At 42.3% G+C, this 143,860-nt stretch overlaps 3 protein-coding genes across 4 annotated transcripts; 2 read left to right on the top strand and 1 right to left on the bottom strand.

Annotated features, from left to right (window-relative positions):
- Positions 1-22,593: 22,593 nt before the first annotated feature.
- Positions 22,594-99,728, bottom strand: mybpc2a (myosin binding protein Ca). The gene is made up of 28 exons (XM_060902458.1): positions 99,614-99,728; positions 76,131-76,145; positions 73,031-73,114; positions 72,789-72,937; positions 70,011-70,128; positions 69,853-69,901; positions 69,396-69,452; positions 69,088-69,260; positions 50,752-50,884; positions 50,532-50,656; positions 50,329-50,434; positions 48,857-49,017; positions 47,515-47,680; positions 46,189-46,295; positions 46,072-46,101; positions 45,269-45,411; positions 40,116-40,275; positions 39,878-39,982; positions 37,988-38,176; positions 34,112-34,246; positions 33,324-33,491; positions 32,993-33,081; positions 29,875-30,070; positions 25,467-25,606; positions 24,961-25,120; positions 23,762-23,898; positions 22,826-23,012; positions 22,594-22,673 (listed from the first exon to the last, which is right to left on the bottom strand). The coding sequence occupies exons 1-28, from the start codon at positions 99,726-99,728 to the stop codon at positions 22,642-22,644; spliced, it is 3,429 nt and encodes a 1,142-aa protein (XP_060758441.1). The 3' UTR covers positions 22,594-22,641.
- Positions 99,729-103,430: 3,702 nt separating this feature from the next.
- On the top strand, positions 103,431-105,236 carry LOC132869107 (zinc finger BED domain-containing protein 5-like). The gene has a single exon (XM_060902457.1). The coding sequence runs from the start codon at positions 103,431-103,433 to the stop codon at positions 105,234-105,236; it is 1,806 nt and encodes a 601-aa protein (XP_060758440.1).
- A 23,451-nt stretch (positions 105,237-128,687) lies between these two features.
- On the top strand, positions 128,688-139,549 carry emc10 (ER membrane protein complex subunit 10). Of its 2 annotated transcripts, none has more exons than XM_060902695.1 (7): positions 128,688-128,810; positions 129,637-129,706; positions 129,968-130,080; positions 130,266-130,367; positions 134,437-134,621; positions 134,967-135,057; positions 139,241-139,549. In XM_060902695.1, exons 1-7 carry the CDS (start codon positions 128,715-128,717, stop codon positions 139,343-139,345), a joined length of 762 nt encoding a protein of 253 aa, XP_060758678.1. In that variant the 5' UTR covers positions 128,688-128,714; the 3' UTR covers positions 139,346-139,549. The 2 variants fall into 2 exon arrangements, with proteins under 2 accessions (XP_060758678.1, XP_060758679.1); XM_060902696.1 differs by lacking the exon at positions 139,241-139,549 and adding an exon at positions 137,305-138,004.
- Positions 139,550-143,860: the final 4,311 nt, after the last annotated feature.

Below are 143,860 nucleotides of genomic sequence, written 5' to 3'. Positions count from 1 at the left end.
CTGACTTGTGCATGTTGGCAAATGGCACGCACGCTGATTGTCGAAGCACTATGATCGAACGATGTCATTTTTTTCCCCTTAAAGGTGGAGTACGAGATTTTGGAATAACGGTTCCCGCAAGCCATATTTTGAAAAGAAACACGCCCGCCCTCACCATGCTCCCACCCCCCGCGTCTCCACCCTCCTCCCCCTCATAAAGCCTGAGAAAGTCAGCCTTTATAATGGGTGTCTATTGCGTTACACACCAGTGGAGCTCGTTAAGTTAGGGTGTAGAGAGCTTGGAAAAATAGCTCAAACCTTCTCATTTAAACTGTGTTTTTAGCCACAATTTTCACTCCACACACATAATTTTCTCAAAAGTAGTAGCCACACTTGTCCTGATTCACACAATGTGTCTACCTACACGATAGGACTTGCAGTTTTTGAATGAGAAGCCTGAAAGTGAGGAGAGGGCAGCCACGCAGCCCCATAGACTCCCATTATAAACTTGGCAGAAAAGTCACTCGTTTTTAACTCGCTCTAGTGACCTCAATGTTTACACTACAGACAAAAAAATTACATCAGTGTGTTCTGGGGAGCCTTGTGGCGCTCACTGTGAAAGAAATTTGTGAATATCTCCTTCCGTTTTCGTGTAAATCCCCGTTGTTTGGAGGGAGCACACTGAGAAAATCCTGTGACACTCTGCTCGCAGCGCGCGGGTTGGGGGAGGGGCTGCTCGCTCTCTCTCACACACACACACAGAAGGGATGGGCTGAAAGAGTCAGACCAAACCATTTTTGCATTAGGGGTGGTAGGGGGTTCTTGACGCCTTTTTCAAAGACAATAAAGGCAAAAGATCTAGAAATCATTTACTGAATGCAAATATAGCACATTTCTCCCCCAAATCAACACATTTTGAAATGAAATAAAATAATCACAACTTCATGAGAGCCCAGTTCTGGGCCCCCCCATTCCTGGGCCCGGGACAACATACCCGTTTGTCCCCCCCTGTCGACGGGCCTGCACACACACACACACACTGTAACCCAACACCACCCAAATGCACACATCACCACACACATACAGTAACCCAACACCACACACACACACACACACACACACACACACACTGTAACCCAACACCACCCAAACACACACACACACTGTAACCCAACACCACCCAAATGCACACATAACCACACACACACACACACACACACACACACACACACACACACTGTAACCCAACACCACCCAAACACACACACACACACTGTAACCCAACACCACCCAAATGCACACATAACCACACACACACACACACACACACACACACTGTAACCCAACACCACCCAAACACACACACACACACTGTAACCCAACACCACCCAAACACGTACACACACACACACACACACACACACACACACCCAACACCACCCAAATGCACACATCACCACATACGCACGCACACACACACACACACACACACACACACACTGTAACCCAGCACCACCCAAATACACACATCACCACACACACACACACACACACACACACACACACACACACTGTAACCCAACACCACCCAAATACACACACACACACACACACACACACACACACACACCCAACACCACCCAAATACACACATCACCACACACACACACACACACACACACACACACACACACACTGTAACCCAACACCACCCAAATACACACACACACACACACACACACACACACTGTAACCCAACACCACCCAAATACACACACACACACACACACACACACACACACACACACACACACACACACTGTAACCCAACACCACCCAAACACACGCATAACCACACACACACCACAACTCAAAACAAACACAGCCCAAATATACAACTCACCATTCACACACCAAACACCACACAAACACTCCACCAGAAAATCCTTAAAACCATCTCACACGCACACACAACACAAAGTCATGCACACCACCACCCTAATACACACACAACACTACACACACACACACTGTGTCCCAACACCACCCAGATACACGCAGCACTATAGCAAACACACTTCACACCAACCAAAAGCAGCACCCCCCACCCCCCGCAGTGACTCGGTTCAGATGGGTTTATTGGCAGCTTGTGTTTCCATGGCAACGTTCTGAAACCATGACAACCATTTGAGCTTTTTTGCGATGTACTGCATTTGTTCCTCCATCTCTGTGTCTTACTCAGCGTACAGGCAGGTGTGACTGCACATGTGTGTGTGTAACAATCCTGTTCTAGTGTGTGTGTGTGAGATGAATAAGTCTTCACTGTACTCATGGACACTGTTGTTTCATTAACACTTCAGGGATCTGTGTGTGAACATACGGAAGATTCTAGAACGTTCTCCTCGTTCATGCCGGTTCATTCGGATTGTCAGTTTACATTTTTACCTGAAGTCGTTTTTTTTTTTAATTAAATAAAGACCATTTCAGGCTTGTCGTTCCTGTAACATCACGTCTCTCAAGTCTCAAGTGTTTTATTTCTTTCACACTACAGCAATTTGCCAAGAATTATTTTTTTATTCATTAAAATTCACAATACTTTTTATCCATTTATTGTCATCAAATGTTCGTGACAATTTCTCATTTACATTATAGCAGCTATAATTAGTCATTTCCTCACAAAATTCACAGCTTTTCAGAAAAGTTACAGCTTCACCTCCAACTGTTACAAAGCGCTGACACTGGAGACTCCTTCCCATCGACTGTAATAATAATGGACGCAGCATCTGTGACGTCACTCATAGGATTTCTGAAGAGCGGGTTTGAAGCTCACATAAGGAGGCTATGGGCGTCGCCATCTTGGCATAACTAAATTCTTTGAGCTATTTCTGTTTCTTTTAAATACTTAATATCAATTTTTGGGGTTTTGTTTTCGAGTAGAGTTTTTATTTCATCCTCAGTTGGTTCAGCAACACACTCCACCATTTTGTTTTTCTCTACTCACAGTATATGAGCTGATATCCTAGTAGTAGAGTAGCCAATCAGAGCGTGTGATTGCTCATATCCAGTGAATGTGGAGAGAATATTCACCGATATTCACTTTGCCTTTTGTGAATAATTGTTAATTGTTGCATGATGATACTGAGAAGCCACAAAGATTCGTAAAAATGTTCGGTCTTGAAGACGCAGGAAAACTTAAAGTTATAGCTTTAACCTCTGACACTGGAGACTCCTCCTTCAATGTTAATTTAAATAAATGTCTCCAAACAGAAATCATCAGCCATTTTGTTTATTTGTTAATGTCGCAGGTCTGCTGGTCGAGTCCCTGTCAGTGAATCAGCTGTTAGTATAGAAACGATAACAGATCAAAATGAGCACATTAATTATGAATAAAGCTGTGATTTGCAGTGATGTGCAGCTGCACTACTGTCAGAGCTGCTGTTATAGAGAATTAATCACCACGTCTTATTAAAAAGAAGTATACTTCAAGTTCATTTTATCAAGTACACTTAAGTAAAGTGTATTTCCTTAAGTATACTTTTGCGTACCAGGTATACTGATATCAATGTAATTACAGTATACTCGTAAGTAAACTAACCTAATACTTCTTGGGACTAAATTGGCCGACTTTTAGTTGATAAAAAGTATACTTTAAGTCTAAGAGAAATAAACTTTGAGTATACAGCTAGTATTTTTTATTTTGTACTGCAAGTATACCACAAGTAAACTTATTTACTAATAGTTTACTATTTCTATACTTGTAGTCCACTCTTTAGTTTAGAAAAGCATACTTCATAGTGTACTGGAAATATACTATGCGTTACTGGTTATATACATCTAGTCCACTTTTTAGTTTTGAAGTTTACTGCAATTACCCTTCTAGGTATATTATTAGTTTTGGAGCCCTAAGCCTTACCTCATACACACTACCAGTAGACAACTTAAGTGTTTTGTACCTTAAGTTACAATGAAGTTATAAAGGTAAGAGTTCAGAAAATAACAACAGATACTCAGGATTAAGAACATATTCATTTTCTTTAAAAATCTAAATTTACTACAGGACAAGTACACTTAAACATAAGGCACAAATATTTTAATACTTTATTACACTTTTGTTAAGTATATCTTAATAAAAATTTGAAGTATAAGCTTAATATATTTAGACTTTTCTATATACTTTTCAGTACAAGCCAAGTATACTTATGTATAACTTTATTAAGTATATCTCTGATAAGTAAATAAAAAGTAAACTGAAAGCATACTCTCTTAATTTTAGTTTAAAAGAAGTATACTAGAAACACACTTGAATAAACTTCTTTTTTGTAAGGGACCTTCTGACCAATCAGAGCTCAGAACTCAGCAGCACAAAGGTTTCACTTTGGAGGAAATACTGACTGTATTTTTATTCAGTTGATTTCAGAGTGTAGAATTAGTTGAATTAGGTGTGTGTGTGTGTGTGTGTGTGTGTGTGTGTGTGTGTGTGTGTGTGTGTGTGTGTGTGTCATACGGAAACACTAGCAGACTTCACACACTATTCTCGGCCTGTCTTCACACTCGGCGGAGGTAAACACGGCGCAGCCCACGCACACCTTCAGCTTGTTTATTTCACACTCAGGCATTTCATAACACGCTCCAGTCTGTTAGCACCAATATCTGAGTTGGCCAGAACTCACCATCAGATGCAGTCTGATTCACTCTTAAGCTTTTTTTTTCCAGCTCTGATTAATAACACACACACACACACACACACACACACACACACACACTCGTGTTTTATACAGTACATGAAGTGTGACGCAGATTAATGACAGAGATACAACTTTTATGCTTAATTACACACACACACACACACACTAATCTATTACACTCACTACACAAGAATTCATTACATTTTTCAGATTTTATTAACGATTCTGTTTAGTAAATATGAGCAAATCTTAGGTTAGACAAAAGCATTATTTTTGCCTGCCTTTTTTTTATAAATTGCATCCATAAACAGAATACAGCAATTTTTAATTTTTATAATTTCTTTAATTTCTTTTGACTAACAGTCGGTGAGGCCTTATTCCTCACTGATCCTGAGCAAAACTGGACATTCATAAAATATTTGACAGCTTAGGTAACATTAATGGACGTCATAATATTATGATTGTACATAGCACAAGGCGGGCGGCACGGTGGTGTAGTGGTTAGCGCTGTCGCCTCACAGCAAGAAGGTCCGGGTTCGAGCCCCGTGGCCGGCGAGGGCCTTTCTGTGTGGAGTTTGCATGTTCTCCCCGTGTCCGCGTGGGTTTCCTCCAGGTGCTCCGGTTTCCCCCACAGTCCAAAGACATGCAGGTTAGGTTAACTGGTGACTCTAAATTGAGCGTAGGTGTGAATGTGAGTGTGAATGGTTGTCTGTGTCTATGTGTCAGCCCTGTGATGACCTGGCGACTTGTCCAGGGTGTACCCCGCCTTTCGCCCGTAGTCAGCTGGGATAGGCTCCAGCTCGCCTGCGACCCTGTAGAACAGGATAAAGCGGCTACAGATAATGAGATGAGATTATGGGTGGGGCAATAATCATGGAGGGCGCAGTGGTGCTGAGGTCCTCACTGTCGCCTCAGAGCCAAAGTGTTCTGGGTTACACTGGGTTGTGGCTGACTGGAGTCTTTCTGGGGTTTGCATGTTCTCCTCATGCCTTGGGTTTACTCTGGGTGCTCCGGTTTCATCCAACAGTCCAAAGACCGGTTGATTTGATCAACTGCCAACTCTAAATCCCCTATAAGTGTGAGTGTGATAGTGTTCGTCTCTGACAGATTGGTGAACTGCCCAGGATGAACCCCACCTCTCACCTGAAGTCAGCTGGGATTGGTTCCAGCTTCTTCCACAATCCTGATGGATAAGTGGTGTAGATAATGGACGTATATATATATATATATATATATATATATATATATATATATATATAATCTCTCATTATCTCTAGCCGCTTTATCCTTCTACAGGGTCGCAGGCAAGCTGGATCCTATCCCAGCTGACTATGGGCGAAAGGCGGGGTACACCCTGGACAAGTCGCCAGGTCATCACAGGGCTGACACATAGACACAGACAACCATTCACACTCACATTCACACCTACGCTCAATTTAGAGTCACCAGTTAACCTAACCTGCATGTCTTTGGACTGTGGGGGAAACCGGAGCACCCGGAGGAAACCCACGCGGACACGGGGAGAACATGCAAACTCCGCACAGAAAGGCCCTCGCCGGCCACAGGGCTCGAACCCAGGACCTTCTTGCTGTGAGGCGACAGCGCTAACCACTACACCACCGTGCCGCCCATATATATATATATATATATATATATATATATATATTAGTATGTTTAAAAAAAACAAAAACAATGACAGTGACAGAACATTCACCTATGGTCATGTACTGGCCTTGTGTATTGTTTGTTTTTGGTTGTTTTTTTTGTTTTTTTTCATTTTTCAGTTTGGTTCTAAAATCTGAGGATCTGAATAAATGTGTGGGACAAAAAAAGTGCGTGAGACAGCTTGCTTTCCACACTGCACATTTCCTCTCCAGAAGGATGTTTTCCCAACAGCACATTATCCAGACAGCTGGAATCTCCAGAGGCATGTTTTTCACAACACACGTTTTCCAGACATCTGCACTCTTCAGAAGCATGTTTTCCTGACAAAACATTTTCCATACAGCACATTTTCCTGACAAAATGTTTCCCAGACAGTGATTCTCTCCAGAAGCATCTTTTTTTAGACGGTAAAGTTTCCAGACAGCTGCTCTCTCCTGAGGCGTGTTTTCTAGATCACAAGCTCCATTGCAAAATACTCCATCGCTGAGTGCATTATTATAATTCAATTCTGTAGTAATGCTCCTAATGATTGTCCTGTTCCTTAGCAACCTGTTACTTAGCAACCAAAGCTTACTGTTAACAGACTTTAGTATAAATATGCAGGTGATTAAAGGAAATCTTGCAGTCTGATTGGTCGAGAGATTTGGATTATTTCTCGATAATCACCTCAAGTGACTCAGCAAAATGGCGGCCAATCGCTTCGTCACCGTAAGTGAGGAAGAATTACAGATGATGAAAGAAAATGTTGTTCCTAAAAGCACTAAACATACTATGAAGTAGAGGTCTGTGCGGGCCGGATTTTTCAGTCCCGCTCCCGCCCGCGCCCGCATTGTGCAGTCCCGCTCCCGCCCGCGCCCGCAAAGAATTATGATTTTCAGTCCAGCTCCCACCTGCGCCTGCCATATTTTGTCCTGCTCCCGCCCGCAAATCCCGCATGATGTAGACGTTCACGTTATTTCTCACGAAAGTTCTTGTCTTGACACAGCATGATGGTGCCCCGCCCCCTACTTTGAGTGGATTTGAGCATAAATATCTACAGCTCACGTTCACGTTTGTTATTATTTACCTTGTTTCTGAATTCGGAATGATGAAATGGCAACATGTAGACCTAATAATAATAATTATTTAAGTAGGCTAATCATTTAAGTATGCGCTCTCCCGTGGTGCATCTCCTATGAATAATTAGTGTGAAAGGAGAGATGGATCGCACTCTTGAACTTATTCTTTTAGTTACATTTCTTTTCAGTTGTTTTTAGCAGCAGGAGACAAACGTTTCGTCTGTTGCCTTCGTCAGTGTCTATAATAATAATAATAATAATAATAATAATAATAAACAATAAAAAAGACAGGCGAGCACGTAATTCCAAGTGGAAATTTGGTATATTTATTGTTCAGCCATACAAAACATTAGGCTGACCCAGTTTACATTTGTAAAGCATTTCTAACTAGAATAAGCTATAGAATACCCTATAAGCATAGCATATATAAATGTTATAACAAAACACAGTCCTAGCCTACAACAACAAAAAATCGACAGTATAGGCTACTGTAGCCATTATAGGGCTATGGTTGCACATTTCTAAAACTATTTGGGCTTGAGCCTCCGTGCAAGTGTTAAACTCAATATAACATAGCTGACCTTGTTTGAATATGAATAAGAAAAATGAGAAAATCAAATGCAGGTAAACGAAACAACTAAGCCTATTGCTTAGGCTATCGGGTTCTTTGAACAGCTATGGAGAAACAGCAAATTGTTCACTGTTGAGGGCTTCAACATACTGCACCTTTCCTCCAGTATGCGACCACATATGCTGAACGCACGCTCGGATGGTGCGCTGGAACCTGGAATGGCCAGTATATGCCGTGCCGAGATCTCAAACACGGAAGAGGAAAGGAATCGGAAACGTACGAGAGATATTTATCCTCTCCTGAATCAGAATCAGAATTCTGATGACCAGCTCATCTAAGGTGTCATTGAGGCATCATGTTAGTGTGGGTCACTGGAGGCTGGGTGTGAACGGCGAGTCATTAGAGTGATCAAAGGATTGCCCGTTAGGATGATCAATGGCAATCTGACTCTCTCTGCAAATTTAGGCATCTTAAAATGATTTTATTAATGCCAAATAAAATATCCAGCACAAATTATATATGAAACACATAAATTAATAATTTATAAATTTTATTTTAAACACGTTTTTAGTTAGCGGGACTGCAGCTTATCACCGCTCCCGTCCGCGCCCGCATTGTGCACTCCCGCTCCCGCTCGCGCCCGCGCCCGCAATGAGCTTTCAAAATTTGTCCCGCGCCGCACTGCTTTTTGGGTCCCGTGGGTCCCGCGGGACTCCTGCGGGAGTGCAGGGCTCTACTATGAAGTTTGGTCTAAAACTATTCAAAAGTATGGTGGAACTGTAATTTATTTTATCGATTTCCAAACAAAGTATTTTATGTGACTCGGTGTAGAGAAGTTCCACACTCCAGCCCAGTCGGTGGCAGTAATACACCTTTAAGTTGGTTTGTCAACCGCCAAAAAAAACTTAAAGAAGAAGAAGAAAATGGCAGATCGTGTTGCTGAACCAACCGAGGACGAAATAAAAACTCTACTTGCAAACAAAACCCCCCAAAATAAAAAAGCAACAAAATATGGAATGAAAGTATTTGATGGTAAGAATATCCCATCTCGTCTTCTTCTGCTTATCCAGTGCCGGGTCGCAGAGGCAGCAGTCTGAGCATGGAAGCCCAAACTTCCCTTTCCCCAGACACCTCGGCTAGCTCCTCGGGAAGAACACCAAGGCGTTCCCAGGCCAGCCAAGAGACATAGTCCCTCCAGCATGTCCTGGGTCTTCCCCGGGGCCTCCTCCCAGGGGGACATGCCTGGAACACCTCCCCAGGGAGGCGTCCAGGAGGCATCCAAAAGAGATGCCCAAGCCACCTCAGCTGATTCCTCTCGATGTGGAGGAGCAGCGGCTCTACTCCGAGCTCCTCCCGAGTGACTGTGCTTCTCACCCTATCTCTAAGGGAGCGCCCAGCCACCCTGCGAAGAAAACTCATTTCGGCCACTTGTATCCGTGATCTTGTTCTTTCGGTCATTACCCAAAGCTCATGACCATAGGTGAGTCGGAATGTAGATCAACCGGTAAATCAAGAGCTTTGCCTTTTGGCTCAGCTCCTTCTTCACCACGATGGACCGGTAAAGCGACCGCATCACTGCGGAGGCTGCACCGATCCACCTGTTGATCTCACGCTCTATCCTTCTCTCACTCATGAACAAGATCCCGAGGTACTTAAACTCCTCCACTTGAGGCAGGATTTCTCCACCAACCTGGAGAGGGCAAGCCACCCTTTTCCGGTCGAGAACCATGGCCTCAGACTTGGAGGTGCTGATTCTCATCCCAGCCACTTCACACTCGACTGCAAGCCGCCCCAGTGCATGCTGAAGGTCCTGGTTTGCAGAAGCCAACAGGACAACATCATCTGCAAAAAGCAGAGATGAAATCCTGTGGTTCCCAAACAGGATTCCTTCCGGCCCCTGGCTGCGCCTAGAAATTCTGTCCATAAAGATTATGAACAGAACCGGTGACAAAGGGCAGCCCTGCCGGAGTCCAACATGCACCGGGAACAGGTCTGACTTACTGCCGGCAATGCGAACCAGACTCCTGCTCCGTTCATACAGGGACCGGACAGCCCTTAGCAAAGGGCCCCGAACCCCATACTCCCGAAGCACCCCCCACAGAATACCACGAAGGACACAGTCGAATGCTTTCTCCAGATCCACAAAGCACATGTGGACTGGTTGAGCAAACTCCCATGAACCCTTGAGCACCCTATGAAGGGTATAGAGCTGGTCCAGTGTTCCGCGACCAGGACGAAAACCGCATTGTTCCTCCTGGATCCGAAGTTTGATTATATTCAAATCAATCAAGGACCGTGACGTCGCCCGGTATGGCGCAGCCGGGGCCCCACCCTGGAGCCAGGCCTGGGGTTGGGACTCGTATGCGAGCACTTGGTGGCCGGGCCTTTGCCCACGGGGCCCAGCCGGGCTCAGCCCCAAGTGGTGATGTGGGCCCAATCTCCTGTGGGTTCACCACCCACAGAGGTAGCCGTAAGGGGCTGATGCAGTGTGGATTGGGCGGCAGTCGAAGGCGGGGGCCTCGACGACCTGATCCCTGGACACAGCAGCTAGCTGTTGGGACATGGTAAGAATATCTTTTTTTAAAAATGTAAGAATTATTATTATTATCACATTTTTCACAAATTGCTCCTGTCATTTCGCCAGTTTGTTTATATTCTAAGCAGAAATGATTTTGTCGGACGTTTTGTATAAAGTTTTTATTGATCAAATTTGCAAAAAATAAAAATAAAAATGCTCTGTTTCTCAAAATCCAGTGAATGTGGATAGAATAAAAGAGTTATTCCACTAAATCTCACCTCGGTGCTACGCAACTCATTGGCTATCAGCTCATGTATGACTCGATTTTGTGGAATAACTGTTAAATAATTGTTATGGGGCAGAAGAATTGTTCCTAAAGATTATTATTATTATTATTATTATTATTAATAATCTCATCTCTAGCCGCTTTATCCTGTTCTACAGGGTCACAGGCGAGCTGGAGCCTATCCCAGCTGACTACGGGTGAAAGGCGGGGTACACCCTGGACAAGTCGCCAGGTCATCACAGGGCTGACACATAGACACAGACAACCATTCACACTCACATTCACACCTACGCTCAATTTAGAGTCACCAGTTAACCTAACCTGCATGTCTTTGGACTGTGGGGGAAACCGGAGCACCCGGAGGAAACCCACGCGGACACGGGGAGAACATGCAAACTCCGCACAGAAAGGCCCTCGCCGGCCACGGGGCTCGAACCCAGACCTTCTTGCTGTGAGGCGTCAGCGCTAACCACTACACCACTGTGCCACCCTTATTATTAATAATAATAATAATAATAATAATAATAATAAATTGGGGCGGCACGGTGGTGTAGTGGTTAGCGCTGTCGCCTCACAGCAAGAAGGTCCTGGGTTCGAGCCCCGGGGCCGGTGAGGGCCTTTCTGTGTGGAGTTTGCATGTTCTCTCCGTGTCCGCGTGGGTTTCCTCCGGGTGCTCCGGTTTCCCCCACAGTCCAAAGACATGCAGGTTAGGTTAACTGGTGACTCTAAATTGAGCGTAGGTGTGAATGTGAGTGTGAATGGTTGTCTGTGTCTATGTGTCAGCCCTGTGATGACCTGGCGACTTGTCCAGGGTGTACCCCGCCTTTCGCCCATAGTCAGCTGGGATAGGCTCCAGCTTGCCTGCGACCCTGTAGAAGGATAAAGCGGCTAGAGATAATGAGATGAGATGAGATAATAAATTGAATTTTCATTAAACACTGGATTTTATCGTATTGTATTTTTTCCCAATCTTTTAAATAAACACAGTAATCTAGAAACGTACATTATTCATGTTTAAGAAAAGCTTTACGTAAACTCACGCCCTCTAGTGCCTCATCGCTTCATCATTTAATTTGTCTCACAGAAAGGACGTCCTTCCTACTGAACTTCCTGTCTGAACTCTTCTGACTTTGACCTTTCCCGTCTCATCAACACCAGCACATCAACACGACATTCCTTTCCTTTTTACACCATTTCGGTTATTTGTATTTGTATTATTTGCAATGCTATTGTTTCCCTTCTTTTCTGTTTCCCCACGCGCTCTAATTGTGTGTTTAATAATTAATTTTTTGATGTGCTGTCCTGGTGAAGATGCCACAGGTCGATATTCCCACAAACCAACAGCCCACTGCAGACCAATAACGTTTAATCAATTCGATTCAATTAAGAGCCAAGAAACATGATGACGTCCGGTGTACTGAGATGACTGGAGCGAGGAAGTGCTGATTGATTCCAGCGTGAAGATCTCACATGTAGGCGAGGAAAGAAGTCGACTTGAAGTGCTCCTCATGCCCACTCAGCCAGCGAGCGGTTCAGCCGGAAAGAAGCCTGACGCTCTCGAGAGGAAAAGCTGAATATTAAATCGGGTGTCCTCTTTTTTGTTTTTTGATGTTTTGTTTGTGATCTTACCGTCAGCATTAGAAACCTCGCAATACAAAGGGAACTCGGAGTACATCTTCATTTGCATATCAGAAAGTTGCAGAAATGATCCGTGTGTTTGTTCGAGGTGTGCATCGGCACTGAGATCCCACGGGACACGACACAAAAGGTTGAGTGGTTTTTTTTTGTTTTGTTTTTTAGTCTAAACTATTTTAGTGCTATTTTTTTCAACCAGACAAAAAAAGAGTGTTGAGCTGAGATGAGATCATACAATTCGACCAATTTAGTGACAAACATTCTTCAAGGAGAGATTGAAGGAATATGGAGATTTATTCTGTCCGTTCACACATTTCTTTAATTACCGTATTTGTATCTGTCCTGTGAATAAACCGTCCTCCTGTTGGTTGATTTTTAGATGAGCATTGTAGTAGCGCTCGCTCTGACATTCCTCTGAAATTTCTTACACTGACACAAATTTATCATCAGCTGTTGAGAAAGTCGTGTCTTTTTAACGCCTTCGAAGATCACTGCTCTCGCCTCGCGACAAAATCATTCTTTTATGAGAAACCATAGAGAAGCGTAAACTCCTCTGTCCTGAAGATCTCAGAAAACTGAAACTTCCAGCTTCACCTCTGACAAAGCTTTAAAAAGCGCTGACACTGGAGACTCCTTCCAGAAATATTACAGAAACAGAAAATGCAACTCATAATTTCTGACCTCAGATGAGGAAAATTCCCTCTCTAGCCGGAATTCCGATTCAGAAACTCAGGATGGTTTCTACAACGCTGAGTTCAGCAAGTGACATCAAAACACTGCGGCCACAGCATCCACAGCACGTCTTCACTTTAACTGCGGTGTAGTGTGTGTACAGGAGAGGTTCAGCTTTGTATGTTCACTTATTAAACTGGAAATTAAACTAATATACACACACAGGTTTTAATCAATCAATCGATCGATCGATCAATAAATCAATTAATGAATGAAAGGAGAACTGAAGGCAATTTTTATCAAAATTCTATTGATCTCATTTTATTAAATATAGGAATGCATCTTTGATCGCTATGTTGTCGCTGCTATAGCAAGTTATGAGTGTTTGAAATATGCTCCGTGATATATCAGTCCATATGTCAAAGCAATGGCTGTAAACGAGATTCGCTGAGACCTGTGCGAGACATTGTAGGACGGAAGTAAAACGTACAGCGGAAATCAAATTGATCATCTGCCAACGCTCTCAAAAGACGCGCGCGCCCTCTTTCGAATGCTGATGTAATCAAGCCGGAAGTTTTGTTTGTTTTGATAGCAACCAGGAAAGTTTGAAAAACAGTCAGCAGTAATCGTCATTTAAACTCGTTTTTGTGCAATATTTCATTTGGAAAACAGTTTTCAAAATGGCGGCACTGACACCTGGCTGACACTTCACGTTTCAAAGTCTTGCACAAGTCTCATGAAGATCGCGCGGATAAGCGACGCCTACCGTGGACCAAACGATTACTTGCTTACTTTCTTGATTAATTAATTATTTGATTGGATATTCTATTGTTTAATTAATTAAACATGTATATTGATTGATAAATTAATTAATCAAAACCCAAGTAAATAAATAAATGAATGATTGGTTGATTAATCAATTAGTTAATTGATTGACTGGTTGGTTAATTGATTGTTAAATTAATTAATTAAACATGCACTTTGATTGATAAATTAATCAAAACCCAAGTAAATGAATGAATAAATAAATAAATAAATGATTGGTTAATTAACTGATTAATCAATTAGTTAATTGATTTATTTATTGATTGACTGCTTGATTGATTAATTAATTAAACATGCACTTTGATCAATTAAGTAATCAAACCATAAATAATAAATAAATTGTAAATTAATTGATTAATCAATCGATTGATTGATTGATTGATTGATTGATTGATTGATTGATTGATTGATTGATTAGTTAAACAACAAAATGACTGACACTGATTTGACTGCATCTGTCATCTTCTGTCTAAATTAAAATCTTTCACCGTTTCTCTCACAGAACGTAATCCGTAATTAGCATAAACTCTTTTCATTTAACCTCCACGCAGCATTTGAAAAACATTTGCAGAGCGTTTGTGGAATGTCTCCGGAAATGAATTTTCTACAACATTTACAAGGTTTAATCTTATAAATCTTATAAACAAGCATGCATGCTCCAAATGCACGCTTATAAATAACATATTAAATCATAAATAAACAGCCGTGTACTGTTAGCCGTAAGAAATCATTAATTTGTCTCAACATGCAGCCGCAATTACTGCCACAAAGTAAACGGTCTTTAACTGGAGATTGCCTTCAGTTCCCCACTCGCAGGTTCCGTTTCTACCTGCCACGAGTTCTCGCAAAAATGGAAGAAAAACCTGTAACCATGGTTTCATGTTAAATATGTACAGGGACATTGGAACATGTAGAAACCAATAAAGCTTGAAAGGAAGTAGGAGGACGATCAATGGGGCCTCTAGTTAGAGTACGTCACTAGGACAGTTAGCTCGCTTTGCTAATCTAATCTGAGAGCAATGCTAATACGAAGCCAAGCAAGGAGCATGTGAAGCAAGCAACTGATTTTCTCCCAGATTTTATTTGTGTTTAATTAGTTAGCTATGGAATATATAAATATATTGTATATACACACTTTATAGCTACTTCTGTTTATCATTGAAATAAAAACTCAGATAGGCCACGCCCACAAGAGATAAGTTAAGACAGGGGTCATGTTGAAAAAACAAAGCAGCAGCAGCAGAGCGTAACACAGCACAATGCTCAGACCATAATTATATAATAATTCTATAACTCAAATGAAGTTTGAAGTTCGATCCTGTTCCTAAGTGACAATGGAACAATGGAAGAAAAAGACTCAGAAGAATGGACACCATACTCCCCCCCCCCCCGCCCCAGGATATTGTGATATGCGTTAGAAAACGTGTCATACAACTCCAGATGATTTAAGACAGCAATAATCGAAAACTCTATGGTTTCTATTCATGTAAACAGCCATCTTGTCATTTCAGAAGTCCCGCCCCTTGACGACTCTTACTGCACTGATTGGTCAAAATGTCTGAAACATTCCTCGGTTTCACTAAACACACTGATCAGAAAGTAGAATCACGTTCATCTTGAACCAACGCTGTGCTCCTACGTCACTAGGGTAACACCGAGAGAGACGTTTACACGCCGTGGTTTATCAGGAAATAAAGAAAGTGTCGTTTTTGTGTTATTAACTTCAAGGGAGAGAATTTATGGAATTGAGTTCATACATGTCTGCACTGGTTGGTAAATCCAAAGAAAAGCCACTGCAGGCTTGGAGGAGGAGTTTTAAAATGGCTAAACACACACACACACACACACACACACACACACACTCAGCAGTTGGCGAGAGAGCTGTGATGTTCCAACCGTTATAAAGAGATTTGTAAAACGTGGGCAGGTTTGGGGCAGAAAATAGCAGAGCAATCTGTTTACATCTTTAAAGTCTTTTCCTTCAGGGACTGAAACAAATCCGGTCGATTTCCAGCTCAGCATCTGGCACAGGAGTCTGGCACCAAACTCACACACGACCGGAACCCATGTCCTGCAGCGCAGACAGGAAGTCGACGTCCAGAGCCCAACGTTGTGATATTTTTATATAATAAAGTTCTCAGCGTGACAGAGGAAGAGAGAGTTTGTGGAAGTATTTCAGTAAAAGACGCCGTGAAGCAGCGTTGCAGTGATCACAGCCAACAATTATTCACTTCTTATTAAATAAAAGAATGAAGCGTTAAACTTTTTATCCATTTAATGTTGTGGAACGTCTGAGGAACAAGTTCTCACTTACGTTATAGCAGCAATAAACACTCACCGTCTCTCTCTCTCTCTTAAAGTTAATGAGACAAAACATGCAGCTTCTCTCTGTCTCTCTGTCTATTTCTCTCAATAGGTCTCTGATTGTCTATCCCTTTCTATCTGTTTCTCTTTCTCTCTGTCTATTCCTATCTGTATCTCTGTACCTGTCTCTCTCTCTCTCTCTCTTTCTATCTGTTTCTCTTTCTCTGTCTGTCTATTCCTATCTGTATCTCTGTACCTGTCTCTCTCTCTCTCTCTCTCTCTCTCTCTCTCTCTCTCTCCCTTTCTATCTGTTTCTCTTTCTCTGTCTGTCTATTCCTATCTGTATCTCTGTACCTGTCTCTCTCTCTCTCTCTCTCTCCCTTTCTATCTGTTTCTCTTTCTCTGTCTGTCTATTCCTATCTGTATCTCTGTACCTCTCTCTCTCTCTCTCCCCTTTCTATCTCTCTCTTTCTCTGTTTGTCCCTCTTTCTATCTGTCCCTTTCTCAGTGTCTGTCATTCTCTCTAGATTCATACATAATTAGTTACATCATTATAGCTCTCTCTCTCTCTCTCTCTCTCTCTCTCTCACTATCCATCTCTCTTTCTCTGTCTGTCTCTTTCTATATGTCTCTCACTCTTTTTATCCATTTAATGTTGTGGAATGTCTGTGCAACAAGTTCTCACTTACATTATAGCAGCTATAAACACTCAGTCTCACTCTCTCCCTCACTTTCTCCCCAACTGTCTCACTCTCCCCCGCTGTCTCAGTCTCCCCCGCTGTCTCACTCTCTCTCCAGCTGTCTCAGTCTCCCTCTGCTGTCTCACTCTCTCTTCCACTGTCTCAGTCTCCCCATGTCTCACTCTCTCTCCAAATATCTCACTCTCTCTCCCACTGTCTCTCTTCCACTGTTTCACTCTTTCTCCAACTGTCTCACTGTGTCCCACTGTCTCATTCTCTCCCACTGTCTCTCTTCCACTGTCTCACTCTCTCCCACTGTCTCACTCTCTCTGCCATTGTCTCGATCACTGCCACTGTCTCTCTCTCCAACTGTCTCAGTTTCTTCCTCTGTCTCACTCTTCCCCACTCTCTCTCTCTCTCTCTCTCTGCACTCATCTTATTGTGTCTTTTTCTGCATTTCTGAATTTTTGTGCTTGTTGTTTTGCCAAAGCCAAAATATTTCTTTTATTAATGTGGAACAAATGCAAATACTAAATTCACTAAATGCGGTGAGTTTGAGTGACTGAACCCCAAATTGTTGCACGACATTTCATCATTATTAGAAAGAAAGAAAGCTTGAATTTGAGACATCATTTAAGAAGAAGAAGAAACCTTGATTTGTCACATGCACACTTCAAGCACAGTGAAATTCATCCTCTGCATTTAACCCATCTGAAGCAGTGAACACACGCACACACCCAGAGCAGTGGGCAGCCACACCAGAGCGCCCGGGGAGTAGTCAGGGGTTCCGTACCTCGCTCAAGGGCACCTCAGCCCAAGGCCGCCCCACGTCAACCTAACTGCATGTCTTTGGACTGTGGGGGAAACCGGAGCACCCGGAGGAAACCCACGCGGACACGGGGAGAACATGCAAACTCCGCACAGAAAGGCCCTCGCCGGTCGCTCGAACCTGGAACCTTCTTTCTGTGAGGCGACAGTGCTAACCACTACACCACCATGCCAGTTTTATGTTCAGATTTATTATTTATATTATTTATGTTCAAACTTATTCAAAGTTATTATAATTTCTTCTATCAAATGCCACAGTGACAAATTTGAACTTTTATTGTGGCCTTGTGTGTGTGTGTGTGTGTGTGTGTGTGTGTGTGTGTGTGTGTGTGTGTTAGTTCTTGGTGTTGTAATGTGGATTGTTGTTGTTGTGAATCTCAATTCTACGCTTTCAGACCTTTATTTTTTCTGTAAACAGTGGAATTGTGTCACATAACATTTATACATATATATAATAATTTTCTGGGTGGCACGGTGGTGTAGCGGTTAGCGCTGTCGCCTCACAGCAAGAAGGTCCGGGTTCGAGCCCCGTGGCCGGCGAGGGCCTTTCTGTGTGGAGTTTGCATGTTCTCCCCGTGTCCGCGTGGGTTTCCTCCGGGTGCTCCGGTTTCCCCCACAGTCCAAAGACATGCAGGTTAGGTTAACTGGTGACTCTAAATTGAGCGTAGGTGTGAATGTGAGTGTGAATGGTTGTCTGTGTCTATGTGTCAGCCCTGTGATGACCTGGCGACTTGTCCAGGGTGTACCCCGCCTTTCACCCGTAGTCAGCTGGGATAGGCTCCAGCTCGCCTGCGACCCTGTAGAACAGGATAAAGCAGCTACAGATAATGAGATGAGATGAAATGAATCATTTTCTATAAAACAGAGAGATTTCAGTTTGACTCAGAATCATAACCTCGTCAGAGTGCCTACTGATCGGATGTGTTAGAGACTCCTGCCCTCTACTGCTCACTTTGCGTCATTACACGCAAATATCCAGTCGCAGATGTGAGTTTGTGACTTTTGCCATTTAATTTTGTTTTGTGCAGTTTAATATTGTCTTGAAGAAACTCTCCGTGGTTCATGTTGTAATCAGATATCTGCAGGTTTCTCACACTTATTGTACTTTTAGATTGTTAGTGTGGACACCCTGTCCTGTTCAGATGCCAAGTGTGCACGGGCGATTGCTCTAAGACAACGACGGAGGCTCAGCCTCCTCTAAAAATGACGAACATCATGTAGGATGAATTGCGCTAGGCTTATGTTATAGCCGACTTTATAACATTGCTATTTCAGATCCAGAATCATAGAAATATATGTGCTCAACCCAACTACAGTGCGAAATCATTCCGTTATAACTTTCCCCAGTTCGCCTAATGTGTGCGTGAGTTTCTCCCCCTTGTGACAGCGCAATGCAGCCCAGCCTCAGTGGATTGGGAGCTCTGCGCTTTTCAATCTCAAAATGCAAGACGATTATTGGACAAATACTTCGAAAACGCCCGCCCACGGAGTCTCATGGACTCCCAGCCTCAGTGGACTTCAACGGCATTTGGGAGCTCTGCGCTTTCAATCTCAAAATGCAAGACGGTTATTGGACAAATACTGCGAAAACGCCCGCCCACGGACTCCCAGCCTCACAGTGGGAGGGACATGGCAGTTTCCGCGAGGAGACTGGTGATTGGTGAAAGTGGCCGGATATTTTCTTTGATTGACAGCTCGTTTCAACTATAGACAGGCAGCGGTGAATCTCAGTTCAGTCCCATGCGGATTCGCAAGTGCTGTGGTGTATTGTAAGAGATCAGCTTACATTTCGATTTCATTCATTACATACGGTTTCTACCAGCTTTTTTAGTTTGTATATATTTTCATTGTAAATAAAGTGTAAATATAGTGTTGTCAAGTTTGCTATCTTAGTTCCAGAAATTTTGTTTATTTGAGTGACTGAACTTGAACTTGAGGGGGCTAGTCAGCTAGCAAGAAAGCTGCGCACGGATGCCAAGCATTGCTGATTTAATTTTGGCGAAGCCATTTGCCAGTCTTCCTTTCGAGGAAAAAATTAAAATTAAAGAGCAGGGTAGACCAACGCCTCAAATTGACTTGGTGAAAAAGGTAGGGAATAATACTCGTTCCTTTCAGCTCTCCTGGTATGAGAAAGTGAATTGGCTAACAGCAAGTGACCCACATCAACAACAGTAAATAGGCTACTTTAGTAATATGTCATGGATGGACCAAAAATATAGAATCTATTTAAAATGTTTATGCTGAGTATATTATATTGGAATATATATTTCTCTGGATATGAATTAAACACAGCTACAATTTGGAAAACATTTTTAAACAAAAACACAGCCGAGAACATTTCACACTACAGACCTGGATTAAAAGTGAAGGGTTATCAAAATTGTCAATAAAACATATTTCTCAGTCAAAATAAGTAAAATATAGGGAAAGTGTCATTGAATGAAATGTGTGGCACCCAGCTCTATGTTTGGCTCCCCAAGGTTAGTGCTTGTGCCTATTCCAGAACACTCTGCTGTTACTGCTGAGGTTCCTGACAAAGAGCTTCTTTCAATAATGATCAATTTTTAAACAACATGCCACAATTTTAAAATATAAAATGTTAAAATATACCCCTCCCCCCCCCCCAACACCACCATCATGTATATTGGACAGTAGGCTAATGGGCCAAAAGAACCTGTTATTTCACAGTTTGTGACGCTGCCAACAATCAGCCAGATCAGAGGCAAGAGTATGGGCAAAATTGATGTGTTTTTTCTTTTAAAATCTGGAAATATCGTAACCGACCAGCCTCCCCTGTTTGAAAGACTACCAGCCGCCACTGCAAGTGTGGATGCTTTGTCCTGTTCAGATACCAAGTGTGAACACCCTTTCCTGTTCAGATACCAAGTGTGAACACCCTGTCCTGTTCAGATACCAAGTGTGCATGCTCTGTCTTTCTAGATACCAAGTGTGGACGCAAGGGTGCATCAGTTGCCCCCTAAAAATGAAAAGTTCCTCCGATCATGATGCATTTTTGTTTTTATGTTCCTTTTGGTAAGAAAACACACTGGGTGAAATATTTTGACAAAATTCAAAAGTTTAATGGTGGCACCAGGAGCTCAAAGTTATGGAAAAAGCTGCTATTTTATGACTTTTATGACAAAATTTCGATCACGTTTCATGAAACATTATGGCACCTTATAGAGTATACCAAATATCTTAGATACACATTTTTAGTACATATTCTAAATATATTATCAAGCACAGTTTGAGTTTTAGCTGTTCATTGAATCATTGTTCAACTACTTTTAAACAATACAAATGTATTATGAATCACATTAATGCTTCTCAATCCCTCGCAAAGGTTCTTAACATGATCTCTGGCTCACAAGAAATCAATAAATGGAGTCCAACATTGTGATTCACACCTTACGCGAAAACAAGCGTTTTTTGGCAAAAAATGAACCTCATGGTGCCACCATTAGACTTTTGAATATGGTCAAAAATTTTACAGGATGTCTTTATTGGTGAAAAGGAACACCCAAACAAAAATGCATCAGATTTTATGAAAGTGAGGGCAACTGATGCACCCTAGTGGATGCTTTGTCCTGTCCAGATACCATGTGTGGACGCTCTGTCCTGTTCAGATACCAAGTGTGAACACCCTGTCCTGTTCAGATTCCAAGTATGCATGCTTTGTCTTTCTAGGTACCAAGTGTGGATGCTCTGTCCTGTCCAGATACCAAGTGTGAACACCCTGTCCTGCTCAGATCCCAAGTGTGCATGTTCTGTCCTGTCCAGATACCAAGTGTGGACGCTTTGTCCTGTCCAGATACCAAGTGTGGACACTCTATCCTGTCCAGATACCAAGTGTGGACACTCTATCCTGTTCAGATCCCAAGTGTGCATGCTCTGTATTTCTAGATACCAAGTGTGGACGCACTGTCCTGTTAAGATCCCAAGTGTGCGCACTCTGTCCTGTTCAGATACCAAGTGTGGACACTCTATCCTGTTCAGATACCAAGTGTGAACGCTCTGTCCTGTTCAGATCCCAAGTGTGCATGCTCTGTATTTCTAGATACCAAGTGTGGACGCACTGTCCTGTTAAGATCCCAAGTGTGCACTCTCTGTCCTGTTCAGATACCAAGTGTGCACCCGCTGTCCTGTCCTGTGTCAGTGGTAAGCATGCATGCTTGGCCTTGTAGGTTAAATTCCTAAGCCTTGTGCATTTAGCGTTAGCTCATGCTCCCTTGTGTCCCGTTGGTGAGTGTCCATGCTCTGTCCTGTATGAAGAAAGTGTATATTCGATGTTGTCCATCCCATGAAGAATGCACTCTCTGGTTGCAGTCCTGGTGGATTCCGAGCTGTGTTTGTTTGCACCGTGTGTAAATTAGTCGCAATTCGTTTGCTCCGTAATGACATGGGCGAGGGCTAATTAGGACTGTGTTGATGGGGTTTGATAATTAGTCTCCAGTGTGTTATGCTAATGAGAACCTGATTCTGTCTCTCTTTGTTTCTCTCTCTCTCTCTCTCTCTCTCTCTCTCTCTCACACACTTTCTTCTGATCATCCATATCTGAATTACACTATTTATTTATTTATTTGTTCGTCCATTCATTCATTTTTGGGCATAAATCTGTCAGAGATGCCGTTCCTCATGTCCTTCAGGCTCGGCTTCGTTAATACGAGCTGATGAACATTCACATAAGAGTCACAAAGCTGCTGAAGAAACTAACACACAGACACAAAGTGCAAAATCATGAGCACAGAGAACTGAAGCATTCATCACAAAACAAATATACGTCTCAAACCACAATATTCTCATCACATATCATTACTGATTACAGCATTTAGGCTGAGATACAGACACTAAACTACAAATCATATTTATTCTCGACTGCAATTTCATCCATTTTCCATTTTTCGGCATCCTTCTGTGCTGTTTGACGTTCAATCTTCATTTTTTCTCTTTTTCCTTCTCTGAAAAGACTGAAAAAATATGAGCAAATTAAGAAACAGGTAATGGAAAAAAAATAAAAAGGGAGAGAGACAGAGAAAAGAGCCGAGTAGGAAGACAAGAGAGAAGGTTTGTCTTGATTGGTTGCTTGTTTGTTTGTTTTTTATAAATTCAGGTCAGTTACCTCGGACCTCCAGCTTGCACTCCACCTCGTCCTCGCCAAAGTCGTTGATGGCCTTGCATGTGTACATCCCCGTGTCGAACAGGCTGGGCTTGCGGATGTTCAAAGTCAGGACGCCTTGGTTGTTCTGCATGAGGAACTTGGGGTCGCCACTGATGATTATCTTGTTCTTCATCCAGATGATCTTGGGCTGGATGCAAGAGAACAGATTTTCTTTAAAGCCATATATATGGTAAATTTGTTCAAGGTCAGATAGATAGATGGATGGATGGATGGGTACGGATCCTATACCGTACGTCCAAAACACATCTGACCATCACACCCATATGTCCTTGCTGAACGTCTCATTCCAGATTTAGTCCCCTTTCCTGTTGTAATGAGCTCTTCTTTTCTCTTCTCTTCTGGGAAGGCTTTCCACTAGATTTGGGGTGTGGCTGTGTGGATTTGTGTTCATTCAGTTCAGCTACAAGAGCATTTGTGAGATCAGACACTGATGTTGGGATGTTGAGGCTCCAGTTCCAGTTCATCCCAAAGGTCTTCAGTGGGATTGACTTCAGTCAGGGCTCTGTGCAGAACACTCGAGTTCTTCACTCCAACCTTCACACACCATGTCTTCATGGAGCTCCTGTGCTTTGTGTACAGTTGCATTATCATGCTGGAACTGGTTTGGGCCTCTTAGTAATTTCCCAGTGAAGGGAATCTGTAAAGCTACAGCATCCAGAGACGTTCTATACAACTGTGTGCTTCAGAATTTTGGAGAAGAACCACATATGGATGTGATGGTCAAGTATCCACATACTTTTCGCCGTATAGTGAAAATCAGTGGATAGATAGATAGATAGATAGATAGATAGATAGATAGATAGATAGATAGATAGATAGATAGATAGATAGATAGATAGATAGATGTACTTTATTGATCCCCAGTGTGTGTCTTACCTTGGGAAAGCCGCGGACGGCGCAGCTGATGGCTGCGTTGTAACCTGCAATGACGCATCTGTCCACAAGCGGCGTGATGAACTTGGGGGAGCTGCTTATGTCCATCTCTTTAAATGGTTTAGCCTTGTAGCGAAGACCTAGCAGGAGGGAAGAGGATTTTTATAAACCCTCAAGACTGTGATATACATCTGATCGCCTTGTATTTAGAACTCTAGAATTTTTAGGAGAAATTCATGTAAACATAACTTTTAATACTTTTTTCATAATAAAGGGGGAAGCCATGGCATAATGGTTAGAGAAACAGCTTTGGGACCAAAACGTTGCTGGTTTGAGTCCCTGTACCAGCAGGACTGAACCAGCTGGAGTGCATTTGAGCAAGGCGCCTAACCTCTAAATGCTTTGGCAAGAGTGGTGGCGTACCTTGTGTCTGATTAGCCAAAGAAAAACTGACAATGCGATGATCAGTTCAAGCAGGTAACCCGGCCATAAAAAATTTCATTTTTCCCAAAATATTATTCATACCTCTTTTGTTTTCTTTCTCATGATGGATGATGATGCTTTACTTCATATTTGGTCGAAGGAGAGAAGTTGTAAACGAGTATATTTATTTTCAAGGATGACAATTTGTTTGAATCAATTTTAACACTTATTAGCAATGGCAATAATTTCTCAAGTTTTTAATTTATCCTGTTGCTATTTTATTTGAGAGCAAGGCTCAGGATCTGTGCCAATACTTTCGCATTCGAGTGCGGAGAGTGTGATAACCACCAGGAGGAATAAAAATCCAATTTGGAAAGGTCCACTCCTGGTTAGAATGCTGGATTTTTAGCATTTAGTCTGTGTTACAGTCAGTATTAAGGTCTCCAAGGACCGCCTACTTTTATAGGAGACAACCAATCACAGGGCATTTCCTGCAGCACATCAGCAAATGTAAGAATAGGACTTTTATGAAGCCTTAACTGCTCCAAAAAAACTTTAATGACACTGGGAACTGTTTTCAGTCATGCTCTGGAAAGTTGTGTACACCAGCACAAGGACGTCCCGAGGGCCAATCAGATTGCAGCATTAAAGATTCTGAAGCTTGCAGCCAGAAAAGATAAAAAGAGCTTCTGAGGCAAACTGAGTGTAAAACAAATCTATTTTTTAAGGGCTTTGAATAAGAGACAGGCGTTATCACCAATCCCCATCCCATAATGCACCTGTTTTGGTGATGAGGGCTGTGTTCTTACTAAGCCCCGCCTCCTCGCTCAGGCCGCAGATATTCTCGCTGAACACGCGGAATGTGTACTCATTCCCCATCACGAGGTCAGAGATGGTGCAGCTTGGCCTGCGGTTGTGTTCATACACAGTGAACCACTCCTACACACACACACACACACACACACACACACACATATATTTAGCTGAGCTTTTGCGTCCTCTAATAGTTGCAAGAGTTGTTTGGTCATCCATGATTAACTGCAGGCTCGTGTCTAATTCAGACTCCATATTTGTTTAACAAACATCAGTCAATCAACTGTAAATTTTCAAGAACCTTCACGGTACATTAATATTTAGCCACGCCCACAAGACTCCATAAAAGGCAAGGCTCACTGAGAGCTGGAAGCAACAAAATGGTCACCAAACGGTAAAAGAGTGTGTCTTCTTAAGCAAGGTGTATGCTAAATCTTCAGCCACTGTGTGTGTGTGTGCTGCCCGTCCCAACCTTGGTCTTCATGTCAGCTTTCTGAATGGTGTACCCCGTGATCTCGCTGTTGCCGTTGTCTTTGGGCGGCTTCCACTCGAGAGAGGCATTAAAACCCCACACGTCGGTCACCATGATGGCGACAGGCGGCCCGGGCTTCTCTGTGCATTCACAACAAGACAAAAATCATCGAGATATCATTTCTAACAGCTAAACACACACACACACACACACACACACAGAGTCGTCATGTTAAGCACACAATTTGATGTGAGAGAGGGATTAAAGCGAGTGTAAGGTGGCACTCAGTACAGAATGTTAACTTAATGACCAAGTGCCCTTTAGTAAGGAACTTTTCAAGGAGGAGTAGATCGATGAGAATGACAATTTTTAAGTTTCACTCAAAAGAACTGCTGGTATTTATTTAACACCACATTAAATTCAGTGGAACCCTCTGTCCCTTTTTTATGCCCTTTTCCTTATCACAGTCAATGTTGTAAAGAAAGTACCAAATAAAAATGACCACAGAGCTCTGTATAAAAAAAAAACCTAAATAAACAACCCAATGTTCATCCACCCAAGTAATATGTTTTTGCTTTTAAAGTGTGGCGAGATCTCAGCTTATCTGTAGCTTGAAACGTAGAAACGGGAGGCGGGATAGTTCGTGTTGCTGGCAAGACGCTCCTCTTCAACTCTCCACCACCGCGGCCACACGTACGGCCAATGGATCATCCGAACTCAATGCATAGAAAAAAACCAACCTGCATAGCAGGGCAACATTCAATTACTCTCTCGAAAAATAAGCTATTCTAGATCTGGAAATAATATCACTCAAAAATCCATAGTCACAAACGTACAGTTGATAACAAATTACATACAATAACTTTCCTATTCGGGCGGCACGGTGGTGTAGTGGTTAGCACTGTCGCTTCACAGCAAGAAGGTCCGGGTTCGAGCCCCGTGGCTGGCGAGGGCCTTTCTGTGCGGAGTTTGCATGTTCTCCCCGTGTCCGCGTGGGTTTCCTCCGGGTGCTCCGGTTTCCCCCACAGTCCAAAGACATGCAGGTTAGGTTAACTGGTGACTCTAAATTGAGCGTAGGTGTGAATGTGAGTGTGAATGGTTGTCTGTGTCTATGTGTCAGCCCTGTGATGACCTGGCGACTTGTCCAGGGTGTACCCCGCCTTTCGCCCGTAGTCAGCTGGGATAGGCTCCAGCTCGCCTGCGACCCTGTAGAACAGGATAAAGCGGCTAGAGATAATGAGATGAGATGAACTTTCCTATTCACTGCACATGAAAATCAGGCGCGAGCGTACCACATGGTAACCCGCCTCAACATATTTCCCAGCACATTAGTTCAGTAAACGATTGGTTTTTTGTAGCTTAAGTAGTAAATGCTTTACCAAAATTCCTCATTATGAAGCATACAATGGAGTTAACAGCATACAGAAATGAGTATTTAAATGTTCAACCTATCAAACAAAGATAAAACCACGTTGGCTAGTCTTGCACATGGCGCACATTAACTAAAACACTCAACGGGGAAAAAGGAAGTAATTTTCTAAATACCCTCATCTGAATTTCCCACCCGTGCTATGTTTAGTGCTTGATTGCAGAAGGCTCCAATGTAGTAAAGCTTTATAGCTATCGCTTAACTTATTCTTAACTTTTTATCTTCGTGCCTACTCATGGATTCGTTTTCAGCTCAGCAACGTTCTGTTCACGATTTTTCTTCTCATACTCGTAAAACCAGTAGTAATCTCCTTCTCAGTACTGCCACCACTGCCATCTACTGGGCAAAAATGATAGGCAGGAGAAAATACACTAAACGCCCTTTTCCACTACCCTTTTTCAGCTCACTTCAGCTCGCTTCAGCTCACTTCAGCCCGACACGGCTCGCGTTTCGACTATCCAAAAACAGCACAACTCAGCTCGCTTCAGCCCTGCTTAGCCCCCAAAACTCGCACGGTTTTGGAGCGGGGCTGAAGCGAGCCAAACCAAGCTGAGTGAGGCTGGGGGCGTGAGCAGACACTTCCCTGCGTGCTGATTGGTGAGGAGGAGTGTCCTCACATGCCCACACACGCCCCGCGAGCACGCTGGGATCTGTAAACACCGTAAACCCGGAAGAAGAAGAATTACGAATTACGAGAATTATGAAGCCTTATGCACCTCGCCTCATCTATACGCTCTTGCCAGTATCTGTTGGCGTTGTCGGTGACAACAAGCCACAGCACCAAGACCAGCAACACTAACGACTCCATGTCCTCCATGTTTATTGTTTACTATCCGGGTCGTGAGACTACCACTTAAAAGCTCACTGATGTCACTGTTTGCGCTGCTTAACGACATCACGTGACGTCCACCCACTTTCACTAACTCCACCCAATGTGTCAACCCACTTCCAGCCAGCACGGTTCAGCGCGGTTGTAGTCGAAATGCAAGTCCAATAGCCCCGCTCAGCCCGACTCAGCCCAACTCAGCACGGCACGGCTCAGCTGCGTTGGTAGTGGAAAAGCGGCATAAAAGTTAGATGTGCAACTAGAAATAATGTACCCCTTTCTTTCAGATTAAACTTGAGCTGGTTGCATGAGGAAGACATAAAGAGATGTGAGTGTGTGTAAAGAGCTATAACAGAGACCAGATTGACGAAGGGAATGAAATAGAGGATTGCTCTCTGTGTGTGTTAGACACAGAAGGCGTTTGGCATTAATCCTGGCACCGGATGAGGACTCTGACACGGTGCTGTGACTAAGTGCCTCATCAGGGTCGTTTCCGAGCTCTCATTAGCTCGCTCCCTCAGGCGAATTCCCTTAATCTGGTTCTAATCCCACCACATTCCCATGATATTCCCAAAGACTCCCTGATGAATAATCCCGGATCTGTGGAATAGGCGTGTCACGGTGTATGTTCAGACAGTAATCTTGAACAGAGTATCTCTGAGATTTTACTCCTAATCCATCATAGCAGTAATGTTTTGGATGTTTTGTGCTTTTTTTTTAGTCATTTATTTCTTTAAAATGACGAGCAGCAACTGAAATTTTGGTAAAGATTATGTTGTATCGTACGAAAAAAAGATTTTGCATTTTTGTTTCTTAAGCGTAAAGACGCTCCAGGAAATACTTGCTTTTTTCCATTAATATTTCCATTTGGGGGGCGGCACGGTGGTGTAGTGGTTAGCGCTGTCACCTCACAGCAAGAAGGTCCGGGTTCGAGCCCCGTGGCCGGCGAGGGCCTTTCTGTGTGGAGTTTGCATGTTCTCCCCGTGTCCGCGTGGGTTTCCTCCGGGTGCTCCGGTTTCCCCCACAGTCCAAAGACATGCAGGTTAGGTTAACTGGTGACTCTAAATTGAGCGTAGGTGTGAATGTGAGTGTGAATGGTTGTCTGTGTCTATGTGTCAGCCCTGTGATGACCTGGCGACTTGTCCAGGGTGAACCCCGCCTTTCGCCCGTAGTCAGCTGGGATAGGCTCCAGCTCGCCTGTGACCCTGTAGAACAGGATAAAGTGGCTACAGATAATGAGATGAGATGAGATTTCCATTTGGTTTTTGTTCTATATACACAATATTCTACAAGGATTATGGATTAGATTTGATCTTTAATTTTCACCACCGGTTTGTGTGTTATTAAATTTGTCAGATTAAAACCATAGTACTGTGAAACTGTGGATTTTTTTTTTAGACTATATCATGGAATTTGCATTTAGATCCCAAAGCAGGAAGAAAGACAGGAGGAACGAGAAGCCAAGAAGCGTCACAGAAACAGAAGAAGTGCTCTTTGGAGACTTTGTGAAGACAACTGGGGAAGCTTGTGGAGATCAGGGATCAACCACAAAGAGCTCCATATCACCAGTGAATCCTCAGGCTAAGGAAACTGAAGCTGTGTCTGCTCGACTGCGTTCTGCGAACTTTGTGTCTCGTACTGAAATCTCAGTTGAGTTAGGAATCCCCCTGCACCTGCAGCTTCGGCTGACTAGCAATAGAATATCTTGTTTGTGTAAAAAATAATATTTTCGTGAAATGTCAGACTGACAGAAAGGCAGTGAATTTACAACACAGCTACGTGATTACAGACATACAGTATTAGCATAACGTTAAGTGACTAGCAAGCAGCATTCTTAGCCAACTAGCTACTAGGCGTCTTACTGAAAATTTATTTTCTGTTAAACGTTTCTAGGCTGAAAACCTTCCCTGGAATTTTTCTAGAAGTGTTTATATTAGTTTTATCTAGGTTTTTTTTTTGAGTACCATTAAATAGACAAACAAAAATAACTACAGTGATTAAAATACAATCTTTTTCATCCCTCAGGTGATTGTGTGATTATTTAAGCATGCAGTTTGCACAAAGTGAAATTATTTCCATTGCATGCTAGCAACATTAGCCTTATAGCTGCAAAGATGTTGGTCTTTGCTTGTCTACATTTTGGAAAAACTCACCAACAATCTGGATCTCGATGGTGGCTTTATCCACAATGTTCTCGACCTGGACGGAGAGTGTGTATTTTCCGGAGTGTTCTCGGATGGAGCTCCTGATGAACAGGATGGTGTCCACCTCAGTGGTGTGGATGTTTACCAATTTTGGATCCAACGGAGCGTCGTCCTTCAACCACGTCACTACAGGATGAGGTTTTCCCTGACACACAGAACAGTTTTATTTATCGCAGGAGAACTTCTCATGGACCTGATAATCACCATCGATAATCCAGGACATGACTGTATATCATGACATGGTTTTACACAACAGACTTCTCTGATCAAATCCCATCAGCCACCAGATCTTGCAGAATTCTTCTGCAGAACGTTTTCTGATGGCAGCAGAAAATCTCAGCACTACAGAAGCTCTCGTTATTTAGACTGGACATGTCTATGGATTGCAAAGGAATTTATAGGACAAAACAGATGAGATTGTTGTACGTTATGCATTGGATTTTTATGGATAAAATGATAAATGACACTAAAACATAGCAGATTTACTGATTACACTACAGGTATTTAGCAGACGCTCTTATCCAGAGCAGCCTGGGGAGCAGTTGAGGGTTTGGTGCCTTGCTCAAGGGCACTTCAGCCATTCCTGCTGGTGTAGGGAATTGAACTGGTGACCTTTTAGTCCCAAGCCTGCTTCGTTAACCATTAGGTCATGGTTTCCTCATGACCTCCATTTAATATCTCAGGGTCACTTCAAAGAGTATAAAGCAGCAGGTTTCGTTCATGCAAAATAACAGGATGTGCTGGATCAAGTGCTATTTTATAAGCTGCTGAATAATGAGGGTGAAACTGCTGGTGTTTTTATGCATATATAACCAGATATATGCATAAAAACACCAGCAGTTCTACACATTCATCTGATGCTGATTATATTTTGATTCAAAGCCAATTATGTTGACTTTCAGTAAAGAGTAAATGAAGTTGATTCTATTAAAAGCAGGGCTTTCCCCAGAAAAAAAATCAGGGTGATGCTACTGATGTAGAGCTCAGCCCGTAAGGACTGGCCCAGCCTGGAGGGCCCTGAAGGCTGTTAGGGGGTATGCAGGCATGTTCACCTGGAAAATTTTGAAATTAGAGACTTCAAATGGAGCCCTGTGATGACCTGGTGACTTGTCCAGGGTGTACCCTGCCTCTCGCCTGTAGTCAGCTGGGATAGGCTCCAGCTTGCCTGCGACCCTGTAGAACAGGATAAAGCGGCTACAGATAATGGATGGACTTCAAATGGTGCATTCTGGTGGCATCGAGGACTGATTTTGGCACAATTCAACATTATTAAGTTTGCTGGGTTTTTTTACCTTGTCAAATATGCAAGGGGCAAAATTTAAAAGGCAAAATTAGATTTGAAATGAAAACACTTCGTAGCATGCCTCTTCATTTTCTAATTCCAGGATGTCAGGAACAGAATTAAGGTTAAATCACACAACAGCACCATCTAGTGACCAGCACCGAGAATGTGGTTTTATGTATGATCGCGAATGGCAGTCAGTGCACGCAGCGAAATCCTTTATTTTCACTTCTGGGTCGAGTTCCAGGAGAGTCTAGACTTATATATTACAATATCTTCCTATTTCTATAGTTGTTACTCATTTTCAGAGGGGAATAGGAGAGATTTGTTGAATTTATGGTATTGATTTTTTTTTGTGCAAGTGACAGTACGACGCTGACATCGCATAGCACGGCGGAGTGCTGCGTATCTGCGCTTTGGGGAAAGCCATGAAAAGTAATAATAGATTGATTTATGAATGATCATAATTACAGTAAACAAGTAAACACAGTAAAGAAATTGAGACTGATTATACTGAAAGGTTGTTTTCTGTTAAATCACTGACTGATTTTAATCGTGTATTGTTTGAACTTCTGCATCCTGCGTTTTTATCATATGTTGTAATGAACTAGCCAAGACCATTTTATACCAAGTAGTGTTCACTCTGAGTCAAGTAATTGTCCATGTCTCCCTCTGATTGTGGGTTGTGCACAATAATACATTACATTTTATCAAGTGACCCATTCCTCTGTAAATTGTGTATTGTTCATTCTGAATCATGAGATTCAGGTACCAGAGTGTTTCGCACGCTAATGTATTACAGTTTATCGAGTGTTGTGGGTCGTTCTGAATGGTGTTTTGTTCTTGTGTTGTTCGAATCTCCGCACCTGCACCATGTATCATCTTTATCATGTGTTGTTCTGGTCCTATAAGCCATTTCGAATCGTGTAGTTATATTGTACACTCATAATAGTGTATTGTTTAATCTGTATCACTTCTTATCACATGTTTTGAACGTCTTCCTGAATCGTGCATTCGTGTCCTGGAAAGTTTGGCCCGGTCGATACAAAACATGAGACGTGCGAGATGAAAGTGTTGAAGAGGTATGATGTCACATGTTAACCAATGAGATTATTCCCATAAACTGTGTTATTATGAAACTGTATAAAATGAGAACTTTGTGATTTTGAGTCACTTCACTCTGCACACTGACTCGGCTTTTGTTATTGATTTAATAAAAGTCTAACTTTTCTGCAAACTCTTTGACCTTGGAGTCTTCTTGCTTGACAGTTTCCAAGACATAGTTTTAGAACAGACAGCATTAAATTAAATATACGCTGATTCTTCAGTCAGCATTTTCTATTCCCTAATATTTTCTGAAGGTTTAAAGGCAAGTACTTGTGCTTAAAGGTGGTGGTGTAAATGCTATTAAAAATGGCTTTGATGCTCCGAGGGCTGTATCCAAGACCTCCACGGAGTCGAGACTGTGTTTTAAGAAGGTCGAGGCCAAGTCAAGATTGAGTCCAAATGAAAGATCGAGACTGAAATTCATCAAATCATTTTCTTGACTTTAACGAGTTGGCTTCATCCAGGCATTGTTCCAATAATAAATGTCCATGTGAAAAGAAAAGACAACATGAACATTATTATTTTTCCAAACTCTCAGCCCTGACTGAGATCGTGTTCACGAAGGCCGATGGCTAAGACCAAGACGAGCTCATGTCAATACAGAAAATGAGCATTTAGCCTCACTGTTGTTCCTTCTGTACAGAAGGCTCAGGACAGGAAGTGAAGTAACCATCTAACCTGAAAGGGAACGACGAGGTTGACCTTCTCCCCAACCTTCTTGATGAACTTACTCCTCAACTGACGAGGCAGATGGATCCTGGGGTTCTCTGAGAGAGAGAGAGAGAGAGAGAGAGAGAGAGAGAGAAAGTTGTATATAATAACCTGAAAAGAAAAATAATTGACACTGAGAGAGATGGATAGAGTGAGTGAGACAGAGAGAGACAGAGTGTGTGTGTGAGAGAGAGAGAGAGAGAGAGAGAGAGAGAGAGAGATAAGGATGGATAGAGAGAGACAGACAGATAGAGAGACAGACAGACAGAGAGAGAGAGAGAGAGAGAGTGTCCCTGACCTGTGATCTCCTGGATGGTGACTCCTTGTTTGATCTCGGCCGGTGGGCTTTGCCCTGCAATGTTCACTGCTTTAACTCTGAACAGATATTTCTCTCCGATCTGCAGCCCTCGAACCCGGTAATTGATCTTATCTACAGGGGTCTCATTGGCCTGCACCCACTCACTCCCTGAAACACACACACACACACACACACTATAAAATAAATTGAAAGAAGCTTAAAGTAGAATAGAATAAAAGATGTTTTTTTTTAATTGACAAAATAAAAGATAAAGAAAATAAAATGAGCAAAAATAAAGAAAATAAATATAAATAAAAAATGTATAGTTATAATGAAGCAAATTAAAAGGTATAAAAAATTAATTAAAAAAACATTACACAAAAGTAAATAAGACTTTATAAATAAGTACAATAAATACTACGACTATTCAGAAGAAATAGAAGAATGATAATGAAATAAATCATTCTTAATAGTTTTAAATTTTATGGAGCACTAAGAGCTGAGAAATTCATTTATAAAAAAATAAGAATCATCTCTCTTGTTCTCTCTCTCTCACACACACACACACACACACACACACACACACACACAAATATGGCTGACATCCAGTCACCGCAGGGCATGTGATCTGGGTGACCTTCCTCTTCGTACAGTAAGATGCTAATTTGCTAATTAGTCCCTGTTAGCATTCTCAGTAGCAGCTGCTTTGCAATCCGCTGGGAATTCTGCACTCCGGGAACTTTAACCTTGTCAACTTTCACACTGATGCATCACTTCCTGGCCCTCACCTCCTTCGATGCAGTACTCGATGATGTACCCGTCCACACCACCGGCGCTGATCCGGTCCGGAGGACGCCACGTCAGTTTACACGTGTTGTCTGTGATGTCATCAACCGTCAGCCGGGTCGGCTCGCTCGTCGGGGCTACGAGACAGACAGCGGGACAGGGATATGGAGAAACACCCGAGTAATACACTCAGCTCAAATGGACGCATCGTTATTCCCTCGAGGCCCCGCCTCTGAATGTTTGAAGATGTAAAATTCCAATTTAAAGTTAAGTAAAAATCAGTGAATAGTATTACAGATAAATATGCTGTGCTGGATCAAGTGCTATTCTCTGTGCTGCTGAAGAATGAGTGTGGAAGCCATTTTGTTCAATTAAACCAGTGATTAATGATCATTTTACCGAGGAGTATTCATGCAGTGATGCACTCACGGTCTCCTTCTGTAGAATTCTATTAAATTTATTTCAACACTCAAAATCTTGTCATTTATACATCATTGTGTTTTCATTTGTTATTTTGTCAATTTATCATTGTATTATAGGACACCATTTTCTTTATTCTGCTTTTTCCACCCCGATATCTTTCAGGTTTAAAGGTAGGTGTTAAAAACGTTGATCTGAACACTGGTGAAAAACTTCATCTCGGACGCTTTTACTCAAGAAAATTCTGACAACGTCAGAGGCGTGAACTACACACTGGTGATTTTAATCATCTGAATGTGGAGCTCAGAAAATCCACTTAAGCAGTGGTTTTAAATACTAGCAACTTTCCCCCCATAAATATTGACATGACTTGGATGCGAATATTTTAAATGTTATCATTTTAGCTTCTAATAGGCTCTTTGCAGCTAGAGGTCACATGCTTGGATACCACTTAGCAACACGAAAGTGGAGAGCAAGTGTTTATGTAAACAAAACCCTCAACAAGGTCAAGCACAAAAGTTGACTTGACAAGGTCAAGCACGGACATACCTTGCAAAGATGCCATGTTGTTTGGCCGCGAAAATCCAAATGCCATCCGTTGAAAGTCAATGTCTTCATGATAAAATAATTTTTTCCTGTAAAAATGAACCTAAAGTAAACTTAGAAAACTACGTTGACAATTCTTCTAGAAAAAGAAAGAGATTAAGGCTACATCCACACGACAACGGCAACGGATCAGTAAAATATCAGGTACATAGGCAACGCAACACTTGCTGAAAATGATGCAATACACATGCCACACCTCTACGTGCGCTGTAAGACGGTCCCATCGGAGACACCAGAACAATAGAAGTAGACGCATGCGCATAAACCCCTTCTTCTGTAGCATCAGCCACATAAAGTTTTGATTATTAATCAGTAGCGTAAAACGAAAGACGTGGAAAGAGGAATGAATGGGGGTAGATGGAGAGAGAGAGGAATGAATGGGGGTAGATGGAAGCCGGTACGCCAACATTCTGATATCCTCCAGAATTCTTTAATGGTCCGGAATAAATTGAATGCTACATGTTGATGGATTACTTTGTTCTTCTACGCCTTTTTGAGGAATGTATTGTCGGACTTAAACCAACATCTGAAGAGGTGAGATCGCTCCTTTTTTTCCCTATTTTTGCTGTCGGGATTGTTTTTGTTTTTGGAAAGCGCACGGGCGGTGCGCGGTTTGGTACTGCTTCCGCAGTGTTTGGACTAAAGACTCTGCCCTAAGGGCTATTCTCTCACTCTCTCTCTCTCTCTCTCTCTCTCTCTCACTTTGCACCATTACACAATAAATATTCACAGTGAAAATATTTTGTAAGCGCGTTTCATGAACCAAGTTATAGGATTTGTTGACAACTCGCATCGAGTTCGTTACACTTCTACCCGGCGTGAAGCACTGACAGTCAAGTGGTTGTGACGTCATCGTAAACAAATCCGTTCTACTCATCCAGACGACTTCGCAACGGCGCCGTTGCCAGATTTTTCCACTCTGGAACCCGTTCTCAAAAGATTTCGTTTTGGGGCACCCAAAACGCCGGTGCCGTGTGGACGCCAGGCCGAAACGATAAACAATTTTATCACATTCACCTGAATCCGTTGCTGTGTGGACAGGGCCTACAGTGGTGCTTGAAAGTTTGTGAACCCTTTAGAATTTTCTATATTTCTGCATAAATATGACCTAAAACACCATCAGATTTTCACACAAGTCCTAAAAGTAGATAAAGAGAACCCAGTTAAACAAATGAGACAAAAATATTCTACTTGGTCATTTATTTATTGAGGAAAATGATCCAATAATGCATATCTGTGAATGGCAAAAGTATGTGAACCTTTGCTTTCAGTATCTGGTGTGACCCCCTTGTGCAGTAATAACTGCAACTAAATGTTTCCGGTAACTGTTGATCAGTCCTGCACACCGGCTTGGAGGAATTTTAGCCCATTCCTCCGTACAGAACAGCTTCAACTCTGGGATGTTGGTGGGTTTCCTCACATGAACTGCTCGCTTCAGGTGCTTCCACAACATTTCGATTGGATTGTCAGGACTTTGACTTGGCCATTCCAAAACATTAACTTTATTCTTCTTGAACCATTCTTTGGTAGAACGACTTGTGTGCTTAGGGTCGCTGTCTTGCTGCATGACCCACCTTCTCTTGAGATTCAGTTCATGGACAGATGTTCTGACATTTTCTTTTAGAATTCACTGGTATAATTCAGAATTCATTGTTCCATCAATGATGACAAGCCGTCCTGGCCCAGATGCAGCAACACAGGCCCAAACCATGATACTACCACCACCATGTTTCACAGATGGGATAAGGTTCTTATGCTGGAATGCAGTGTTTTCCTTTCTCCAAGCTTAATGCTTCTCATTTAAACCAAAAAGTTCTATTTTCATCTCATCCGTCCACAAAACATTTTTCCAATAACCTTCTGGCTTGTCCACGTGATCTTTAGCAAACTGCAGATGAGCAGCAATGTTCTTTTTGGAGAGCAGTGGCTTTCTCCTTGCAACCCTGCCATGCACACTATTGTTGTTCAGTGTTCTCCTGATGGTGGACTCATGAGCATTAACATTAGTCAATGTGAGAGAGGCCTTCAGTTGCTTAGAAGTTACCCTGGGGTCCTTTGTGACCTTGTCGACTATCACACGCCTTTCTCTTGGAGTGATCTTTGTTGGTCGATCACTCCTGGGGAGGGTACCAATGGTCTTGAATTTCCTCCATTTGTACACAATCTGTCTGACTGTGGATTGGTGGAGTCCAAACTCTTTAGAGATGGTTTTGTAACCTTTTCCAGCCTGATGAGCATCAACAGCACTTTTTCTGAGGTCCTCAGAAATCTCCTTTGTTCGTGCCATGAGTACACTTCCATAAACATGTGTTGTGAAAATCAGACTTTGATAGATCCCTGTTCTTTAAATAAAACAGGGTGCCCACTCACACCTGATTGTCATCCCATTGATTGAAAACACCTGACTCTAATTTCACCTTCAAATTAACTGCTAATCCTAGAGGTTCACATACTTTTGCCACTCACAGATATGTAATATTGGATAATTTTCCTCAATAAATAAATGACCAAGTATAATATTTTTGTCTCATTTGTTTAGCTGGGTTCTCGTTATCTACTTTTATGACTTGTGTGAAAATCTGATGATGTTTTAGGTCATATTTAAGCAGAAATATAGAAAATTCTAAAGGGTTCACAAACTTTCAAGCACCACTGTAAGTGCTCGAAACTTCTGAAACTTTTGTGCTTGACCTTGTCGAGGGTTTTGTTTACCTGAACGCTTGCTCTCCACTTTTGTGTTGCTACGCGGTATCCAAGCACATGACCTCTAGCTACCTGAAATCTATCCTGTGCCATCTTGAGCATGTTCACTGTCATGTTATTACACTGTACGTCTAAAATTCCACACACACCAATAGGCATGAAGGGTTTAGAGATAGCACTGGGTTGGGAGACCCCGATGCTGTTTACAGCGAACACCCTCATCTCGTACACCATGCCCTCAATCATCTTCTTTGCTTCGTACACGGTCGACTCATAGATGTCAAAGTTCAGTTTGGTCCACCTGGATGAGTTTTTCTTCCTCCTCTCCATCAGATAACCTGGACACAAGAATAAATCAGTATGATATGATAGAGATCATGATATCACAGTGTTGTATAATTCCGGATTCTGATTGGTCAGAAGGTGTGACAGCAGTGCAGCTGAAAATCAAAGGTGTATATTAATACGCTCATTCAAATTAACATTATTGTTTCTATAGTAACAGCTCATTCACAGGGGTCTGTACAGCAGACACTCCACTTAAGAGATTTAAAATTCATTGGCATGGCTTCTGTAGTTTTCTGTAAGAAGGCCTTTATTTAACATTTATGGAAGGAGTCTCCAGTATCAGTGGTAAAGATCGTCATTGGGTTGAAGAGGTATAACTTTAAGTTTTGTGACATCTTCAGAACAGAGGAGTTTAAGTTTCTCTGCAGTTTCTTGGTAACGCCTCGGTCTCACGTAGCTGGAATCACTTCATGGTAGACGCCGGTAGAGGATCTTGGGCCTTCCAGGGATCGACTGGCACATGTTCTGGGCTCTTCCGTCAGAATACGTGAGAGCCAAAGAGCTACCTTGACAACCAAGAGGGCATGGCTTCCATCTCTGGAAAGTTTGGTCATGTTGAAAATTGCTGTAGGTCAAGCACCAGATGAATTTTTCAGTCACTACTGTGAAGGTATCCGTGAGCATCCTTGAGACATATGTGAGGCTTATGTGAGCTCTCGAGGGTTACAAGAGCATTCTGTCGCAACCATCACGCTCAAAATGTTCATCGAACAACATTCTGCAGAAAGTGAGATGTTTGCCTAGGGGGTGTGGCTTATTTCATCTTGCCATGGCTATGCCCTACTGCAGCCATGAAAACCGTGCACACTGCCATCATTGCCAGAAGGCCATATGTCGCTGCTGCCATTGGTTTACCAGCATCTTCCATCACTACCATCACAGCTGCCATGGCTTCATTTGCATATTTACTCCACCCAAATCTGTGCAATGGATCACCTTCAAAATCTGCTGGAATGGCCATGGTAGCCCCAGCCATGGTTCCTACAGTTCAACCGGCTACGTGAGTCCTTAGCGCAACACAACAAGCTGTGTTTCATTTTGTCTTATCAACTTCAAGCGAGAGAAAAAAAAGAGGCAGCTGGTGAAGGATCGACTGTTTATAGCTGAACAGGAACTAACTTCACAACATTAAATGTAGCTATAAACAGATCAACTATATGATTTTTTTTTGCATAAATAAAAAACGGGGTGGCACGGTGGTGTGGTAGTTAGCACTGTTGCCTCACAGCAAGAAGGTCTGGGTCCGAGCCCCGTGGCCAGCGAGGGCCTTTCTATGCAGAGTTTGCATGTTCTCCCGGTGTCCGCGTGGGTTTCCTCCGGGTGCTCCGGTTTCCCCCACAGTCCAAAGACATGCAGGTTAGGTTAACTGGTGACTCTAAATTGAGCGTAGGTGTGAATGTGAGTGTGAATGGTTGTCTGTGTCTATGTGTCAGCCCTGTGATGACCTGGCGACTTGTCCAGGGTGAACCCCGCCTTTCGCCCGTAGTCAGCTGGGATAGGCTCCAGCTTGCCTGCAACCCTGTAGAACAGGATAAAGCCGCTACAGATGATGAGATAAATAAAAAACATTAATGATTGTGAAACAGATGTAATATAAGATGAATAAAATGCTAATGGACATACTGTTGTAGGAAAATAATCAACTTTTGCATGGTTACAGCAACTCCACCTGTTTGCATGTTTGATCTTGCCTTTAATTACTGAGCCACCATCAAATTTGGGCTCATCCCAGAGGATGGAGGCCGTGTCCTCGCCCACGCCTGTACAGCGCACATTCTCTGGTGGATCGGGAACATCTGAACACAGAAACACAAGAAAGGTGTAACTGTTGGAATACACAGAGATATAGAATAGAGTGAGAGAAAGAGGGAGAGATGATAAAAGAGTGTGACATGTAAGACAGTCTCTCTCTCTCTCTCTCTCGCTCACCCACGATCTTGATGGTGAGCTCAGCCTTGTCCTCTCCTGCAGGATTGGTGACGGTGATCGTGTAAAGTCCTTCATCTGACCTCTCAGCTCCCTCAATCACAAAACTGCTCAGGTTCTTCCTGCTGTCCACATGCACTCGTCCCTCTGAGGCTGTCATCTCCTGTTTACAAACACACACAAGCACGCACACATCTCAGATCTCACACATCATTGCCAGAAACAGGTAATGGTCAAGCAAGGCACAGCGTCGGAAACCAAAATATCAGCACAGTGCTATAAAAAGCTTGGAAATGTGAGGCACAAGGTACAGAGTGTATACTTTGCAAAGTCTGTGTGTAGTGAGAATCCTTATAAGCACGTGCTGTGACTGCGCTCTAATCCAGAACAGGTGCATGGTAATTAGTCCTAGTGGTGCTGCGCGCATGTATGTGAGTAGCAGTTCAAGGCGTGCCACTCCGTGTGGATGTGACACCGTCAAAGACAAACTTCATATCCTCAACCGTCCAAAGCATGGAGTTTGTTTTTGCGTGGAGTTTATTTTTTCATGGCATTATCCTGGACTGTCTAAAGTGTGGAGCTTCATGTCCTGGAGTGTCTAAAGTGTGTCAAGAAAGCAACAAATTTGTCTCAAGAATACAGTATCCAGAAACATTTTATTTCAACTTTTAAAGCAAAAGAGCTCCAAGACTTCATCCATCACTGCAATCAACATGACGGGCTGAAAAGAAAGAAGATGTGACAAGCAAATGACGACAAGTGTGAATTATTTCCTTTACTTAAGAGTAACTTATTTTCTTTACTTCGTAAATATGTAAGTGAATTAAGCATAAATATAAATTAAACACAGTTGGTCTTGTTTTACATAAGAGTGAGTGTTTGGTGTGACAAGTGAGGCCATTTCAGGATTACAATCTTTTTGGTATAACGAACTGTTTGGACGTCCCCCAAGGAGTTTGTTATAGTGGGGTTGCAGTGTACTATGTAGTAGCAATGATATTTTTTCAATGGCAAAATTGAAAATAGGCAAAAAAAAATTCAGACTTATTAACTTAAAGAACACAAAGCGAGCACTATCCACTAAACATTGATGGCTCCTCCATAGAGATCATCAAGAGCACCAAATTCCTTGGTGTTCACCTGGTGGAGAACCTCACCTGGTCCCTCAAAACCAGCTCAATAGCCAAGAAAGCCCAGCAGCATCTCTACTTTCTGTGAAAGCTGAGAAACACTCCTCTCCCACCACCCTTCCTCACCACATACTACAGAGGGATATTAATAGCATCCTGAGCAGCTGCATGACTGCCTGTTTCAGAAATTGTACCGTCTTGGATCTCAAGACTCAGCAGATAGTGAGGACAACTGAGAAGATCACTGGGGTTTTTACTTGACTTGATGTCTGACAACTAACCCTGCAGATGACAATATAACCATGTCAGTTCAGTGATTAGAATGCTTTACTCCCCTCTGATGAATTTTTTTTTCAAAATCAACTTCTGTACTAGATCCCTTACCTACACATTCCCTCAAACAGATACTCAGAGAAACTATCAAACCTGAATTAAAAATAATCAGTTCTTCCTACATAGCACTGGCTATGAACCTAAATTCTTTAAACTATCAGTTATCAAACCTGTGGTTAAAAAAAAACTGACCTCGACCCCTGCCAGCTGTCCAACTACAGTGGTGCTTGAAAGTTTGTGAACCCTTTAGAATTTTCTATATTTCTGCATAAATATGACCTAAAACATCATCAGATTTTCACACAAGTCCTAAAAGTAGATAAAGAGAACCCAGTTAAACAAATGAGACAATTATACTTGCTCATTTATTTATTGAGGAAAATGATCCAATATTACATATCTGTGAGTGGCAAAAGTATGTGAACCTCTAGGATTAGCAGTTAATTTGAAGGTGAAATTAGAGTCAGGTGTTTTCAATCAATGGGATGACAATCAGGTGTGAGTGGGCACCCTGTTTTATTTAAAGAACGGAGATCTATCAAAGTCTGATCTTTACAACACATGTTTGTGGAAGTGTATCATGGCACGAACAAAGGAGATTTCTGAGGACCTCAGAAAAAGCGTTGTTGATGCTCATCAGGCTGGAAAAGGTTACAAAACCATCTCTAAAGAGTTTGGACTCCACCAATCCACAGTCAGACAGATTGTGTACAAATGGAGGAAATTCAAGACCATTGTTACCCTCCCCAAAAGTGGTCGACCAACAAAGATCACTCCAACAGCAAGGCGTGTAATAGTCGGCGAGGTCACAAAGGACCCCAGGGTAACTTCTAAGCAACTGAAGGCCTCTCTCACATTGGCTAATGTTAATGTTCATGAGTCCACCATCAGGAAAACAATGAACAACAATGGTGTGCATGGCAGGGTTGCAAGGAGAAAGCCACTGCTCTCCAAAAAGAACATTGCTGCTTGTCTGCAGTTTGCTAAAGATCACGTGGACAAGCCAGAAGGCTATTGGAAAAATGTTTTGTGGAAGGATGAGACCAAAATAGAACTTTTTGGTTTAAATGAGAAGCGTTATGTTTGGAGAAAGGAAAACACTGCATTCCAGCATAAGAACCTTATCCCATCTGTGAAACATGGTGGTGGTAGTATCATGGTTTGGGCCTGTTTTGCTGCATCTGGGCCAGGACGGCTTGCCATCATTGATGGAACAATGAATTCTGAATTATACCAGCCAATTCTAAAGGAAAATGTCAGGACATCTGTCCATGAACTGAATCTCAAGAGAAGGTGGGTCATGCAGCAAGACAGCGACCCTAAGCACACAAAGAACCCTAAGTTCTACCAAAGAATGGTTAAAGAAGAATAAAGTTAATGTTTTGGAATGGCCAAGTCAAAGTCCTGACCTTAATCCAATGGAAATGTTGTGGAAGGGCCTGAAGCGAGCAGTTCATGTGAGGAAACCCACCAACATCCCAGAGTTGAAGCTGTTCTGTATGGAGGAACGGGCTAAAATTCCTCCAAGCCGGTGTGCAGGACTGATCAACAGTTACCGCAAACGTTTAGTTGCAGTTATTGCTGCACAAGGGGTTCACACCAGATACTGAAAGCAAAGGTTCACATACTTTTGCCACTCACAGATATGTAATATTGGCTCATTTTCCTCAATAAATAAATGAGCAAGTATAATATTTGTGTCTCATTTGTTTAACTGGGTTCTCTTTATCTACTTTTAGGACTTGTGTGAAAATCTGATGATGTTTTAGGTCATATTTATGCAGAAATATAGAAAATTCTAAAGGGTTCACAAACTTTCAAGCACCACTGTACATACTAAAGTAAAGCTTTGGCCCATTGCTCTTTTCTTTATATTTTCTTTATCTAGATAGATAGATAGATAGATAGATAGATAGATAGATAGATAGATAGATAGATAGATAGATAGATAGAATATGAACTACATAAATTACAGTGCCTTGAAAAAGTATTCATACCCCTTGAACTTTTTCACATTTTTCCACCTTACAACCACGAACTTAAAAGTTTTTTATTGAGATTTTATGTGATAGACCAACACAGAGTAGCACAGAATTGTGAAGTGAAACGAAAACGATAAATGGTCTTCAAAATTTTAAACAAATAAAAATCTGAAAAATGTGGTGTGCATTAGTATTCAGCACCCCTGCGTCAATACTTTGTAGAGCCACCTTTTGCTGCAATTACAGCTGCAAGTCTTTTGTGGTATGTCTCTACCAGCTTTGCACATCTAGACACTGAAATTTTTTGCCCATTCTTCTTTGCAAAATAGCTCAAGCTCAGCCAGATTGGATGGAGAGCGTCTGTGAACAGCAATTTTCAAGTCTTGCCACAGATGCTTAATGGGATTTAGGTCTGGACTTTGACTGGGCCATTCTAACACATGAATATTCTTTGATCTAAACCATTCCATTGTAGCTCTGGCTGTATGTTTAGGGTCATTGTCTTGCTGGAAGGTGAATCTCCTTCCTAGTCTCAAGTCTTTTGCAGCCTCCAACAGGTTTTCTTCCAGGATTGCCCTGTATTTAGCTCCATCCATCTTCCCATCAACTCTGACCAGCTTCCCTGTCCCTGCTGAAGAAAAGCATCCCCATAGCATGATGCTGCCACCACCATGTTTCACAGTGGGGATGGTGTGTGCAGGGTGATGAGCAGTGTTAGTTTTTTGCCACACATAGCGCTTTGCATTTAGGCCAAAAAGTTCAACTTTGGTCTCATCTGACCAAAGCACCTTCTTCCACATGTTTGCTGTGTCCCCTACATGGCTTCTGGCAAACTGCAAACGGGACTTCTTATGCCTGTCTTTCAACAATGGCTTTCTTCTTGCCACTCTTCTAAAAAGGCCAGATTTGTGGAGTGTACGACTTATAGTTGTCCTGTGCACAGATTCTCCCACCTGAGCTGTGGATTTCTGCAGCTCCTCCAGAGTGATCATGAGCCTCTTGGCTGCTTCTCTGACCAGTGCTCTCCTTGCTCGCTCTGTCAGTTTAGGTGGACGGCCATGTCTTGGTAGGTTTGCAGTTGTGCCATACTTTTTCCATTTTTGAATGACGGATTGAACAGTGCTTCTTGAGATGTTCAGAGCTTGGGATATTTTTTTATAACCTAACCCTGCTTTAAACTTCTCCAGAACTTTATCCCTGACCTGTCTGGTGAGTTCTTTGGTCTTCATGATGCTGTTTGTTCTTCAGTGTTCTCTAACAAACCACTGAGGCCTTCACAGAACAAGTGTATTTATGCTGAGAGTAAACTACACACAGTAGGACTCTATTAACTAATTAGATGACTTCTGAAGGCAATTGATTGCACTGGATTGTATTTAGAGGTATCAGAGTACAGGGGGCTGAATACTAATGCACACCACATTTTTCAGATTTTTATTTGTTTAAAATTTTGAAGACCATTTATCATTTTCGTTTCACTTCACAATTCTGTGCTACTCTGTGTTGGTCTATCACATAAAATCTCAATAAAAAACTTTTAAGTTTGTGGTTGTAAGGTGGAAAAATGTGAAAAAGTTCAAGGGGTATGAATACTTTTTCAAAGCACTGTATATTGAAGATAGATAGATTAGTTCACACTTCAGACTTTCAGGTTCCTGTACAGCAATGATAAAAAATGAATAATAAATAATGAATGTTTGGTGGTTCTCACGATGCCTCCTTTCTTCCAGCAGACAGTGGGCGCTGGTTCTCCTGTGATTTCAACATCTAGACGTAATTTATTCCCTGCCACCACGATGATGGTGTTCTTGTTCACCATGCTGCCCGTGGTGTCCAGGTGGATTTTTGGAGGATCTGGATGTATAAAAATGAAGAAGAGCAAGGGAAAACATGTGAGAGTTACAGCAGGATCCCAGAGCCTGCTTTATGAACTTTTCCAAAAAAGAAGAAGGAGAAAAGAAGCACAATGCATGACTACGCAGCTTTTCTGCTTGGCCCCCAATAATTACATTCTGGTCTCTGGATGCATTCATTTTTGCACATTATCACTGTTCCCAGAGTAACTTTAAGGTTATGTAAAACACACTGCAGGTGATAAATGAATCAAATTGCATTGACTCCACCCTGTATTTTGCATTTTGTCCTAGAAATTCTGTAGATTGCATCATCGTTAAGACAAAGGCACAAAACTAGGAAACATGCACAACCATCTTTAGGCTCTGTTAATAAATTAGCTTGTTCTTTGCATATCTTATCAATTTGGGAGTAGAGCTAATTTCAGGGCCAGAAAAAAATATGAAGACAAGCCTCAAACAAAGAAACTAGACTGACTGACTGCATGGTAAACCGTGACTTAAAAGTTTTTCTATGGTATCTTTGAAATTCTATTATTTCTACAGGTTTTAAACACTTTTAAAATTACATATTGCACCTTTAATTAAATATATTAATATAATGTGTTGTAATATTTTTATAACAATAAAATAATAAAAGACCAACTAAAGAGATACTCACCCTGACGAGGAACATATTCAATCTTGATTTCTGTGGGAAGTTAAATAAAGTAACTCAACGTGGTTGAACATTATTATTATTTTTTTTTTTTTGTGTGTGTGTGTGTGTGTGTGATACCTAGGAAGTTGAGTTTGGCTGAAAGGGAGAGCGCAGAGCCATCAGGGATGAAGGTGTAGTCTCCTGCGTCCTCTGGCATCACATCATCAATCACCAACTTGTGGATCCTGAGTGACCCCCACCCCAAGACCCATTGTTACTATAGCAACAGCATCCTACACGACCTTACAGTGATCTCAGAACATTAGTGTCAGTTTCCATGGTAACAGTGAAGTCAGTAATTATGTTTGATTAGTTTGCTATCACTTACTACATGTTAAGTGCACATGGTGGCTATGTTCAAAATATTTACTAGACCCGACACTGAAAAGTGCACTATGTACATGCCGCACTTATATAGGAAACTCATCTAACAATGTGCATGTGTCCCAAATGACATACGTACCCCTCTTTATTGTACATCATGAATCCAGTGTGGGCGTGTCCCAATCCATACATTTATTCACTATGTAAGCCATATAACCACCATACCAAATGTCTCACCATCATCAATCCAATGTGTCCCAATCCACACTCCCTATTTCCTATATCGACCAAAAAAAAAGACCAGCATGAACTGTCCAGTGTGGACATGTCTCAATCCACATAACTGTTCACTATGTATGCTACTTAAACCACAGTCCACTCCAGACATGTCCCAGTTCACTAAATAGGCCACCTAAACACCATCACAGTCCAACATCTCATCACATAAGAACTTCTCACTGAGTCCAGTATGGACGTGTCCCAATCCACAGCTTTACTACATAGGCCACATAAACACCATCAAAAACATCCTACTGTCATCAGTCCACTGTGGGTAGTCTCAATGTGCACACTGTTCACTATTAAGCCTGCCTAAACACCATCACTGTCCAGTGTCTCACTGTTATTAGTTAGTTATTAATGTGTTCCAAATCATGCACCCTATTCACTACATAGGCTATCATCAATCAATTTAATGAGGATATGTCTCAATCCACACCTTCTTCACTATGTAGACCACTAAGAGCTTCACATCATCATGAGTCCAGTGTGGGCATGTCCCAGTCCACGTCATTATTAACTATATAAGTCAAATAAACACTTCTCACCATCATACAGTGGGCTTGTCTCAACCCACACCATTATTCACTATATAGGACACTTAAATACAGTCTCATTATCAACCCCCACTCTTGGGCGTGTCCCAATCCACACTGTATAATCTATACTCAATGGCACAATGCATTATGGGTATTCTGTACCTGTCACTGTATGTTGCTTGGATACATGCGTTGTGGAAACACCATTTTGGACAAGCTAGCTCTCTCTCTCTCTGTGTGTGTGTGTGTGTGTGTAGTTTACCTGCCGACATGTGTCATTTTGATGCGTTTATTTGGAATGACCTCCACTCCATCCTTAAACCACTTCCCCGTGACTTTCTCGTCAGAAACCTCACATTTAAACATGGCCTGCTCAGCGGCCTTCACTGTCAGATCAGCGATATTCTGTAGCACCTTCAGCTCTTTATCTGAGACACACACACACACACACACACACAGGAAACTCAATGTAACTATAAACACTTATTCATGAAAGTAAAATCCTCCTTGAACAATTTGCATACTAATAATTATAATTAACACGTGATCAAGATTTATTTTAGAACAAGATTCTCGTATCTTCTTCCATTTCATCTTTGGTTAACAGTTTCCTATATTACCCACAATGCCCTTGGACTACCTGCTGATAGCGGTGCAGTGGGATTTACCCCTTGTTTCATCTCTACCTAAAGAGAGTGATGCAGCAGCACTTTAGTCCTTTCGTCTGTCCAGCTTTGTGACCTTCTCATCTGTACACTCTGCTCAGACAGTTCAGCTTCCAAATCTCCAACATTCATTCATGCTTATATCGCAATCGCACTCGCCATCTCCTACATCACTAACTAGCCAAGTCGAGTCTCCCAGCTTCATATAGCTACGTTGCGTCCTGGGACTCTGAGTCCACCGTTTGCTCAGACATCTCCACTACTTCAACACCTGATTTCTCATTAACATGATGTTGAACTTTACTGGAAAAAGGTAAGTGAGAAATGAAGCTCTTGCACTTTTGTTTTTCGAAGCTAACAGCAAAATCTGATTGTTATTTCTTACACCTGAGATCTTTGAAATGTTCATCTCCTGTTAAACTCCCGTCATCGGCTGTCCATCGCTAGCGATGATGACTGCTTCATTAGGATTTTCAGAAACACACATGGGCCGTGAAGCCCACACTAGAGCGACAGAGCCATCCACAGCGGCGGCATGAATGACCCGGCCAAGCCGCCATGGAATGCCTGGCCTCTCAAGCTCTCATATACGATTCTCCTCTTCTAGTGAAGTGCCTTGCACAGTAAGGTAAGACAAATGATGTCATGCCCCCATTGTGTTGTCTCTCTGGACCTCCAGACCTGATGCCAAGTGGTGCACAAAAGTGCCACAGACCTCACAGGTATGGAAGTTGCCTTGCAGTGACAACTGACTTGCCGAGTGATGCCATCTGTTGGCCATTTGAGTGGCTCTTCCACATGCCATCTGGTGGTGTGCCATTGACCCTGTTGGGTTCATCTGCCATATTGCACCAAAAAGCGCCCTGCTACCAGAGCCTTATTGGTGATGTACTATTTAAATGTTACTATTGTAACATTTTTGTTACTGATTCGACATACCTTCTACCTCCAGCTCTGCCTTTGACTCCCCCCCATTGGTGTAGACATGGTACATCCCGATGTCCTCCTTGGTGGCCTCATTGATGATCAGCCAGTGTTTGGTTCCTTCCTTCTTGATTCGATACTTTCCATCCCGACTCAACTCCACGCCGTCCTTCATCCTTTAAAAATAATAATAACAACACAGACAAAATGTACAGAAAAGTAAAAATGAAGGAAAATAACTTTGAATGAGTTTAGAGAGACATACGCCAAAGTAAAAATAAAACAAAAGACAATTAGAAGCACAGACCTCCGCCAAGGACAATAGTCAAGTCTTCTATGAGATGCATATCTGCATCTTCTACCATTTTATATGTCTGGATATATTTCCAAAACGATTAGAATTTTGTTCTACAGAGGATTACTGTTACCCGTGATTGTGGATTGTAATATGGAGCCATCATATTTCTACATTGGCTATGTTTTCTCACTGTTGAACTTTACTGCCATGTACTAGCTTTTAAGACTGTGAGCTGGCCTAGTGGTTAGCATGTCTGCCTCTTGAGCTGGAGATCACGAGGTTGGGTCATACCAAAGACCATCATAAAAATGGTACCTACTGCCATCTGGCGAGGCACCGCAATACAGATGTGAGCAGGGAGTCAAACTCTTGCAGTTATCAGAGGACTAGGCCCCACAGTAACCCTAGCTTTGTAATAGGCAAGAGGTCAAGGGTTATGGAGATTGGCATCACCCGATGTGGCATGGTAAGGACTTTGACTGGATTTTAAGATGTACGACATTGTTGAGTTCAGACTTCCACCAAGGCCAAACACAGTAATATTAGTGAAAGTGAAACAAAATTAAGAGGAAGCCATGGCCTAATGGTTAGAGAAGCAGCTTTGGGACCAAAAGGTTGTGGTACAAGTCTCTGGACCAGCAGGAATGACTGAAGTGCCTTTGAGAAAGGTACCTAACCCCCCAACTGCTCCCCAGGCTGCTCTAGGTATGTTGTATGTTGCTCTGGATAAGAGTGTCTGCTAAATGCTGTTAATGTAATTCCTGGTCTTGGCCCCAAAGTTTAATGGGTTCTTACTTAGGCCATGTTACATGGAAATCAGGTTGGTAGGTTTTGTAGATAGACAAAAGGGGAAAAAACTGCACCAAAAACATAACCTCTTTGGCAGGAGGTAATTAAAGGAAGCCCAAGACCATTTAAAGTACAATATTTTCAGTATCATATCCTGTGAAACAGCCTGTAGTGTGTGAGGGACAAACACGAGGTCATACTTGAAAGACTGTTAACACATGAGTGAGATGAAAGTTTCAGAGATCCCAGATTCTGAGAATCGGAGAGAGTGTTGGTTTATTCCAAGGTCTTTCACATTTTCAAAATAGGTTATGATTGTAGATCCATCAGCAGGGGGCGCTGGAGTGCTGTTTTACATTATACAGTGCAAATAAAATATCAAAAATGAAAAAAATCTCACCATTTAACGCTCGCTCCTTCCTCAGATACTTCCACCTCGAACTCCACTTTGTCCCCCACCACAACGTGGACGTCATCCAGTGGCTTGGTAATGGTAACTGGAGGCTCTACACACACACACACACACACACACACACACACTGATCAATGAAAAAGGAAAAGACAATATTGTACAGGACCTACACTGATGATTTGAGGAGTCACCTTGTACAAACACCTCAGTGAAGCTCTTTTCCTCCCCGACCACACACTCATATGCAGCGTCGTCAGACAGCGTGCACTTGTTGATGGTGAGCTTTCGGATTCCCCCGATACTCTCAAACACATACCTGCGGAAAATAAGACTCTCAAATACCCCTCTCTCTCTCTCACACACACACACACACACACACACACACACACACACACACACACACACACTTACTTTGCAGAAGGCTTGATCTCCTGCCCGTTTTTCAGCCACCTGACCTGCTGGTTGGGATCCGTCAGCTCCACAGACAGCTGGATCCTCTTCCCTTTTTCCACCGAGTACGCAGGCTCCAACTTCTTTAGGAATGCTGAGACACAACAAACACAGGAAAGTAAGCACAAGTAAACACAGACAGGCACAATAAACACAAAAGTCTTAGACAAAGACCAACACAATAAATACATACAGAACACACATAAACACAGACACAACAGAGACACAACAAAGATACAACAAAGATACAACAAAAATAGACACAACAAACCCAAAACAAAAATACACATAACAGACACAACAAAGACACAACAGAGACACAACAATAATGTGTCTAGTTCTTATCTAGAGTGTTTATACTGTTTATATTGTCTGTTTGAGTGTTTAGTCTATGTCTAGTTCTTATCTAGTGTTTATACTGTTTATATTGTTTGTTTGTTTTTTCAATTATTCTATTTTTATTTTTATTTATTGCATTGCCTGTTTGCACCGTGGGTCAGAGGACTGAAATTTCATCAGTGCTGTATGTCGAGCATGTATAGCATATTTGACAATAAAGTTGACTTGACTTGATAATACAAACACAAAACATCTCAAAAACACACACGAGACACAAAGACACAACAAACACACAACAAAAATAGACACAACAAACAAAAAACAAAAATACACACAACAGACACAACAAAGACAACAGAGACACAATAATACACATAAACACAAGATATCTAAAAAAAATACGCACAACAGAAACAACAAAGACACAACAGAGATGCAACAAACACACAACAAAAAACAAAAATAGGCACAACAAACACAATACAAAACAAAAATACACACAACAGACACAACAAAGACAACAAACACACAACAGAGATACAACAAACAAAAAATATCTCAAAAATACACATAAGAGACACAATAGAGATACGGTACAACAAAACAGACACACCAAACACAAAACAAAAATACACTCAACAGAGACACAGCAAACAAAATATCTCAGAAGTACACACGAGACACAGCAAACACATAACAGAGACACAACAAACACAAGATATCTGAAATATACATACAACAGCTACAATAAAGACACAACAAACACAAAATACCTGAAAAATACACACAAGAGACCCAACAAGGAAGCAACAAGAATACACACAACAAACACAAACTGACACAACAAACACAAAATGTCTCAGAAACAGACACAATCAACTTGTAAAAGTGTCAAACAGAAACGCAACCAAAACACAGGAATTCCAGAAAGACTGGAGTGAAACCACTCAAACATACCCGGGTGTCAGTTTATATTCTGGCTTCACCAGACCTTAGAAATAGATGCGGATATACACATTGTAATCAGGTCATTTCAGAATTCCTCGGAGTGTTTTTATATCGGGATTTCCACAGAGGGAATATCGGGTCTGCTTCTGGAGTCACTCAGTGCCATCGGCACTCGCAGAAGTCCGGTCATTACTGAACTACAAACTGTGAGGTACGATGTTCTTGTTCGATCATTTACAAGCTGGTCCACACACTCCGACAATGTCTTAACACGTTCTTCATGTCCGTCTGCTCTGGGGATAAACGAGGGCATCTAGTCAGAAGGTGCTGATTAATTCTCTAGAACAGCAGCTCTGACAGTAGTGCAGTGGCACATCACAGGTTTATTTACTCGTTCTGATACGTTATGGTTTCTATAGTAACAGCTCGTTCACAGGCAGACATTCAATGTAAAGGACTGTTCTGTAGGAAGGAGTCTCCAGTGTCAGGAACTAATTTGTTTTGCTAACGTTTCACAACATTAAATGCAACTATAAATGGATAAAAAGAAGGATGATGTAATGTTCTTTAATAAGTAAAAAAAAAGAAGTGCTGTGGAAAATAATCATTGGTTGTAGCGTAAGAGGAATAAAGCACTCTGGGATGGGAAGAGTAACTCTGCTTCAGCACACCACACCCATCACTCATTATTCTCTTATAACCGCATGACACTGTGTTCTTTCTGTCTTTCTTTCCTTTTTTTTAGGTAACTAGATATCAGTAATCCCATTGTCCCTCCAGTCTCACCAATTCCACCCCATACCACCAGAGGTCCTTGTCATGACAATACCAGGCTGAACTCTCAGCTGGTCCTCATTACATCCTCATTATCTTGAAGTTTAGATAGCATTCATTAGCTCATCCTGAAATCCTGATTTCTTGCCGTTTGCGTCTCCAAGGCTTTATAGACCCTATTCACATGATGTCACGCATACGTTAACTACCGCTCAGGTCAAAACATCAACACTGTCATTTTGGACTTAAAACAAACTCTCACACAGACCCGTCTAATACTGTTAGTACAGCTGAAATTCACAATGACAATCGATTGTTTGGTGTTTGGATGTACAAATAATCAAGGAAAAAATCCCCAGCTGTCACTTTACAGATTTCCTGAAGATCCTGAATGCTGGAATAAATAGATATCAGGTGTTAAACATGTGATATCAGAGGTTGATAACAGTACATGGTTCTGTAACATCAGTGTATCGTAGAATCTGCAGCACATGTAGGGTTATTTTGTACCTCAAGATTGCTGTTTCGGGTTTCGCAATGTGTTTGGATTTCTGTTTCTCTGGCCACAGTTATCTTTGTACCAGGCTTTCTGTGTTACAAGGGTCATGAGGTCAGACTGTGGAATGTACCTTTGTTATCATCATTGCCCTTCTACCCTGTGGCAGAGCATAGGCCATCAACAATTAGCTTCCACTGAACATGATTTTGGGCCACCTTCTCCAGTCTTTTCAGGTTGTAGCCCTCTGCCACCATCTTTGCCTCCATTTCTCTTCTTGATATATGCCTTAGTCTTCCACGGCAACGTTTTCCCAATGGTTTCCATGCCAATGCCTGTTTGGTGACATTTTCCTTTGGCTTTCATAGAGTGTGGCCGATCCATAACCACTTCCTTCTGCTGATGATGCTTTTAGCAGGTTCTTGGCCCATTCTCTCCCATAGATCTTCATTCCTGATGGTTTCCGGCCACCAAATTCTCAGAATCCTTCTAAGGCACTTGTTGATAAATGCTTGCACTTTCCTTAAGATGGTCTTTGAAGTCCACCAAGTTTCAGATCCATAAAGTAAGACAGTTTTGACATTAGTATTGGAAATTCACAGTTTGGTTGATGTTGTTATGTCCCTAGACTTCCATATCTTCTGCAAGATGTTTAATGCTGCTCTGGCTTTTTCTATTCTGGCTTTAATGTTTTCATCTGTTCCTCCATTAGTGCTAACAATGCTTCCCGGGTACATAAATGATGGAACATCTTCAATGGCGGGCGGCACGGTGGTGTAGTGGTTAGCGCTGTCGCCTCACAGCAAGAAGGTCCTGGGTTCGAGCCCCGGGGCTGGCGAGGGCCTTTCTGTGTGGAGTTTGCATGTTCTCCCCGTGTCCACGTGGGTTTCCTCCGGGTGCTCCGGTTTCCCCCACAGTCCAAAGACATGCAGGTTAGGTTAACTGGTGACTCTAAATTGACCGTAGGTGTGAATGTGAGTGTGAACGGTTGTCTGTGTCTATGTGTCAGCCCTGTGATGACCTGGCGACTTGTCCAGGGTGTAGGGGAGAGCGGGGTAAGATGAGCCAGAGGGTAAGATGAGCCACCCCCTGTTTCTAAGAAACAGTAAACAAATGTGACCATGTGACCACATTCAAAGGGGGGCGGGACCATTTACTTACACTTGTGGAGAGGAGCACCACATGTCAAACTAGGTGAGGGAGATATTTATAAAAATGTGTTTTTGTGCTTTCTAAGTCAATTCCATGTTTGTCCACAGTGAAGATAATTTAGAGAAGACAAAAGTAGAATAATATTTAGACACATTAGGGTTAAGTTAGTAGCTTTCTAAGCTATGATATGAATGCTAATAAAAATAATTTTGATTAGCCTAATCCCCTTTATTAGCATTTTTCTACAAAATGGTGGCCACGGGGTAAGACGAGCCATTAGATGTGGGGCAAGTTGAGCCACTGGCTCAACTTACCCCATTGGTGGCTGAGCTTACCCAATATGGATGACACTTAAGTTTTCGCATTTACTGGTCATATATGACAACAACATATATATATATATATATATATATATATATATATATATATATATATATATGACATCAGATGAGGAAGACCAGTTGTTAGATGTGGGGGATTATCTCATCTCATCTCATTATCTCTAGCCGCTTTATCCTTCTACAGGGTCGCAGGCAAGCTGGAGCCTATCCCAGCTGACTACGGGCGAAAGGCGGGGTACACCCTGGACAAGTCGCCAGGTCATCACAGGGCTGACACATAGACACAGACAACCATTCACACTCACATTCACACCTACGGTCAATTTAGAGTCACCAGTTAACCTAACCTGCATGTCTTTGGACTGTGGGGGAAACCGGAGCACCCGGAGGAAACCCACGCGGACACGGGGAGAACATGCAAACTCCACACAGAAAGGCCCTCGCCGGCCCCGGGGCTCGAACCCAGGACCTTCTTGCTGTGAGGCGACAGCGCTAACCACTACACCACCGTGCCGCCCCTGTGGGGGATTATGTTGTGGCAAAATTCACGGGGAAGAAGAAAGTGCATTTCTTCATTGGCCAGATAATCAAATTGGATGTCTTCAAAATAGAGGCAAGATTTGTCAAAAGAAGCCGGTCATGCCATGGCTCTGCAAGAAAGCCGACCTTTGTCTTCAAAGAGAAAGATAAGGCTGTCCTGTCAAGACAGGATATTGTGAAAAAATTGCCCCACCCCTTTACTGTTGGGGGGACAGCACGGAGGGAGAGGCAAATGGTGTTCCCTTGCAATTTGAATGCTTGGAACATTGAATAATGATGAAATGATTGATGGAATGATTGCTGCATGTTTTAGCAATGTTTTAACCTACTGAAAGAAATAACATTTTTTGGCACTGTTCTACTGTTTTAGTAATTTCTATAATATAGTATATCTCTCATTCCCTCTCTAACCATCCCTCTTTCTATCTATCTATGCATATATCTCTCTCTCTATCCATCTATCTATCCCTCCCTATCCCATCTCGTTCTATCACCTCTCTCTTCATCTCCCCTTCTCTATGCAACGGCCCTATCCCCCACTTGCTTGACTTGACTTGATTCACTGATTGCATTTCTAATAATAAAAGTTGTTTACTTTGTTAACCTAACATGTTTTGTGTTGGCTCAATTTACCCCACACAGTGGCTCATCTTACCCCGTGCATGGGGTAAGTTGAGCCACTTGACATTTTTTTTTCAAGAGGTAATATCACTCTAACCATAAGAGCTTATCAATTATTTTTTGCTCAGATAGTAACAGTACACTTTGAAATTTGGTATGGTGTGTAGACTGGAAGCAAAAATGGCTTTAACATGTAGTTATGATGAAAAATGTAAAAAGTGGCTCATCTTACCCCGCTCTCCCCTACCCCGCCTTTCGCCCGTAGTCAGCTGGGATAGGCTCCAGCTTGCCTGCGACCCTGTAGAACAGGATAAAGTGGCTACAGATAATGAGATGAGATGAGATCTTCAATGGCCCCCTTCTCCAACATTATGGGATCGTTATTGTTGGTGTTCATTCTCATGGACTTTGTTTTACCCTTGCTAACAGAAAGGGTACCCTTGCTTTGCTGCTGATTCCTCCACTTGGGTGATCTTATCTTGCAAGAAATGGAATTCAGTGGACACTATGGAATCAGTTGGATGATTTGGACTTTGCAGATGATGTTGCTTTACTGGTGCATAATTACAATCAAATGCAATAAGTACCCTTGTTAGTTAATTTAGAAAGTTAGGACTCTCTCATTCCAATATTTTATGGACCTGACACACACACGCAACTGCATTAGCTTGCTACAAATATTTTTCTCAGATCATGGAGAAATTACATTTATTACTTAGCCTGAATTTATGATATTCTACTTAGGAGGTTTTCTGACACTCAGCTCCATTAAGATGAGCCTAGGAACAATTTATGAGTTCAAATATTTAGAGGATCTTGTGTGTGTAACCAGCTTGCATTTCTTCGCCACTGATTGTAATCATTGTAAAATCACTTAGTGTGTTAAACACAGAATCACCACTGTATGGTTAAAACCTCATATGGTCAGAAATACAAGCTGGTCTGTTTTATTTTAAGTTCAGACAAAGATATGCTTTATAGCCAATGAGAAGCCTGCATTGGGCAGCCAATCAGAAGTGTTCAAACAACTAAAAGTCCTTTTACAATGATTTTCACAGGTGCTGCCATTTGGTTTTGGGGTGGTTCTAGGGTGGGTCCCTTGTAGTGGGACAGTTTAAAAATAAATGGTAGATGTTCGTTCAGACCTCAGTGTGTATCCTGGATATCACTCAGTGTTTGAATTGTGTTATGCAATCAAAGTGCCTCAAGGTGACTTCTTTCATATAAGTGTATTTTTTGGCTACTTTTGAGGTTCAGGTATTTCTTCCATGACATACACACACACAGACACACACACACACACACACTTTATATCTGTGTAGGACCAGAGCAGGTGGGTGGAGCACAGAAGCATGACAGGCCAGAACTGAGTTCTCAGAAACTTTTATTTTCTGTGGTATATGTGGCTTTTCAGCTCATTCACTCTTAGTGCAGCAGATAACATAATATCTCAGAAGAATCTTTCAAATTGTTATACAAGCACCAAATTCGGCACAGATACTCCTTAGACATTATTCTTTTGAAAAAGTACGTGGGCCACTTGAAATTCAAGATGGCTGCCCATTTTAAAGATGGCCGCCATGTCCAGTACAGAAATATATTGTTTTGCCATAACTATGCACAGACTTGTCCGATATGGATGATTCTGGCATCAAATTATACATTTTTGACCATGTAGAATCCAAATCTGGGAGAATAAAATCACTCAGAAGCTTACTTTTGCCTTATTCTTGGCCTTTTGTAAAATAGTGCACTAACATAGCTAGCATGCATGTTTGTATAGACTGTAGCAATAATTATAGTTTGGGGTGTAGGGTGTAGCAGTAGAGGTAGAGGATGTCCTCATCATAGCAATCAGTGTTCTGCCTCTCCTTCAAGGGATTGGTCTGCACCAGTTGCGGGTGGCTTTTGGCCAAGGACGGAACCTGAGATGGATTCCTGTACATGACCTGCACCTCTCTTTAGTACTGGAGAAGAGCAAAGGAATACTCTTCTTCCATGCCTTCACTGGTTGCAATGTTGTATCAGGCTTCCGCAGCAAAGGGAAGAAGTCTGCATGGCAAACCTGGGATGTGTATGCTGAAGTTTCTGATGTCTTTGCCAAGCTCAGCCAGTACCCACCAACAGTAGATGATGATGATCTGGAGGTCCTGGAGAAGTTTGTGGTGACAATGTATGACAGGTCCAGTACAGTTGTACGTGTTGATGATGCCAGGCTGGATATGTTTGCTCGAAAGCAGAGGCCATATGAAACCATTCCTCCAACTCAAGCAGCACTACTTCAGCATGCAAAGCGCACTGCCTATCAAGCAGGCTGTATATGGAGTCAGTCAACACTGCGCCAACCAGAAACACAAAGTCCTGCTGACTGGGGATGGACAAAGAGTGGAGACACATGGAAGGTCTTCTGGACAATGCTTCCACCTATTGCCGAGAGTTGCCAACAGCTGACCAAATGTGGATGCAAATCTGAATGCCGTGGAAGGTGCAAATGCTACCGATTCAGTCTCACCTGCACCGGACTATGTAGCTGCAAATGTGAGGACAAGTGAAACCATGCAGCTCACTGCTGGGGTGAACAGTGCATTTGTGAGCTCTGTATTTGACTCATTGCACTCTGTAGTGACAAACATTGACCATAACTAAACATTCCAGTTGTGCATTTAAAAATAACAAATAAATAAAATAGTTTGTAGGATATGTTCTGGTCTATGTATATTTTTCCATCATATTTTTGCTAGAAATGGCAGAAAGGAGCTCCCTAGAAGGTTAAGAGTGGGATTTTTAGATTTCTCATAGTCAAAAACCTACTTTTAGACACCAAGATAATTCAAATCGGTCAAAGTGGCCAGATTATATCCCATTTTCAAGTCTGCAGCGGCGGCCATCTTGAAAATAAGCAGCCATCTTGAATTTCAAGTGGCCCGCATACTTTTTCAAAAGAATAATGTCTAAGGAGTATTTGTGCCAAGTTTGGTGCTTGTATCACCATTTGAAAGATTGTTTCAGTTATCTGCTACACTATCTCTCAAACATGCACACACATGCATTCTGGTCGGGAGAGAGCTCCCTTTCTCTGCTCTCTCGCTCCTTTTATAGGGCACGGTCACTGGGGAAGACACACAAGCACAGGTTAATTCACGTCAGGTGCAGTAATTCTGCCACTTACCTTCCCTGACTTTGCCCTCCATTCACAGACCGACGCTTGACCACACCCCCGCTGCCACATACCCCCACTGCCCGACTCAGGCCAAAGAGCCGTCCGGCCTGCAGCTGACTTCCCCCCCTTGACGGGAGAGGAAATCTGCCACAGCCATCTGTGCCCCCAGCCTATGGACCACCTTGAACTTAAACAGCTGGAGTGCCAGATACCAACGGGTGATCCGCGTGTTGGCATCCTTCATGCGGTGGAGCCACTGGAGGGGCGCGTGGTCCGAACAGAGGGTGAAAGGGCGTCCCAGTAGGTAGTAGCGGAGGGCAAGGACCGCCCACTTGATGGTGAGGCACTCCTTTTCTATGGTGCTGTACCGGCCCTCACGCACCGACAGCTTCCGGCTGATGTACAGCATGGGACGTTCCTCCCCCTCCACCTCCTGGGACAGAACAGCCCCAAGCCCTCTGTCCGACGCGTCCGTCTGCAAAAAAAGGGGAGAGAAAAGTCAGGAGAGTGTAACAGTGGCCCCCCACACAGTGCAGCCTTTACCTCAGAGAAAGCCCGCTGGCATTGCTCCGTCCACTGGACCAGATCTGGTGCCTCCTTTTTAGTGAGATCAGTCAGCGGGCTGGTGACATCCGAATAATTAGGTATAAACCTACAATACTAGCCAGCCAGCCCCAGGAACTGTCTCACCCCCTTTTTGGTCTTGGGCCTCGGGCAGGCCGCAATTACTGCTGTCTTATTAATTTGGGAACGCACCTGCCCATTGCCCGAGTGGAAGCCCAGATACTGTACTTCCACCTGCTCAATCACACACTTCTTCAGGTTGGCTGTGAGACCCGCTCGCCACAGCGACCTAAGGATGGCCCTTAGGTGTTTTAGGTGTCGCGGCCAGTCATTACTATAAATAATGATGTCGTCCAAGTATGCGGCCGCATAGGTGGCGTGGGGGCGGAGGACCCTATCCATAAGCCACTGGAACGTAGCAGGCACCCCAAACAGCCCAAAAGGAAGTGTGACGAACTGGTGTAAGCCAAACAGTGTGGAAAAGGCCGTTTTCTCTCAGGATAACGGAGTCAAGGGGATCTGCCAATATCCCTTTGTCAAATCCAGTGTCAAATAAAAATGAGCCATGCCTAGTCGATCAAGCAACTTGTCAATACGAGGCATTGGGTACGCATCGAATTTAGACACCGCATTGACTTTTCTATAGTCCACACAGAACTGGACCGACCCATCGGCCTTGGGAACCAAGACCACCAGGCTGCTCCAGTCAGTGTGGGACTCCTCAACAATGCCCATTTCGAGCATGGCCTTGAGTTCTTCCCGAACCACCTTTTTTTTGTGTTCGGGCAGTCTGTAAGGGTGGCTGTGCACTACCACCTCGGGGGTGTCTCAATGTGGTGTTCTATGAGAAGGGTGTGGCCGGGCAGGGGCGAGAATACGTCAGAAAATTCTGTCTGCAACTGGGCGACCTCCGTGAGTTGGGTCGGGGAGAGGTGGTCTCCACAGGGGACCAGAGCAGTGGGTGATGTCAATTTTCCTTTTTGAACCTCCGGCCCCAGCTCCGCCTTCTCTGGAACCACCGACACCAATGCCACGGGGACCTCCTCGTTCCAAAGTTTTAACAGATTGAGGTGGTAAATCTGTAACGCCCCACCCCTGTCCATTCGCCGCACCTCATAGTCGATGTCCCCGACTCGTCATGTGACCTCAAAGGGTCCTTGCCACCTGGCGATCAATTTGGAGCTCGATGTAGGCAACAACACGACTACTTTATCTCCCAGTGTGAATTCCCTAAGGCACGTGCCCCTGTAGTACAGACGGACTTGACGTTCTTGGGCCTGCCGCAAATTCTCCTGGGTTAGGTGTGTGAGTGTGTGGAGTTTGGTGCGCAGGTCGTTAATGTATTGAATTTCATTTTTATTTGTTGAAGGTCCCTCCTCCCAATTTTCACACAGCACATCTAGAATGCCACGCGGCTTATGCCCGTATAATAACTCGAATGGGGAGAACCCCGTGGAGGCTTGTGGGACCTCTCGCACTGCAAATAACAGGGGCTCGAGCCCTTTATCCCAGTTGTGTGCGTCCTCGCTTACAAATTTCTGAATTATGTTCTTGAGGGTGTGATTGAACCGTTCAATTAAGCCATCTGTTTGTGGGTGATACATGCTGGTGCAGATAGGCTTAATTCCCAGTAACCCATACAGTTAGTGCAGTGTGCGTAACATAAATGTAGTGCCTTGATCAGTTAGAATCTCTTTGGGGATTCCAACCCGGGAGATGACGCGGAAGAGCGTTTCTGCAATAGTACATGCTGAGATATTGCGAAGAGGCACTGCTTCCGGATATCGCGTTGCATAGTCCACCAGGACTAAAATAAAGCAATATCCTCGTGTTGACCAATCTAATGGCCCGACGAGATCCATCCCAATTCTTTTGAACGGGGTCTCGATTAATGGCAGAGGGCACAAAGGCGCTTTTGGAATGGCTGCAGGATTTACTAACTGGCATTCGCAGCACACCATACACCACCTACTGTACGGACATCGCCGCAAATCCCTGGCCAATAGAACCGGGCCATTATTCGAGCTAGTGTCTTATCCTGCCCCAAGTGTCCGGCCATGGGATTAAAGTGAGCCGCCTGGAATATAAATTCACGGCAGCTCTTTGGGATTAAAAGCTGTGTTATCGGTTCCTTAGTCTGAGTGTCCTGCGTCACTCGGTATAATCTATCCTTAATAATGGAAAAATAGAGGAAGGACGGAGTGGCGTTTGGCTGGAGCGTTTGACTATCGATTACTCTCACTTGGTCAAACACATGCCGCAGAGTCTCGTCTCACGACTGCTCTAACGGGAAATCCGCGAGGGATTCCCCGAGAGAGGGAGGAAGAGCCTGCTGCTCCTCACTCTGACGCGGTGATGATGTAGACAGCTCTGTGACAGCTGCTCCCTCCAATGCCACACCGGGACGCTAAATTATAGCAGGCCCCACTCTTCACTAAATGTGACATTAATTCCCTAAATCCCAGCCAATCAATCCCCAAAATTATCGAGTGGGTAAGGCAAGGATTAACCGCCGCCTTTACTCTAAATTTCTCCCCTTGAAATAGAATGTGGACTGACACTAAAGGGTAGTTGTGAACATCCCCGTGCACACACAACACCTTCACCAATTGTGCTCTCCCCAATGCCTCGTCTTGCACCAGGCTTTGGTGGATTGAGGTCTGATTACAGCTGGAGTCCCCCAAAGCCTGATACATATCCCCTTGGATACTCACTGGTATGCAATACGCTCTGGCCCGATCGAGGGCAGTCCCTGGTGTGTCGGGGTTCCAGACCACCGCGCCCACCTCCATCGCCGAGCACTGATGCTGGAAGTGCCCCGGCTCCCCGCAGGGCCAGCATACCAGCCCAGGCCCTCCCTCTGCACCGGTGTTTCAGAGCTCACTCACCTGAGGGGGGGAAGACACAGACACGGATGTAGGAAACGGTAGGGCACCGCGGGTGTGGCGGGCCGGCTGGAGTGGAGCTGGCCCCCTCCTCCGCAGTGGGGGAATGGGGTGAGGACGAGAAACAGAAGGGGAGACAGAGAGAGAAGAGAGGGGAGAAGAGGAGACACGCTGTCTTGCCGTCGGAACAGCCGCCATATGGTCCTCCACCAGCTCGATGGCCTGATCCAGCGATGCCGGGTGATGGCACAGGACCCACTCCGCATTTATAAAAAAACATGACAGCAATATTAAAAGTATTAAAACTTCAACCACTGGTACTTCAGTTCTTGTATCAGATGGGAATTTGCCATCACTACAAAACCACTTTGACTGCGAGTTGGCCTAGTGGTTTGTGTGTCTGTCTCTCAACCAGGAGATCATGAGTTCTACTTGTGGTCAGGTCATACCAAAGACCATCATAAAAATGTTACCTACTGCCATCTAGTGAGGCACGCTGTAATGCAAATGTAAGTGGGGAGCAGAGGCAGCAGAAAGTTTTAGATGGGAGGGGCAATGTGTTGCACGCCAAAGGTGTGCCAAATCTAGGGGGGTCTGGGGGTATGCCCCCCCAGGAAATTTTGGAATTTTTAACCCTCTAAAAAACTATTTCCCGAATTTTGAGAGGCAAATTTTGGTGGAGTAAAGCTAAGTTTAATGTCTGTTTATGCAAACAACTTATTCTACTCAATAAAAATAGGTTACTTATTCAAGAATAGAGCTAAACCCCACTGTCAAAGGCAGTTTTCGGCTACTCTGTCAATTTAAGGCGGACTGGGACACGTGAAACGAGCTGTACTACACATGGAAACAATGAACTGACCGGACAAGTCATACTCGCACCGAGTGGCTGTCAACACATATCATGACGAAACTTCACACAGTGCCAGTGAAATATTTCAATGATTAGGTCAAATAGCCTTGGAAAATTTGAATAAACACCGATCACATCGCTCGGCAATCCTGTTTTGACCAAGGAATAAGCCCGTGAAAATAATATTCCCGATCCTTCACGGACTGCCATCAGATCCCTGGAAATCCAACTGACTGGTAATGACCGGTTGTGACCCCAGATCGGGTGCGAATACATTTTTTTTTCTGTTTGTTGCTTATTTTTCAAATCAAAGCTGTGTGATATTGGTGTATTGAAGCATGTATGAATGACATGGGGCTGTATCGGTAAATTGGAAAAACTACATTCCCTTAGTTTTCTCATGGATCCCCCCCCACACACACACAAACAAAACGTGAGAAAATTTGCCCTCAATGTCCTTGTTGCATTAAAGAGCTAATAGATTTATTTACCTGCTCAGCTACATGGTATAAAGCACGAGCACAAATAACTGTCTTTCCTTTAGTCTTCAGTGCAAGTAAACAGTCATTCATTTCTTGGCTTGTGAAATTTGACTTGGGGTGTTAAAAAATTTATACTGAAAACTTACCTCGTTATCATCAAGCAACTTGAGTGCCTTTGTCGAGCCCAAAAAGTTTGCAATGGATATTTGTCTGAAACTCCTCTTCATACTGATTTTCAGTGAGTGGTCAGGGCAGCAAGCGAATTCATGTAGATCGAGAGCAGCATCGAGTTTTTGGGCGCCCAAAACTGCTTGTACACCTCGTGAACGCTATCTAGACATCCGGACAGGACACGAGTTATCAGTCAGATACAAATATAGTGACACTGTCATAGCCTTGCTGTCACAGGGTTCCCACTTTGGAGTGAGTACCCAAGGAGACCAGACATGTCTAGACAGTTGCCATAGCAACGGGTTAATTAGTCCACAGAATATTCATAAATCAGCTTGTCTACTAAAAGTGATGGGTTTTGCAGTTCTGCGTAAGCCAAATAAGGGAAATCCTGGAAAGCGGAGGCAATCGGTGATGTCAGGGCCAGGTTAGTTTGCATCGGTTTTGGTGTGAATGGGTGATACCAACCTACAGTACAAAGGGATGCCATTAGGGCACCGGGATGAAGGGACGCAGCGGGATTTAATAAGGGAAAACAAAGGCGCGCAGCAGGCTGTTTATTCACACTACTCTCTCCTTTTCGTCCTTATAAATAGTCAAAGGACTCCCATTGTAACATAATTTTTTGGGGGGACTCCCCTAAAGGACTCCCCTCTGCCACCGCCACTGGGGAGTCAAACTCTCACGGTTACCAGAAGACCCGCCCCCCCACACTGTAACCTTAGCTATCTAACAGGTGAGTAGCTGAGGGCTATAGAAATGGAGATCAGCACTGCACCCATGCGCCTCAAGAGCTGGTTAGTACTGGGACAGGAGACTACCTGGGAAGAACAGATCCTGGCACATGAAGAACCTGGACTTGACGAAACTGCTTCCGTCTAAAGCAGTCTTCATCACTGCTGGCATTCGATAAGGATCTGTAGTACCAAAGCCCACTTTTGTGCACATCCTGATTTACATTTTTCATCCATTTTATGAGATAATTCATGGAAAATGAAGCACAGATCTGCATCGGAAGCAGTAAATGTAGTCGCCATTTTGTTAACATTATTATGTCCAATATTATGTCCAATCCAGAGGTTGCTATATCAGAAACGTCACATGACTGAATAAGCTCTATATCATGTGTTTCTGATGTTTCTGGATAGTATACTATGACTGTGTACTACGTTTATGGATCATACCTCTCTCAGACAGTGCAGTCGGTTATAGTCGGAAGATCATCATCATCATCATCATCACTGCACTTTTTTCAGATTATGAAAGAAATGTAAACATAAGCATTACTCATTTTTTTTCTCATTAGACAGAAAAAAGGTCATACTGTATTAATGTTGAGAAGTAGGGCTCCGCCTCCTAAACCTTTAGGTGTTTAATTTCACACCTGTATATAGTATGTGACTATAGAATGACCTTTTATATATATTTATCCTCTTTTTTTGCTTATTTACTAAGATACAGAAGCTTTATTCATTACGTTTAAATGCACAAAATACTTTCAGTTTATGCCCTTATTCTGAAAAAGACGATATTCCTACTAAGCTGTAAACATGGTGAATGAAAGTGAATATTCCACTACTAATATTCCCATTTACATGCAGCTGTGCGTACTCCGATTGTCTAACTGGGCATTGTGTGTCACAAAATGCCGTAAACCCCCCAGAAATGCAGATTCTGAATGCACTGAATACGCGTCCAAGGAATTCTCCTGAAACCCAAATCATATCAGCATGTCCAGCATGCCTTAATTGGAAAATGCTAAATTCTGAACAAGGCCAAGTTTTGAACATCAGAACAGGATATGCTGTTTACACCATATTCAGAATAATAGTGGAATATTAGTGTGAATGTAAATGTACTGATTGTGACCATAACTGCACTCAATATTAGGGATGTGAATAAATCAGGGCATGTTAGTATTCAATCGTGACCTCATTTCACACAGGAAGTAGATGAATGGCAGAATGGAACTCATGTTAAAGTGCATATCACGGGTAAATTCAGGAGCAAGATCGGTGTAATTCTCCTATTTTATATTAAATTTTGGCCAAATATCTGTCACATTTTGCATTTTGTGCAATTTTTTTTTTAGCTTGCGCAATACCAGAAAAATTCAGTTGAAATCAAGCCATTTGAGGCGAATTGGTCCGCCTCTGAAAAAACTTGGCATTTGGATTTCCCGGCAAACACTGATTTTCATGATGTTGCGTGCGGGACGCCTCCTGAATCCTACGTCAACACTGGTTTGTTTATGAGAAAACGACCTGGTGGTTTTCTGCAAATTTCTTCAAAGTTATCACGTAATTATTAAAATGGTTAACAGATGTATCGTAGGAGGGTGTAGCAACACTGATCTTGATGGGATTAGTACTCATCGTTTCCCAAAAGACCGGACAATGAGAGAGAAATGGGAGCGCTTGGTCTACACAGGCTGTGCACTGAAACCGTGCAAAGCTCTCGCAGCCTGCTGGCGCTTCCGCAGGTGACGTCACGAATCTGGCTTCAGACTCCCTTGGGATTTTTCCAGATGCCTTTTGTTATTTTATTTTTTTCTGCTCCATAAAGAGATGCTTTGTAATTATAATTATGAAATTCATAGAGCAAGACAGTCTTTCTTCTCCAACATCATCAGCAGGAATATGAACAATGCCCGTGTGCTATTTTCAACAGTAGAGAAGCTAACTAATCCCCCACCACAATTAGCACCTGAACTTCTCTCAGTTAATAAATGCAATCAGTTTGCATCTTTTTTCAAAGGTAAAATTGATAAAATATGGCAGAATATTCCTCATAATATATCTCAGTTGCAAAAAATTGAAAAACTGCAATCACCAATGACACAGATAGATAACTTCAACACAATGTCAGAATTTTGTTTAATTGATTATGAGACTCTTGAAAAAACTGTACAAAATCTCAGTTCCTCAACATCTGAATTGGACATTCTGCCCACCAACTTTTTTAAGTCTATTCTTCATCTTATAATTACAGATGTGCTTCAAATTATAAATACATCCCTGGAGACTGGCGTTGTTCCTGTGTCCCTAAAAAAAGCCATTGTGAAGCCCCTTCTTAAAAAAAATAATCTGGATCCTTCAGTATTAAATAACTACAGGCCAATATCAAATCTACCATTCATCGGGAAAATCCTTGAAAAAATTGTCTTCAATCAATTAACTGCCTTCTTGATATCAAACAGCCGTTTTGATAATTTTCAGTCAGGATTTCGTGCCAATCATAGCACTGAAACAGTGCTGATTAAAGTTATAAATGACATACGTCTTAATACTGATGCAGGCAAAACATCGGTCCTGGTATTACTGGACCTCAGTGCAGCTTTTGATACTGTTGATCACAACATACCGCTATATCGACTTGAACACTGGGTTGGATTGACTGGTAAAGTTATCAATTGGTTAAATTCATACTTAAAAGATAGAAGCTTCTTTGTTACCCTGGGAAAATGTTCCTCAACGTCAATGTCCTTGACCTGTGGTGTCCCCCAGGGGTCGATTCTTGGACCATTACTTTTCAACCTTTATATGCTCCCACTTGGGCAAATTATCAATAAAAATTCAATTTTATATCACTGCTATGCAGATGACACCCAAATTAATTTTGCTCCATCACCTAATGATTATGCCCCCCTTGAATGTCTCTACCAGTGTATCGATCAAATCAACAACTGGATGTCACAAAATTTTCTTCAGCTGAACACAGATAAAACAGAAGTAATTCTATTTGGGGAAAAAAGATGAAAGACTCAGGATTACCACTATTCTTGACACAAAAGGGATTAAAACTAAAGAAATGGTTAAAAATCTTGGTGTTTTCATTGACAGCGAGCTAAACTTTGACAGTCACATGAAAGCAATCACTAAATCGGCATTTTATCACCTAAAAAACATTTCCAAACTAAGAGGACTTGTGTCAAAAAACGATCTGGAAAAACTAATACATGCCTTCATCTCTAGTAGGGTTGATTACTGCAATGGCCTTTTCACAGGCCTGCCAAAAAAGACCATCAAACGACTTCAGCTGGTTCAAAATGCAGCGGCGAGGGTTCTCACACGAACAAAAAGAACAGAGCACATTACTCCAATTCTAAGGTCCCTTCACTGGCTTCCAGTAAGCTACAGAATTGACTTTAAAGTATTGCTGCTGGTGTACAAATCTCTAAATGGTACAGGGCCCAATTACCTCTCTGATATGTTGCAGCGGCCTAACCCAATCAGATCTACCAGATCAAAACAGAAAAATTTACTATTAAAACCAGTTGTTAAAACAAAGTGTGGTGAAGCAGCTTTTAGCTACTATGCAGTACAGCTATGGAACCAACTGCCAGAGGACATTAAAAATGCTCCTGCTGTTGGCAGCTTCAAATCTAGGTTAAAGACCAAGCTGTTCTCAGATGCTTTCTGTTAAATAATTAATATTGTCTTCTTTACATTTTTTATAATCTTTACTTTCTCTGCATGTTTTAAATTTACTTTAACATTATTCTATTTTATTCTTTATTCTATTCTGCTGGTTTCTTTTTTCTCCTCCTATTTGAACTACTACTTCATTTTATTATTTTATTTCTACTATTGTTTAATTCTTATTATTTTCTTTTAATTCTTTTAATTCTTTTAATTAATTGTTTTAGAATAAAAATAAAATTATTTTATGTAATTTTATTTCTCTATTGTTTACTGTTTTTGTTTTTACTTCTGTAAAGCACATTGAACTGCCATTGTGTATGAAATGTGCTATAGAAATAAACTTGCCTTGCCTTGCCTTCTGCTGTAGACAGATGGCCTTGTGCAAAATTACCCTTCTGGATGAGTGTGTAAAGGGACATACTTTCATATAAAAAAACACAAAATTGGTCCAGGATTTGCACTTTAAGCTTCTGAGATGACACTGTGTGTGTGTCTGTGTGTGTGTGTGTGTGTGTGTGTGTGTGTGTGTGTGTGTTATGCCACTCACCATCACTCTTCTTAGGCTCCACCTTCTTCATCTTCTTCAGTCTCTTCAGCATTCCCCTCAGGTCGGTGATCCCGTACTGGAATGCAATCTTCTCATAGTCGCAGGGCTTTGCTTTCTTTAAGATTTCCCACACATCCACTTCCTCCTCAACCTCCTCCTTCTGCTTCCGCTCTCTAACAAACAAACAAGCAAACACGTTTACATATGAATTCTTCTGCATAACCTTTTCATGTTTCATCTGGAATATTCAGTATCTTTAGTTTTATCTGTTTAAGGAACAGACTGAGGATTTAGTGAGGAGTCCTGACCTTTTTTTAAGTAGAGCACTGAAATCCAGATCTCCAGCATCTTCTCCTGCGTCTCCTCTGGAGATAGAACATAAATATACATGCAGAAATGATACAGCAGAATGGCGTATACGGGATAATTTCAGCATTAATCTGATTGCAATAATCCCAATTATTAGTGTTATCATGGCTATGCTACTCCCGCATTTATGGTAATTTTCCTATTTCATGTGTTTACTGTAGAGTGCTACTCCAGAATTTATGGTAATTTTCCCATTTATTTCTACAGAAGATGTTAGGGAAAGATTATTAAAAGGTACACTACTGTTAGCTTGGTGTAAATATGACACTTAAGACACCATGACTGTGTGAGTGGAAATTAACATGATCACAGTGAACAGACAAAAGGAACTTTTAATTATTACATGTGCTTTTACTGAAGATGGTGAAACACAGACAGAAACACACACAGACTCACGATCGTTTGAAAGCCTCAAGAATGTTGGTTTGCTGAACCTCTTGTGCAGCTGAAGGACAAAATAAAGCAAACATCATGATGACGGAATTGAGCACAGTGAAACTGATCACAGTGAGATGGACCGAGTTTCTCTAATTAATGAAGCTGTTCTTTTATACCTTCAACAGTGAGCTCAAAAGTGCAGCTGTCACACTTGTCCTTGGATGTGACCTCACAGCGATAACCTCCTGCATCTCCCTCAACCACTTTCACGATGGTCATCTCATAAGTGTATATCTATGAAAAACACAGAATGTGAAAGCATTTCTTTTTTCACTGTGAGCATTTTATCTGAATGAGAGTGCATTTTACATGCATGGTACAGAAAAAGATTTCATGTGGCTGTGAATGTGAGAGTATTTTATGTGAATACGAGAGAATTTTATGTGAAAGCGAGAGAATTGTACATGAATGCGAGAGAATTTTATGTGACTATGAGAGTATTTTGTGAATGCGAGAGTATTTTATGTGAATATGAGAGTATTTTGTGAATGTGAGAGTATTTTATGTGAATGAGAGTATTTTACGTAAATGTGAGAGTATTTTGTGAATACGAGAGTATTTTATGTGAATGCAAGAGAATTTTATGTGAATTCAAGAGAATTTTGTGAATGTGAGAGAATTTTATGTGAATGTGAGAGAATTTTATATGAATGCAAGAGAATTTTATGTGAGTGCAAGAGAAATTTATATGAATGCAAGAGTATTTTATGTGAATGCGAGAGAATTTTGTGAATGTGAGAGAATTTTATGTGAATGTGAGAGAATTGTATATAAATGTGAGAGAATTTTATGTGAATGCAAGAGAATTTTGTGAATGTGAGAGAATTTTATGTGAGTGCAAGAGAAATTTATATGAATGCAAGAGTATTTTATGTGAATGCGAGAGAATTTTGTGAATGTGAGAGAATTTTATGTGAATGTGAGAGAATTGTATATAAATGTGAGAGAATTTTATGTGAATGCAAGAGAATTTTGTGAATGTGAGAGAATTTTATGTGAATGTGAGAGAATTTTATGTGAGTGCAAGAGAATTTTATATGAATGCAAGAGTATTTTATGTAAATGCGAGAGAATTTTGTGAATGTGAGAGAATTGTATATAAATGTGAGAGAATTTTATGTGAATGCAAGAGAATTTTGTGAATGTGAGAGAATTTTATGTGAATGTGAGAGAATTTTATATGAATGCAAGAGAATTTTATATGAGTGCCAGAAAATTTTATATGAATGCAAGTGTATTTTATGTAAATGCGAGATAATTTTGTGAATGTGAGAGAATTGTATATAAATGTGAGAATTTTATGTGAATGTGAGAGAATTTTATATGAATGCAAAAGAATTTTATGTGAGTGCAAGAGAATTTTATATTAATGCAAGAGTATTTTATGTGAATGCGAGAGAATTTTGTGAATGTGAGACAATTTTATGTGAATGTGAGAGAATTGTATATAAATGCGAGAGAATTTTATGTGAGTGCAAAAGAATTTCATATGAATGCGAGAGAACTGTATATTAATGCAAGAGTATTTTATGTGAATGCAAGAGAATTTTGTGAATGCGAGAGAATTGTATATGAATGTGAGAGAATTTTATTTGAATGCAAGAGAATTGTATATTAATGCAAGAGTATTTTATGTGAATGAGAGAGAATTTTATGTGAATGCGAGAGAATTTTGTGAATGTGAGAGAATTTTATGTGAATGTGAAAACACATGAATGTGAGAAAATTTTATGTGTATGCAAACATATTTTGTGTACGGTAGAGCATTTTAAGTGAATGTCAGAATAGTTTATGTGAACGCAAAACATCTTATGTAATATTTTCTATTAATATGTGAGAATCTTATGATTAGATTAGATTAGATTAGATTAGATTAGATTAGATTAGATTAGATTAGATTAGATTAGATTAGATAGAACTTTATTGATCCCTTTGGGCAGGTTCCCTCAGGGAAATTAAAATTCCAGCAGCATCATTACAGATAAACAGTGAATAGAAAATAGAGAAAACTTCTAGATAAATTAAATTAAGTATTTACATATATGGGCGGCACGGTGGTGTAGTGGTTAGCGCTGTCGCCTCACAGCGAGAAGGTCTGGGTTCGAGCCCCGGGGCCGGCGAGGGCCTTTCTGTGCGGAGTTTGCATGTTCTCCCCGTGTCCGCGTGGGTTTCCTCCGGGTGCTCCGGTTTCCCCCACAGTCCAAAGACATGCAGGTTAGGTTAACTGGTGACTCTAAATTGAGCGTAGGTGTGAATGTGAGTGTGAATGGTTGTCTGTGTCTATGTGTCAGCCCTGTGATGACCTGGCGACTTGTCCAGGGTGTACCCCGCCTTTCGCCCGTAGTCAGCTGGGATAGGATCCAGCTTGCCTGCGACCCTGTAGAACAGGATAAAGCGGCTAGAGATAATGAGATGAGATGAGATTTACATATACAAATATAAAAAAGAATAAGATGTGGCGGAAAAAAAGTCCAGCAGGAGAGGTATTGCACATTATATTGCGAAGGTTATGTGAGGATTTTGTGTGAATGCAAGGGCATTTTGTCAGTTTGAGACAACAGTGTATACCTCAGAACATTTTCTGTGGATTTTAGGAAAATCTCTGCATATTAAAGAGAATTTGATTTGTATGCGAGAGGACTTACAGAAAGTCTATATTTTTGTTTTTCACAGGTTCCAACACACCTGAACCAGGTATTTAGTGGTACAAAGTGCAACACACAGGGTTCTTTCACAAGTGTGTTGGAGAACACTGTGTTCTGTGAATCTATAAGGGGATTCTGGGTGCAAGTGAGAGCATTTTAGAGGCGTCATAACCTCAAAAAACCTCCACATGTAGCCTACAGTCACACCAACTCAAACATACACACACACACACACACACACACACACACCTTGGTGTTCCTGTCATAGGTTTCTTTAAACTGCAGGTGTTTTCCAGCTTTGCTGCCCAGGTCCAACCACTTCCCTTTCAGCCACTTCAACATCGGCTTCCTCAGAAGATTGGACGAGTCCACCTTGGCTACGAACGTTATGTTTTTCCCTGTAGCCGATAACGAAGCATTTTAAAGTTAAACATTGTTCAAAACAATCACTTGCTATAATAACAATCTTTACAATGTCGATGACCTCTGACCTTTGGTTGTTGTGGCACTCTGGGGCTTCTCCACAATGAGGCCAGATACTTCTGACATCTGTCGCTCCTCCCCTGGCGTGTGCTCTGAAGGTGTGACAGAGAGAAGTCAGACGCATGAGAGTGAAATCAGCCAATCACGGAGCTTTAAATTTATGGGCAGAACAGAGCGCCTGGAGAGACGATGCTTTCCTGTCAGATATACAACCTCCTGTACTTCCTGTAGGAACCATTTTAGAGCAAACAGAGTCATGTTTCAGCTAGGCATATCCAATATTACACTTAACACCACAGCACTGTTGGATTCTGGATTCTGATTGGTCAGGAGGTGTTGATTAATTCTCTAACAGCAGCTCTGTTATAAGTAGTGCAGCTACAAGTTGCAGGTTTATTTCTAAGTAACGTGTCGTCCTGATACTTATATAAACATCACATAAATGGTTTAAAAAACAAGGGATAGCTGTAACTTTAAATTTTCTTTATTATTATCTTCAAGAGAGAGGAAAAAAGAGACGCTGGTGATGGAACGACTGTTTCTAGCTGCTATACTGTAAGTAAGAGCAGGGATGAACTTTAAATGTAACTATAAATGGATAAAAAATATTTGATGTGACGTTGTGGGCGGCACGGTACTGTAGTGGTTAGCGCTGTCGCCTCACAGCAAGAAGGTCCGGGTTCGAGCCCCGTGGCCGGCGAGGGCCTTTCTGTGCGGAGTTTGCATGTTCTCCCCGTGTCCGCGTGGGTTTCCTCCGGGTGCTCCGGTTTCCCCCACAGTCCAAAGACATGCAGGTTAGGTTAACTGGTGACTCTAAATTGAGCGTAGGTGTGAATGTGAGTGTGAATGGTTGTCTGTGTCTATGTGTCAGCCCTGTGATGACCTGGCGACTTGTCCAGGGTGAACCCCGCCTTTCACCCGTAGTCAGCTGGGATAGGCTCCAGCTTGCCTGCGACCCTGTAGAACAGGATAAAGCGGCTAGAGATAATGAGATGAGATGATGTGACGTTCTTTAATAATTAATAAAAAACACTGGGAAAAATGGTTGTAGTTCACTGTGGTATAAAAGGAATAAAACACTAAAGGATGTGCAGTTATTGGGAAATAATCAACTTCCAGGTGGCAACTGTAGCTCCTTTTCATCGCACCATCCTGTCGTTGATTACTTTCCTGTACCATACACACTGTTGTATTTCATTTCTTCTGGATATGCCTAACTAAAGATATGACTGACGCACATCCTGTTCTATATATATATATACACACAATAGAAAATAAAGCAGATTTTTTTTTACAACAGCTACATTTTCACTGAAGACCTTGTAGTCTGTTATATATATATATATATATATATATATATATATATATATATATATATATATATATATATATATATACCAATCAGCCATAACATTAAAACCACTGACAGGTGAAGAAGTGAATAACGTTGATTATCTCCTGTCAAGGGGTGGGAAATATTAGACAGCAATAGAACAGTCAGTTCTTAAAGTTAATGTGTTGGAAGCAGGAAAAATAGCCTCAGTGAGTTTGGAGCTCATACGGGCCACTGCTGTTGTGTGTGAGCTTAAAATCCGATCATTCCTGTAGGAGGAGTAGTGATTTTTGTGAAATTGCACGTGACCCCTCTGTAGTCTCATCCATGGCAGGTGGTGCCACCTGGTGTACAATTCTTGTTGGAATATGTCTTTAGAGTCTTCTGGGTGAGTTTCAGTGAAAACGTCCCAGCAGTTTACAAAAGAGTAGCGTTTAATATGACAAGTCACTCAAAAATTTCAGACACCCATAAAATCATAAATATGACAAGTGGTGCCACCATCTTGACAACTTTTGTGCACACCCACCTGGGGAACATTGTACATGAGTTTGACTGAAATGCGATCAATCTTGTAGGAGGAGCAGCGATTTTTGTAAATTGTGGATGAACGATGGTGATGGACAACGACGGACGGATGGACGATACATGATCACATAAGCTCATCTGGCCTGGCCTACAGCTGGATGAGCTAAAAATGGGCGAGTGTAAGGATCTGAGTGACTTTGACAAGAGCCAAACTGTGACGGCGAGATGACTGGGTCTGAGCATCTCCAAAATGGTACATCTTAATAGAATAGAATGGAATAGAATGCCTTTATTGTCACTATACACATGTACAATGAGATTAAAAGCAACCCCAATCACAGTGCAAACAGCATAAACATATGCAATATAAACACAGAACAAAGAAAATAACGAGGAAAAAAAATCTTGTGGGGTGTTCCCAGTATGCAGTGGTTGGTACCAAACAAAAGTGGCCCAAGGATCCAAAGGACAACTGGTGAACTGGCAACAGGGTCATGGGTATCGAAGGCTCATTGATTCGCATGGGGCATGAAGGCTAGTCCATATGGTCCAATCCCACAGAAGAGCTACTGTATCACAAACTGCTGAAAAAGTTAATGCTGGCTAAAACAGAAAGATGTCGGTGTTCATTTTTTCAGCAGTTTGTGATACAGTAGCTGTTCTGTGGGATTGGACCATATGGGCTAGCCTTCGTGCCCCATGCAAATCAATGAGCCTTCGACACCCATGACCCTGTCACCGGTTCACCAGTTGTCCTTTGGATCCTTGGACCACTTTTGTTCTGTACTAACCACTGCATACCGGGAACACCCCATAAGATGGGCCATTTTGGAGATGCTCAGACCCAGTCACCTCACCATCACAATTTGTCAAAGTCGCTCAGATCCTTACACTCGCCCATTTTTCCTGCTTCCAACACATCAACTTCAAGAACTGACTGTTCTCTTTCTTGCTGCTGAATAAACTCCACCCCTCGACAGGTGCCACTGTAATGAGGTAATCAGTGTTATTCACTTCCTCACCTGTCAGTGGGTTTAACATTACTGCTGATCAGTGTATATTTATAACAACATGGAACAATGTATGAAAAGTGAGTTAGAAAGTGGTTGCTTTCTTTTTCCGTAGGTTCTGCCATAGGATGTGAAAGACACTCATTATTTCCAGTCAATTAATAATTATGATGATCAAAAATTTTCCCATGTATGTGTCATAGACAAATACATGCTAAAGGGATTTGTGTGTCTTACCATCCTCTGGCAACTCTGCATCAAGGAGTGAGAGAGAGAGAGAGAGAGAGAGAGAGAGAGAGAGAGAGAGAGGGGAATATATTAGCAAGTATGAAGTGAGTCAAAGATAGTAGAGCCTTTTGAACATATGACCTTCTAGAATTACATTTACACACACTTACACTCAAACCCATGTCTCCTGTCCTATTAAGATTGCAGAATGAAGACTTATCACCTGGTTTTTCTTTTTTTTTTATACCACAGATTGTTGGTGGACGTTGGCATTATCAGTGTGTATCCATACAGACAGGCAAGGTAACATGAAAATCAGCGTATTTTCCCATGATTGCTATCCCTAGTTGTAACCACCCCCCACTCATCCCCACCCCACCCAGAAAACTGTCTGTGAAGGTTCTCAGGCATCCAGGTCATAGTAAACCGTAGGTGCAAAAGAAGGCAACTGGACTTGCTTGAAATTCTTGAAGACCTTTCACCTCTCATCCCAAAGGCTTCTTCAGTTCTGTCTGACTAGTGGGGAGTTCCAGGTATTTATCCTCTAGTGGATCGAAAGCAACCCTAAGGTGAGTCATTGACGTCATATGGGTCATTGAGTCATCCTGTAGGTGTAGGTCACTGGGGGCCGGGTGTGACTGGTGTTAGCAGCCTAGAGTGTCATTCAGGTAACCTAGTTGTTACACAAACCTTTCTCATGCACGACTCTGATATATACATACTGCATGGAAATCAAGTATATATCACTTCTTCTTTTTAAAAAAATATTAGCCAATGCAAAAAAATTTTTCCAGCCATTTTATTTTTTTCACTGATAAACAGTTTGGTGTTTTAAAACACCACCAATCTTCCAAAATCCATGTCAAACCCAAGGAAGCTCAGCACTTCCACCAATTTCACAAAAGTGACCAGGTGGAAGGGTGTGATGACTTCGCAGCCCAACTCAACGTTCAACGTAACAATGTAACGTAACACGATTGTAGATGCTCAGATTCCGACATCGACTGTATAAAAAATGGACAGCGCTTTCCAGTTGTGTCCCGTTTTATAGAAGTGAAGCCAAAATCCTGCCACCATGTTGTGGAATTTGCAACCGAAAGGCAAAGTGAGGTACATCCTGATCCTTTAGTAGCCCCGCCCCCTTCCATCACGATGCAGAATGTGTTCATGGTGGGAATCAATCTTATCTATCCAGAGAGCTTAAACCGTTTCAGCTGGAGATATTTCATTAATACAGATGTGTCTAATCACTGAGGACACTAATCACTTGGACATGAACTGGACCTTCGCTGACAAATTCACCGCGGTTTCAGGAAGAGCAGCTGGTTTAGAGTAAACCGCAGTCACAGTGCACAAGGAGTTAATGACTTATTATTTAGGATATGTACTTATAAACTCTATCCTGATATTATTGGTAGTGTGTGTGTTCACTGAGGAACAAATTTTGTGTAAAATTCGATAGCTGGCTCGCTCAATGTTGTTAATACTGAAATAATATTGCTATCATACTGGCATGATGGTATGTATTAGCACAATTAAGCTAGTGTGATTAAACTAACCTTCTTCCTGTTAAACCTCACAATGTTTAAAAAACATCTTTAATAGAAATGGCTAACAGTGAGTATTCGTGAAGTTGGCTGGATGGCTACAGCCCAGGAAAGCTGACCCGAGTGCATCCACGGCTTCGTATTTTATCGTATGATAATGTTTTAAAAATGAACTAAAAATAAATACATGTGCAGATATCAGCATTGAGAAAACCACCTGTTTGATTTAGTCATGTAGATAGAAAGACAGTCTAGATGAGAAAAGTGACATGGACCAAAAAAAAAAAGGCTATTTGTCATTGAAACTCACGTGGATGGGCGGAGCTAAAAATTGTACTGCAACCAGCCAGCAGGGGCACTAGACCTGTGGCGGCATCACTTTTTTTTAAAGACGATGCGCTGTCTGTTTTTTATACAGTGTGTTGCACGCTCACAGTAATGCGTATGCGTGTCGAGCATGCTCATAATAATGAGCTGTTGCATGCTAACACTCACAATTTACCGCACGCTCATTCTGGTGAGCGGCTGATCAGCAAACATGAAACCTAAACACGCGCACGCACATACAGAGATAGAAACACAAAGTGAGCTGGGTGGATCGTTTCGTTTTCCTTACCGTCCCCCCATCCTTCATCCTCTTCTGCATGAGAAGAATCAACAAGCAGTCAGAAAGGGTTAATATGCGCAAAAGAAACAGTTACATCTTCATCACATGCCCTAACCTTCACTTTAACTACTCACCAGAACCAAAACAAAACCTCTTTTAGTTTAGAAAAAGCAGTTTTCTTTGTGGGGACCAACCAAATGTCCCCACAAGGTTCAAGCTGTCAGATATTCCTATCTTTATGGGGACAGTTCGTCTTCAACAAGACACACACACACACACTATCCTGTCACTTGTTGTACCATTTATTACACAAAAAAGACTTTTATAACATTGTATCATAAAAATAGCTGAATATTCAGGACTAATATAATCATAATTAGAATAAACACACTGGTCATTTGTATAGGTAATCGTATGGGGCCGAGTAAAATTAAGGATTAATTTCATGAGTGATTTCGAAGTTTTGCGACTCGGGCAATTTCAAAACTTTGAAATCACGAGTAAAATTGATCCCTAATTTTACGAGGAACCATACGATTACTTGTTTATAGTATATCAGGCCAAATTCATACTTTGGAACCCATTCAAGCTCACAACATTTGTCGTTCACATTTTCTGAACCAATCAGGGCGCGAGACTATCTTGCACGTTTGAATCAGTTTCTAAAGTGTTCCTTGTTTTCGCAAATCTCTCGCTTTTCCCTCGAGGACTTTTCGTAATTCTTGAAAAATAACATCTTTCAGGATTGATCTCGGATATTTCTCTTGTCTCAGATGCCGATCCAATGCTGCCTGCATTACTTTAAGAAAGTCTGGTTCGTAGTTTTCCCCATTTTCTTTCCTCACGTCTGCATAAAACTGCGATAGCAGCTTGTCTAACTCGCAGCATTCATACGCCACTAGAGAGTAATTTATTTGTCTTTCTGCAGCCCATTTCTTAAACACGGAAAGCCAAAAATTTGTACTTTTTTGGTATTTTCATTTTCGCTTGCAGCTTTCAATTGGTTTATCATTTCTTTGTCAAATATAGCGAAACGCGGCATTGCTGAGTCAGCAGAGTCAGCCATTTTGTTGACAAAATTTGCTAATTTTTTTAACCGTAACCAAGCAACGAACTAGCCAGTAGCATTTCAGAAATACGGCCCCGTGTTAAGGAAAAAAAGCCCTTTTTGATTGACCAGTCAGAATTGAGTAATTTGGCCCTATGTATTATAACATCAGAAACATGCTGGCCACGCCCACAAATATCAACCTATGAGCAACCCGACAGGAGTTTATTAGAGTGAAGGTAGGCTGAGTGTGTGAGGTGTGTAATGTCACGTTTGATTTGCAACCATAAAAATAAATTATTTGTGCATGATTTATCCATTTCATTGTTGTTGTTGTTGTTTTTTTCTTTTACACTTCATGCAAAATTGGTTTTCTAAGTGAGTTAGGTTTTTTTTTTAATAAATAAATCCAGGAGGGGCGTCACGGTGGTGTAGTGGTTAGCGCTGTGGCCTCACAGCAAGAAGGTCTGGGTTCGAGCCCCGGGGCCAGCGAGGGCCTTTCTGTGCGGAGTTTGCATGTTCTCCCCGTGTCTGCGTGGGTTTCCTCCGGGTGCTCCGGTTTCCCCCACAGTCCAAAGACATGCAGGTTAGGTTAACTGGTGACTCTAAATTGAGCGTAGGTGTGAATGTGAGTGTGAATGGTTGTCTGTGTCTATGTGTCAGCCCTGTGATGACCTGGCGACTTGTCCAGGGTGAACCCCGCCTTTCACCCGTAGTCAGCTGGGATAGGATCCAGCTCGCCTGCGACCCTGTAGAACAGGATAAAGTGGCTACAGATAATGAGATGAGATGAGATGAGAAATCCAGGAAGTAGATTTTTGTCACATTAGTGGTGTCTCTGTTAGCATTGCTCATTGTTGTTGTTGTTGTTGTTGTTGTCGTCAGTGCAGTAGGAACATGATGAAACTCACCAGCAGTGGGAGCTGCTTTCTCTTTCTTAGGATCTGAAAAAAATATAGTAACAAATCCGTAATTAGCAAATGAGACAAGGCTTTTTTAAAATAAAGATCAAAATCTAAAACTTAAACAGAAGGTAAAATGACAATTTCTTTCTTTTTTTTTAATGTTATATACTTTGTAAACCGACCGTTGGTGTTATTAAGGTGCTAGATATGTTAAACATCGAAATAAACAAATTGAATAATATTTTTGCAGAAATTAGGACTGGAATTTAAAATAAACCTTGCAGTATATCGCAGGGAATATAGCATAAAATAAACATATATTTCATATGAGACAAGGTTCAAAGTTTTATTAAACATACAGCAAGGTTTGAAAATGGAAATGTGATTTTTTTTTTTTTAATGCTGATGGAGTTCAGAGAACCCTCCCAATGGGCGTGGTCTAATATTGTAATGAGCAAGCTGGATTGACAGTCTTCTGTCTGCGAAGCCGATAATGCAATTAAACATAATGGTGATAATAAGTGACGAGAACCACAGAGCAATTAATGATAAATTGGCACAGTGGCTAGGCTCCCTAGGTTAGCTTTCATTTCACTTTCACCTGATAGGTAGCTTTTAATCACGAGGTTGCTTCGAGTCTAAATATGAACTCTTAGTTATGAATAAAAATCTGTGTGGGCGGGATTAAAAACATCAGCCTTATGTTATAATTGGTGACAGTAAAGCTTATACAATCATTACCTAAGTTTAACTCCCACTTTACATCAAACTCATGCCTGCAGATTGTGATCACATGACCGTCATGAGTCTTATATCAAGTGTGAAATTGCACAACAAGGAAGTAACTGGATACAATTACACAAAGGTTTCAGGAAGAAGAACATAATTGTATAAAAACACACACACACACACACAAGACATCTATCTCAAAACATACGAAAAACAAGTGACAAGAACACGCCTCGAGCAAGAACATGGACAGTTTTAGCCTCATTGGTGTTTTATTGGCATCTGGATTTCATCGTATTGTTACACCGATAGATCGTCACACCTCTAGAGCTGTGGAATCATTTCACTTCAAGTTCTTTCACAGACCAAAAAGCATTCAGTGACCCACAAAATTCCAAACCAGGAACAAATCATACTCCACTTATCACTCCTCATGCTGCCAGGACACAAGACACATCCCTTGGCCTCAGTCCCCTGTGGGGTCAGGTTGCAGGATCCACCCTGAGGGTTTGAAGGACATACTGAAGGGTCAACAGCTCTATTTTGGACAAGGTTTGGCTTTCACGGTGAGATTCTAATAACTGGTGCTGTGTTTGGTTCTCATTAGGGTTTGGTGTTTGTCCAGCCGTAAAAGGATCTCATCAAGCAGCCAAGAAGTCCACTTGGAGACACAAGCTGGAGCAGACTGCCAAATACAATCCAATCTAATCCACTGACAGGTGTAGCAAGAACCCAATGAGACATGCCATCGCAATTATAATTATAAGTGCAATACGCATTAACAGATCTCCATCGCAGGAACCTTTGTAGGAACTCATGAACTGTTAGATTGTTTGGACCAAGAAAGGCTGAACAGATTTCAGTTTCTTTGCTGCAGTTCCATAAAATGTTAGTCGCACTCTCTAGAGTAGGCAAATGCGTAATCTAAAACCATCGAGTTCTTTGGTTTGTCCTTCCACAGGAACTCTGAAAGGTTCCTTATATAACATATGTCCTGTCTGAACTGATACTTGCATCATTAGTTTTTCTTTCACTAATCAGACACAAGGTATGCCACCACTCTTGCCAGAGCAGTTGCGGGTTGGGTGCCTTGCTCAAGGGCACTTTAGCCAGTCCTGCTAGTCCAGGGAATCAAACAAGCAACCTGTTTGTCCCAAAGCTGTTTCTCTAACCATTGCATGGCTTCCCCTATATATATTATATATAACACCTCCTCCAGAGAGGTTTCACTTTCATAAAAACGTCCATGAAGAAGCTCTTTAAACATGAAAATTATATAATAAACATGAACCATTCAAAGACCAGTTCAGGAACCATTTTCACAGCAGAACAGGAAGTATGTACAGTATACAGGGTGGAGCTTGCTGTTCTGAACATCACTGATTGAGCAAATAAAAATTTTGCAGATTCAAAGAATGGCTATACTTTTTCGAGGTTTAAAAAAAACCAGGGTGTTTTTTTTTGTTTTTTTGTCTAAGGCTACAGTTGCATTCCAGCTTATAAAGCTTTGTGATGGCTTTCAGTGAAAATGAGGCATTTTAGTGGTGATGGTTCCCCGAACTTCAGGAAGTATTCACCGCTGAGTTTAGCAATAAAAACATTGCCACCAAATTTCACATGAATACCTTGGGGCTGAATTACATTACTATGACTTTTGGTGTTGATCTGGATCACTGAACCAGAATGATCCATGAAAATGGGCTTTTTCCCTCACTAAGCGTCATTCTCTATCTCTTACTGTTCCGGATCTATAGAGCACGGTTACCAGACACCCCGGTTTGTAACAGCAAGTGCAAATCACTGTGACTTTAGTCAGTCTCTATTGAGTTAAATGGTCTTTTGCTTTTGTGTGTCACTTGACAGCAAAGAAAACAGTACGATATTTCCTTGTTCAGTCCATGTTTGACTTCCTTGACTGAACGTGAGTGCTTGTGCTCTGAAAATCAACTTAAGTGCTGCATAACCCGACTCTGAATGTGCCGTACATACAGTAAATATCGCTGAAATGTGGATGTACAAGTAGATAAAATTAGAGGTGTGGTTTGAAGAGTCGGGGTGAGTTGGATGAGCAGCAGGAGAAACCTCAGAAGAACAGATTGAATAAGATTCGATAAAAGGTTTTGCCAGATTATTTGCTTATTAGAAATGTCCGAAAGTGGATTGTTTTGTATTTTTCCAGCATTGAGCACAACAGCACCACCCACAGGACATAATAATAATAATAATTTAAAAAACCACAGAGAATGACATAAAAAGCAAGAAGGAAAAAAAAGACGCTGGGGTTGATTTCTATGTCCCTCAGACTGTCGATTCATGGAGCCAATCAGTGACACTCGTGGTAGTCATGTGATTACAGAGACTGACACGCCCCCTTAATCTGGGCTCCATGTCAACAGAAAGATTTACTTTAACTTTTCTGCTTTGGATTCATAGAAAACAGATCAGTTACAGATTACAGAAATACTTTTATTTTGGTATCAATCATTTCATCATTCGTACTGTGCCGTCGATGAGAGCTCGTGATTTTAGGCGTGACTCAAATTTAATCGTTTTCTCATCACCACAAGCCGTCACTACTGAGTCGTCTCATCTCATCTCATTATCTGTAGCCGCTTTATCCTGTTCTACAGGGTCGCAGGCGAGCTGGAGCCTATCCCAGCTGACTACGGGCGAAAGGCGGGGTACACCCTGGACAAGTCGCCAGGTCATCACAGGGCTGACACATAGACACAGACAACCATTCACACTCACATTCACACCTACGCTCAATTTAGAGTCACCAGTTAACCTAACCTGCATGTCTTTGGACTGTGGGGGAAACCGGAGCACCTGGAGGAAACCCACGCGGACACGGGGAGAACATGCAAACTCCACACAGAAAGGCCCTCGCCGGCCACGGGGCTCAAACCTGGACCTTCTTGCTGTGAGGCGACAGCGCTAACCACTACACCACAGTGCCGCCCCTACTGAGTCGTATTTATCCGAAAAGAAATTCCAGAACCTTCCAGTTTGGACCAGAGACCTGAATGTAATCCCCAGGATTAACTGAGAAGCAGAGTAAGAAAGTGTGTGAAAAATAATTACAGAGACAGATCATGTTTTCGTGCTGATTTAAGGAGGTGATAGAATCCGATATCTCAGTGACAGTTAATAAACATCACTTGAGAAAAGTGTCGATATGCAATTTGGATTTGTCTGTCTCTATAAATAGCCTCATCTATCGCTCTATCTGCAGGTTTCTCTTTTTAGAGGTCTGTTTCTCCAAGCAGGACCAAACATGGAGGTCTGTACTGATGCTCCATATCACTTCACACTGCTATTCTGAAGCTCTGTAAAAATCAACCACCTTTTTTTTTTTTACATGAATGAGGCTCAGGAGATGATCTCATGAGCAACTGAGAAGGATTTGATCTCTAGGTTCAGTTTGTACCGTCAACTTTGACAGCACAAACTGAACCTAGAGATCAAATCCTTCTCAGCTCTCTCTCTCTAACCTCTTGGGAATGTCCATGTGATGCAAATTTCTTGTCGCAGTTATTTTTCCGTCACTGCCTCACACTCCCCCTCAGCTTGACACTCCCTTGGCAGAGAAAGTAACACGAACCAAAGGAGGGATCGAAGATGAAGAAGAGTCTTTCAAAGTTCTGTTATTTTATTCCAAACATGCAGCTCACTGTTTCTCACAACATTTAACAAAAATTAACAAGTCCGTTAGCAATCATGGCATGTTTAAATGTTTAGGCACTCCCACAAAACTCACAGCCTGCGTTTCCACCCGTCTTGAGCGGAACCGTTGTAATCAAGGATGTGTCATGATCGGAGGTCATTGCGAGCATAGTAGCAAGATGGCGTATCGCATTGATTACCTTTGAGCTTTTGTTTTGTTTTCACAGATATTTGTTTTCTTTCAAACAACAAGCGTAGACCAAGAACTAATGATAAGAACACGTAGAAACTCTTCAAACTTATGACACACTCACTGATGACTTCCCGGTTCATCTTTCAGTTCCAGCTAGAAACCACATTTTTAGACTCTGAACCAATTTATTTTTGGTCAAAATGCAATGAATGGTTCAAAATTTGGTGCATGAACCAGAACAGGATCAGTCCCCTGTTGGTGGAGAAGGGATAAGGCTACGGTCGCACTATAGCTTGTGATGTTTTGTGATAGTTATCAATGAAACTGAGGTATTTGGTGGCGATGCTTCCCTGAACTTTGGGAAGTATTCCCAAACCCATCTGCAAGTATTTGCTGCTTAGTTTGCTGACAAAAACAAACATCACCAAATTTCTATACATGCATTGAAAATGTTTTTGTCGCTGTTTTTGTAGTGCGACCAGAGCCTTACCACTTCTCCATTAAAAACTAGGAGGAGCGAACTGCAGGAACATTTAACAAACTTTTATTTTTTAAGCTGAACTAGCTGGATTTTTTCCTGAACATGACTTTTCTTGTTTAAATGCTTTCCTGTGAATGATTTATGAATAAATTTGTTTGAATCCAGATGAATAAGTGAGGAGTAAAGTGTTATTACCTCTGCTAAGGAGGTTATGTTTTCAGTGTGGGCTGTAAGCAGGTTTACGCAAAACTACCAATCAGATTTCCATGAAACTTGGTGGAAGGGTGTAGCACGGGGCTAAGGAAGAAACTTTGGAAGAAACTTTGGAGCGGATTTGAGTCACAGGGCAGATCCATGATTTTAATTTATCTTTCGCTAATATTACTAGATACGGCATTTGGCCTTGGTGGAGGTCTGCGCTCAACGATGCTGTACATCTTAAAGTCCAGTAGATGGCAGTAAAGTTCATTAGAAACAACGCATAACCAATGTAGAAACACGATGACTCCATATTACAACAATCCACATTCACGGGGATGAGTAATCCTTTAGGATACACACTTTGGAACATAATTCTAAGAGTTTTGAAAAATAAATATAAATTGCTTGCGAATGCAGATTTGCAGATCACACAAGAGTCGACTCTTGTCCTTGGTGGAGGTCTGAGGTTTCCGAGTGACCTTCTAATTCATGATGAAGGGAATCGTTATGGCCAGGTTTGGAAAGGTTACATCAAAAAATGTCAACCAGGATCTCGGGATGATATCATGACGCAGTAACGTGGATTAACAGTATCACCAACCTGACCTTGTGCTACATTTGTACGAATTTGCCCAAATGAAGGCAGTGTGTTTAAATTTTCAGTCGATTTCTTTAAAAAGGTACAAATATTAACGTCATGCATAACTCCGCCCACTGTATTTGACTGTTTATGCGAATAGAGTGGTGTGAAATGTTCCTTCAGTCGTTCGTGTTCAGTGAGCTCTTTACCTCTCCCAGGGTGGTGTTAGATCTGTGGATCCGTGGTTCTGGAGTCTATCCTGGGAATACTGGGCATGAGGTGGGAATCCACCCTGATTTAGAGTAACCAATCCACTGGAGAACCCAGAGGAACCTTGCGCTACAACAACGCCTCTGTGTTTACAAAAAAACAGCTAATGGACTCTCAGACCAATTACTCAAGATATCACTTACGTCTCTGCGTGTGTGTGTGTGTGTGTGTGTGTCTGCTACCAGGATGACAGCTCGTAAATACATGCATTAAGCTCCCTCATAAATATTACACATCTCAAAGTTTCTACAGGTGTATATATAATCAGCGAGTTGGCATCGAGGAACAGAATCCAAGCCCATAAATCCTTTAACTCCTCAAATAAATAATAAAATAATCATAAACTTTATTCCAACTGTGCAACACATAACTTCCAAAGACCAGATCTCATATTTTAGTTTAGTTTAGTTTATTGTAATTTGTCACAGAAAATATATACACAAATTAACATCTCATCTCATTATCTCTAGCCGCTTTATCCTTCTACAGGGTTGCAGGCAAGCTGGAGCCTATCCCAGCTGACTACGGGTGAAAGGCGGGGTACACCCTGGACAAGTCGCCAGGTCATCACAGGGCTGACACATAGACACAGACAACCATTCACACTCACATTCACACCTACGCTCAATTTAGAGTCACCAGTTAACCTAACCTGCATGTCTTTGGACTGTGGGGGAAAACGGAGCACCCGGAGGAAACCCACGCGGACACGGGGAGAACATGCAAACTCCGCACAGAAAGGCCCTCGCCGGCCCCGGGGCTCGAACCCAGGACTTTCTTGCTGTGAGGCGACAGCACTAACTACTACACCACCGTGCCGCCCACAAATTAACATATAATATAAAAAAAAAGTGGTAAAACGTGACCGGAGAGATGAACAGGGCGGAACCCCAATTGCAACGTATCCCCTAAGCTCAAAAAAGCATATATATAAATTTAAAAAAATCATACAGGAATTAGAATTTGACTTACATAATAAATTAAGAAAAAAAAGTATACATAATAATTGACAAATCATGGCGGGCTATAGGTTTGTAGTAAACCTCTAAAGTGGTTGTTTAGATGGATTCTAAACCACAAGAGATCCTGACTAGACTTAAGTATATTAGGTAAGCTGTTCCACAACTTAACAATCCTAGGAAAATAGCTGTTACAATAATATTCCTGATTGTGCCTAGAGATTAGGTCAAAGTTGGCTTGATGAAAATTACGGGTGTTATAATGCAGAGTGGCAGTTTGAATGAAACGTCCAAAATTACTAGTAACAGTTCCAGTTTTATACTTAAACAAGAGAACTAAATCATGCATTTGTCTACGAAAATCAAGAGGTAGTAAGTTAAGCTGGACTAGTCTATTAACATAACTGACTTCTCTTGGAGGATAGTTCAATATGAATTTAGTGGCACGCCTCTGAATGTTCTCTATCAGTCTGCAATGCTTTACTAAATAGGGTGACCACACACTTGATGAATATTCTAGTAACGGCCTGACAAGCGCCGTATATAACAACTTTCTCGTCTGGATGTCACAAATATCCCTGCCACACAGCCTCTTCACTAGCCCAAGTACCCTATTCGCCTTCGCACACATCTGCTCGATATGACTATTCCATGTGCAGTTGCCAGAGACAAATACACCCAAATCAGAGGTTTCAGGAGAGTACAATAATACTTCCTCGCCAAGATGATATATGTTGAGGGGCCTTCTACGAGATCTTCGCTTGGACATACGCAAAACTTTACATTTAATGGTGTTAAATGTCATCCTATGATCACTGCTCCATAAATGCAAACCATCAAGGTCAGACTGCAACAAAGCCGGAGAACTTACAGAGTCTATAGGCCGGTAAAGTTTGCTGTCATCCGCAAAGAGGGCGAGATATTTATATCTCATCTCATCTCATTATCTGTAGCCGCTTTATCCTGTTCTACAGGGTCGCAGGCAAGCTGGATCCTATCCCAGCTGACTACGGGCGAAAGGCGGGGTACACCCTGGACAAGTCGCCAGGTCATCACAGGGCTCATATTTATATCATTGATTAATTTGCAAAATTAATATTTTAGTTGATGTTTGTTATTTAAGGTTTAATTTAGTGTTTAATTTAATATTTCAATTTGGATTGAATTCATTTATATTGAAGTAAATCTACAGTAACACACACACACACACACACACGGGCCAAAATGACACAACTAGTGGAAGCAATACTAGTAAACTGATATACCATAAACTAAACAAAAGTTGGTGCTTGAGAAGTAAAAATAAAAACGATGCTGTAAACGTGCTGTAAAAATATCGTCAAGTTCAAGGACAAACTTCAAATATCAGTAAATCACATTTCACTACCTGTGTGTAGTTTATCACGTGACAAACGCATGCTGTCAGCAAGCCCAAGACATGAGGTAATGCCATGAGACACAGTATGTGTGTGGAGAGTTAATGAGATTCAGAGTCAGGAGGATAATTAGTCCTAAAGGTTGTTTTAAAAATAAAGAAAGGGTTTGAAAGTTTCTAATTATTCCAACCTTGCAGCACTGTTCCTCCCTAGGACACGGCGCTATGCTGACGCTAGCAGGTGACGCTACCAGGCGACGCATTCTTGCTCATATCACTTGTAGTTTGACTCTTGTGGGGGCGTGGCCTGTTTTTATTCTTGTTCTGATTAGGAACTGTAGTATTTGGACACAAATCGTTTGATTTACGTGCTACGATTAGATTAGCAAAACAAGCTAACCGTCCTAGCTATTATAGGCTACACATTGACAAGAGGCAGCAACGATCTCTGCTGCTTCATTCCAAGCTTTATTTTTCTTCATAACATCTTCGTAACGTTTAATGAGAGGGCGTACTGTATATATGACAGGATAAGGTGAAACCAGTATCAGGTTTTAAGTTTTTCTTCCATGTTTGGAAAGAATTGCAGGCAGTTGTGAGCTAAAGACCCCGTCCACACGTAGCCGGGTATCTGCTAAATCGAAGATATTTTTCTACGTTTTGGCCTGTCATCCACATGAAAACACATCAAAAACGAATATTTAAAAAAACTCCGGGCAAAGTGAAGATTTTTGAAAACTCCGTGTATGCCTTTTCGTGTAGACAGAGATAACCGGAGTTTTGCGTTTTAGAACGTCACAATCTGCGCCAAAAAAATGACAACAAATCTGCCCTGACGTCAAACGTGCGACCTTTGTTTACTGCAGAAGCCAGATTAAGCATGGACTTAAGCTAGCCGCACACCACGGCGATCCACGCGGTACCGAACCGACCCATTTCAGAGCCGACTCCCGACAGGGCACGCACATATCCCCCGACTGTTGACGAGTGCAGTCGCGATTGAAGCGACACGTGACAACTTAATAGCTTTGTGATTGGCTATTGGATATAGTTACTGTTAAATCCAACACTTGAAGATGCTACAGGCTGAATTACAAATGACACAACATGGAATATGTAGCGCACTATCTAGGCTGCATGAGCTATTATTTCCAACCTTAAATAGTGCACTTATATAGGGGAGTTAAAGCGATTTGGAATTCAGCCACACAACTTGAGCAGAGTGGCTTTCCAGCCCACTGTGTCTATGGATAAAGCTTCAGTCTATGGAATTACAGTATATACCTGCATTAGGTGCTACCAACACGTATTTCTCGCGCTAGAAATTGTGTTTAATGATGTCACGTGTTATATGCGAAAGATATGATTGGCTATTGCTAGCGACTCTCGCCGATCAGTCTGGCTCCCGATTAGTTTTTCGAATCGGCTGTGAGATGAGTCGGTACCATCGAAAACTAGTCTTTACACCTGACTCGCGACTTCAGTTGGCTCGGTACGCTGAAAATCGGCGTAGTGTGCGGCTAGCTAAAGAGTAATGGATCGGAGTAGTGCCTTGAAAGCGTTAATTATTGTGCAGGTGCTATTTACATGTTTAATTTTAGAAGCCCAACTACTGCTCCAAGAGCACAGGCGATGTGATTAGGGGGTAGGATTTGGGGAAATAATGCCATCTACAGGTTTGGAATGCTTATGAATGTGATTGAAAACGCAGATGTTCGGTTATGTGTGGAAGGGATTTTTTTCGAAGACGAGGTGGTGTGGATAAAACATTTTTATAAACGGAGGGGGGGAAAATGTTCGGTTTTAAAAATACCCGGCTACGTGTGTACATGGCAAAAGTTGTGAGCAGGGAACGGAATAAACATCAGACTGTATGCGGAATCGGATCGGTTCAAGACAATCATTTGGATTTGTTTACATCATCGTAGCTAATCTGCGGGGGGTCACTTGCTATCCTGAACACAGTGAGGTCAAAGGTGAAGTTTGACAGTTTTTGGAAATAGAACCAAGTTAGTTTGTGAGAAAACATTGCAGATTGGTGCAGAAAGTCATAACTGCATAAGCAGGTTAGATTGGGATGTAAAACAGTCCAGCGTGAGTTTACACGCTCTTGGGACGGATCTTAAAATGTCTTCTGAAGATGTAACGAGATTGTTCTGCCCTCTGTCCTCGTCTAACATGACTCCGTGAGTGTGCGTTTGCTGAGCGCTTTTACACCTTCACACACACACTGTGTCTTGTCCAAAGCCACGGCTCTATTCTGGAGACTGTTTATTGAGGAATCGTGCTTTCTGGCTCTCAAGATCCACCACGGAGGTGTAATCTGAGCTTCTCTACAGCAGGAGGCTAGATCACAGAGTGAGGAAGGTGTGAATGAGAGGGGGGACGAGGAGGAGACTGGGTCAGGGATCTGAGATGAGTGATATCATGACATTGGACCTTGAGAAACGTGGCAGTATGTCGATGGATCATGGAGTGTGGACAAGGGGAAAAAGGTCTGAAGTGAACTTGTGATTAAAGCAGCATCCTGCAAATAACACAGCACGTAAAATTAGTACAGTATGTCCAAATAAAGACAGCATTCAGAGCACACACACACACACACACGCAGATTAGAGATTAGAGTTCTCAGCATTATAATGCTTATTCAATAAATAAATAAATAGCCTGTTTATGATGTGCAGTAATTGATAATTGTAGTAAAATTATTATATACTCATAAATAAGAAATATAAAAATTATTTAAAAAAATTATAAATACTATTATGTAAGAATTGTTGAAGGTGGGTGGAGCACAGAAGCACAGCAGGCCAGAACTGAGTGTTACAAAAACTTTTTATTTTAGTTTTTCAGCTTTCCCTTTCACACTCTCCCAGTCAGACACGCACGCACACAAGTGTCCAGGTTGGGGAGAGAGCTCCCTTTCTCTGCTCTCTCTCTCCTTTTAAAGGGCGCGGTCACTGGGGGAGACACACAAACACAGGTTAATTCACATCAGGTGCAGTGATTCTGCCACTTACCTTCCCTGACTCCGCCCTCCATTCACAGACCGACTCTTGACCACGCCCCTGCTGCCACATACCCCCACCGCCCGACTCAGGCCGAGGAGCCGTCCAGCCTGCAGCTGACTTCCCCCCCCCCCCCCCGGACGGGAGAGGAAATCCACCACAACCATCTGCGTTCCCGGCCTGTGGACCACCTCGAACTTAAATGGCTGGAGTGCCAGATACCAAAGGGTGATCCGCATGTTGGCATCCTTCATGCGGTGGAGCCACTGCAGGGGCGCGTGGTCCGAACAGAGAGTGAAAGGGCACCCCAGAAGGTAGTAGCGGAGGGTGAGGACCGCCCACTTGATGGCAAGGCATTCTTTTTCTATTGTGCTATACCTGCCCTCGCGCACTGACAGCTTCCGGCTGATGTACAGCACTGGACGGTCCTCTCCCTCCACCTCCTGGGACAGAACAGCCCCAAGCCCTCTGTCCGATGCATCCGTCTGCAAAACAAAGGGGAGAGAAAAGTCAGGGGAGTGTAACAGTGGCCCCCCACACAGTGCAGCCTTTACCTCAGAGAAAGCCCGCTGGCATTGCTCCATCCACTGGACCAGATCTGGTGCCCCCTTTTTAGTGAGATCAGTCAGCGGGCTGGTGGCATCCGAATAATTAGGTATAAACCTACGATAGCAGCCAGCCAGCCCCAGGAACTGTCTCACCCCCTTTTTGGTCTTGGGCCTTGGGCAGGCTGCAATCGCTGCTGTCTTATTGATTTGGGGATGCACCTGCCCATTGCCCAAGTGGAAGCCCACATACCGTACTTCCACCCGCCCAATCGCACACTTCTTCAGGTTGGCTGTGAAACCCGCTCGCCTCAGTGACCTAAGAACGGCCCTTAGGTGTTCTAAGTGCCGCGGCCAGTCATTACTATAAATAATGATATTGTCCAAGTATGTGGCCACGTAGGTGGCGTGGGGGCGGAGGACCCAATCCAAAAGCCGCTGGAACGTAGCAGGCACCCCAAACAGCCCAAAAGGAAGTGTAACGAACTGATGTAAGCCAAACGGTGTGGAAAAGGCCGTTTTCTCTCGGGATAGCAGAGTCAAGAGGATCTGCCAATATCCCTTTGTCAAATCCAATGTCAAATAAAAATGAGCCGTGCCTAGTTGATCGAGCAACTCGTCAATACGAGGGATTGGGTACGCATCGAATTTAGACACTGCGTTGACTTTTCTATAGTCCACACAGAACCGGACCGAGCCGTCGGCCTTGGGAACCAAGACCACCGGGCTGCTCCAGTCACTGTGGGACTCCTCGACGATGCCCATTTCAAGCATGGCCTCGAGTTCTTCCCGAACCACCTTTTTTTTGTGTTCGGGCAGTCTGTAAGGGCGGCTGCGCACTACTACCCCCAGGGGCGTCTCAATGTGGTGTTCTATGAGGTGGGTGTGGCCGAACAGGGGCGAGAACACATCAGAAAATTCTGTCTGCAACTGGGCTACCTCCGTGAGTTGGGTCAGAGAGAGGTGGTCTCCACAGGGGACCGGAGCGGTGGGCGATGTCAATTTTCCCTTTTGAACCTCTGGCCCCAGCTCCGCCTTCTCTGGAACCACTGACACCAATGCCACGGGGACCTTCTCGTTCCAAAATTTTAACAGATTGAGGTGGTAAATCTGTAACACCCCGCCCCTGTCCGTTCGCCTCACCTCATAGTCGATGTCCCCAACTTGCCGTATGACCTCAAAAGGTCCTTGCCATCTGGCGATCAATTTGGAGCTTGACGTGGGCAACAACACGAGTACTTTATCTCCTGGTGTGAATTCCCTAAGGCGCGTGCCCCTGTCGTACAGACAGACTTGACGTTCTTGGGTCTGCCGCAAATTCTCCTGGGTTAGGTGCATGAGCGTGTGGAGTTTGGCGCACAGGTTGATAACATATTGAATTTCATTTTTACTTGTTGAAGGTCCCTCCTCCCAATTTTCACGCAGCACATCTAGAATGCCACGTGACTTACTCCCGTATAATAATTCGAATGGGGAGAACCCCATGGAGGCTTGTGGGACCTCTTGCACTGCGAATAACAGGGGCTCGAGCCATTTATCCCAGTTGTGTGTGTCCTCACTTACAAATTTCCGAATTATGTTCTTGAGAGTGCGGTTGAACCGTTCGACTAAGCCATCCGTTTGTGGGTGATAAACACTGGTGCGGATAGGCTTAATTCCCAGTAACCCATACAGTTCGCGCAGTGTGCATGACATAAACGTAGTGCCTTGATCAGTCAGAATCTCTTTGGGGATTCCGACTTGGGAGATGATGCGGAAGAGCGCTTCTGCAATACTGCGTGCTGAGATATTGCGAAGAGGCACTGCTTCCGGATATCGCGTTGCATAGTCCACCAGAACTAAAATAAAGCAATATCCTCATGTTGACCGATCTAATGGCCCAACGAGATCCATCCCAATTCTTTCGAACAGGGTCTCGATTAATGGCAGAGGGTGCAAAGGCGCTCTTGGAATGGCCGCGGGATTTACGAACTGGCATTCGCGGCACGCTGTACACCACCTACAGACATCGCCGCAAATCCCTGGCCAATAGAACTGGGCCATTATTCGGGCTAGTGTCTTATCCTGCCCCAAGTGTCCGGCCATGGGATTAAAGTGAGCCGCCTGGAATATAAATTCCCAGCAGCTCTTTGGGATTAAAAGCTGTTATCGGTTCCTTAGTCTGAGTGTCCTGCGTCACTTGGTATAATCTATCCTTAATAATGGAAAAATAGGGGAAGGACGGGGTGGCGTTTGGTTGGAGAGTTTGACCATCGATTACTCTCACTTGGTCAAACGCATGCCGCAGAGTTTCGTCTCGCGACTGCTCCAACGGGAAATCTGCGAGGGATTCCCCAAGAGAGAGAGGAGGAGCATGCTGCTCCTCACTCTGATGCGGTGATGACGTAGACGGCTCTGTGACAGCTGCTCCCACCAATGCCACTCCGGGACCTCCCCCTGCTAAATTATGGTAGGCCCCACTCTTCACTAAATGTACCATTAATTCCCTAAATCCCGGCCAATCAGTCCCCAAAATTATCGAGTGGGTAAGGCAAGGATTAATCGCCGCCTTTACTCTAAATTTCTCCCCTTGAAATAGAATGTGGACTGACACTAAAGGGTAGTTGTGAACATCCCCGTGCACACACAACACCTTCACCAATTGTGCTCTCCCCAATGCCTCGTCTTGCACTAGGCTTTGGTGGATTGAGGTCTGATTACAGCCGGAGTCCACCAAAGCCTGATACATATCCCCTTGGATACTCACCGGTATGCGATATGCTCCAGCCCAATCGAGGGCGGTCCCTGGCGCGTCAGGAATCTGGACCACCGCGCCCACCTCCATCGCCGAGCACTGATGCTGGAGGTGACCTGGCTCCCTGCAGGGCCAGTAAACCGGCCCAGGCTCTCTCTCTGCACCGGTGTTCCAGAGCTCACTCACCTGAGGGGTGGAAGACACAGACACGGAAGTAGGAAACGGTAGGGCACCGCGGGTGCGGCGGGCCGGCTGGGGTGGAGCCAGGCCCCGCCTCCACGGTGGGGGAATGGGGCGAGGACAAGGAACAGAAGGGGAGAGAGAGAGAGAGAGAGAGAGAGAGAAAAGATGGGAGAAGAGGAGACACGCTGTCCTGCCATCGGAACAGCCGCCATATGGTCCTCCGCCAGCATGATGGCCTGATCCAGCGATGCCGGGCAATGTCACTGGACCCACTCCGCTGTTCCTTCCGGAAGTTGGGCGATGAATTGTTCCAGTGCCACCAGGTCGATGATTCCCTTGGCATCGCGGTTGTCAGCCCTTGGCCACCACCAGCAGGCATCCCGGAGTTGCTGGCCAAACGCGAACAGCCAGCAGACCTCCTTCAGGCACAGCACGTGGAAACGCTGCCGTTGCTGCTCCGGGGTGCACCCCACGCATTGGAGGACGGCTCTGCGGAGGTCGGCGTAGACCAGCCGGCTGTCAGAGGGGAGTTGTAGCACGGCCAGCTGCGCCTCGCCCGTTAGCAGGGGGAGGAGGCGCGCCATGCGCTGTTCCACCAGCCAACCCCATGCCTCTGCTGCCTGCTCAAAAAGAGCGAGAAAGGCTTCGGGGTCATCCTGCAGACCCATCTTCATTAGGGTGAGGTGGGGAGGGTCTGCAACGGTGGTGGTGGTGGACCCCGCTGACGCGAGAAGGTGCCGGAACGCCTGGCAGTCTTCCTGCTGCGCCAGCACCAGGGCTTCGAACCGTTGTTCCTGCTCCTTCCGGAGGGCGACCAGCGCCTGGTGCTGGCTCTGTTGGGCCATGGTGAGGGTATGGACCAGGTCCTTGAAGGGGGAGGACTCCATGGGGCTTTTTTCTTCTGTACTCCATCCCAGGTTTCTTCTGTACTCCATCCCAAGATGCTGAACCTCTTCTGCCCCTCGGACCTGCCTGATCCATCCTGGTGCCCTGTGCCTGGTTGGAGTCTTATCGCATCGCTCCTGTGGAGGACGGCCCCATGAGGACAGTTGAAAGTTACACCTGGAGGACGCTCTGGACTCTTACAGTAATGCTTTTATGGCTGAGGACTACAGTTGACTTGCTAACTTTAGCACTGCAGTTGTCATGAACAGTTTTGCACTCAAGTTTCCATCAATGAAGAGTTTATAACATCAACAAAACTGACTTCATGTTAAAACTGTTAATGTTATAGTCATGCTGTCTGTTGTTGCCCAAATGAGGATGGGTTCCCTTTTGAGTCTGGTTCCTCTCGAGGTTTCTTCCTCATGTCGTCTGAGGGAGTTTTTCCTTGCCACCGTCACCGCAGGCTTCATCATTGGGGATAGATTAGGGATAAAATTAGCTCATGTTTTAAGTCATTCAAATTCTGTAAGGCTGCTTTGCAACAATGTTTATTGTTAAAAGCACTATACAAATAAACTTGACTTGACTTGACAGACCAACGCTTGACCACGCCCCCGCTGCCACATATTACTTTGGGGAATTTTTAAAATTAGAAATACTATCACTCGGGGCGACACGGTGGTGTAGTGGTTAGTGCTGTCACCTCACAGCAAGAAGGTCCGGGTTCGAGCCCCGTGGCCGGCGAGGGCCTTTCTGTGCGGAGTTTGCATGTTCTCCCCGTGTCTGCGTGGGTTTCCTCCGGGTGCTCCGGTTTCCCCCACAGTCCAAAGACATGCAGGTTAGGTTAACTGGTGACTCTAAATTGACCGTAGGTGTGAATGTGAGTGTGAATGGTTGTCTGTGTCTATGTGTCAGCCCTGTGATGACCTGGCGACTTGTCCAGGGTGTACCCCGCCTTTCACCCGTAGTCAGCTGGGATAGGCTCCAGCTTGCCTGCAACCCTGTAGAACAGGATAAAGCGGCTACAGATAATGAGATGAGATGAGGTGAGATCGTGTAAATAAAAGCTGTATTGCTGCTATTTCTGTATGAATATTTTCTCAGTTGTAACTGATCTGTGTCTATTTTCTCTTCACTCATCGTGTGTTGATGAGACGCTACACTCATAAACGTTATGATGAATTTACAACCTCCTCTCTCTCTCTCTCTCTCTCTCTCTCTCACTCTCTCTGAAAGCGTGATGATGTTTCTGCTTTAAAGCCATTGCTCTCAGTTTTCATCTTTCACACAGATGTGACTCGGCTGCTGAAAAGTGAGCTGGCGGTGTTTTACAGCCCTGCAGGATGCCGGCAATAAATATCCCAGATATTAATGTCAGGGGTTTATAAACATTCAGTCTGCTGCTGATTCAGCTGTTGCATTGAGAAATACAAAAATACATACAATAAACTTCCATCAGCCTGCAATGATTGTATTATTAATCATAACGTGCAGAATTCAAGGAATTAATGGATTATATGGAAAATAATAGCTATAGTAGGCTACATCTATAGGCAGATAATGTATTTATTTAATTCAGCTTTGTTATGTAAAGCTTATGAAAGTGAAATTCTTTAAAATAATGAGTGAAATCAGAGCAGATGGACAACAGAACGACAGCGTGTCATGTAAAGATCTCACACACAAATAAGACATTAACCATTCCAAACATTTCGCTCAGATATTAGTTTGACAAAATGGCATTTTCTTAAAGAAACTGTTGTTTTTATTGATCTGGTCCTGAGAACAAATTATGCACTTAATGATTCCTTTAAAAAAAAAAGATCTACATATAAATCATGATATTGTGTATATAATATACTGATATAGTAAATATAGTAAATATGCTGATAATCAGGGGTGGCTTGGTGGTTAGCACTGTCACCTCACAGCAAGAAGGTCCGGGTTCGAGCCCTGTGGCCGGCGAGGGCCTTTCTGTGCGGAGTTTGCATGTTTTCCGCGTGTCCGCATGGGTTTCCTCCGGGTGCTCCGGTTTCCCCCACAGTCCAAAGACATGCAGGTTAGGTTAACTGGTGGCTCTAAATTGAGCGTAGGTGTGAATGTGAGTGTGAATGGTTGTGTGTCTGTGTGTCAGCCCTGTGATGACATGGCGACTTGTCCAGGGTGAACCCCGCCTCTCACCCAGAGTCAGCTGGGATAGGATCCAGCTCGCCTGCGACCCTGTACAGGATAAGCGGATGGATGGATGCTAATAATCAGGGATGAGTTAAAGTCTAACAGCAGTATCATTTTATTTATTAATTATACTTCAGTGCGACTTTATGTTATTTCCAGACAGTTGAAAGAACATCATGAGCGTTTTTATCCTAATGTTATGTTTTATACACATTAAGGACTCTTTCAGAAACAAAGTGCACTAAAGCACTAAACTGTGGAATAAAGGACTCCATCGAGGACATGTCCTGGATTGAAGCGTTTCATTTTCACCCAAAAAAGTGACTTTAACACAATTTTTAAAGCTCGTTTTACATATTTTGGTTCTTTTAAAACAAACCCGTCCCTGGGCTGAAACTTTCTTTCTGACTCTGTAGCTATAAAGTGATTGATTATACCACGAAGTGAAAATGTGAATTTTAATTACATTTAATCGAAACCTTAAAGTGGCACTGGCACTTTATACTTTGCTACATCTTTTTATACTACTTTATATCCTTGTTTTTCATTTCCTTTTATCTCTTTAATTACTTTATTATTTAATTTTAATTACTTTATATCTCTTCTATTTAATTTTTTTTTCATGTTCAGGTAATGTTACTGGAGGACTCACAGAATAAGAATTTCGCTGGACTGTGTAACACTGTCTGTAGTACATGTGACAAAGTTGAAAGGAATTGAACTGAATTAAAGGAACCATAAATTTAGTCGTGTATTTAAGTTCCATTTAAGACCAGCCCTTAAATTTAGTACTAACTTTAATTACCTTTACTGAACTTTTTAAAATCATTAAATATCCTCGCAACTTTAAGACCCTTTATAAGTACTCTTAAAAGTAGTACATAGTGACTTTAAGTTTGTTTAAATGTTAAATTTAGTAACTTTAATTGACATCTTAAATGTTCTTTTTAACAGCATTTCGTTATTTTTAGCTTTAAGAAGTCGTGGAAAGTCACTTAAAGTTATACTACAGGGATTCTTAAAGTTATCAGCAAATGCACTGAAATTTAGCATTTCATAAACTTTTAGGATACTTAAAGAACATCATAAAGCTGTTAATTCATCTTGTATGTGACATTTTATTAATATCATGTCCGTCTGCAGTGACAGTAATGACGTCTTTCTTGCAGTTTCTTTCCAAACTCTCACAACATGATCCAGTGGATATGTTGATAATCAGTGATTCGTTCATGACCTTCTGTTGTACTACCGTATTAATTATTCTGCGGTGTCACTTTATATTATTTCCAGACACGGCAAAAAGGCATAACAAACATTTTATGGTATTTCATATTTCAGAGTCCATCTACACACAAGAAGTGACGGAAAGCTGTTCAACCTAGCCCGCCTAAAAGCCAAGACCAAAGTCCGACACGTCCTGATCAAGGAACTTCTTTTTGCTGATGATGTAGTGCTGACCTCCCATACACAGGAATAGGTTCAGAGACTGATCGATTGCTTTACGAAGGCCTGTCATGAGTTTGGACTGACCATTAGCATCAAGAAGACAAAGGTGATGGGTCAAGACACCAACAACCCTCCAGTCATTAACATCGGTGATGTGGAGCTTGACACCACTGACAGTTTCACCTATCTGGGCTCGACCATCTCCAGCAACCTCTCTCTGGATGCGGAAATCGACAAATGTATCGCCAAGGCCGCTGCTGTGTTGTCCAAGCTGAGCAAGCAGGTGTGGAACAATAAATACCTCACAGAGAACACCAAGCTCAAAGTGTACCAGGCATGTGTCCTGAGCACCCTGCTCTACAGCAGTGAATCATGGACAACATATGCCAGGCAGGAGAACTGGCTCGAGAGCTTCCACCTTCGATGTCTTAGGCGAATCCTCGACATCTCCTGGCAGGACCGAGTTCCCAACACTGAGGTCCTGGACAGAGCAGGTCTCCTTAGCATGCACTTCATGCTGAGTCTGAGGCATCTTCGATGGCTTGGCCACATCTATCGAATGGAGGATGGCCGCATCCCAAAAGACCTTCTCTACGGCGCTTTGGCTGAGGGATCCCGCCCTGCTGGCAGACCGCAGCTCAGGTACAAGGATGTGTGTAAGCGCGACCTGAAGCTTGCTGGTATCAACATCCAAAGCTGGGAGTCCCTCACAGATGACTGAAGCCATTGGCAGAGTGCTGTCACGAAAGCAGTGAAGAGTGGTGATGAAAGACGTGCCCGCCAGATGGAGGTGAAAAGAGCAAAAAGGAAACAGAGACAAGAAAGCCAGTAGCAACCTACATATTTCATCTGCAACAAATGTGGCAAGGATTGCCACACCAGAATAGGGCTCCTCAGCCACTCTAGATGCTGCTTACAAACCAGAAACTGACCTTCCATGGCGCTATCCATGGTCTCTCGAGACCGAAGGCTGCCTAAGAAAGGTGTTCTTCTCATGGACTCTTCCGGGAAAAAAACAAAACACTAAACTGTTTATTTGTAATAAAAGAGTCCCTCAAGGCTATGTCCTGGGAACCTTTTAGTTTGTGAGTTTCGCTCCGTAAAGTGAATTTAACACAGTTTTAAAACTCTTTTATGATATATAATTGGATCTTGAGTATCAGTGTTGTGTCCACTTCCATACTGTGCACGTTACTGAACAATAAACTGTATATAGCTTATGGTACCTTTCTTTCTTGTAGCTAAAAATGTATTGAGATATTGATGAAATGATAAATATATAAAGATACCACACATTGTAAAAATGGACTATTGCACTTTTATTACTCATTACAATACATAATTGGAAATTCAGGACCACTCTTGTGCCTCTAAAGGTCCAGCTATTGATTTTCTTCCTTGAGGAAGAGAAATGGAGCTGTACGGAGCCTTTCTTTCGGATACAGATGAATTTTGTCATTCTGTTGTAAGATCTACAGCAAAGGTGAAACATTTAGGGATAAGGATACATTTTGAATTTATTATAATTTTTTAAATATGAATAATTATTTCTCCATGCTGGACTGAGATTGATGTCTTTTCTGGAAGCTCATCCTAAAGTTTGAAATTGTAGCAATTCACGTGATGTAATTTCTGTAAAAAGGTGACGTTTCAGTGTTTCAGTTTTTCTGAATCTTGATCAGCCATGTGTCCAAACTTCTGTAGTTTATGGGTGAGATCTCCGAGTGTCCTTATCACCACTGAGAAAAACCTGATTTTAATTCCTACATTCTGTCTAGTTCCTACTTTATGCAATGTTTACGCATACATTCGGTTATTCAGCGCAGGATGATAGTGGTCATACCTGGCTTCTTCGGTTCAGGCATGTTCCTGTTCTCATGCGTTGACGTCTCTCTCGCTTCTCTCGTCACTCTTTCCTCTCAGTGGATGTGTCGAGTTTGGATCCTCTATCTGTTTATATATTAAGAAATATGAAGAAGGGTGTGTGTGATGAGAGCAGGAGTGAGAGAGCGAGGGAGCAAGGGAGGGACATAGAGTGTCATTTGAGATCTTGAGATAATCTGAGGTGTCTATGGAAAGCAGATGTGAAAGACAAGAGACGGAGAAGTGAATGAGGTAATATAGCTATTATAGCAACAGCCTTGACCCGGGACTGACCCAGGAGCTGCTTGTGTGGTTAGAACAGAGGAAAAAGTCATTAATGGACATGTTGATTGACAGAGCGACAGGCTCATTAGGAGGTGTGGACATTTCAGATCACGAGGTTGTTTGTCATCTGCTAGTGTCCCTTAGCAACCTGAGAAACATAACACGCAGGTCTGTATCATTGTACGATTATGCGGCCTTTTCCGACCTGCTGGCTCGTGATCACAGATTTCAGTGTTGCAGGATGACATTAATAATGACATTAATAACGACATCCTCAAGCAGAAAGATGTCGAGAGGCTATTCAAGCTATTACGAGTTGACAACATACAGCCATCCAGAGTACAGTCTAGCAGCTTGTTTTCCATACAGCAGGTTTGGGTGCTGGGTTTCAGCCACATTTCCAGTCCAACAACAGGTTAAAGCCCACAGAAAAGATACGCAGAGCCATGGCCTCACTTTTTGTTTATAAATGCCTTGAGACCTCAAGAATGGCACAGGAATAGTTTTAAGCGTTAACAATAAATCTAATATAGTAATTTTTACAGTTAAAATAATTCATATACGTAGCGGTCTGAGTGAATGACCTTGACATCTGTGACGTCACCGCAGGAAGTCTATTGGTCTCATCGCCATTTCCGCTAGACTAAAACACAGAGCTGACTGCAACTCTGATCCTCCATTTTGAGCTAATTTATCGCCATGCCACGTAGATGTGTTGCTGGCCGGTGCAGCAACATGACAGAAGGTGGATTTACGTTGCATTCATGGCCCAAGAATGTTCAAACTGCAAAGATTTGGAGGCGTTTTGCGAGAAATTCACGGACTGGGTGCCTACGAAGTGGTCTCTCCTCTGATCTGCACATTTTACTGAAGACTCATATGAAACCTCTGATCTGTTGAGGAGCGTCGGCTATAAGCCCGGATTGAAAGAGGGTGCAGTACCAACAATTAAAGAAAAAGAAAACTACAAGAAAAGGAAAGTAAGTTCAGTTGCACCAGTTCTCCCGGAATGTGAGCTGAGCAGTAATGGTGGAGTACTCAGTATGGAGAAAATGAAGAATGACTGGACCAGTCGTCAGATTTCTCCGCTGGATATGCTTGCCTCAGCAGCAATATCTCGCGCTTACATGCAAGAAGCGAATGAATGAAGAACTGAACGAAAAACTGAAAGTCAGATTGTTTCAAAACAGTCAGCCACAAGCTCGGCCTTCAGGAAGTGAGAACACAGACGGGTAAGAAGCGACTCTCATTTGGTTACATCACAACAACAACACTCGTTGTTTACCTGCATTTAGATTAATACATGTAACTTGTAGCAGTGATTTTCAACCTATGGGCCGCGGCCCTCTGGTGGGCCGCGGAGGCATTGCAAGGGGGCCGTCAAATCATTTTCTAAAAATCTTAATATAATATTTGTGTGTGCCTGAGTGTCCAAAAATAATAAAAAAAAGTGCTACCATCTCCTGAATTATATTTGTGGTTTTCAAAGTAAAAGGATGAACGTTGCAACCCCTTATTGGCTGTTGACTCGTTACAATCCGTGGCAAAGTCAGTGTAAAAGTGGTAGTTGTCATGGTGAGGATACAAAGTTAAGCTAGTTTAGGCGCCAAAAAGGTGCATCAAAATGGATAGGTGGTTAGCAACAGTGAGAACTAAAAGAAAAGAGATTCCAGAGGCTGAGGGCGAGTCTACAAGTGATCATCACCCTGCCAAACAGAAAAGAAAATGCCTAAGAAAATACAATGATGAGTACCTGGGTCTTGGATTTTATTGGACTGGCTCAGAGGCTGAACAACTCCCGCTGTGTCTGGTATGCTCCGAAACACTTTCGAATGAAGCCTTGAAGCCCTGTAAACTGCGCCGTCACCTCCAGACAAAGCATGGGGAGTACGCGACCAAGCCACTACAGTTCTTTAAGAACAAGCTCAAAGAATACCAGAGCAAGAGAAAAATAATGGAAGGTATTGCCAGGGGCAGTGACAATGCAAAGGCTGTGGAAGCGTCATATCTGGTCTCCAAGCTCATCGCTAAGACGGGAAAACCACACACTGATGGAGAGAACTTGATTCTTCCAGCTACTAAAAAAATAGTTGAGGTGATGTTGGGAGAGAAAGCAGTGCAGCCGATCAAACTCCTTTCACTGTCGGATAACACTGTCAAGCGCAGAATTGATGACATGGCAGACAATGTGCTACATCAGCTGATAGAGAACATAAAAGGGAGCCGTTTTTATGCCATCCAACTGGATGAATCAACTGACATTGCCAACGTATCAAATCTGCTTGCCTACATCCGATACAAAAAGAATGGCGAAATAAAGGAAGACCTTTTGTTTTGTAGACCTCTGCCAACCCGTTCAACTGCTGAGGCAATTTTTGACATTTTGAATTCTTTCGTAGTTTCCAATGGTATTGAATGGTCCAAATGTGTTGGGGTGAGCACTGATGGAGCGTGTGCAATGCTGGGCCAGCACAGCGGAGTTGTCAGTCGTGTAAAAGCGGTGGCCCCTCAAGCGAGCTCTGTCCACTGCAGTATACACTGCGAAGCACTGGCTGCAAAGAAAATGCCCCTGAATCTGAAGACTGTTTTAGACCGGGCAGTCAAAGCCGTTAACTTCATCAAAAACCGTCCACTGCAAACACGTTTATTTTCCGTGCTGTGTGGAGAGATGGGCAGTGATCATCAGCAGCTGTTGTTACACACAGAAGTGCGATGGCTCTCGAGGGGAAAGGTGCTGACGCACCTTTTCGAGCTGCGGGATGAAGTGCGCGTGTTTTTTCTCGACTCAAAGTTTGAACTCGCACACTGCTTCAGTGATTTTGAATGGCTAGCTAAATTGGGTTATCTCGCCGATATTTTCAGCCACTTAAATGCTTTGAATCTAGCTCTTCAGGGATCCGCTGTTAACATGTTCAAGGTCCAGCACAAAGTGGAGGGAGCGATAAGAAAACTCGCGCAGTGGGATAAGCGTGTCGACCAGTCAAATTATGACTCCTTTGAAAACTTGTCAGATTTTTTGACAAAGGAAGAGAGGCAGCTTCCCATCCATGTGACTAACGCAATCAAAGAGCACCTCCAGGGTTTGAAAACACAGCTGCGCGAATACTTCCCTCCCCTCGATGCAGAATGCAGTTGGATCGAAAATCCATTCGGCGTTCACAGTGACGAGGCCATTGCTGCCCTGAGCGCAAAAGAGCAAGACAGTCTTCTGGATCTCTCCTGCGACACCGCATTGAAGCTGGTCTTCTCACAGAAGCACCTGATAAACTTTTGGCTTCATGTTGCTTCTGAGTATCCCGATCTGGCCGACAGAGCTGTGAGATTTCTGATGCCTTTTCCGACGACGTACCTATGTGAGTGCGGGTTTTCTGCACTAGTGGCGCTGAAGACAAAGTACAGAAATAAACTGAATGTTGAGCCAGATCTTTGACTTCGACTGTCATCCATTGTGCCAGACATAAAGTATCTGGTTGGCACCATACAACATCAGCCTTCACATTAGGTGCAATGCATTGGTTTTGCTTCATTGCAATTATTTTCTTGACAGAATATATGATGTTGTTGAGTAATGCACACTGACCTTCCTGCATATTAATTCAGTTCAGTCCTAAATATTCTACGGATCTGTACTACGGAGCCCGGATAGTGTCATCCCGCTTAATATTTTTAGACTTCATTTTTGCGTTCCCTCTCAATACTTGTGTGGCAGCGGGGGCGTGGTCAAGCATCGGTCTGTGACAGGAGGGCGGAGTCAGGGAAGGTAAGTGGCAGAATCACTACACCTGTCGTTAATTGATGTTTGTGTGTCTTCCCAGTGACCGCGCCCTATTTAAGGAGCGAGAGCAGAGGGAGCTCTCTCCACAACCAGATGGCTGATGTGTGTGTGAGAGAGTATATGAACGCTGAAAAGCTGAATAAAGAGAGTTTTGTGAAATCAGTTCTGTCCTGCCGTCCTTCTGTGCTGATCCCAGGTTTCGGCACCACTGTAGCGGTTCGTGTATGTGGGTGGAGCACAGAAGGACGGCAGGACAGAACTGATTTCACAAAACTCTCTTTATTCAGCTTTTCAGCGTTCATATACTCTCACACACACACACACACACACACACACACACACACATCAGCCGTCTGGTTGGGGAGAGAGCTCCCTCTGCTCTCGCTCTCTCTCCTTACATAGGGCGCGGTTACTGGGAAGACACACAAACATCAATTAACCACATGTGTAGTGATTCTGCCACTTACCTTCCCTGACTCCGCCCTCCTGTCACAGACCGATGCTTGACCACGCCCCCGCTGCCACACAAGTATTGCGAGGGAACGCAAAATTATTGCGAGGGAATGCAAAAGCTGTCTGTGAAGATTCTCAGTCATCCAGGTCATAGTAAACTGTGGGTGGTAAAAGAGAGCAACTGGACTTGCTTCAAGATTCTTGAAGATTGTAATTGTAATTGTAATTTATTTCATATCAGGGACAGTGCACAAAAAAAACATTAATCTTGTACAACAAGATAATATGCTTTGTGCCAGGTTATAGCAGATTGCTACTTTCCGCCTGCAGTCCCTGGGCAGGTTGATGGAATAATGAATAAAAAAAAAAAACACATATTAATAATAAAAACAAATAAAATTACAGAACACAGATTGTAAAACTAAACTACTATCTCCACCAACCATAACACACAGACGTTAACACACACATGCTGTACAAACACACACTCACCCAACACACAATCACCCACAACCACAACACATAAACATTAACATACACACACTCACCCAACATCCCCCCGCCCTCAGATACACCCCCACACCCCCCCCCACACACACACACACATTTCATGGATGTGTACACTCCTGACTTGACACTAGCCAGCGCTTAACAAGATGTGAAAAAGTGTGTGGGCAAGGCAAGGCAAGTTTATTTATATAGCACATTTCATACACAATGGCAGTTCAATGTGCTTTACAGAAGTAAAAACAAAAACAGTAAACAATAGAGAAATAAAATTACATAAAATAATTTTATCTTTATTCTAAAATAATTAATTAAAAGAATTAAAAGAATTAAAAGAAAATAATAAGAATTAAACAATAGTAGAAATAAAATATTAAAATGCCAAAAAGAAAAAGAAAAAGGAGAAAAAGAAAGAAAGAAAGGGAAAAAAAGAAACTAGCAGAATAAAATAGAATAAAGTTAAAGTAAATTTAAAACATGCAGAGAAAGTAAAGATTATAAAAAATGTAAAAATATTAATTATTTAACAGAAAGCATCTGAAAACAGCTTGGTCTTTAACCTAGATTTGAAGCTGCCAACAGCAGGAGCATTTTTGATGTCCTCTGGCAGTTGGTTCCATAGCTGTACTGCATAGTAGCTAAAAGCTGCTTCACCACACTTTGTTTTAACAACTGGTTTTAATAGTAAATTTTTCTGTTGCGATCTGGTAGATCTGATTGGGTTAGGCCGCTGCAACATATCAGAGAGGTAATTGGGCCCTGTACCATTTAGAGATTTGTACACCAGCAGCAATACTTTAAAGTCAATTCTGTAGCTTACTGGAAGCCAGTGAAGGGACCTTAGAATTGGAGTAATGTGCTCTGTTCTTTTTGTTCGTGTGAGAACCCTCGCCGCTGCATTTTGAACCAGCTGAAGTCGTTTGATGGTCTTTTTTGGCAGGCCTGTGAAAAGGCCATTGCAGTAATCAACCCTACTAGAGATGAAGGCATGTATTAGCTTTTCCAGATCATGTTTTGACATAAGTCCTCTTAGTTTGGAAATGTTTTTTAGGTGATAAAATGCCGTTTTAGTGATTGCTTTCATGTGCCTGTCAAAGTTTAGCTCGCTGTCAATGAAAACACCAAGATTTTTAACCATTTCTTTAGTTTTAATCCCTTTTGTGTCAAGAATAGTGGTAATCCTGAGTCTTTCATCTTTTTTTCCAAATAGAATTACTTCTGTTTTATCTGTGTTCAGCTGAAGAAAATTTTGTGACATCCAGCTATTGATTTGATCGATACACTGGTAGAGACATTCAAGGGGGGCATAATCATTTGGTGATAGAGCAAAATAAATTTGGGTATCATCTGCATAGCAGTGATACAAAATTGAATTTTTATTGATAATTTGCCCAAGTGGGAGCATATAAAGGTTGAAAAGTAATGGTCCAAGAATCGACCCCTGGGGGACACCACAGGTCAAGGGCATTGACGTTGAGGAACAATTTCCCAGGGTAACAAAGAAGCTTCTATCTTTTAAGTATGATTTTAACCAATTGATAACTTTACCAGTCAATCCAACCCAGTGTTCAAGTCGATATAGCAGTATGTTGTGATCAACAGTATCAAAAGCTGCACTGAGGTCCAGTAATACCAGGACCGATGTTTTGCCTGCATCAGTATTAAGACGTATGTCATTTATAACTTTAATCAGCACTGTTTCAGTGCTATGATTGGCACGAAATCCTGACTGAAAATGATCAAAACGGCTGTTTGATATCAAGAAGGCAGTTAATTGATTGAAGACAATTTTTTCCAGGATTTTCCCGATGAATGGTAGATTTGATATTGGCCTGTAATTATTTAACACTGAAGGATCCAGATTATTTTTTTTAAGAAGGGGCTTTACAACAGCTTTTTTTAGGGACACAGGAACAACACCAGTCTCCAAGGATGTATTTATAATTTGAAGCACATCTGTAATTATAAGATGAAGAACAGACTTAAAAAAGTTGGTGGGCAGAATGTCCAGTTCAGATGTTGAGGAACTGAGATTTTGTACAGTTTTTTCAAGAGTCTCATAATCAATTAAACAAAATTCTGACATTGTGTTAAAGTTATCTATCTGTGTCATTGGTGATTGCAGTTTTTCAATTTTTTGCAACTGAGATATATTATGAGAAATATTCTGCCGTATTTTATCAATTTTACCTTTGAAGAAGGATGCAAACTCATTGCATTTATTAACTGAGAGAAGTTCAGGTGCTAGTTGTGGTGGGGGATTAGTTAGCTTCTCTACTGTTGAAAATAGCACACGGGCATTGTTCATATTCCTGTTGATGATATTGGAGAAGAAAGACTGTCTTGCTTTACGAATTTCTCTCTCTCTCTCATTATCTCTAGCCGCTTTATCCTTCTACAGGGTCGCAGGCAAGCTGGAGCCTATCCCAGCTGACTACGGGCGAAAGGCGGGGTACACCCTGGACAAGTCGCCAGGTCATCACAGGGCTGACACATAGGCACAGACAACCATTCACACTCACATTCACACCTATGGTCAATTTAGAGTCACCAGTTAACCTAACCTGCATGTCTTTGGACTGTGGGGGAAACCGGAGCACCCGGAGGAAACCCACGCGGACACGGGGAGAACATGCAAACTCCACACAGAAAGGCCCTCGCCGGCCCCGGGGCTCGAACCCAGGACCTTCTTGCTGTGAGGCGACAGCGCTAACCACTACACCACCGTGCCGCCGCTTTACGAATTTCATAATTATAATTACAAAGCATCTCTTTATGGATTTGATAATGGATGTGAAGTTTAGATTTGCACCATTTTCTTTCAGTCTTTCTGGGCTTCTACAAGAAATAATTTCTGATGGCAGAGTATTCCACTCAGTCATGGCTATACAGGAGAAAGCTGACTTTCCAAATGCCGTTTTACGTTGGGGTACACTACACTCACCCCTTGTTGCAGATCTTGTATTTCTTGTTGATCGCTCAGAACGAAGAGTAACAAATTTTTTCAAAGGGGGAGCTACAGCATTATGAATGATTTTAAAAAGCAAATAAACATTTGAATGCTTGATTAAGTTATCAAAATTTAAAATACCATATTTGTTAAGTATCTGACAATGATGGTAATGACGTGGCTTTTTATCATGAATTTTGAAGGCACTGTTATATAATGATTTAAGTGGTTTTAGAATAGTTTTATTTGACTGGGACCAACTTGTAATACAATACAGAAAATGTGGTATAATCATGGCATTTAAATACATGCTGGAGGCCTCAATGGAAAGAGAATTTCTTATAAATCTAAAATTGGCTAAGTTGAATTTCAGTGTGTTCGCCAACTTTTTCACGTGATGTTTAAACGTGAGGGTTGGATCAAGAGTAACCCCTAGATATTTGAATTTATTTACATTCTCAATTTTTTGCCCATTTACCGTGATGTTTGGACACACCTTGAACACATTTCTGTTTGTAAAAAACATGGTGACAGTTTTTTCTAAATTTAAAGTAAGGCAAGAATCACGTAATCATAAAGTGACCTGTTGCATTGATTTTGATAATTTCTGAGCAACTTCAGTGGCACTTTTCCCATGGGTATATAAGACAGTATCATCAGCATACATTATTATGCTGACATCACCACACATGGTGGGCAGGTCATTTATATATATACTAAAGAGTAATGGTCCCAAAATGGACCCTTGTGGGACTCCCAGTGTGCACGCTTTTAGTGGGGAAACTATATTATTTACACGTACACACTGGTGACGATTACTAAGATATGATTTGATCCAATTTTGGGTGTGTAATGAGAGATTGTAATTACCAAGTTTGTCAAGCAGTTTATTATGATTTACAGTATCGAAAGCCTTACGCAGATCTAAAAAGACCGCGCCAACCACTCCTCCTTGATCCAAGTTGTTTTTTATGTCCTCAAGGAGGTAGCAACAGGCTGTGTCGGTAGAATGTTTTTTCTTGAATCCAAACTGCAGAGGATGTAATAGTGCGTTGGATTCAAGATGGGCAGTAAGTTGTTCTGCCACTACCTTTTCTATGACTTTCGACACTGCTGGAAGGATACTGATGGGGCGGTACTTACAGGCCTCCTGATCATTGCCAGATTTATGAACTGGAGTCACTATAGCTGTTTTAAAGGTGCTGGGGAAAATGCCTTCCTTTATAGATTGATTAATTATTGTAGTTAGTGGTGGAATGACAGTATCTTTATACAGCTTTAAAAAAGCAGTGTCCAAGCAATATATATCCTTGGCCTTGCTATTTGACAGGTTCGATAGGATTTTATCAACTTTTGCCTCAGTTATTATGTGCAGGTCAAATACAGGCCCTTCATAGGTAACTGGATGTGGAGGGTCTATTACTGGATACATCAGGCTAAGTTGTTGCACAGAATTTAAAAAATAGTCATTAAAATGAGTAGCAACAGCTTGGCTATCATTTACTATTGAGCCATTTACCTTCAGCTGAATGCTCTCATGTATCTTTTTTTCCTTCCCAAGTAATTTATCAATGCAATTCCATAGTTTTTTGTTGTTACCTTTGGCATCCCTAATGAGATCCAAATAAAACATTGCTCTAGCCACTCTAAGTTGCTGTGTAACTTTGTTTCTTAAACTTTTAAAAATCAGATAATCAGTATTAAGTCGAGATTTTAAAAACTTTTTTAGAGCGGCATCCCTCTTTTTCATTATGTCCCATAAATGGTTATTGAACCAGGGAAGGTTGTGTTTATTGTTCTGTTTCTTAGATCTTGTTTTTGTATATCTTAGAACAATAGCCTTAAAGGCCATCATTAAATCAGAACCAGCCTGTTCACAGGATTTGTTATCCACTATACCAGACCATCTTGTTTCCTTTATCTCTTTACCCATATACGCCAGATCTTTCTTTGATATGAAAGATGTACTAGAATTATTTTTTGTGATATGTTGATTCCGAAAACGTGACTTAGTTAGCTTCCTGGCTACCAATGTCAAATTATGATCTGATAAACCGGTGATCAAGTTATAGGTTTTAGCAATCCTGTCCGGTTTATTTGTAAATATAAGGTCTATAAGAGTTTGAGAGGACTTTGTTAATCTTGTGGGTTTACTTATCATTTGAGTCATCTGAAACATTTCCATTACATCCTTGAGCTTTTTCCTACGCACTTTATCGAGCCAATTTAAATTAAAATCTCCCATGAGTATCATTTCACCCCCTGCATACTGTTTAAGGACATCAGATATGTAATTAAAAAAGTCATTTGTAGCGGTTGGGGGTCGGTAAACAACAAACACAACAAAAGACATTTGAGGGGATAATGTTATTTTTACCCCTGCACATTCTAGGTTGCTTGCGGGCAGTTGTACCTGCTCGCTTTGCAGAGTGTCTTTCACATAAATCAAAACCCCACCCCCTTTCCCCGTAGTTCTATCACGTCTGTATACATTATAACCAGGGACACTAAAAACAGATTGAAGAGTTGTAGGCGTCAGCCAAGTTTCAGTAAGACACAGGTAATCAATGTTTGAGTCCATTAGTAGATGTTGGAGTTAGAAGATGTTTCACCTCTCATCCGAAAGGCTTCCTCAGTTCTGTCTGACTAATAGGGAGTATCAGGTATTTATCCTCTCATGGATGAAAAGCAATCCTAAGGTGTCGTTGAGTCATCCTGTTGGTGTGGGTCACTGGGGGCTGGGTGTGAACGGCCTCGAGAGTCGTTGGGGTGATCAATGAATTGTTGGTTCTCTCTGTCCTCCTGTGAGTCACTGAAAACAGCTGGGTTTTGGTGTGCATTCAGTTGTCTGGGAAGTGTGCCAAGGACTGCATTGTATTTGTTAGAAACAACTAGAAAAGGACCAAGCCATCAACCGATCTCTGTATTACAGATTGTACCCTGGGGAAGCCGTTCCTCTCATATACAGACTCCCCAAGTTTCACAAGGAAGGAGTTCCACTCAGATCTATCATCAGCAGTATAAACTCGGTCACCTATAACATTGCCAAACACCTAGCCACCATCCTGGCTCCTCTTGTTGGAAACATGCCACATCACGTTAAAAACTCCCAAGATTTTGCTACTAAAGTTGCAGACCTCAAACTAGACTCAGATGAAACCATGGTTTCCTATGATGTCACTTCTCTATTCACCTGCATTCCCACCACAGAAGCAGTTGAATTTGTTAGAAAATGACTCCTTCAAGACAGCACTTTACTGGATAGAACGAACCTCACCAAGGACCAGATTTGCACCCTGCTTGACCTCTGCCTGACCACCACCTATTTCCAGTTTAATGAAAGTTTCTACAGACAGAAGCATGGATGCGCCATGGGCTCACCGGTGTCCCCTATTGTGGCCAATCTATACATGGAGGAAGTGGAACATAAAGCTTTGACCACTTTTTCAGGAGTTGCTCCCAGCCACTGGTTCAGATATGTGGATGACACCTGGGTAAAAACAAAACCCATGAGGTGGAAGCCTTCTCTAAGCACATCAATGCAGTGGATATCAACATCAATTTCACTCGGGAGGACATCAGTGGGAATAATCTAGCCTTCTTGAATTGTGATGTATACATTAGACAAGACAGAAGCCTTAGCATTGAGGTCTACCGGAAACCCAAACACACAGACCAGTACCTACTCTTCGACTCACACCACCCACTGGAACACAAATTAGGGGTCATTAGGACCTTGCAACACAGGGCTCAGAACATTCCTACAGTGGTAGAGGGAAAAGAGAAGGAGCAGAATCACATCAAGCAAGGAAGAGAAGGAGCAAAATCACATCAAAATCACTTCAGAACTGTGGGTATCCCAACTGGGCTTTCTTCAAGAGCAGAAAAAGGAATGTAATGGACAAGGAGGATAACAGGAACAAACGCAAGAACATTGTCATTCCTTACATTTCTGGTCTATCTGAGAAACTCAGGAGGATCTTCTACAAACACAACATTCTGGTACATTTCAGACCCAGTAACACCCTGAAGCAGAAACTGGTCCACCCTAAGGACAGAATAGCCAGACACAAACAGGACAACGCAGCGTATGCAATTCAGTGCAGTGAGGAATGCACGGACTCGTATATTGGGGGAACAAAACAACCGCTTCACAGGTGCATGGCTCAACACAGGACAGCCAGTTCCTCAGGCCAGGACTCTGCTGTCTATCTTCATCTTAACAACAAAGGACATTCATTTCAGGATTGCAACGTACGCATTTTAGCCAGAGAGGATCATTGGTATGAGCGAGGAGTTAAAGAAGCCACTTTTGTCAACCTGGAACGGCCATCACTGAACAGAGGTGGGGGTCTAAGACACCATTTATCAGCCACCTACAATGCAGTCCTTGGCACACTTCCCAGACAACTGAATGCACACCAAAACCCAGCTGTTTTCAGTGACTCACAGGAGGACAGAGAGGACCAACAATCCATTGATCACCCCAAAGACTCTCTAGGCCATTCACACCCAGCCTCCAGTGACCCACACCAACAGGATGGCTCAACGACACCTTAGGATTGCTTTTCATCCATGAGAGGATAAATACCTGATATTCCCTATTAGTCAGACAGAACTGAAGAACTGAACATAGAACTGAAGAAGCCTTTCGGATGAGAGGTGAAACATCTTCAAGAATCTTCAAGCAAGTCCAGTTGCTCTCTTTTACCACCCACAGATTATGCTGTTAGGCACTGGCGGCTCGTTAATAGGGGCGATTTGGGCGACGCACTCCCAAACAGGGAGGGAGATTTTTTTTTTTATCTACTCCTACTACCAACAGTAATGTCATTGTCCAATCAGGCTAAGGTCGCGCCTGGTGTAGCCATGCCCTTTTGGGGCGATTTCTGTCAGGTTCAGATTTGCCCCAAAATCTCCCATTGACACTAATGGTACGTACGTTTTTTTTTGAAAATCATGCTCCCAATGCATTTTCTATTAGGTTTTATGTGCTCGCACAAGCAGCGTGCTTACGTCATACGCCTGTTGCGCCGCACGTGTTGCCAGATTGGTTTTAAGTGCATTTTGGCGGGTTTTGAAAATAATTTTGGGCTGGAAAACGCAACTTGCGCGGGAAATGTGTGAACATTCTATGAAGATGGCGGCGAGTGTTGAGTGCAACAATACGATAGCGTCTCTGAAAGAAGTTCCCTTTAGTCGTCGTACCAATGAGGAGAAAACGGCAATCAAACAGCTAGGACCTCCTAGACCGAATTTAAACATCAAGCAAGTGTCTACGAAGGGGGAGAAGACCTACTCAAGAGGTTTTAACAAGAACTGGTACCACCGGAAAACTTGGCTAGCTGGCTGTGATGTAGTCAATGCTCGTTTTTGCTACCCTTGCGTTCTCTTCCACCCAGGAAGTAGCACAGCAGACGGTACAGTGATATCTGATATTTGAATTTACTAGGCAAAAGTTGTTTTTGTGTGTGTGTGTGTGTTTTACCAATGGCAGTTTAACATTGCCATGTTTTTGTTTTACCAATGGCAGTTTAACATTGCCATGCTTGGAATATTTCAGTAGCCTCAAGTTCTCTCTGACTTGGTGTAAATTAAGCATATTTTCAGTTTTTATATATTGTACAGTATATGTGTTCATTGGAGCCAGCAGCACCTTACCTTTTTTCCAGCTTGTTAAGCCAAGTTGCACTGACTACAAAACCTTGTGTAACCTTGTGTGTATATAGCTAAATAACTAAAGCCTTTTGTGTTCATTGACATGCTTGTAATACTTTAAATTTCCTTTTAAGGCATGGCTTTCTGGAGGAATTCTTGGGGAAAAAAACTGCAGAGTTTATTTAGAATTATTTGTTGTTAAAATGGTGCAATTCCATATTAAAAAAAAACACATAATTAAGCTGCACATGTTTGTTTGATGGTTATGCTTTTCTTCATTTTTTTCAAAACTTAAATAAACACTTTTGGATTTATATCCTGCCACTTTAATTGCATTCTTTAGAATTGAAGAAATTAGAATATGTTTATAATTAAGAATTTGTGTCTACTTATTATAGAATACTGGAATAATCTGAGAAAATAAATGAGTAATGTAATATTAATTGATTGTGATGCCAAATGTTTTGCTTTGAAGGCTTCACAATGAATCTTCCTTAGTTTTAGCCTGGCAAGCTTAATGTGAATATTTGACACTCGTAGGCAAAAATATTTTTGGCCGCTAGGCGGGTGGGTCTAGTTTACTAGGCTACCTTAGTTTGCCACCTTTAACTTGTTTAGTGTTCCCACCTAGTGGAGAGGAGAGATATTATCTATATTGATATCTGAATTTACCAGGCAAAAACAAGTTCGGCCAATTGATTTGCTGCCTAGGTCAATTTACTTCAGTCCTGTGGACATTTACGGTCCATGTAGACATAACGGGGGAAAATTGCCCCCCCTGAAAAAAAATTCAGGAGCTGCCACTGCTGTTAGGCTACATTTAGTGGAATTATTTATGGAACTGACCAACATTTCTAATCTTATCATTTAATTTACAGCGGATTAGGTCAGTGTCAAATATTTAGACCTTCACAATGACAATGATCTCAAATCCCAGGGGTCAAAGGATAAATATCTGAGATACCAACCTCACAACCTCTTGATTCTGAGTTCTAAGATGTTACACCAGCGCTGACTGATTGCCTTAACCCTTTGATGCAAAACATGGGTCAAAAGTGACCCGGCTGAGTTTTTATCTTCTATATCTTTGCAATAAATTAATTCCATCATTCAGTATTCAAGGTATTCCTCAATTAACTTGTTTTTAATCATCATACATCCTTATTTTATTTTTCCTTTCTTACTTTTTGAATAAAAACCCTTTTTGTATCACTACCCTTCTAATGCACAACATGGGTCAAAAACGACCTGCATTCATTTTCCAGGTTATTTCATGTATGGCTGAGTGTTTCTATGATCTACTTTTGAAATAAATTCATTTTGTCATTTACTTTTCCAAATATGCAGTAAATATCTTCTTTTTGTTTAGCACAAATCATCATTTTTATTTTTCCTTTCTTAAGTTATGAACAAGCACAGCTTTTGTAATTCTACATCAAGTTTACACACATGGGTCAGAACCGACCCGCATGCATTTACTCCAGCGTTTGGTGGGAACTGTGAATTGTGCTTGTGTCAGACATTTCACAGCTCAGCACAGCACCCTTTGCCCATCTAATACATGTAAGGAATGTTTTTCAATTGTTCTAACATTACCTTAGAAAAAAATTATGTTTAGGTTACCTTGAGAGTGAGTAGATTACTTGTCAGAAAGTTACGAGTAATTACTATTAGCTACCGAGCTGCTGACATATTCTACTTTAGTTAGCTAATTTTATTGTCGTTGGCTTAGCTAACTACATAGTTAATAAATAAATAACTGGCCCCATTCACTGCTAAAGTAATTACTTGAAACAAATTATTATTATAGTATTAAGACATTTAATTTTAAATCACACTTGAATGACCCATGTGTAGTAATATAAAAAGTATTTTTGTTCATAAAGTAGGAAAGAAAAAAATTAAATTAATGATTTGTGGTAATTAAAAACAAGATATTTAAAGAATACTTGGAATATTCAATCATAAAATAAATTGATTTCAAAAGATAGAGCAAAGAAAAACTCAGTCAGCATGAAATAACCTGGAAAATGAATGCGGGTCATTTTTGACCCATGTTGTGCATTAGAAGGGGTGTGCATATGTTTTGCATCAAAGGGTTAAAGACTCTCAGTGTTATCCCCACTGAAATCCAGCAACAGAGACAATGAAGCGATCAGGAAAATCAATATCTTATTCAGCCAAGGGAAAAAAAATCAGTGAGGCTTCTCTCGCTAGAGACTAAAATCAATGATGCACCATTTTACTCTGTATCCTGCAACATGATACACTTTAATAATGGCAGAACACACATAGGCTACTGTTAGAGTGCAGTGGTGACTGATGGAGTTACTGTTACCACCCGCAAGCTGATTATTTCTCTGTAACTGCATATCACCGTGTTTTATTTTTCTTAAATCAGCATTTTGAGATTAAAGAAAAAAAGTGGAGGCTGATGATGGAACTAGAGAACAGGAACTAACTTGGCTCACAGATGTTCCACATCATCACATGTTACTGTAGATTTTTAAAAAATAAAAGGTTGTTTTTAAAGTAAATAAATAAAAAAAAAGCAATAGTGTGTAAATTGCTGGGAAGTAAGAGGAATAAAACACTTGCGGGTCGTGCTGTTAGAGGACAATAATCCACTTCATGGTGATGACAGTAACACCACCCCATCACCATCCCATTACTTATTATTTTCCCACAAACCACTGATTTATTAATTGTTGTTGTTGTTGTTGTTGTTGTTGTTTTCTGCCACCCTGACTTTCCAACTTTTCACACATTCCTGTATATTTTTATTTCATTAGAATATTGTTTAATCTCCATGCTTTAATCAAGCACATTGCAGTAAAATTAATTCAGGCAGTTATTTCCTTCAGGGTCGCAGGCGAGCTGGAGCCTATCCCAGCTGACTACGGGTGAAAGGCGGGGTACACCCTGGACAAGTCGCCAGGTCATCACAGGGCTGACACATAGACACAAACAACCATTCACACTCACATTCACACCTACGCTCAATTTAGAGTCACCAGTTAACCTAACCTGCATGTCTTTGGACTGTGGGGGAAACCGGAGCACCCGGAGGAAACCCACGCGGACACGGGGAGAACATGCAAACTCCGCACAGAAAGGCCCTCGCTGGCCACGGGGCTCGAACCCGGACCTTCTTGCTGTGAGGCAACAGCGCTAACCACTACGCCACTAGCCTGGCAAGCCAGACTAAATATAAAAAATATTTTTGGCCGCTAGACGGTGGGGTCTAGTTTACTAGGCTACTACACCACCATGCCGCCCGCACTTTAAAATGACACATTTATTTTTACATGATTCTTTTCCACAATTCACTTTTCAACTCTGATTCATTTCCACTTGATTCATTTATTTTCCACATGATTCACCTTTCTACTCTGATTCTTTTCCCACATCATTATTCATTTTTACACATGATCACGTATTGTTCCCATGACATCACGTGTTGACATCACCAGCACACGTTTCAAACATTCCTCCACTGTCCTCGCTGTCCTCGATCTTCTCTGAAATCCTGGAAGATCCTGTAACGACGGAGGGGACATACTGTCTGTGTCTTCAGCTGTCCTTCACACCTCCTTCACTCCTCACCATGGTGATGAAAGAATTCACTTATCATCCACTATTTGTGGCCAGTTAATGGATGCTCGGAGAGCTGGGGGACGTGTAAAGACGTCTGATTATAGATTGAGTTCCTCATGAGGAGACGTGATCTTCACATTCATATCATTTCTCACGTTTCAGTGATCATGACTACTGAAAGCACACGTGTGTGTGTGTGTGAGAGAGAGAGAGAGAGAGAGAGAGAGAGAGAGAGAGAGAGAGACTTCTAAAGCAACATGAAGAGGTGATGGATTAAAAAAATTACACTCTGCTGAATTCTGATTGGTCAGAAGGTGTTGATTAATTTCCTCGGATTTTAATACCAGGTTTATATTTGCGTGCTCGTTTGGAAACGTTATCGTTTCTATAGTAACAGCTAAAGGTTGATGTGGTGAAGTTTTTTAAAGTTAGCAGACATTTCTTTAATGTTTATAGGAGCACCGGCGCGGGAACCGGGGGGGGGGGGGGGGGGGTGCGGCAGCACCCCCTGGTGGTGGACCCTCAAAACTGACATGAACATAAAACAAAACTTACGTGAAAATATATTTGTTTATTCATTTGTTTTCATTTGGCTCTGCTGATTTTATATGTCATGTTTTAGATGTAGGATGATGAGGGCTATATTTTAGTTATTTAAAAAAGGATTTAATTAAAACTTATAACTTAATATGTAGCCTAGTGGACCATCAGAATTTTTTTTTGTCGTGACGTTGACGTTCAGCTTTTCAGCGCGCGAAATTACAACAGGAAGCGAGTACGAGTCGACCGTCTGTAGAGAAATACAATGTTAGCACATTTCCAGTTTGGTATCTGCGTTGGGTGTGTTAAACCGTGTGGATTTAAGTGGAATAATTGCGAGAAGTCATATGATCAAGACAGCGTTTTAAGGTAAGGCCATTTGGTTATTAATTTTGCCCGCTGTGTCGTGTTCACTTGAGCCTATTTGGTATGCCTTGAACAAGTGCAGGTGTTGCTAGCATCGTGCTTTGAAGTTGACTCAGATGTAACTACAGTCTTAAAAAATGTTCGTTTAAAATGGTGTGTCCATGCTCATCATGTTTTACTTTTACTTTTCTTAATAGAGAGTGTGAAATACCGCTGCATCACTTTTATGAGTGCTTTTTGCAATAGAACACTAAGTTAGTGTCACTAACCCATAGTAGTAGGATGAGTGGGTTCATGGATTTCAGTCTGTTGATTGAGAGAACCATGGTGTTTGTGTTGTTCCAGCAAGAGTGTTGTTCTGTTTCATGTGTGTGTGTGTGTGTGTGTGTGTGTGTGTGTGTGTGTGTGTGTGTGTGTGTGTGTGTGTGTGCGCGTGCGACTAACTACTGTATTTGAAATGCACACTCGCTTGACTGGATCTGGGTATGTAAGGCTGTAATCGGGTGGAATCCGCGTCTCCTTCAGTTTATCCAGAGCAGATGTAAAACCTGCGACTGTTAAACCACAGCTGTGCGCTTCTGCTTCTAAAATAACCTGTCCTTCGTAATCGTGTTAACTGAGAATTGTCATTGACAGACAGGCTTCAGATTCTTCCGTCATCACTCAAAAAAAAAAAAAAACAACGTCGTTTTTACGGATTAGGCCTATAAGTAGTAGGCAGTTTAACTGCAGTAGGCAGTTTTATTGCAATTGCAAGCTTAAAAGGATTTCGGACGCCTGATTGGTTAAAATGCAGGAAATTGCATCTAAGAAATACAAAATTTTCTGGGGGAGGACCCCCAGACCCCCCTTCAAAAAAATGTCCCAGGTCACGTCACAGCACCCCCTGCCGACAATGTCTTCCCGCGCCGCTGTATAGGAGGAGTCTCCAGGGTCAGAGGGAAAGCTGGAACCCTGTTTCCTGAGATCTTCAGGACAGAGTTTATGCTTTGCCATTAAAAAATGAGAGGCTTGTGAGGGAACAACTGTTTATCGCTGCTATAATGGGTGTGAACTTGTTTCTCAGACTTTCCACAAGAACCACAAACAGACAGCAAGTACGAGTGCAACATGTCATTTTTTAATAAACAAAACTTGTAATCGGTGGTAACCATCTGTTGTGTAAGAGGAATAAAACACTGGAACAGGAGAATACATCAACGTTGGTGCGGTAACTGTAACTCTGCTCCATCACACCGCACCGTTGTTGATTATTTTCCTATAACAGCATGACACTGAGTGTTTTATTAACAAATAAGTCAGGAATAAAACATTTGGTGAGACACTATGGAGAGGTTTTTGAGTGAATTGATATTAATACTTGATCTTGAGATTTTTCAATTGTTTATTGTTTCTGTAATGGCGGGACACGGTGATGCGTTTCCGTTTTCCGCGATTCGCCGTGTTAAAGTTTCAGGTTTTACTTTCTTGTTGAACCTTCCAATATTATTTCTCTTTCTTTTTACTTTTTAATTGTTAACAATTAATCAAGTGATGACACCACGACACGACACAAAACCCAGGATGAGGAAGAAACAGTGAGTCGGATATCCGGGGGGGGCACACATTCGATCCGTTCCTGTAGCGTATGGAACGGATGGGAATCGGGTTTGGAATGAATGTATTTATTTATTTAAGTATTGGAAATGTTGACCTACAGTATGAAGACTTGACTGTAATTTTTGTTGGATTGCTAAATACTTTAATATTACGCAATACTAGAAATGACACACTCCCATTTTTTTCTTTTAAAACACTGATACAAGCTTCTTATTAAAATTATTTTTATTTTAACTGAAACACTTCACATGTTAAACTCTTTCACACACAAATCCCTCACAGTGTAAATATAATAAATATTTAAATAATAAAGTATAAATCTAATCAATCCTAACAAAAGGGAAAAAAAATAAGATGATGATTCCGGTTTCTAAAATAAATTTCTTTAACAAATCAAATTCCAATCTTCACCCTTTATTTTTACAAGATCTGATCTCTGATGTTTTCTGATCTCGTGTTTCTCACTGGGTGTCGAGCTGTAGATTTGTGTAAGTATTTATTTTTCATCACTTGAGGAGAAAAGAAATCATTTTAAAAGCTTGTAGTTTTTATATTTGATGGATATCAGTACTGGTATCAGTGATACTCGCGGTTTCAGTATCGATATCGATATCAGAAAAGAAAAATCTGTTATCGTGTCATCTCAAATAATAAACGAAATAATGAAACACATCTCTCTGATATTCTCTCCACTACAGGAAGAAAAGGATCGAAAGCTGGAGCCCAGACAGGTAACGACTTCAACCTGCTCACAAAATATTCATAAATAAATAAACAAATAAATAAACACACACACACATATATCAGTGTGGCCGAGTCTGAGAGCTGACACTGATTCTTATTGCACTTCTGTTTAAAAAAAAAACAAAAACTCTTTTTACACAACAACCTGCTGTTTTTAGATGTCTAAAAATGGACGTCAGAGGGTCAGAGGGAAATGGATAGATTGGTTCAAGTTTTTTTGCTTGGAAGGATATAGTAACTCATAATCACTCTTTACAACCGTGGTGATCAGAAAAGCATCACCTGCAACATCAGAAGAACACATTGGGTTCCACTCCTGCAGCCAAGAACATGGATCTTACAATCAACAACAAGTTCTTATTAAAGTGGCCGGTGAGTGTATAAACAAAATCCAAAAATTGTCCATGTAATTTACATGTAGTTAGTTTTTTACCAAGAAAATAGGCTACCTTTGTACAAAGGGGGCATTTAGCCCCAGTGGTGTGGAAAACCAACTCCCAATGTGGAGTACAATGCCCCCAGTCTGACAAAGCAATTCACTCTGTACATTAATAGCAAAATCACAAGATTTCCTAGCCTACATAAGCTAACACTAGCTCACTGGTGCTAACTTTATACGGTACTACGGGTACCGATTCCGTAGTGGGGCAACAATCAGCCACCTGCTCTACATGGATGACATCAAGCTGTATGCCAGGAACGAGCGAGAAATAGACTCGCTGATCCACACCACCCGGATCTACAGCGATGACATAGGGATGTCATTCGGATTGGACAAGTGTGGCCGGATGGTCTCAAAGAGAGGCAAGATGATCTGGACTGAGGGGATTGACCTACCAGAGGGCAACATAGGTGATATCCAAGACAGCTACAAGTACCTTGGCATCCCACAGGCTAATGGAAACCATGAAGAGGCCACAAGGAAGTCAACCACAGCCAAATACCTCCAGAGAGTAAGGCAGGTCCTGAAAAGTCAGCTGAATGGTAAGAACAAGGTCTGAGCCATCAACATGTACGCACTACCAGTCATCAGATACCCCGCTGGTATCATAAACTGGCCAAAGGAGGAGATAGAAGCCACAGATATCAAGACTAGAAAGCTCCTCACCATGCATGGAGGGTTCCACCCCAAGTCCAGCACCCAGAGACTATACACTAAGCGGAAAGAGGGAGGCCGAGGGCTAGTGAGCTTCAAGACCACGGTCCAGGATGAAACATCGAAAATCCGAGAATACATCAGAAAGATGGCCCCAAAGGATGAACTGCTAAGTGAATGTCTCAGGCAGCAGAACCCTGATGAGAGTGCAGAGGAGGAGGAGGAACAGACAACCTGGAGGGACAAACCCCTACATGGCATGTACCACCGTCACATAGAGGAAGTGGCTGATATCAAGAAATCATACCAGTGGCTGGATAATGCAGGACTGACAGACAGTACAGAGGCACTAATCATGGCAGCGCAAGAACAGGCCATAAGCACAAGAGCCATAGAGGCCAGGATCTACCAGAGTAGATCAGACCCAAGAAGCCCCTGAAACAGTCCAGCACATAGTAGCAGGGTGTAAGATGCTAGCTGGATCAGCGTTCATGGAGAGGCACAACCAAGTGGCTGGGATAGTATACAGGAACATCTGCAACCAGTATGGAATAGAAGTACCCAAGTCCCAATGGGCCATACCACTGAAGGTGGCTGAGAACAACAGGGCCAAGGTTCTGTGGGACTTCAGCTTCCAGACTGACAAACAGATCCTGGCTAACCAACCGGACATAGTGGTGGTGGACAAAGAGCAGAAGAGGGTGGTGGTGATAGATGTGGCGATCCCAGCTGACGCCAACATCAGGAAGAAGGAACATGAGAAACTTGAGAAGTATCAAGGGTTGAAAGAGCAGCTGGAACGGATGTGGAAGGTCAAGGGTTGCATGGTCCCCGTGGTAGTGGGGGCACTTGGGGCAGTAACCTCCAAACTGGGAGAGTGGCTCCAGCAAATCCCAGGAACAAAATCTGAAGCCTCAGTCCAGAAGAGCGCACTACTAGGAACATCGAAGATACTGCGCAGAACCCTCAAACTCCCAGGCTTCTGGTAGAGGACCCGAGCTTGAGGATGACATGGATACCACCACCCCCCACCCCCCCGGGGGTGAGAAGGAGATTATATATACAGTGGTGCTTGAAAGTTTGTGAACCCTTTAGAATTTTCTATATTTCTGCATAAATATGATCTAAAACATCATCAGATTTTCACACAAGTCCTAAAAGGAGATAAAGAGAACCCAGTTAAACAAATGAGACAAAAATATTATACTTGGTCATTTATTTATTGAGGAAAATGATCCAATATTACATATCTGTGAGTGGCAAAAGTATGTGAACCTTTGCTTTCAGTATCTGGTGTGACCCCCTTGTGCAGCAATAACTGCAACTAAACGTTTGCGGTAACTGTTGATCAGTCCTGCACACCAGCTTGGAGGAATTTTAGCCCGTTCCTCCATACAGAACAGCTTCAACTCTGGGATGTTGGTGGGTTTCCTCACATGAACTGCTCGCTTCAGGTCCTTCCACAACATTTCGATTGGATTAAGGTCAGGACTTTGACTTGGCCATTCCAAAACATTAACTTTATTCTTCTTTAACCATTCTTTGGTAGAACGACTTGTGTGCTTAGGGCCGTTGTCTTGCTGCATGACCCACCTTCTCTTGAGATTCAGTTCATGGACAGATGTCCTGATATTTTCCTTTAGAATTCGCTGGTATAATTCAGAATTCATTGTTCCATCAATGATGGCAAGCTGTCCTGGCCCAGATGCAGCAAAACAGGCCCAAACCATGATACTACCATCACCATGTTTCACAGATGGGATAAGGTTCTTATGCTGGAATGCAGTGTTTTCCTTTCTCCGAACATAATGCTTCTCATTTAAACCAAAAAGTTCTATTTTGGTCTCATCCATCCACAAAACATTTTTCCAATAGCCTTCTGGCTTGTCCATGTGATCTTTAGCAAACTGCAGACGAGCAGCAATGTTCTTTTTGGAGAGCAGTGGCTTTCTCCTTGCAACCCTGCCATGTACACCATTGTTGTTCAGTGTTCTCCTGATGGTGGACTCATGAACATGAACATTAGCCAATGTGAGAAAGGCCTTAAGTTGCTTAGAAGTTACCCTGGGGTCCTTTGTGACTGCGCCAACTATTACATGCCTTGCTCTTGGCATGATCTTTGTTGGTCGACCACTCCTGGGGAGGGTAACAATGGTCTTGAATTTCCTCCATTTGTACACAATCTGTCTGACTGTGGATTGGTGGAGTCCAAACTCTTTAGAGATGGTTTTGTAACCTTTTCCAACCTGATGAGCATCAACAACATTTTTTCTGAGGTCCTCAGAAATCTCCTTTGTTTGTGCCATGATACACTTCCACAAACATGTGTTGTGAAGATCAGACTTTGATAGATCCCTGTTCTTTAAATAAAACAGGGTGCCCACTCACACCTGATTGTCGTCCCATTGATTGAAAACACCTGACTCTAATTTCACCTTTAAATTAACTGCTAATCCTAGAGCTTCACATACTTTTGCCACTCACAGATATGTAATATTGGATCATTTTCCTCAATAAATAAATCTCATCTCATTATCTCTAGCCGCTTTATCCTTCTACAGGGTCGCAGGCAAGCTGGAGCCTATCCCAGCTGACTACGGGCGAAAGGCAGGGTACACCCTGGACAAGTCGCCAGGTCATCACAGGGCTGACACATAGACACAGACAACCATTCACACTCACATTCACACCTACGCTCAATTTAGAGTCACCAGTTAACCTAACCTGCATGTCTTTGGACTGTGGGGGAAACCGGAGCACCCGGAGGAAACCCACGCGGACACGCGGACAACATGCAAACTCCACACAGAAAGGCCCCACGGGGCTCGAACCCAGGACCTTCTTGCTGTGAGGCGACAGCGCTAACCACTACACCACCGTGCCACCCCTCAATAAATAAATGACCAAGTATAATATTTTTGTCTCATTTGTTTAACTGGGTTCTCTTTATCTACTTTTAGGACTTGTGTGAAAATCTGATGTTGTTTTAGGTCATATTTATGCAGAAATATAGAAAATTCTAAAGGGTTCACAAACTTTCAAGCACCACTGTATATATATATATATATATATATATATATATATATATATATATATATATATAATCTCATTATCTGTAGCCACTTTATCCTGTTCTACAGGGTCGCAGGCGAGCTGGATCCTATCCCAGCTGACTATGGGCGAAAGGCGGGGTACACCCTGGACAAGTCGCCAGGTCATCACAGGGCTGACACATAGACACAGACAACCATTCACACTCACATTCACACCTACGCTCAATTTAGAGTCACCAGTTAACCTAACCTGCATGTCTTTGGACTGTGGGGGAAACCGGAGCACCCGCAGGAAACCCACGCAGACACGGGGAGAACATGCAAACTCCACACAGAAAGGCCCTCGCCGGCCCCGGGGCTCGAACCCGGACCTTCTTGCTGTGAGGCGACAGCGCTAACCACTACACCACCGGGCCGCCCTTATAATATATATATATATATATATATGAGTGATTCCACGCTTATGGGTACTGAAATGGGGACATGAACTTATTTTTAAAAATTCACCTAAAACCATTTCTTTTTTTACCATCAGGTCACAAAACATGTAATCTTTAATGAATGATATGTTAAAAGATAACTTTAATTTTCTGAGATGTAATAAAAACATATTTATATGCCAAAGTCGGAACGTAACAGAAGTGTTGTGGACATATATATTCTCAATTTTAACAATGTAGAATTACTTTTTGAAACATAGGAAGGTGATGTTTTAGCAAATATAATTAATAAACATGTGTAGTAGAATAAACATACACATTCTTTCAATAAGATTAACATGGTATATAGCTAGATTGTAATTAATTTGTAACAGACGCGAGATGGACAATCGTAACAGAAGTAATGTAACAGACATCATTTTGGAACTCATAGGCTTGACTTTGGCATATAAATATGTTTTTATTACATCTCAGAAAATTAAAGTTATCTTTTAACATATCATTCATTAAAGATTACATGTTTTGTGACCTGATGGTAAAAAAAGAAATGGTTTTAGGTGAATAAGTTCATGTCCCCATTTCAGTACCCATAAGCGTGGCATCATATATATATATATATATATATATATATATATATATATATATATATATATATATATATATATTTTTTTTTTTTTTTTTTTTTTTAATGTTAGATTCCAATATTTTGACTCAACTTCCTGGTCAACATTCAGTGAAAACAATACAAACCCTGTGGGTTGTTCCCCCCTCCCTCCCCCCAGTAATAAGATGAAATCATCAATGAACATTTGATAACTTCAACAAAACAGGCTTCATGTTAAACTATAATGAATTTCTTGGTTATAGTTTGTGACAGTTGTCCTGGTTCCTCTCAAGGTTTCTTCCTCATGTTGTCTGAGAGAGTTTTTCCTCACCACCATCACGGCTTGATCATCAGAGATAAATGCATTTGTTAATACATTACGTATGTAACTTATTATTATTAGGGATAAAATTAGTTCATATGTTTAATGTCTATATTTTTCTGTAAAGCTGCTTTGTGATGATGTCTGTTGTTAAAAGCACTGTACAAATAAACTGACTTGACTTGAAATACTTCTCCAATGTAAGCTTTTTGATGGACATGCATATTTCACTGTTGCAAACATAATCCAACAAAACAACAAAAACGCAACTTAACTTGACTTCATCTAATGGTTAGGGTTTTGATAAAACAGGTTTGTTTTCACACTTTGTTTAACTTATAGATACAGCTGTGACATAACTGTGAAAGAAAGAAAGAAAGAAAGAAAGAAAGAAAGAAAGAAAGAAAGAAAGAAAGAAAGAAAGAAAGAAAGAAAGAAAGAAAGAAAGAAAGAATAATTTGCTCAAATGAAATTATTCCAGGCACGGTGGTGTAGTGGTTCACACTGTCGCCTCACAGCAAGAAGGTCCGGGTTCGAGCCCCGTGGCCGGCGAGGGCCTTTCTGTGCGGAGTTTGCATGTTCTCCCCGTGTCCGCGTGGGTTTCCTCCGGGTGCTCTGGTTTCCCCCACAGTCCAAAGACATGCAGGTTAGGTTAACTGGTGACTCTAAATTGAGCGTAGGTGTGAATGTGAGTGTGAATGGTTGTCTGTGTCTATGTGTCAGCCCTGTGATGACCTGGCGGGATACGATCCAGCTTGCCTGCGGTCCTGTAAACAGGATAAGCGGCTACAGATAATGGATGGATGGATGGAAATTATTCCAATGAAGACTTGATAGAACAGCATATGACTTAATAATATAGTAATAAATGATAACTATAAATATATAATAACATAAAATCCAATGTCCAGGAACATCAGTCTAGCAGATTTGGGATTAGAACATAACTCTGATTATGGATCTTTTGTTGTTGTTGTTCTGTAATTACAAAATATTTAATTTTATTTAATATTTAATACAAACTAAATATTTAGGATCAACCGTAAATTGCATGAGGGAATTAATTTTATTCATTCTATTAATTCATGTTTTCTACACCCTGCATAGCGCACTAATAGTCAAAAGCCATTCGCCGCCACTTCCGGAATCTTCAGGAAGTAATACGATACGTCATGACGTAACTTCCTGCGCACGCACCGGCAAAATGGCTCCGAAGGGATGTTTATCCTTTGTCGTGGTTGTTTTAACGACTCTTATAGGGTTTAATACAGAATTTGGGGACTGTAATAATGCCAGAAGGGTGAGTGAGTGTTTAATAAAATAAACTGTGGATTAAATCGTTATATATTTTTTGAAACAAACCGGATATTTATCAGCGAAATCCGGAATCTCAGTCTGTGCTGCTAGTCGGCTAACGTTAGCCGTTTAACGTCTTTATTTATGTCCGGTTGGAATTCTGCATTTTTAAGGGAAAATAATTTCAGCTTGGTGTCCAAATGTAAAGTAATAAATTATTCTCATGCCTTATTAATCTTATTTAATTAATATAATGCCATAGATAATCACTGATACGGATGTGACGTTTATGTCTCATCACATGAATGAGGTAATCTGGTCACGTGACCAAAATCCTACTTTAATATTTGTATTTTAATGTTACTTTACACATTAATTAAGAAATAAAACACTCGGTTATCACCATAATAAAGTCGCATTACCCTAAAATAGCATGTCCCAATGTGTTTCATTCCTCTAATGCCACTTTTTGTCCATTTATAGTCGCATTTAATGTTAAAACATGCCAGTTCCTGTTCTCACTTGTGTTCTAGCCTGTGTTATAAACAGCTGTTCCTTCAGCAGCCTCTTTTTCCTTTTCACGCAGCACATAAAGCACAGAGAAACTGCAAAAAGTGTAAACTCTGCTCTGCTGAAGTTGTCAGAAAATAAATCGCTGTTACTGGAGACTCTGTCCATAAATGTTCAATAAAACGTCACAATCATCAGTGGGTTTTTTTTATAAGTTTATGAGGAATGTCTGCAGTTGAGTCTCTGTGAATGAACTGTTACTATGGAAATGATGGCACTGAACACTAAGAGGAATGTATGATGGTGTTGAATGTGTGCAGGGGCCTGACGGCGGGGTGGAATCGGACTTCACTGGGTTCTCGGTGCCACTGGAGCACTCTTTCGAAGTGGGTGAGTTTAGGTTTGGGTTTCGGTCACAATCTGACAGAGATTGAGGATTCTGGGTAAATATTATCACATCTGGTAGGAGAAAGTTATTTGATGAAATTGTGACCGGGATGAAAAGTGATGAGAAGGAAGCCATCTGAGATTCCAGTGTAATACAGGATTCATTATGTTAGGACGAAAAGTTGCTCAGGTACAGGTTTAATAACGTTCACACACACACAATGTGATATTTAATGCATTTTTTTTTCCTTTTTGTCGTCTCAGGTGACGTGCCCAGGTTTCGGACTCGCGGCACGATCCAGCTGAAGGCCGGGAGAGAGAACAGTGTGGCTCTGTCTCAGATGGAGCTCTCGGAGAAGGACAGGAGTTTACTCAAGGTGATCACAGAGATGCTGCTCACAACTAAGGGTGGAGTGATATAATATTTTTTGTCATATCACAATTCTCAAAAACAGTCTCGCAGTGCTGTCTACAATATCACACAGCAATACATTCTGGGAAAGAAAAAACAAACCTGAGTGTGTGTGTGTGTGTGTGTGTGTGTGTGTGTGTGAGAGATCAGGACGTAGCAGCTGTAGACGGTCTGTACAGGATCCGAGTTCCCCGCGTGTCTCTGCAGTCAGACAGACAGTCAGACGGCCACCTGAGTGCCTTCGTCAGAGCCGTAAGTCTGAGCAGTAATTATAATAATTTGCAGCTGAGTGCAAAAGTTTGTGCCCCTTAAAGTTTAAATTCCTATTTTAATAAACAAAATAATGAATAATACTTATTTGCTTGTTTATTAATATATCAATGTATTATTATTGTGTTTAAAATTATATCCATGTAAAATGTTATTTGTGGATTTTTATTTATTTATTTTCAAATCTTCTGCCTCCTGCTGTTTATTTTATCTTTGAGTTTAAATTTTTATTTTAATACATTTTGTCATTTTCCCCTTAATTTTAGGTGAATTTTCCTTTTTTTGTTCTGCCCTTTTTCCTCATTTTTCTTTTCTCTTTCTATAATTATGTACAGTTGAGTGCAAAAGTTTGTACCCCTTGCCTATGATATTTTTTATTTATGACAAACTTTTTGTCGTTTATTTGTTTTCTCGTCTCGTCTTCTTCCACTTTATCCAGGACCGGGTCGCGGAGGCAGCAGTCTTAGCATGGAAGCCCAAACTTCCCTTTCCCCAGACACCTCGGCCAGCTCCTCAGGAAGAACACTGAGGCGTTCCCAGGCCAGCCGAGAGACATAGTCCCTCCAGCATGTCCTGGGTCTTCCCCGGGGCCTCCTCCCGGGGGGACATGCCTGGAACACCTCCCCAGGGAGGCGTCCAGGAGGCATCCGAAAAAGATGCCCGAGCCACCTCAGCTGATTCCTCTCAATGTGGAGGAGCAGCGGCTCTACTCCGAGCTCCTCCCGAGTGACTGTGCTTCTCACTCTATCTCTAAGGGAGCGCCCAGCCACCCTGCGAAGGAAACTCATTTCGGCCGCTTGTATCCGCGATCTTGTTCTTTCGGTCATTACCCAAAGCTCATGACCATAGGTGAGAGTCGGAACGTAGATCGACCGGTAAATTGAGAGCTTCGCCTTTTGGCTCAGCTCCTTCTTCACCACGACGGACCGGTAAAGCGACCACATCACTGCGGAGGCTGCACCGATCCACCTGTCAAGCTCACGCTCCATCCTTCCCTCACTCATCAACAAGATCCCGAGATACTTAAACTCCTCCACTTGAGGCAGGACTTCTCCACCAACCTGGAGAGGGCAAGCCACCCTTTTCCGGTCGAGAACCATGGCCTCGGACTTGGAGGTGCTGATTCTCATCCCAGCCGCTTCACACTCGACTGCAAACCACCCCAGTGCATGCTGAAGGTCCTGGTTTGAAGAAGCCAACAGGACAACATCATCCGCAAAAAGCAGAGATGAAATCCTGTGGTTCCCAAACAGGATTCCTTCCGGCCCCTGGCTGCGCCTAGAAATTCTGTCCATAAAAATTATGAACAGAACCGGTGACAAAGGGCAGCCCTGCCGGAGTCCAACATGCACCGGGAACAGGTCTGACTTACTGCCGGCAATGCGAACCAAATTCTTACTCCGTTCGTTCAGGGACCGGACAGCCCTTAGCAAAGAGCCCCGAACCCTATACTCCCGAAGCACCCCCCACAGAAAACCACAGGAGACACGGTCGAATGCGTTCTCCAGATCCACAAAGCACATGTGGACTGGTTGGGCAAACTCCCATGAACCCTCGAGCACCCTATGAAGGGTATAGAGCTGGTCCAGTGTTCCGCGACCAGGACGAAAACTGCATTGTTCCTCCTGGATCCGAGGTTCGACGATCGGTCGAATTCTCCTCTCCAGTACCCTGGAGTAAACCTTCCCTGGGAGGCTGAGAAGTGTGATTTCCCCTTTAATTGGAGCACACTCTCCGGTCCCCTTTCTTAAAAAGAGGGACCACCACCCCAGTCTGCCACTCCATAGGCACTGTCCCCGACCGCCACGCGATGTTGCAGAGGCGTGTCAACCGAGACAGCCCCACAACAGCCAGAGACTTGAGATACTCAGGGCGGATCTCATCCACCCCCGGTGCCTTGCCACCGAGGAGCTTGCAAACCACCTCAGTGACTTCGGCTTGGGTAATGGACGAGTCCACCTTTGAGTCATCAGCCTCAGTCTCCTCAGTGGAAGACATGACGGTGGGATTGAGGAGATCCTCAAAGTATTCCTTCCACCGCCCGACAATGTCCCCAGTCGAGGTCAACAGCTCCCCACCCGCACTGTAAACAGTGTTGGCAGAGTACTGCTTCCCCCTCCTGAGGCGCCGGACGGTTTGCCAGAATTTCTTCGAGGCCAACCGATAGTCCTTCTCCATGGCCTCCCCGAACACCTCCCAGTTCTGAGTTTTTGCCTCCGCAACTGCCCGAGCTGCAGCACGCCTGGACTGCTGATACCCGTCAGCTGCCTCAGGAGTCCTGGAGGTCAACATGGCCCGATAGGACTCCTTCTTCAGCTTGACGGCATCCCTTACTTCCGGTGTCCACCACCGGGTTCGGGGATTGCCACTTTTCTTTTACCGTATTTTCCGGACTATACGTCGCTCCGGAGTTTAAGTCGCATCAGCCAAAAAATGCATTATGAAGACGAAAAAAACATATATATGTCGCACCGGACTATAAGTCGCACTTTTCTGAAGGGTTATTCTATCCATAGAATCTGTGATTGTATCTGATAAGCGGCGCGTGGTTACTGCGCGACTGCATTGTTTATTTAATAAACGAACAGCTGAGCAGTGATAACGCGCCCTTTGCCCTGTAAGTAGCCTAGTCTGATTATTTTAAATATCTACTACTATCTTTAATACTATCACTATCGTTATTACTAATAGCCTATATTATTATTATAACTAATATTAGTAGCCTATTACTGATGCATTAATCAGTTTGCTTTTAGAATATTTTTACCGGTAGGGCTTATTATCGCCCCATGGCTCTTTCATCTGTGTTATTAAAGCTGTAGTCATCATCGAGGAGAGTCATTCTTCATTTTTGTCGAATTTTATTTCATCAAATCAGAGGTCAAGTAGGCTATAGGTATATCATCTCCAAAGACAGGTACGGTAGTAAAAACAACCGTCTAGTGAAAAAAAAAACAACAACCACCGCTTTTAAATCCCCTACTTAAATCCTTAAAATGAGTCATTTAACTCATGTCTTGTGTGATCTGATCTCCAATGGTGAAATAAACCGGTTGTGATGAGTACAGTCTGTTATTTTAGAAGATAAATGTAATATATAATTTAATATATAGACTAATAAAAATTAATATTTTATAATATAATATCATGACATATTACTGTCTGTAACTGTTTGTCACTAAAGCGTTTTCTAAGATCATAATGTCTGATATTATTATTATTATTATTATTATTATTATTTTACACACACAATCAGCGCATGTGCGTAAAGTTATAGTAAACCATCCCCCGCCTTTTTTTTTTTTTGAGTCGCCGGACCCACCCACCTCCTGTGTTCTGGGACCTCCCACTTCACAAATTAAGCACTGCCTAAAATCACTACATAACTTATTTAAATAACTATAGGCCTATCATTAATAATAAAACACAGGTCAATCAAGTTTATCAAGCTGATGATTTCACTCCAAATCAGCAAATCCATTGAATTCCTCATCCTCAGTGTCGCTTCTGAACAACTCTGCCAACTCCAGCGGCAGATGAAGCGCCGTTTCCTCTTCTTCTGCGTGGCTGTCGTCAGACTCAGCATCAGCTCCAGTTATTCTGCGGTGAAAAAAAAAACATATATACGTCGCACCGGAGTATAAGTCGCATGGCCAGCCGAACCATGAAAAAAAGTGCGACTTATAGTCCGAAAAATACGGTATTTGTTTTCTAATTGATTTAAAACTTTTGTCCTGGATTTGATCTGAATCTGTCTTTTTATTTATTCCTTGTTTTTTTTTCTCTTTTGTTCTTTCACTGTGGCTTTACTGTTTTCTCTTTAATAATACATGCAGTGAAGTGCAAAAGTTTGTACCCCCTACATTTTTAATATTTTTTTTTACTTTTTCCCAGATCTCTTGTTGTTTATTGTATGCAACATTCTCATTCTCTTCTTTTTTTATTCCTCCCTCCTGTCTCTTTCACTTTTCTGAGTTCCAGTTATCCAAGCAGTTAAACATTTTCCAGTATAAAAGTTCACACTGAAGTGTTCCCTCGTTTTCTCTTTCAGTGCTCGCTGGTGGAGTCGCACCTGAGTGATGTCATCACGCTGCACACCGACATCAGTGGCTCGCTCATCGGCGTCTCCATAGTAACGGTGCCCGGGGCGTGTCAGGGGGCCGAGGTTGAAGACGACGTGGACCTGGAAACATTCAACACCACCATCAGTGTCATGGCGCCTGTCAACGCACCAGTGTGAGGAAACACACACAAAATAATACACGTTCCTCGTTTTAATACAAACTGATCATCTTGTGCTTGGTGCAGGGGTGTACAATTGCCCCGCCCCTATTCCTCACTCACAAAACCAAGAAAGAAAGAAATCCAGGCTTGTGGCCAAAAAAAAAAAAAATCAAAGTATTGTAACAATAAAAACATTCTACACACGCTGTCAGAATATTTGGAAAGCAGTGATGAAGAACGACTCCTCGCTGAGATCATTTTCTCTTTTAATTATTGATGTGACACCCCCCCCCCCCCCCCCCCCCCCAAAAAAAACCTGTCGAATGACCTCTGAGTGAATGTGTTTCTGTCCTCCAGCCCCGAGACGGCGCTGTTTATCGAGAGGATGGAGCAGGAACAGGACAAGAAAGGAAAACCCCAGGAGCAGAAATCCTTCTTCGCAAAATACGTGAGTGTTTGGATTTTAAAGTGTGTGTAGTGTGTGTGAGATGCCAGGAGAGGGGATGAGTCGACAACGTGGTGCTCGCACTAAACACTAATCCAACTCCAGTACGGCGTCACTGCTCACTAACTGCTCGCCTCTTCCCCGTGTCTCGATCAGGCTGTAGGATGTAGCACTTCCTGTTCATGTGGGATCATGTTTCTGATTGGCGTTTGGGGGGGATGGGATCGTTTTTGGATGTTCTGTATATCACAATTTTTTATTATTATTATTACCGGCTAGTGACCTAGTGGTAGCGTGTCCGCCTCTCGATCGGGAGATCGTGAGTTCTAGTCACGGTCGGGTCATACCAAAGACCATCATAAAAATGGTACCTACTACCATCTAGCAAGGCACACTGCAATACAGATGTGAGTGGGGAGTTAAACTCTTGTGGTTACCAGAGGACACGCCCCCCACTGTAACCCTAGCTATGTAATAGGCGAGAGGCCGAGGGCTGCGGAAACGGAGATCAGCGCCGCCCGATGCGCTACATGGCGCGGGAAAGACTTTAACTTATTATTATTATTATTATTATTATTATTAAAATTATTTAATTAATTAAAGCTTTTTTGGGAACGCATGTTTTAGGAGGGTGTTTATTTATTTATTTATTTTTTATTTATTTAAAGCTGATTTTTTGGGGGGGCACATTAAGGGTTTTTGTGTGTGAGGGTTTTTTTTGTTGTTGTTTTTAAAGCTGATTTTTGGGAACATGTCGAGGGTTTTTCTTTAAAAAGCTGATTTTTGGGAACATGTAATTTTTTAAAATTTATTAATTTATTTTTTAAACAGGTTTTTGTAACCGAATTCCAGACTCTTCCACATCCTTTGGTCTCAGATTTTCTTTGTGTGTTCCCCCTCAGCGTTCCTTCACCCTCCAAATGAACCAATCTCAAGTTGAGTTTTCTGTCAGATGTTGGCAGATGTTCTGTCAGATGTTTCTGTTGAAGGGGCGTTGGCAGACCCCTCAAAATGGTGGCTGTGAAATTTCGGCCTTTTGGACTGAACAGCACTAAGAGGAACCACCCCCTGGGGCTAATGGCTTCATTTTGAAACAGTCGATGTGTAGTTTTTATCCCAGAGATCATGATCTGTTTAGAACTCCCTCGAGGAAAAGATATTGTATGAACATATTGTGTTTTAGACCCACAGTTTTCAGGTGAGAGCTCAGAATGTGCTTCCTGTGGAAGAGTTTTGCTCTGGTGTCTGACTGAAGTTATTCTGTGATGAACTGTTCGCCCGGTGAAACCCTCCCTGCTGCTTTCTCACGCCGTTCACTAACGCTTTCTTCTAGAACTGTGGCGACAACAGGATTTTTTATTTTACTTTAATATGGAAACTGAACTCTGTGTGTGTAGGTGGTGAAGTGTGTGTGTGTGTGTGTGTGTGTGTGTGTGTGTGTGTGTGTGTGTGTGTGTGTAGGTGGTGAAGTGTGTGTGTGTGTGTGTGTGTGTGCATTTCTACTGTGCTGCTTTCCAATATTCCCAGACTCTGTGTGTGTGTGTGTGTGTGTAGGTGGTGAAGTGTGTGTGTGTGTGTGTGTGTAGGTGGTGGTGAAGTGTGTGTGTGTGTAGGTGGTGAGGTGTGTGTGTGTGTGTAGGTGGTGGTGAAGTGTGTGTGTGTGTGTGTGTAGGTGGTGGTGAAGTGTGTGTGTGTGTGTGTGTAGGTGGTGGTGAAGTGTGTGTGTGTGTGTGTGTGTGTGTAGGTGGTGGTGAAGTGTGTGTGTGTGTGTGTGTGTGTGTGTGTGTGTGTGTGTGTGTGTGTGTAGGTGGTGGTGAAGTGTGTGTGTAGGTGGTGGTGAGGTGTGTGTGTGTGTAGGTGGTGAGGTGTGTGTGTGTGTAGGTGGTGAGGTGTGTGTGTAGGTGGTGAGGTGTGTGTGTGTGTGTGTAGGTGTGTGTGTAGGTGGTGAGGTGTGTGTGTGTAGGTGGTGTGTGTGTAGGTGGTGTGTGTGTGTGTGTAGGTGGTGAGGTGTGTGTGTGTGTGTGTGTGTGTGTGTGTGTAGGTAGGTGGTGAAGTGTGTGTGTGTGTGTGTGTAGGTGGTGAGGTGTGTGTGTGTGTAGGTGGTGAGGTGTGTGTGTGTGTGTAGGGGTGTGTGTGTGGGGGGGGGGTGGTGAGGTGTGTGTGTGTGTAGGTGGTGAAGTGTGTGTGTGCATTTCTACTGTGCTGCTTTCCAACATTCCCAGACTCTGTGTGTGTGTGTGTGTGTTTCAGTGGTATTTGATTTTGGGAGGTGCGGTGTTCCTCATGGCCACCAGTTCAGCGCAGCCCCCAGCAGGGGGCGCCAGAGAGCAGAGCTGATTCACACAGCCAAGTACCGGAGTCCCTCCCACACCGTCCGCTCTGTTCAGGGCACAAAAGAGTCTGAGTGCACTTTAAGAAAATAAATAAAAAATCTAACAAAATTTATATGATTGTAACAATTTTAAAAGATCAAATGAAAACAAAATTTATAAATAATAAAATAGAGGAAGTACTGCCAGTTATGAAATAAAATCAGATCTCAGTAGTGGACTCAGAATTTTTTAACCTGATTGTGTGTGTGTGTGTGTGTGTGTCCTGTCATTCTGCCATCTTGTAAATGCTCATACTCTTGAAGCATTTGCCAACCAAACACAGCGGCTCAGCAAGAAATGCGAACCCAGAATCCTGTGTGTGTGAGAGATAGATAGATAGATAGATAGATAGATAGATAGATAGATAGATAGATAGATAGATAGATAATCAGTTTCTGTGGTTTATTTTAGCTCCGCCCACAAATCCTGGTACCCAAATGAAATGGTAAAACAAATTCAGCATGGCCCGGTCCCTGGTGACCGTGTGGGGGATTATGGGGAATTTGCTGAGCCACAGTGTCCAGTGGAAAAGTGGTGTGTGTGTGTGTGTGTGTGTGTGTGTGTGTGTGTGTGTGTGAGATTAACTAAGCAGCACACTGACCAGAGTGAAATGATGTATCTGGAAATCAGCGAACGCTCACGTTTCTAATCAAACACATCGAGCACCTGAACTGTTCTTGGGATCCAACGACTCTCTGAACGAGTCTGTGAACAACTTTCTGATCAGTTTTTTTTTTTTCTGATCAACTTACTCTCTGATCAGTACTTTGAATGACTTTTTGATTCTTCTCTCTGAACGACTCATTGAACAACTCTGATGGACTCTGATTGATGCTCTGACCAACTCATTAAATGGCTTGAATGACTTTCTGATCGACTCTGCGAAAGATTTTCTGATCAGCGCTCTGACTGGCTATTTGAACAACACTGTGATTCTTCACTCTGAATGGCTTTCTGAAGGAGTCTGTGAACAACTTTCTGATCACCTTTTTTTTTTTCTGATCAACTTGGACTCCCTGAAAGATTCATTTGAACAACTCTCTGATCAACTCATCGAATGACTCTCTGATACTTTAAATGACTCTCTGACCGGTGCTCTGATCGACTCATTGAACGACGCTCTGATCGAATCTCCGAATGACTCTCTGATCAGCGCTCTGACGGACCATTTGAACAACTCCTCTGATTCTTCACTCTGAATGACTCCCTAAACGACTCTGTAATTGACTCTGAAAACTCTTTGAACGACTCTCTAAAAAACTCTGAACCTCTTTCATCTCACTCCCCTCCTTTATTCACCTTCAGTCCCATCAGCACTGTTTCTTTAATGTGTGTAATATACTTTAGGAGGGATTTCAGAGAACAAGACATCAATATTTTATACCAGAAAAAATACTTATTTCTGATTGGCTGATTCGGGCATCTATTTCATTTATACTGTATACACATCTCATTGCTTCATGACTGTTGTTATTATAAATACGTGTTCATTTTCGACCTGCGTTTTCTCACCATCGGAAGCAAGATGTAGCCATAGCGACAGTCGTATAACGAGAGCATGTTAATTAAATGGGGGAGGGGCTGGGGATTGAGCTGAATACTGCTAACAACGTCCATTGTGATCCTGTACAGTGTTGGATGATGGGGATGAAGCTGAAGGTGTCACACAAAGAAACTACACCTGATTAATCAAATCTCTTGCGAAATCTCTGCACTAATCTACGATGTTTTAATAATTAACGAACCGTTAATCTTTTCCCTTCAGTCAGACAGAAGTGTTAATTCTGTCCATGTCTCTTCTTTCTCCTCGCTAGTGGATGTACATCGTCCCTCTCGTCCTCTTCCTGATGATGTCCGGAGCACAAGATCAGTCTGGAGGCGGAGCTAGCGGCGGTGCAGCCAGCGGCGGTGGGCGATGATTTCCATGGCAACAGGAACTGCTATTCTGCTGCTACTGGTTTATAAATTGTACATAAATGTTAAATTAACGTAATACAGAATTCACATGCTAATAAACTAAGAACATCACAATGGAATAGTTTAATACCTTTTTGTTTGTTTGTTTGTTTGTTTGTTTGTTTGTTTGTGCTACTGATTCATTGAATAAAATGTGCTGGAGATTACCCGAGTGTGCTAACTGTGTGTAGATGAAGTGCTAACACTGTATTTTCCAGACAATTAATTAACATCATTAGCTAAGTAAAAAATTACTGCTACATTACAATATTGCTCACGACAACCGTTGACGTTTCAGCGGCGGCCATTTTGTATCAATGTCGAAAAAAATACGAGAGAAAATCCAGCGCACACTGAAAGATTATAGATCTTTTTTCAGTGAAGTTGTGTAAATGTTCTCGAACCAGATTTCCAAAAGTATAGCCGACTTACTTAGGTACAGTATATTTAGCCACGCCTGCAAAACTCCATAAAAGGCAAAGCTTACAGAGCTGAAAATGGTGACTAAACGGTGATTGTTCTTATTCCTCCATCATTAAGTTTTGCTTATTTTCCAAGGTCAAGCATCTGAAATAATATCAAGTAGCTTCCTTCCTGTTTGTTATACTGTGACGTTGTTTAAGTGACACGTACGTGTTCAGGAACTCGAAGCCCATTTTCAGTTCATCACGTTCTTGTTCATGCTGCATCTGAACTGTTCGTGGTTAAGTGTCGAATTAGTGTGGACTAATCCCCGCTGCCACCAGATGACATGAGTGTGGTTTGGCGGCAGCGATCCAGATGAGGGTTTATTTTCAGGGTATTTCAGGCAAACGAGCAGCACTAGACTTGTTGACGGCAGAGGCAGTTCCATCAGCGCCGTCAGTCTCAGGTTCATCGAGTTCTTTTGGCTTCATGACGTTTTAAATTTCCATGGATTGAGATTGAGTTACAGTGCGAAAGCAAAAAGAAAAAGAGTTGCATGGGTGAGTCGAATCTCAAAGAGAAGTTTAGTAAATAAATAAATACGTGTTTATCCATCTGCTCTCATCACGTGTGGAGCTTTGACCGTGTGTGTAACTCAGACTCAGGACTTCACCCCAAAGCCTCCTTCCCAGAAAACCCTGCGGGGGGTTTGGCTCAGCGTCAAATCCGTTAAAGCCGTGTTCCCTCTCCGACGACGGTGTGTTGTTGGTTCATGGAAACAACTGGTGTTTCTTTTCAGTAAACATCTCCAGTTTAAAAAGCGAAATGTTATGTAATCAGAAGTGGGAGTTTACTAACATGGTGTTTAAAAAAATGTAACCTTCATGGGGTTATTTATAACATTTGGTTCCCAGGACTTCAAAACTGAACACACACCATACACGTTTATTATTTATCTCTTTAACACTGAGTGTCGCTGTTTAATACGCCGTGTGTCTCTTGTGGATTCTGGAAAGTTGAGAAAAGTGCGGAATATAAGTCAAGTCATTTATTTATATAGCACATTTAAAAACAACAGGGGTTGAGCCAAAGTGCTTCATAAAAAAGTTAGCTAAGGAGTCTTAACATGGGCAATAAGACCATACATCTACACAAGATTATGTGTGGTTATTGGTGGCACAACAACAAAAATAAGTAAGTAAATAAAATAAAATAAAACCAGACATCAGTCTGAATTAAAAACAAGTGAGAAAAAATTGGCCTTAAGATTGGATTTAAAAGAAGTAATTGTAGAGGAGAACATGCAAACTCCGGGTGCTCCGGTTTCCCCCACAGTCCAAAGACATGCAGGTTAGGTTAACTGGTGACTCTAAATTGAGCGTAGGTGTGAATGTGAGTGTGAATGGTTGTCTGTGTCTATGTGTCAGCCCTGTGATGACCTGGCGACTTGTCCAGGGTGAACCCCGCCTTTCGCCCGTAGTCAGCTGGGATAGGATCCAGCTCGCCTGCGACCCTGTAGAACAGGATAAAGCGGCTACAGATAATGAGATGAGAGAATTGTAGAGGAGGATTTGATGTGCGGAGGGAGGGTATTCCAAAGCTTTGGAGCAGCTACAGAAAAAGCTCGGTCACTACGGGTTTTGAGGCGTGAACGTGGGACGGTAAGGAGTGATTGATTTTGTGACCTGGGTGCAGAGTGTGGGAGCAGAAGTTCGGAAATGTATGGTGGGGCTAAACCATTAAGGGCTTTAAAAACAAAAGGTAAAATTTTAAACTCAATTCTGAATTTAACTGGAAGCCAGTGGAGCTGAGCTAAAATCGGCGTAATGTGTTCCCTCTTTTTTTGTGTTGGTACGGAGCCTGGCAGCAGCATTCTGTACAAGCTGGAGTTTGTTGAGATTTGATTGTGACATACCTATGTACAGGGAATTACAGTAGTCTAAACGGGAGGAGATGAATGCATGGATGACTGTTTCAAGGTCTGTTGGGGATAGAATGGGTTTCAGCTTGGCTATGGTTCTTAATTGATAGAAGCTGCCTTTAACCACGCTACTGACTTGCTTGTTGAAATTTAAGGAGCTGTCTAGTAGAACGCCCAGATTTCTGACTATGCTATGTAGGTTTGACGAATGAGGACCAAGTGCATTACCAAGGCTAGCGACAGAAGAGGAGGAGCCAAATAGGATGATTTCAGTTTTGCTTTCATTAAGTTGCAAAAAGTTGTGTGCCATCCAAGATTTAATATCCTCAAGACAGCTAAACAGTTTGTTGAGGGTGGAAGTGCAATTTGGAGTGAAGGGCAGGTAGAGCTGTGTATCATCGGCGTAGCAGTGATATTGAATGTTATGCTTCTCGAGGATAGAGCCCAGGGGCAGCATGTAAAGGGAGAAGACCAAGGGGCCTAGAATGGATCCTTGGGGGACACCATATTTACTTGCAGCAGTGGAGGAAGACTGGCTGCCTACTTTAACACAAAAGGTTCTGTCCTCCAAATAGGACCTAAACCAGTTCAGGACTGGGCCTTGCAGTCCTACTTTGTCATGTAGGCGTGCCAACAGAATATTGTGGTCTATAGTGTCAAATGCAGTACTGAGGAGAAGGATGGCACATGAACCAGAGTCTACAGCGAGCAAGATGCCATTATGCACTTTAAGTAAGGCAGACTCTGTGCTGTGAAGGGCTCTGAAACCTGACTGAAGTTTATCCAAAATGTTAAAGTCGTTTAGGTGGGAGGAAAGCTGCTGGAAAACCACTTTTTCTAAAATCTTAGAGAAAAATGGTAGTTTAGAAATGGGTCTAAAATTTTTGGGGTCATTGGAGTCCAGACTGGGCTTTTTTAACAAAGGCTGGACTACTGCATGCTTAAAGCTAGAGGGGACAATACCATTAGATAGGGAGCAGTTTACAATAGCTAGTATAATGGGGCAGAGTGTACTAAAAAACTTCCTTGAAGAGTCGAGAGGGCATGATGTCAGGAAGGCTTCAAATGAGACACTATGGACCCTTTTCACGTGACGTCACGACAAACACGGCCGCCATTTTGGACATGTACTACCAGTAGTTTACCACAGCCAGCATTGAGGAACGGCAGCAAAGAAAGTGTTTATTTTCAGCAAGACTTCCATCATGCCACTATGTTGTTGTGCACCTGGATGTAGTAACCATCAACAAACAAGGCAAGGGTTATCATTTTATCGGATCCCGGTAGATGCTGACCGACGGAGAAGATGGATAGCGGCATACCAACGCTTGTGTAGTGACCACTTTGTTGGAGGTAAGACGAATAAAATTAGCCAGAAAAGGCATTACATTGCTGTTAACATTCCATTCTAGTTTACTGTAATTATGATCTGGCAGCTATTTACACCGGATCCAGTGTAAATAGCCGCCGGAGCCAACGTCCGAGGTTCCGGAGCGCGCTCGCTCGTGGCCCGGCCGGAGCCGGCGGCCGCGGAGCCAGCGCGCACTTGCTCGCGGCCCGGCCGGACGTTGGCTCCAGCAGCTATTTACACTGGATCCGATGTAAATAGCTGCCAGATCATAATTACAGTAAACTAGTAAATACAGTTTTCTGCATCTCGCTCCTTTTTCTTTTATGTTTGTCGCCTTCCTCACATTCAAACCGATTTGAGCCGAAGTCCACTACATGTCCAAAATGGCGGTCGCGTTTACGAAGGTCACGTGACTGAAAAGGGTCCATATCAGACAGCTGAGAGGAAGATACCAGAGAGAACAGCTGAAAGGGGCTGACTGGCTCAAGAGTCTCTGGTAGAGCAGAGTTTACAGGTGAGATATTAAATCTGATTTTGTCAATTTTTTTCAACATAGGATGTGTTGAAACTCTTGCTTGAATTTGTACTAATTTTACTTAGAAATCGTATCATTTAACAGGTCATAAGAAGGTTCTTGTTTCATAAGTTGTAAGTTTTGTAAAAAAAAAAATAATAAAAAAATAATAAAAAAATTTAAGTTATTCCACGAAATAGAGTTGTACATGAGCTGATAGCCGATGGGGTGCGTAGCACTGAGATGTATGAAGAGATTGAGTGGAATAACTGTTTTGTTCTATCCAC

This window comes from Neoarius graeffei, chromosome 20 (genome assembly GCF_027579695.1).
Source record: "Neoarius graeffei isolate fNeoGra1 chromosome 20, fNeoGra1.pri, whole genome shotgun sequence".
NCBI lineage: Eukaryota > Metazoa > Chordata > Actinopteri > Siluriformes > Ariidae > Neoarius > Neoarius graeffei.
This window is presented reverse-complemented; position numbering and strand designations above follow the sequence as displayed.

Bases quoted from the DNA above. Each gene is read 5' to 3' on its own strand.
- mybpc2a (XM_060902458.1), bottom strand. From the start codon at position 99,728: ATGACAGGCCTTCGTAAAGCAATCGATCAGTCTCTGAACCTATTCCTG. The intron at 45,412-46,071 runs GTGAGTATCTCT...TTATACATCCAG, and splicing joins TGAATATGTTCCTCGTCAGG to ATCCTCCAAAAATCCACCTG. The intron at 23,013-23,761 runs GTAAGACACACA...TCTTGCATCCAG, and splicing joins CCGTCCGCGGCTTTCCCAAG to CCCAAGATCATCTGGATGAA.
- LOC132869107 (XM_060902457.1), top strand. From the start codon at position 103,431: ATGGATAGGTGGTTAGCAACAGTGAGAACTAAAAGAAAAGAGATTCCA.
- emc10 (XM_060902695.1), top strand. From the start codon at position 128,715: ATGGCTCCGAAGGGATGTTTATCCTTTGTCGTGGTTGTTTTAACGACT. The intron at 129,707-129,967 runs GTGAGTTTAGGT...TTGTCGTCTCAG, and splicing joins GGAGCACTCTTTCGAAGTGG to GTGACGTGCCCAGGTTTCGG. The intron at 134,622-134,966 runs GTGAGGAAACAC...TCTGTCCTCCAG, and splicing joins GCGCCTGTCAACGCACCAGT to CCCCGAGACGGCGCTGTTTA.